Consider the following 141,589-nt stretch of genomic DNA (forward strand, 5'->3'; position numbering starts at 1 on the left):
ATCTACAAGGCATGATTGTAGAATATTGTTTATTGCATTGTCTTTCTTCCTACCAAAGTCGCGATTGGGGCCCGGCAGGAGTGCAAAAAAATACTAAGGTAGAGATATGATTGCTACCACCTAAAATCATTAAACGGCAAATATCTGAGGTAAAGAGGAGACCATGGAATGGGGTCTTCGGGGATACTGTCCCCCACATAGGTAATCATAAATAGGACTACCCCAAATTCAACATTGACCGTCCTCACTAAAAAAAAAAAAAAAAAAAAAAAAAAAAAATCGTTCGTTTCCCTCGCCTTGATAAAACGAAAAGATAGTTCTCTTTCTCCAGTAGCCACGATGGACGGAAGGGCTCCCAGACACCACGGTCTCCCCGGACACCAGGCGTCACCGCTGCGGAGCGTTGGTCCACGTCCCCTCCGCGCAGCCATTGGCATCTTCCGGTCACCCGACTCCCTCCAACGAGGCAGAGGAGGCCACGTTAAGACTTAGGTCAGACCTGCTTTAGAATAATGCTGCTAGAAATCCCTGGAGATGACGGAGATTTCCCCTCGGGGGTGGGCGCGGGACGCACAGCCACGAGCCCAGGGCCCCGCGACGACCGTGAAGCACCACCAGAGAAAGGAACCCTTCGGTTTCCCCTCACGTTCTTCACACGCTTGCTCTTTTTTGCCACAAACCCCGCTCGTACCCACACTCTGAACTCAGGTTTTCAAGGTGACTCCCTTCTGTCCCCTGCCCGGGATTCCCGGTCCTCAGGGATTCTGACTCGGAACCAGAACGCGGAGACTGGAAGCCCAGGGGACACTGACCGGGAGGTTTGGCGCCAACCGACGAGAGCTTCAGCTCGTGTCCAGCGTGGGCGGGGCCGGGCGAGGACACAGGGGGCGGGGCCACGGTGGGCGGGGCCACGGTGGGCGGGGGCGGGGCGGAGAGCAAGGGGCGTGTCCACCGCCGGCGCGGGACAGGCTGGGGCGAACGAGAGGGCGGGCCGGCCGTGGGCGGAGAGCAGGAGGGGCGGGCCGCGGTGGGCGGGGCCCAGGGTGGGGGAGGAAGAGCTGGGAGCCGGTCTCCGGGAGCCTCTGGGGCGGCTCCGTGGGGTCAGGGAGAGACTCTGAGGCGGAGGACACCCGCTGAGGAGAGGGGCTCGGATGAGGGGGGAGTGTGGGGGCCTCCCTTGAGCTGAGGGAGACGCTGAAGTCAGGGAGAAGACTCCAAAGTGGGCGCACGGAGACGCGTGGGAATTCGGGGGCACGGAGGTGGGCGCTGAGGTGAACCCGGGCTGCTGTGAGAATGAAGGTCCTGAGGTGCGGGTTGTTCCGAAATGGACAGAGGCCGCTAGGAAAGGGTCATGAGGTGGAAAACCAAGGTGGAGCGGGCGCCCGATGGAGGTGGCTGACGTGGCGGCAGGTGCCGCCCAAGATGCTTATCTTGTTGAGGTGGGGAGACCCTCGGGTCAGGAGGTCGAATATGGGGTCTTCACGGATACCTCAGCGTTCCTAATTTCTCTCTCATGCCGTCAGCAGCTGTCTAGTCTGTGAGGCACCCCGGGCCCATTCAGGATGGAGAGTAATTTTTCTGCGTCTTAACTTGAAATTTTAAATAGACAACAGAAGCCAAACATATTTTGGTCCAGCTTTTAAATAGAAATTTTGGGCCCGCCTTCTTGCCAGCACAGCCGGCTCTGGCAGCATCATCTTGCTCCCCTTAAATGGAGACTGTCTGTTGACAAGAGTCATGAAACATTTGAAAGAGCATCTGTTGAGGTGGAGGCTATGATGAGTATCTGTGCAAACAGTTCTTTGAGTTCAAGACCTAGTACAGGACGACCCTTTTTCTTCAGTGTCTGAATCATTTTGCTGGAATAAATAGAAAAAAAAATTTTCCCACAATAACATTTGGCATTTTGTAGGACATTTTTTCCCCTTCAGAGTGGATTGTTTAAAGTGCCAACAAATAACTACTGTAGCTCCTTCAAAATCTTATTTTCCAGAAACATAGCCTGTCCTTCGTGTTAAACGGAAATCAGGGCCCAGTCTGGGGATGAACTGGATAGAGATGATAGGCTTTCACGTCAAAACCTCATTTAATATAATTGTAGTGACTTCTGAGCAACTTGTTAGGTGAGGACATCAAGTGTATGGAAGAGCTGCAAAGAGCACAGCAAGATGATTTAGGGAAATATAACATATGTAGTTTGGTGTAGTGACAGCTGGGAGAGAGAAATGTTCATAATATTTGAAGGTTGTGTGCACTACACTTAAAAGAAAGAAACAGAAATGAGCTTGGTAATGACAAATTCATAAAATGAGGATAAAAATCCTGTTTGGATATGATATTGATGGTCATATACAACTCAAAAACATTTTTTTAACCAAAAACTGGGGGTAGTTAAAAAGTATATTTGCAGACGTTTCCACTCAAATCAGGACAAAAAAAAAAAAAGAACTCGGTTTTTTTATCATATAAAAATTCTGAATATGATGACAGAGATATTTCAAATCAGTGGGGAAATGATGAATTCAGTGAATGGTGTTGGAGCAACTAGTAGCCATCTGGAAGAAAAATAAAATTGGAACCAATATTTCACACCTTATACCAAGATAAATTCCAGATGGATCAAGGAATTAAATCTAAATGTAATAATACAAGTGCTAGAAGAAAATGAGACAATCTTTTATTATCCTAGAATAGAAAAAAATATTTTAAAATATGACACAAAACTCAGAAGCCATAAAAGACTTATTAAAACGACTACATTTTAAAAAGTTGTGTTGTAAAACCTATTTTCCTATTTTAGATATAGAGTATGGGGAGCCAGAGTTTTGTATCAATTAGTAACTAAACAGTAATTATGTCAAGTAGCTTTCCCAATTTTTCAAATCCTTCAGTGAGTCCACAATTCTCTACAAAATTTTAAAAATCTGTGTCATTTTTATGGTATTCAAAAAACAACAAAGAAACCAGGCAGTGGGATTACCTGAATTTTAAATCATTACACTTTACTGCCCCTCTGTGGACAACTGACTTAAAATCAAAGGCCTATGATCCCACTGTCTGCAGTTGGGTTTCTTCAAATTGGTGCCTGTGAATATATATTCTTGGAGTTTCAAGAACTCAAATACGAGAAATGATTTAGAACTAAGCTTTCCAAATTTGAAAGACCTCCAACTTCAGCACATAACTGCCCTGAGGCATGCCCCTGACAGGTTATTTAACCAACATTTATTAAACACGGCCTGATCCCAGCTCTCTGCTGGATAAGATGAAGACAGGTCTCTGCCCTTCAGGAGCCAGGAGTCTAGTAGGGGAGATAGATATTGAAACAGATAATCCCACACAGGGTAAGGTAAGGCTTATTATGCATGCAGTTAGGTAACAGGTAGACCTCTCACTGTGGGACCTTCATGGAGATGGTGACCCTTAATGTGGGGCTGGGAGAGCAAGTAAGGATTTGCCAGAAAGGCAGAGGCAACAGAGAGGCTTATTTAGGTAACTGCGAGTGGTTCTGCTGGGGTGGAAGGTGCTAGAGAGAAAGCAGCTCTCAGAAGCAAAGGGGAGAAGCTAAAGGCAACATCTGAGGACAACCAACATTTACAGCACTTCCTCCTTTCCACATATTAACATAATCACTTGTTACAAGGACATCTTGAAGTAGGAACTATTATTTCCCCTATTTTCAGATGAGGTAACTGAGGCACCACAAGGTTAAGTAACTTGCTCAACATTCACAGTCTGGCTTCAGCATCCATGCTCTTAACCAATATACTAAACCAGTACATGGCAGGCTCTGTATATTCATATATGATTTTATTTTCTGTTTATAGAAGTATGGTTTCAGCATGCATGAGTAGCAACTAAACCAGGCTTACATAGTACAGATCAGCCAGTTATTAGCTGTGTCGTCTTGGGAGAAATTTATTTAACATCTGTGCATCAATTTCTTCATCTGAAAACTAATAATAATAATAATAATAATAATAATAATAATACTGAGTTGTGAGAATTAAATGGGTTCATACACTTGGAAGTATTTGGGCTGCTGTGTGAACAATGGGTTGAAGGATGCAAGAGAGAGGCCAGGGAGAAAACTATGTAAGTCAAAGCTAGGGGTGGCTTCAGCCAAGAAAGGCCTCTTGAAAACGGGGAAAATTGTACCTCACTTACAGAGCTATAGTGAGAAGGCAATAAAATAATGTGGAAATATGCTTATAAGTGTTTAGTTCAGGGTGCCTGCCTGGCTGGCTCAGTTGGTGGAGCAAGCAACATTTGATCTCAGGGTTGTGATTTTGAGCTCCACATTGGGTGTAGAGATTACTTAAAAATAAACTCTTAGGGACACTGGGTGGCTCAGCCGTCAAACGTCTGCTTTGGGCTCAAGGTGTGATCCTGGAATTCCAGGATCGAGTTCTACATCGGGCTCCCTGCATGGAGCCTGCTTCTCCCTCTGCCTGTGTCTCTGCCTGTCTCTGTCTCTCATGAATAAATAAAATCTTTAAAAAAACAAAATAAAATAAAATCTTTTATTAAGTATTTAGTTCATAGTAAATATTTTGAATTATTTTATTATGGATAATTTCTAATATATACAAAGGTAAAATAATATAATATTTCCACCACCTAGCTTCAACAACTTTCAACACATGGTCAATCTTATTTCACTTAAGCCTCTATTTGCTTACTCCCTCTCATATTATTTTGAAGTGAATTCCATACATCATATCATTTCATCTATGAATATTTCAATATGTATCTCTAAAAGATCAGGACTTTAAAAACAACATAACCATAATGTCCTTAGCACACCTAAAAATTAGTAACTTTTAATATCAAATATATAGGTAGCATTCAAATATTAAATTCTCATCAATGCCATATATACTTTTTAAAGTTTGTTTCAACCAGGATGAAAAAATGTCAACACATTGCAACTCACTGATGCCTTTTGACCTTCTTTTGAAAAATCTATAGATTTCCTTTTTCCTTTGTGACTTTTTTTTTTAAAGAGTAATTTTTTTTAATGGAGTTTTTCCAGAGCCTGAATTTTGCTGATTGCATTCCCCTGATGTCATATGCTCCTCTGTCCTCTGTATTTCAGAGGACAGCTACTATTACAGTAGTTGGATGTAAAGTGTAGATCAGATCCAGGTTCGGTTATTTGGTAATGACTATTTTGTAGGTGGTCTACCATTAAGAGGCGTTTAATGGCTTTTTATCTTTTGGGGATGTTAGCAGCTGTTGATGATCAACCTAGATTGCTAATTCATTAGGGGTCACAAAATGGTAATTTTTAAATTCTATTGTTGCTTTTTATTTTATTAAGTGGAATACTTCTAAAAAAGAAACTTCCCCTCATCTACTGTTTGGTTACCTGGTAATACAGTTTGGATGGAAATGGCATGATAAATGCTTATTTTTTACCCCTTTATTTACCAGTTTTCAGAATAATGAACTGGTTATCTAGTATCTTTCTTTCTTTTTTTAAAGATTTTATTTATTTATTAATGAGAGACACAGAGAGAGAGGCAGAGACATAAACGGAGAAGCAGGCTCCCCAAGAGAAGCCCAATGTGGGACTAGATCCCAGAATCCGGGATCACGACCTGAGCCGAAGGCAGATGCTCAACCACTGAACCACCCAGGCACCCTATCTAGTATTTTTCAATGGTGACCAATTAATCTTTTTAAAGCAACAATATGAATATCTAAGTGAAAATGTATTTGATGTGCTTTGATCCATGGCAATTTTATTACTACAGTGCTTAAATTGTCCCAACTTTTTTTTTTTCCAGGTAGGCTCCATGCCCAATGTGGGGTTTATTTTATTTTTTAAAAGATTTTATTTATTTATTCATGAGAGGCACAGAGAGAGAGAGGCAGAGACATAGGCAGAGGGAGAAGCAGGCTCTATGCAGGGAGCCCGATGTGGGACTCCATCCGGGGACTCCAGGACCACGCCCTGGACCAAAGGCAGGCACTAAACTGCTGAGCCACCCAGGGATCCCCAATTATCCCATCTGTAGCCAATGAGATCCTAAGTTGGTTCCTGACTTTTTCTGACAAGACTCTTCATCTTTGGTAGCTTCTTTGTTGTCTAGTGTAACAAGATGTTGTGTGTTCATCTCATGATTTCCCTGCCCTAGGCCAGGAACTAGACATTTCTTCAAGGATCCCTGGATCCCTTTAGGGCAAAGAGTATTTCAAAACCACAATTCTGGGGTATTGCTACTGCAGACTTTATTTCTAGGTCATTTCGATGGAAAGAATTAGGAAATAGGTTTTTATTTCTGTTTTAAATAGCTTGAGGTATAAGTGACACACTAGTGCACATACTTAAAATGTGTCTACACCTGAGAACCTTTCACCACAATGAAGAGAGTAAACATATCCATCACCCCAAAAGTTTCTTCAGGCTTCTTTGTAACCCCTTCTATTATCTCTCCCCTCCCCTCTGTAAATACCCCTCCTCTCAGTTATTCAGGCAACTGTTTTTAAACATAAGATACAACCTTAATTCATTATCAGTTCAAAATCTCTTCTAGTTTAACATCTGAATTTCCCTTCTCTGATGCTGAGAATACTGGTTCTCAGCAACACTGGGAATGACAGAATTGGAGTATTACACAATTACTCATTTGTTTTATTCATTACAGTAAATGCTTCTTAAATGTTAGTTCCCTGCAATGCTCTACCCCTTCCCCTTATGAAGGGCGAAGAATTCTTCACCATAATTTTCCCTTCTAATATTTACAAAGAACAGAGACAGGTCTTTTCATCTTGAACTTCTTGAGAGGCCTTTGGTTAGGAGTCCTCATTAATTTCTGGAAGGGGTCTGTGCAGGGATGATCTTGGCCTCAAGATATACAAAGGAGTGTCCTGAAAGACAGCAATGTAGTTTGGCCTGGGTCCAGAAAACCAGGAGATCTTCATCTGGGTGGGGGCTAGTAGAGACAGACAGGTTGACAGGCGATTATATCCACTATGGTAGGGTATGGTAGGTATGGAGGGGTATGAGAGGCTGTGGAGTGCGTAGGAGGGGTCCATGTGCCAACTTTGCTCCTGCTGTTCAGGGAAAGAAGAGGATGTCTATGTGGGGTCCTGAAGAGAAGCAGGAATGAGTGATGCTGGGACTTAATAGTGAAGAGGGAGAAGGGATTTTCAGGTACAGAAGCAGCAACAGGCAAAAGGCCCAGAAATAGAAGAGAGTATGGCTCCTTAGATAAACTGTAAATAAAGGGCTAACTGTAATTTGAGTAGTGAGAAGGAAGGTGTGAGAAAGTTCTGGTTATCTTCTATGCCGCCTTGTACATGGCAAGTGCTCCATATGTCCAGGTTTCAGGGGAAGTACATATTTATTAACAGCAATGACAACAATAGCTGGTAGCAATGACCAAGTGAAGTATCCTGTGCCAGGAACTTTGAATAAATGATCTCATTTAATGATCACAACACTACTGCTAGGCAGGCATTCTCTTTTTGCACGCAAGAAAACAAGTTCAGAAAAGATCAAACCACACAACTACTAGGCCTAAAGTTATACATCTACTATGAGTCAGGGTAGAGATTCATGGTAGAGAATAGACATCTGGAGGGCTTGCTCAACTCCTCCAAGCCCCGCAATCCTCCCAGGAGAAATGGAGGTAGTAATACTCACCTCGTGGGGAGCCATGACGGGGGTTAACCAAGATAATGACTAAGCAGGACTTAACAGAGTACTCAGCACATTGTTAAGTACTCAGTAAACATCTCCTATGATTATGTTAGTGTGTTATATAATAATTTTATATATTCCATAGTATTACGACTAACAAGTGAATGAACGAATTAGTAAATTAATGCATGAGTGAATGAAGTCATTTAACTTCAATTTAAATCCTGACTTTGGCCAAGGGTAGAGGTGAACTTTAATATTCTTTGTCCTGTGGACTGGGAATGACTAAATGTGTTGTGGTATTGTTATTTTGTTTGTTTTATTGTTTTTGTTTTAGATAAAACCCAACAACATGGGCAGGCTTCAGCCAAAAGTTGTCCCAATTCTTGGACAAGGATTCATCCAGGTGAGCTAGAAGGTGAGGGATTAAGGAAGCTGACTTCCTGTTTCTGCGTTGGTTTTGACTTCTTGGGGTCCTCTCTGTGGATGAATCATAAAGACACAAACAAACAGATTAAAAAGCCAGTGTGATGAAGAGAATGAAGAATTGAGTCCACAGGGTTATGTAAACAACCTAGAAATCAACCACCCAGAGTGAAACCAGTCAGAAGACTGGGAAATGAAGGTGAAATGGATAGACTATGTAAAGGGGGGAGATTTGTATAACCAAGGGGGAATTTGGAGATAAATTGTGATAAGCACATGAGGGATATAAAAAGGCAAGGAAATAGATTAAAACGAGAGAGATTTAATTATAGGGATAACAAAAAGTTCTACAAGAAAACAAAAGTAACCATAGCATACTCTATGGCTCACAGCAAGTGTATCGATGGCATAACAGTCCTGATTAGTGATCCAAACCAAATCACCACAAAAACACACTGAGACGATGAGATAGCAAGTGTGTGCAGGGACGCCTGGGTGGATCAGCGGTTGAGCATCTGCCTTTGGCTCAGGGCATGATCCCAGGGTCCTGGGATCGAGTCCCACATCGGGCCCCCTGCATGGAGCCTGCTTCTCCCTCTGCCTGTATCTCTGCTTCTCTCTCTCTCTCTCTATCTATCTATCTCTCTCTGTCTCATGAATAAATAAATAAAATCTTTAAAAAAAAAGTGTGTGCAGATTTTTTTTAAAGATTATTTATTTATTTATTTACTTACTTATTTATTTATTCATGAGAGACACAGAGCACAAGAGAGAGAGGCAGAGACACAGGCAGAGGGAGAAGCAGGCTTCATGCAGGGAGCCCGATGTGGGACTCAATCCCGTGTCTCCAGGATCACAACCCAGGCTGAAGGCAGCGTTAAACTGCTGAGCCACCAGGGCTTCCCAGAAGTGTGTGCAGATTAAAGAAAGCTCAGTCCTCCTTGACTTCCCTGGTGAGAACTCAATGCATAATGCCTAACACTGAAAAATCAAGGACCCAGAGCACCATGGAATTTCAACAGGAATAGGAAAACAAATACCAAAACAATCAGAAAAGAAAGTGGAGGGGTTCTTGGGTGGCTCAGTTGGTTAAGCATCTGCTTTCAGCTCAGGCCCTGTGTCAGGCTCCCTGCTCAGTGGGGAGTCTGCTTCTCCCCCCTGCCCATGCTCACTTGCTCTCTCAAATAAATAAATAAAATCTCTACCCCTCCCAACCCCCAAAAGAAAGAAAGTGGGAAATGTGTTGCTGAGGAATGGAAAAGGGTTCCAGAGAAATGCAATTTTTTTAACAAGTTTTGTTAAATGTTAACTGAACTATTCGCTGATTAATTTAATAAGCACTTATGCTTTTCATAGTTAATCAGTTAATTTTTTTAAAGATTTATTTATTTATTTACTTATTTACTTATTTATTTATTTATTTATTTATTTATTTATTTATTTATTTGAGAGTGCACACAGTGGGGAAGGGCAGAGGGAGAGCAGACACACCGCTGAGTGTGGAGCCCACCAGCGCTGGGTCTCATGACCCTGAGATTATGACCTGAGCTGAAATCAAGTCAGATGCCTAACCAACTGAGCCACCCTGGTGCTCCATTAATTGGTTAATCTAATGGGCACTTATGTATTACTTTGTGTCAGGCACTGTTCTGGGTGCTTTACAAATGTTAACCAATTGAATTCTCATAACAACCTTATGCTGCACATACTATTATCATCCCCATTTTCCAAAGAAGAAACTTGAGACACAGAGAAGTTAAGTGGCTTAAGGTCACAGAGCTGGTAATAGGTGGAGGAACTGGGATTAAAACCCAGGTGATCTGACCCCAGAGCTGCCTCTCTATTTAATTTTTAAAGGATGAGTATGTATTGTTTTAATTCAAATAAGAACAAAAAAAATTTAAATCAGTGTGATCTTTTAAGAGGATTTATTCCTAACTTTATGGATATAGAGAGGCAAAGTTCTAAAATGTGACCAATTTTGTGTATAAGCAAGGAACTGAAGCAAAATGCTAAACACACATTAATCATTAATTCCTTCACCAAACATTCACTGAATCCTTACTACAAGTGAGCCATAGGAGCAGGTACAAAAAGATTCAATGCTGAATAAGACAAGGTCCTTGAACTTGGGAGACTTACAGAACAGAAAGGGAGACAGACAATTCTATCACTAAAGCAGATCATATTCAGTGGAGCAAGCTTGGAAAAGCACAGCTCAAAGTAGGCAGTCACTAGGGCAGTTTGGGGAGACTTTCTGAAGGAGGAGCCCATGCTGGGCTTTAAGGGTCAGGTAGGAGTCTGTCAGATGAAAAAGTGAGTAAAGCCTGTTTAAGGAAGAGGACAGAGCAATGAGTACTCGTTAAAATGAACTGAAATGATTGCTTTCTTCTTCCATTCTGAAATATTAGAATGTCAGAAACAATAGCATTTATAAATCCCTCTTAACTCAAGAGATTCTGTAGCTCAAACCAGTGGGTGCAAACCATGCTGTTATAATCAGTGGCTGTTTCTTTAATCAAAGAAAAAAAATAAATTGGTAACTTTTCTTCATATTAAGTTACTTCTTTTTTTAAAAAAAGATCTATTTATTTATTCATGAGAGAGAGAGAGGCAAAGACTTGGGAAGAGAGAAAAGCAGGCCCCCCTGCAGGGAGCCTGATGTAGAACTCAATCCCCAGACCCAGGATCACACCCTCAGCCAAAGGCAGGCGCTCAACCACTGAGCCACCCAGGCGTCCCTTAAGTTTGCTTCTTAAACCTTCTCTTACCTGGGTGGTTCAGCTGGTTAAGCATCTACCTTTGGCTCAGGTCACGGTCCCAGGGTCCTGGGATGAGCCCCACGTCAGCCTCTCTGCTTAGCGGGAAGCCTGCTTCTCCCTCTCCCTCTGCCTGCTCCCCTTGCTTGTGCGTGCGCTCTCTCTCTCTCAAATAAATAAAATCTTAAAAAAAAAAAAAAAAAAAAAAAAGGCTGTAGCACAGGCCCTAGAGTCTGGCTGCTGGTTTCAAACCCTGGCTCATCTGTCTACCAAAGGCCAGATCCTGGGCAATAGTCACTAAACCTTTCTGGGCCTCAGCTGCCCCAGTTATCAAATGAGGATAACGACACCCCATATCTTACAGGAGTGCTGTGGGGATTAAAGAATACACAGACCATGTTTAGAATGGAGTAGGGACCTGGCGAGCATGACTCTGTTGGGTGTCCTTGCTCAAGGTGATAAAACGAATGAGTAAGTAAAAGTTATAATTAAGAAAAAAATTAATCTGTAATCAAGTTGTAATTTCTTTTTTTTTTTAAGTTGTAATTTCTTAACATGTTATGTGTTACTTTAAAATACCAAAGTTTGCAGATATACTGAAGATCCATATTTTATGCTACTCAATAGTCCTTTATTTGGGTGACAGAATTTAAAGCAGTGATATTTTTATGGGCTTCTGCAAAGAGCAAGACAACTTCTGCTGTCCTGTCCCCAGAACATGGGAGGATCAGGGCTCTGAGCTCAGGAAAACACCCTGAGTATGTCAGCATCTGATCCTTCACCTGCTAGTCCATCTGCACCTGAAGCCTGCCTCTCCTCCACCCTAGAGCAGTAATCCTGTAAAACTAATGACTAGATGTCTTCTCCAAAAAGGATCTGCTCCAAACCTCCCAGTCCAGAATGGTCCAACGTACAGATGACCCAGGAGGAGCCCAAGCCTTGACTTAAGCAAGCCTCAAGCTGCCTCCTTTGAAAAACAGGAAAAATAAAATTTACTTCACAGAACTGTTCCTAGACTTGAATGGGACAATGGAATATGCCTAGCACAGGGCAAAGACTACTTCCCTCAATTCCCCCTTTAGTATTTGCAATAGGAGGAGCAGGTTTGCTCTTCTTTGGGCCCTGAAAAGTCTAGAGTCGCCAGTCCTCAGTGACTTCTGAAAGAAGTGTCTGGGGAGACATTTTTGGACCTGGTTGTGCCCTCTCTTAATGTGAAACTCTTGGAGTTTAGAGCCTCTTCCTTGCAGGTAGGAATTTGTGTGTTTTCTGGAGTTACACCATTTCAGTGCCTGGTGGTGGTTAAGTAGGGTAAGAACTGCCCTAAGAGGTAAGAACTCAGCCAGTCCAGGGCCCAGAAAACCCAGGAGTCCTTCTGGCTGGGCTAGGGCAGTGGTCTCAAACAGGCATGCTCAAAGGTGTTCTGGATAAATGAATGTAAGAAGCTTTAGGAAACAATAATAAATAAAGTGACTATTAATTACTGACAGGTTCTATGCCAGGCTCTTCATATGAGTTATGAGTTAACTATGAGTTATGTAACTTATATGAGTTAACTTTTCACATATAACAACCATCCACATCTCTTAGGGCCAAGGAAACGGGCCCAGAGAATGAAGGTATTTGACCTAGAGTCACAGAAGGAGCAGGGCAAAGATTCAAAACCCCAGATCTTTTTAGAGTCAAATCTCCTTTTACTGCTTCATCTGCCATCAGGATTTTTAAAATATTCAGATTTTTAAAATCCACAACTCCCCAAGACTTAGAAAATAAAGTGCTTCGTGGGCATCCCTTCCTGATTTGTCCAGGGATCTCCATGTTCACCTCTCCCGAAACCCCTCACACACTTTCCTGATCCCCTGCCATGCTAATTCCTGCCTCTGAGCCTTTGCCTTTGTTGCTCTGTCCACCAAGAACGCCATCCTCTTGCCTCATCCCTCTCCTTCTGCCTGACAAATACCTTATCTTTTCCAAATTCAGGTCAAGGAATACCACTTCTATAAAGTGTTTCTGGGGGCACCTGGCTGCCTCAGTTGGAAAAACATGTGACTTCCTGATCTTGGGGTTGTGAGTTTGAGTCCCACGTTAGGTGTAGAGATTATTTAAATATATATATATTTTTTATATAATAAAATATATATTATAATATATAAAATATTATATATTTATAAATAAATATTTATAATATTATAAGTAAAATATAAATATTTATAAAATAATATATTATATATATATATATATATTTTTTTTAAACTAAAGTGTTTCTGCATGGCTCCTAGGGTGACCTCTGTCTAACAGTACCTCCAGAGCTTAGGGGGTTTATTTGTCGAGACAACTGCCTTCTCTCTACCAGACTGTGAGCCCCTTGAAAATGGGGACTGTGTTAACTACTGTTATTTAACCCAGCATCTAGTGCAGGGAACTTCTGAAATCTCTTCTTCTTCTTCTTTTTTTAAAAGATTTTATTTATTTATTTATTTATTTATTTATTTATTTATTTATTTATGGGCAGAGGAAGAGTGAAAGAGAATCTCAAGTGGACTCCATACTGAGCATGGAGCCTGACACAGGGCTCTAGCTCATGACCTTAAGATCATGACCTGAGTCAAAATCAAGAGTTGGATGCTTAACTGACTGAGCCATCCAGGTGCCCCTAAAACCCTTTCTAACCTAGGCTTGCTGCTGTGCAAAACGCAGTGGCTAATGTCTACCTCATATGGCTGTTATGAAGATCAAAATGAGGTGACATTTGTCAGGTCTTTTTTTTTTTTTTTTAAGATTTTATTTATTTATAGAGATACAGAGAGAGAGAGGCAGAGACACAGGCAGAGGGAGAAGCAGGCCCCACGCAGAGAGCCTGACATGGGACTCGATCCAGGGTCTCCAGGATCACGCCCTTGGCTGCAGGCGGCGCTAAACCGCTGCACCACCAGGGCTGCCCATTTGTCAGGTCTTTAGCTTACTTGTTTAGTCTATATCTAAAGCCATTATTATATTGTAGTTTAATATTATTATTTGTAATATTTTAAATAAAATAATGGATAAAAGAGTAAATGCATGAATAAATGTAGTGACCAAAACAAAAAAAAATCCTCATTCAGCTTAGAAAAAACTATGATGGTATATTTCCCCTATCCTAGGAATTGCTATTTCTGTTTCTTAGTCTCTGGCCACAGTGTCCTTTTTTTCCTGTTGTTTTGCCTTACCTGGTAGAAATATCAAAGCTCCTGGGCTCCTGCAGGAGCTTCCCAGTCCTAGGGGAGAGAATTAGTCAGTGCCTGAGAGTGACAGGGGAGACCAGTCCAACTTCTGTCTTGCTTCTCTTTCCCTCTCCTCCTTTTCCTTCCTGTGGGGGAAATAAAAAACACAACAAAATCGGATCAAAAACTCAGTGTGATTTCTTCAAAGATGTCACTGGAATCTTGATAGATACACAGGCTTGGTGCTGTCTGTGGCCCTCTTTTTCTGTGGCCAAAGGCAGCTTGGAAAACAAGCCAGCACATAGAGGAAAGGAGGGCGGGAGGGAATAAGAGAGAAAGAGAGAGAGCAAAAACCTAAATATGGCATTGAGCTCTTAGGTCCAACATGCCTGCAGCTGGCCTGTCTGTGGCCTTCCCAGTTATTGAAGCTATTAGATTTTCCTCCTCAAGCTAGTTTGAGCTGGTTTCCTGGCACTTGCAGCAAAAGAGTCCTGACATACAGTTCATAAAGTACAAATGCGGGAACCCCGGGTGGCGCAGCGGTTTGGCGCCTTCCTTTGGCCTAGGGTGTGATCCTGGAGACCCGGGATCGAATCCCACGTCGGGCTCCCGGTGCATGGAGCCTGCTTCTCCCTCTGCCTATGTCTCTGCCTCTCTCTCTCTGTGTGTGACTATCATAAATAAACAAAAATTAAAAAAAATAAATAAATAAAGTACAAATGCTTGGCAAAGAAGAAGTACAAAATCACTGGTAGCTCTTACTACCACCATTAATTATAATAAAAATGAGAGTTGGGTGAATAACACATAAAAGTGAATAAACCTTTATGTGCTCTTTTCCATGTATTAAGAATTCTAGGGGCACCTGGGTGGCTCAGTTGGTTAGGCATCTGACTTCATCTCAGGTCATGATCTCAGGGTCCTAGGACTGAGTCCTGTGTTGGGCATCTCACTCAATGGGAAGTTTGCTGGTCTCTCTCCTCCCATCCTCCCCCTGCTTGTGCTTTCTCTCTCTCTCTCTCTCAAATAAATAAATAAAATCTTAAAAAAAAAATTCTGACAGGGGTGCCTGGGTGGCTCAATTAGTTAAGCATCTGACTCGTGGTCTCAGCTCAGGTCTTGATCTCAGGGTTGTGAGTTCAAGCTCCATGTTGAGCTCCATACTGGGTGTGAAGTTTACTTTTTAAAAAAATACAGTGTTTGTATTTCCACTTTTCCATGGTTTTTGTTAGAACAAACCTTGAAAGAAATGCAGTCTCCCTCTCATGACTTCCTCTAGGTTTCTTGTCAAAGGATTCCTCAAGGAAGGTTGAAGGTTGGATGAACATGTGGTTTGCCTTCTTTTTTTCTAATGCTCTTTGATCAACGTTCTTCACCTCCCTGTGGGGAAATCACAAGGGCACATACAGAAAAATACTTAAGAGTCAGCATGACCTTTTCACTCCTTTTTTTCATATGTAAAGAGAAACAAATATTTACAAACTGATTCATTCAAGAGCAACTGACTAAAACAGAGAGATGACTACATAGCAGAAACAGTCTGGAGCCTGTGTTGTGTGCTAGGGGTCATATCAGTCCTTGGGGACACAGAGAGGAAGAAGAAATGGTCCCTGAATTCAGGGAACATATATTCAAATTAGGAGGACAGGAGAAGAAATCAACAATCTAAAAGAAAGCTGAATTTGGAAGACAAGCTGATTTCAAGTTGGGGATCTGTTGCTTACTGTGTGCCTTTAGGCAAATTACTTAACTTCTCCCTGCCAGTGTGGAGAGAAGATAATAGAATCTAGGGTAGGGGTGCCTGGGTGGCACAGTCGGTTAAGCATCTGCCTTCAGCTCAGGTCATGATCCTGGGGTCCTGGGATGGAGCCCTGCAGTGGGCTCCCTGCTCAGTGGGGAGTCTGCTTCTCCCTCTGCCCCTCCCCCTGCTCGTGCTGTCTTTCTCCCTCTCTCTCTCTCTTTCTGTCAAATTAATTACAAATCTTTTTTAAAAAAATATTTTAAAAAATAGAACCTAGGGTTGTAGTGAGGTCTGGGTTACCATAGGTCAAGTGCTTAGCTCAGCGTCTGGTACACAATAAACAAAGGAAGTGCTTGAGAGATGCCAGCTGCTGTTGCTGGTATTCTAGACGGTTTTCACTGGAGTGTGTTCAGATAAGCATGGGGTACCCAATGGAAATGCCAAATTGGGTGATACACTGGCTGACTTTTGAAATGTGAGTAGACATTTGATGAAGAAGCAGGTTATGGGCACTCAAGGTAGGCAAAATAACAATAAAAATATATTTGTGTGAATTAAGATTCTGTCATAGACTTCTCTATTGATGGAAGATAGATGTTGAAAGACTGATATTAAAAAATAGCATTGATCTTGGCCTAAACTGAGGTAGGGAAGCTGAAGGGACTATTTTATTTTATTTATTTTAAAGATTTTATTTATTTATTTCAGAGAGAGTAAAAGCATGAGTGGGGGGAGGGGCAGAAGAAGAGACAGACTCCCCACTGAGCATGGGGTCTAACATCAGCTCCATCCTAGGACCCTGAGACCATGACCTAAACTGAAGTCACATGCTCAACTGACTGAGCCACCCAGGCTCCCCTATTTTTTTTTTTAAACCAGAACGTTTATTTTGACTAATCGTTGAAATTCTTAAGATGAACTGGATGCTGCAACAGCTGCCCTCTTGGGCTTAGGTGTCGTTCCTTCACGGAATCCATGCCTGAATCTGCGGTATACAATTTTTAGGTGCCTCATTCGACCAGTCCCAGTGGTATTCCGTCTTTTAGCCTTGGCACTCCAGTTATACTTTCTCTTCTGCTTGGCAGGGTAGCCACACTTGCCGCAGGTGGACTTCTGAAGGTGGTAGGCCTTAGAGCCACAGCGGTGGCACAACGTGTGCGTCTTATTGCGATGCTTTCCGAACGATGATGTCCTCTTCGTCATCTTGTTTCCACGGCAGACCCCCCAGGCTCCCCTATTTTTAAGATTTTAAAAGTTAATTGATTGGAGAGTGAAAGAGAGAGAGAGAGTAAGCATGCATGCAAGTAGGGGGAGGAGTAGAGAGAGATAGAGACAAGCAGACTCCGTGTTGAGGGCAGAGCCCAACAAAGACCTTGATCCTACAACCTGAGATCACAATCTGATGGACACTCAACCGACTCACCACCCAGGTGCCCCTGAAGGGACTCCATTTTAGAAAGGCTCTATCTCTGCTGTTTTTCTACTAGGCCCCATTTCAGAATAAGTCAAAAAAGCTATGTTCCCACTTTGAGGGGGAAGCAAGAAAGTTAATCCTTCTCTAAATTTTGCCCAGGGGCCGCAAACAACTAATAATGTCTAAGAACCAGATTTCAAACAAGTTCCAGGCTGACACTGGCATCAATACCCCTACCTTCGGTAATTGATGGAATAATGCCTGTTGGGCAGCCCGGGCTCAGCGGTTTAGCGCCGCCTTCAGCCCAGGGCCTGATCCTGGAGACCCAGGATCAAGTCCCACATCAGACTCCCTGCATGGAGCCTGCTTCTCCCTCTGCCTGTGTGTCTGCCTCTCTCTCTCTCTCTCTCTCTCTCTCTGTCTGTCTCTCATGAATAAATCAATAAAATCTTTAAAAAAAAAAAATGCCTGTTGCTCACCTGGCACTTACCTCTGGTTGGGCCCTATTTTCGACTCCTAAAGAAACAAGTACCCTAGACCCCTTTCCAGTGTAAACTCCCTAACCCCAGGCACTGACAAGACTCATTCTCCTTTCCTTTCCAAGTCTCCCAAACGTTCTGTCTGCTATTCTCTACCCATCATTTATACTATTCAATTAACTCTGTTTTCACTTTCTCTGGCTTACATTTGATTTCTATCCTGTGTGAAGCCAAGGGCCCTCTTGGCCGTGTTGGGGACTCTCCTTGGTCCTTAGACTCAACCTGCCTGTATCAAAACCAATGGCGATTCCAACAATGGGCATTTTTCCCAAGCCAAAGGAAGAAATTCGGTTGACACAACATTCTTACTTTTGGGATCTTCTGCCACAACTTTTTCTTACCCCTGGGGAGCCTGCTTGTGGTTGCGACGAAGAGGCAAAGAAGAGCAGCAAATTGCATTTGTCCTTGTTATGGTCGCATTTTCTTTCTTTCTCTTTCTTTTCTTTTCTTTCTTTCTTTCTTCTTCCCTTTCTTTTCTTTTCTTTTTTAAAGATCTTATTTATTTATTTGAGAGAGAGAATGAGCAAGAGAGAACACAAGCATGGGGAGGGTCAGAGGGAGAGAGAGGAGCAGACTCCCAGCTGAGCAGAGACCCTGACACTGGGTTCCATCCCTGGTCCCTGGGATCATGACCTGAGCTGAAGGCAGATGCTTCATCCACTGAGCCACCCAGGCACCCCAATGATCACATTTTCTTCTTTTTTTTTATTTATTCATGAGAGACACAGAGAGAGAAAGAGGCAGAGACACAGGCAGAGGGAGAAGCAGGCTCCCTGTGGGGAGCTCGATGTGGGACTCGATCCCGGGACCCCGGGATCATGACCTGAGCTAAAGGCAGATGCTCACCCACTGAGCAACCCAGGTGCCCTCCAATGATCACATTTTCTAACAGAAAAAACACTGATGTAACTTATTTTCTATATTGTTATTTCTTGAGATGTTGAAGCCTGCACATGCCTTAGACTCATATTTTCCACTAGAAAAAGCATCTTTAGTTTGTGACAGAATCATATTTTGAAATATCTCATAGAGTTCTGCAAAGAGGATTCTGAATTGGGAGTGCTCTGCCCCCAGATAAGTTTGAGGATCAGGGCTTTAGACTCGCATGTAAATGAAGTTCTCCAGCAGCCAGAACTTATTAGGTGTTTATGGCCCCAGGCCCCATCTCACTCAATGCATGATCCACCTGCAACGTGCAAACTAGGCTCTTCCTCTACCTACAGCCGAGACTCCTGGATTGGCTTTTCATTCCTTTTCTTTTCTTTTAATTACTTAATTAATTATTTGACAGAGAGAAAGAGAGAGAGAGAACAAGTAGGCAAAGCAGCAGGCAGAGGGAGAGGGAGAAGCAGGCTCCCAGCTGAGCAGGGAGCCTAATATAGGACTCAATCATGGTCCTGGGATCATGACCTGAGCTGAAGAAGGTAGATACTTAACCAACTGAGCCACCCAAGTGCCCTTTTTTTTTTTTTTTTTAAGATTTTTATTTATTCATGAGAGAGAGAGAGAGAGGCGCAGACAGAGGCAGAGGGAGAAGCAGGCTCCATGCAGGGAGCCTGACGTGGGACTCGATCCTGGGTCCCCAGGATCACGCCCTGAGCCGAAGATGGTGCTAAACCGCTGAGCTACCCGGGATGCCCCCTGGATTGCCTTTTCTAAGGGGGACTGCTCCAGGTCTCCCCAGCTGCAGACTTTCAACTCTGAGTCCTGTGCTGGTATCCAAGCCTCACACACACTAAGTGATTCATAAACGGTACGTCAGTCTAACTTCAAAGCCAGTGCTCCTAACTGATAGGCTCTATTTGGGAAATAAGTGGTAACTGAGGTCCCAAAAGAGTTCTAACCCTCCTAAAAGTAATATTCTATAGGGCATTTGCACCTTTTGTTTTTGTTATGGCCAAAGCTTCAAAAAATATACAGAACTAAAGAAAACTGCATAATCAACACCATTTACCCATTACCTAGCTTCAATAGTTACCAACACAAGGCTAATCTTGAATTATCCACTAACTCCTTTTGCACCCCTACCATCCCCACCCCAAATGGGTGATTTTATTTTATTTTATTTTTTAAGATTTTATTTATTTATTCATGAGAGACACAGAGAGAGAGAGGCAGAGACACAGGCAGAGGGAGAAGCAGGCTCCATGAAGGGAGCCCGGTGTGGGACTCGATCCCAGGATTCCAGATCAGGCCCTTGGCTAAAGGCGGCCCAAAACCACTGAGCCACCCGCTGAGCCACCCGGGCTGCCCAAATGGGTGATTTTTAAAAGCAAATCCTAGATACCATGTCATTTCATCCATAAACACTTCATTAGATAACTCTTTGAGACATGACTCTTAAAAAATAAGGTAACTACAAAACCATTATAACATCTACAAAGAAAAGCAATGCCCCAATATAGTGAGTTCCTTAATATGTTCCTTTGGAACACAGATACCAAAGAGTTCATACTCTAAATGCACAGCTCAATGAGTTTTCATGTACTGAGCACACTCATGTAACCAGCACCAGATTAAGAAACAGAATACTGCCAGCTACCCAGGAGCCCCCTCATCCAAACCCTACTCAATCAGGGTAGGGTTGTCCTGCCCCGAGGGTAGTCCTGCCCTGATGTCTAACAGCACAGATGTGTGTTCTTTTTTTTAAGATATATTTGAGAAAGAGAGAGTATGTGTGAGCACATGCAGGGGGTCAGAGGAGAGGCAGAGAGTGAGAGAGAGAGAATCTCAAGCAGACTCCCCACTGAGGGTGGAGCCCAACATAAGGTCCCATCCCAGGATACTTAGATCATGAGCTGAGCCAAAAACAAGAGTCAAATGCTTAACTGACGAGCTACCCAGGTGCCCCTGATAACACAGATGTGTTTTAAGGCCGCCATTTTCTTTTGTAAACAAAATTCTGAGAATCAATTTATTAACAGAAGGCATGCTGAGCTTCTTGATTATGCCTTATCCAACAAAAAGTGAAAATATTGGGGCAGCCTTGGTGGCGCAGCGGTTTAGCACCGCCTGCAGCCCGGGGTGTGATCCTGGAGACCTGGGATCGAGTCCCGCATCGGGCTTCCTGCATGGAGCCTGCTTCTCCCTCTGCCTGTGTCTCTGCCTCTCTCTTGCTCTCTCTGACTGAATAAATAAATAAATCTTTAAAAAAAAAGTGAAAATATTTAGCAATGAGATTGCTAACATGTAATTACAAAGTTTTTACTGACCTATAATACCTATACTATAATTCACCTAATAAGGATGCCTTTATTAAACAAGGATATCCTTATATATTTCTGAAGCATATATGCTGTAGACTTAATCTTGAATAAATTTAATATTAGCCCTAAATTATTTTTGCCTTGCTAATGCCATAGCTATGTATAACTATGGGGGCTAAGTTCTCGCCAATGGAATGAAAAATGGAAGGTTTATTTGTGACTAACAGGAGGAATGCATTTCTTTGGACTCATCTTCCCTTCTATTGGCTGGAATATAGACCTGATGGCTGGAGCCTGAGCATTAAGAGGCTAAATCATGGGCAAAGGATTATGGAGAAATAAGACAAAAGGGGCTTGGGTCCCTGAGACTGTGACCTGCCATATGTCCTGAACTCCTTTTTAAATAATAAAAATAGATTTGCTTATTCTATTTTTTTAAAGATTTTTATTTATTTATTCATGAGAGACATAGAGAGGCAGAGACATAGGGAGAGGGAGAAGTAGGCTCCCGGTGGGGAGCCTAATGTGGGACTTGATCCCAGGACCCTGGGATCATGACCTGAGCCAAAGACAGACACTCAACCACTGAGCCACCCAGGTGCCCTTGCATCTTGTTTTAGCTACTATTTTGAGTTCTTCTGTCACTTGAAGCTAAACCTAATTCTAAGTGATAGAATTACTTACTATGGGCTTGATCCTATAAATAGACTTTATGTGCCTTATTTTACTTGATCAGAACAACTCTCCAAAGTAGGAAATACTATCTATCTTCATTTAACCAACAAAGGAATGGAAGCTCCGCCATATATGTGACTGGTCCAATGTCACAGAGCTAGTAAGTAAAAAATCCTAAGCCTCCACCATTCCAAGGATCCCACCTTCAAGGATTGTTAACAACTATTGGGAGAGACAGACATCATAAAATATATGCAACAGGTAACACCTGGTGCATAGAAGTTGCTGAAAATATTTGTTGGAACAATGAGTGAAATATAGAAGAAACAAAGCATAATGAACTATAGTAACAGATGCAAAAACACAGAACCCTAAAGAGCAGTTCCTATGGGGGCACCTGGGTGGCTCAGTTGGTTAAGCATCTACCTTCAGCTCAGGTCATGATCTCAGGGTCCTGGGATAGAGCCCTGTGTCAAGCTCCCTGCTCAGTGGAGAGTCTGCTTCTCCCCTAGCCCAGCCCCTCCCCTCACTCGTGTCCTCTCTCCCTCTCAAGTAAATAAAAATTATATATAAAAAAAAAAAGAATGGGTCCTCCCCCTTCCCCAGTCCTGACCATCACCTGCATCTCTCCAATCCTTCCCCCTTCACACAGGCTTGGGTCTCCCACTTTACACTGAAACAGCCTTGTTACTCACCATCCAATCTTGCCTTTTTTGGTGCCAAATTTTGCTCCTTCTGCTTCCTAGTAATCTCAGTCACCATGGGGAGCCATACCTTCTCCCTAATGCTCCAGGCTCCAGTGTGTGACTTCAGGCCTGTGAAGACCGCTGTCTACCAAATCACCAAACTTGTCTCAGCCCCATGAGTCTGCATCTGGCACCCCAACTGATGATCACTGCTTCCCCTAGCCATTCCTTCCCTCAGCATCAGGATTGGTGCACCTTTACTTTTTTTTTTTTTTAATTATTTATTTTTGATAGTCATACAGAGAGAGAGAGAGAGGCAGAGACACAGGCAGAGGGAGAAGCAGGCTCCATGCACCGGGAGCCCGACGTGGGATTCGATCCCGGGTCTCCAGGATCGCGCCCTGGGCCAAAGGCAGGCGCCAAACCGCTGCGCCACCCAGGGATCCCGGTGCACCTTTACATACAGGCTCTTCTTTCCCTGTGGCCACTCCTCTCCTCAGCCCCATATTTTGCCCTCCATACATATGTGGTGGCTCTCTAAGGTTCTGTCCTTGACCTTGGCTTCTGTAAAATGGGGATAAACAACTGTGCCTCTTACACACACTATTTCATATCCTGATTTTTTTTTGTCCAATAATATGTCATGACAATTCTTCCTTATAAAAGAAGACTACTAGATCAACATGACCATTTTTCTTCACTGCAGAGTTTGCACATATGATACCTTGTTAACCAATCACCTTTTGATGAACATTTAGGCTGAAATGCATTTTTGTGGTGCTGCTGCTCAACAGGCTTTTATGTGTGTAGCATAATTTGGGAATAACTCAGCTGTATCACTTTGTAAAACAAAGTTACCTATGTGCTTATTGTTTTCTTTCTCTCCTATGATGGCAGATATTGGACCAAAAAAACAAAAAACAAAAAACCCCCAGCAATCCCCCCTTTTTCCCTTGATAACCAAATCCAGTGTTATTTTGGGTAATGAAATTCCACTCTGGTCTAGGCATGGAAATCTCATTTTTCTTTGCCAAATATTTCCTAAGCTTCTTTTGTAGCCAGGATGTCCACATGAGAATATTATCAGGCAGAGAAGACATGAGGGGGAGATAAGGAGCAAAAGAAGGCAAGTTCTTCTTTATAGAGAAAAGTGTCAGCTGATAAATGCAGAAGGGATGGTGGAAGTAGAAAGTCAGGTACAACCCCGAATAAAATAATTGATTCAGGCAAAGACCATCAATGATGCTAAAACCACTGGGTGAAGGTTAGGGGACAGCAGGTTCATTCAGTCTCAAAGAATCACACCGCTTGGGACACTGGGGTGGCTCAGCAGTTGAGCATCTGCCTTGGTTCAGGGCATGATCCCGGAGACTCCGGGATCGAGTCCCACATTGGGCTTCCTGCATGGAGCCTGCTCCTTCCTCTGCCTGAGTCTCTGCCTTTCTCATGAATAAATAAAATCTTAAAAAAGAAAGAAAGAAAGAAAGAAAGAAAGAAAGAAAGAAAGAAAGAAAGAAAGAAAGAAAGAAAGTCATACCACTTATTACAGACTAACTATGTAAAACAGGAATCTTAACAGTGGAGAGGTCTGGAAGAAACCATCTATCTGGCTGAGCTGGCTGACCTGACACTGAGCATCTCCTGATGCAGTGTGGTGAGCATATACCACATCATCTATGAGGTATTCTCAGTGAAAAGATCTTCCCCGAATCCTCTCAAGCATCTAGTATATCCCCAGTGACCAGTTTAAAAGAAATACAGGGCATTTTGGAATAAGTTAAATGATACTCTGAAGAAACAATCAGAAAAATCCAGAATGTGGCTTGAGCTTTTCAAAAAAAGTCTGTCATAAAATAATTAATAATGTAATAATTGATTCAGGGAATAACAACAAAGGTGGGGGGAGGGCACTGGTATAGATGAAAAGGCACCAAAGAGATACAACAACATTTTCCATACAAAAAAGAATTCCCAATCCTTTTTTTTTTAAAGGCTTAAAACGTATTTTAATAAGTTGATGCTGCATTACTGCTCCATTTCTCAGAAAAACTCCAAGGATATCAGGGACAAATCCAACATGGTACAGCAATAAAAAAAAATGCAAAGCATAACTACCTAAGATAGGCAAGGCTAAGAGCTACTGCCTGGCCTTCAGCATACAGCAGCCCTGTTCCCAAGATTGTACTAGGCCTATCAAGAAAAGCTGTGAACAGCATCATAGACATAAAAGGGCCATTCCTGGGTTGTCCTTACCAGGTCCCTAAAAGATGGAGGCAACTTAACACAAGATTTTTTAAAGATACACTAAAATGAAAATCTCTAAGAGAAAGGTCTTCCTTAGGACATGAAGTGGGGGGGATCCCTGGGTAGCTCAGCGGTTTAGCGCCTGCCTTTGGCCCAGGGCGGGATCCTGGAGTCCCAGGATCAAGTCCCGCGTTGGGCTCCCGGCATGGAGCCTGCTTCTCCCTCCTCCTGTGTCTCTGCCTCTCTCTCTCTCTCTCTCTCTATGTCTATCATAAATAAATAAATCTTAAAAAAAAAAAGGACCTGAAGGGGTTAATATACGGGATATAACAGAATCATATGTATGTTGTCTGTGGCCTCTGTGGACATTTGCCTGAATTCCCACCTGTGAGTGAATGGAATGCGGTTAAAGTAATTGGGGGATGTTTGTTTTTGTGATGTATGTGGCAGTGTCTATGGGGTTGGAGGATTTAAGAATGAGAAAGCATGGGATCCCTGGGTGGCTCAGCGGTTTAGCGCCTGCCTTTGGCCCAGGACGTGATTCTGGAGTCCCAGGATTGAGTCCCGCGTCGGGCTCCCTACGTGGAGTCTGCTTTTCCCTCTGCCTCTCGCTCCCTCTGTGTCTCTCATGAATAAATAAATAAAATCTTTAAAAAAAAAAAAAAAAGAATGAGAAAGCAAAAAGAACAGGATGGACAAGAATAGAATGATCAAGATTAATGGGGCTCTAACTAGATCCATTTTGCCATGGTTCCACCCCCCCAAGACCCTCAACAATCACATGAGGCTTCAGGAATGCATCACACAGAATCAATTAGTTAAACAATATACCACACAGACCTGATTTGTTAACTGTTGCCCCTTCCTTGCCCTCAGCCTCCAGTAAACTCCCTCAGAGTAGTACAGGCAAGGACGACTTAGCTATTGGGAGGAATCCCTAACACTTTTCCAGGCCAGAATTCTGGGTAGTCCAAAAAGGGTCCTTCTTTTAAGAGTTTTTGGGAAACTAGACATTGAAATTTTTATTAGTATCGGCGACGTTTGTTTGGAGCAAATTCAGCTCCAGAAGCTGCACGGTTGAATGCAGGAGGGGTTCCACCAATTGCCCCAATTCCTTCCATTGTAGCAGCCTGGCCAAAGCGTTCAGTTGTTGGTGGGGTCAATCCCAAGGTTCCATCTGGCATCGTAGTGGCAGGTCCTAGAGGAGCTGGGCTACCAGCTGGCACTGGAGCAGGGGGCATGGCATCTCTGTTGTTTATGCCCATAGCACCTTCCATAGCCATCTGGCCCATCTGTATCTCCTGTTCTCTCGCATCAGGGAATGTTCCCTTGTATCCTTCCTGCTGTCGCTGCATCATTTCTTCCTGTTGCCGCCGCATCTCTTCCCTTCAGCGCCTGCACGCCTCCTCCTGCCTGAGCTGCAGTTGCTTTCGTTTTTGCACTTGGTTGTGCAGCTCTTCCATCCTCCTAAGTTCTTCTTGATGCCTCATCAAATCCTGTCTCATTAGCATGACCTGGTGCTCATGGCAAGCAGCCTCCATCTCCATCTCCAGCTTCTCACGAGCTTCCTTGATGTTGTGGTCCACTTGGTCGTGATACTGCTTCTCCATCTCTTTTTTTTTTTTTAACTTTTTAAAAAAAATATTTATTTATTTATTTATTTATTTATTTATTTATTTATTTATTTATTGAGAGAGAGACAGAGAGAGAGAGAGAGAGAGAGAATGGCTGGGACACAGGCAGAGGGAGAAGCAGGCTCCACGCAGGGAACCCAATATGGGACTCGATCCCTGGATCTCCAGGACCACACCCCAGGCTGTAGGCGGTGCTAAACTGCTGCACCACCGGGGCTGCCCTGCTTCTCCATCTCAATCAGTGCCTTCCAGCGCATGGCATACTCATACTCCAAGGAGCCAGGCTGTGCAAATCTGGGTGGCTGCTCTTGCTAATTGTGAAATTGCTGGTTCTTTATAACCAGTTTCTCTGGAAAGAAAAACTATATCCGCTCTGGAAGTCCCTCTTCATCATCCAACTGGTCCATGGGCTCCACAGTCACAGGCCGAGGAAATGTGGTTAGCAGGAAGGAGCCTTCACTGCACCTGTCCAGAGCTTTCCAAGCAGCCGGCTTCCCTGAGAATTCAACAATGCCTTTTCCTGAGGGCCTTCCTCGATCATCCACGATGACTACAGCCCTCTCCACCTGGCCAAACATGTAAAAGGCTTCCTCCAGCAGTTCATTGGAAACATACTGAGGAAGGTTTTGGATCGTGAGGGATGCAGGCAAAGCACACACGCAGCTGCTTTCCACAAAGTGGCATGTTGCCCAATTCTACTTTCGCAATCTCCGCTAAGGTTCATGTTTCCAAGTGGATAAAACCAAAGCCCTTATCCTTATGAATGAAGACTTTGCCTGCTTTCCCATATTTCTCAAATAGTTTCCTCATCTCCTCTGCAGTGATGTCAGGAGGAAGATTGCCCACAAAGAGCCAGCTACGTTGGGTGAAGGTCTTCTCTCCTGGTTTTCTAAAATTCTTCGGGTCAATAGTCAAGCCTTCATTTTGGCTGCTCGCTTGTTGCCCATTTGCAGGTATTGGTGGCGGTGGTGGCTGCTGTTGTTGGTGCTGCTGCTGCTGCTGCTGGTGCTGCTACTGCTGCTTCCTTGGAGTATGGTTTTGCTTCTCCAAGTTAAAAGTTTTATTGCTCTGCATTTTTGCACCCCACTACCAACTGTTCTCTCCTCAGAGTAACGGCAACCTAGAATTCCCAATCTTTGATTGGGTCCTGGAGCAGCAAGGAAAACTAAAAAAAGATATTTTGGGGAAAAATGGGGAAATTTGAATTTGACCTAATTACCAGAGAGAGAAATGGCAACATGTAAATAATTGGTAAACACAGTGAGGGCATATGGTGTTCACTGCACTATCCTTTCAACATTTCTGGCAGGTCTGAAAATTTTCTAAATAAAATAAAAATATTGAAAAAGTCAGAAGGCATAGGAAAATATCCATAATATACTGCTAAGTAGGAAAACAAAGTCTAAAAACCAGATTAAAGTCTAAAACCCAGATACTCCTATATGGGCCCAGGAGAAAAGACTGGAAGGATTTATAGGATTTTTAAAAGAAAGATCTGTTCTCTGTTATTCTGGAATTTACATTCTGACCACAAGAAAGCTGAATGTGTTTGAGATAGTCCCAGGGCTAGGCCTCCAATTAAAAATTGTCACATGCAGGGGCGCCTGGGTGGCACAGTCAGTTAAGTGTCCACTTCTTGGTTTTGCTCAGGTTGTGAGATTGAGCCCCAGGTTGGGCTCCACGCTCAGCAGGGAGTCTGCTCCAGATTCTCTCCCTCTCCCTCTGTACCTCCCATTCTTACTCCTGCTCTTTCTCAAAATAAAATAAATACATCTTTAAAATGCATTTAAAAAAGAAATTGTCTTGTGCAGGGGTGCTTGGCTGGCTTGGTCAGTGGAGTATACAACTCTTGTTCCTGGGGTTGTGAGTTTGAGGTGTACAGATTACTTAAAAATAAAATCTTTTTTAAAAATTGTCTTTTACGCTGAATAAATGCGTCTTTTTAAAAATATGCTGTGTAAAGTTAGTCTACTCTGAAGCCATCTTGGTAAACTACCCCAACAGTGTGAAGTTAGAATTCCTTCAGGGTGATGCCAGGTTCCATTCAAAATTTATTTGCAACCTGCTTGGGCACAGAAGCCATTGTCTCCACAAGCCTTGGTGTGGTTGAACTGACAGTTAATGTGTTGTGACCTGGAGTTCACCGTTAAAAGGGTCACCCAAGCAAAGTCCTGGAGTTTATTTGGTTATTATGATTGTTGGCACATCCTATGCAATATATCTAAATTGAATTATGGTATCAGATAAAATTATAGATGGGATTAAAGCTTGTGTATCATCCATTATCATGTGTAATCAATAAACGATTTAATATTCTCTTGAAAAAAAAATTGTCTTTTAATCATCACATGCAACAAGACAGATGCTCAAACAATGCCCCTTCCCTAAAACCCTTAAGTACCTGAGGAAGTTTTCTTGCAGTCCCTTTAGGTACTCATCAAAATATTTCCATTCATTCCAGTGGAGTCGGTTCAGTTGGTGGAAGTTTTCCTTCCGCTTCTTCATGTTACTCAGGGTCAGGTCGATGACCTCGGCATAGGTCAGGACAGACTCAGTGGCATCTGCCGTCAAGGAAGACCCCACACTGTCAGTTGGTATTGACTCTGAGCATTACCAGCAGGATGGCGTCCTACATGGAGAGGGGGGTGAGATGCCAGAGTGGGGGAAATGACCTGTTTCTCCACCGGATCACTGAAATCTGAGCAGGAAATGACTCCTGCTCTCTGACCATGGCCTACTCGGGAAGGCAAGGAGCTATCCTCCCCTATGGCCAGGCCATTCTTGGTCTTTTGACAAAGCCCTTCTCTCCTCCGGCTGACGGAAGGGCTAGGAAATGCTTTTTTCAGACTGCCACCTAAAGTTCTCACTCTGTATGGTAACAGGTGGGAAATACTTAGTGTGGGAAACAGTTCATAATGTATAGAATTGTCATATCACTGTGTCGTACACCTGAAACTAATATAAGTCAACTATACTTCAGTAAAAAAAAAAAAGAATAAACACAGTTCTTACTCTATTAATTATCACTGTGGTGAAGAGGAAGGGATTCCAACTTTCAGTCCCAAGACCTCATTCCCAATATTATGTTTGTATGTTGAAAAATCTTCTGTGCCTTCCCCACCCTCTCTACCCCTTCAGGGTGGGTCAGAATCTCAGGAGTGGGATTTCAGTCAAGATATGTCATCCTCTACATTTCTATTTTCTTCTCTGTAAAATAGGAATAGTAATTCCTGCCTTAGATGATGTTAATAATAATTATGAGTTCAGGATGGGTCAGAATCTCAGGAGTGGGATTTCAGTCAAGATATGTCATCCTCTACATTTCTATTTTCTTCTCTGTAAAATAGGAATAGTAATTCCTGCCTTAGATGATGTTAATAATAATTATGAGTTTATTATTTATTTAGAACCAGCCATATGCTATTTAATCCTGGCTGTAATGCTATTGGTTTGGTATACTTACCTTTATTCTATTTTATTTCAAGATTCTATTTATTTATTTATTTATTTGAGACAGAGAGAGGAAGAGAGAGAGAGCAGGGGGAGAAGGATAAATAGAATCCACACTGAGCATGGAGCCTGAAGTGAGGCTCAATCCCATGACCCTGAGATCATGACCTGAGCCAAAACCAAGAGTTGGACACTTTAACCAACTGCACCACCCAGGTGCCCCTAATTCTCCTTACTTTAGGAAGGAAATAAAAGATATAGAGCTCAGAGGTTAAGCTGTGCACAGATCTTAAGGCCAGTGGATTATGGAGCTGGGCTGTATATCCCCAACCCAGGTTCCTTCTACTACACTACACTGTCCACAGAGCAGTGAGGTGATCCATGAGAAAGTGCTTTATAGATAATAAAGTTATCTTTATTATCTATAGATATTAATATCTATATAGATATTATCTATGGATAATAAAGCTATTATTATTCTCTGCATATAGACTTATAAATAACTTGGGGATATGAGCTCTACAGGGCAAGTGCTACCTAGCTCATTCTGAAAGCTCCTCCTGATGGGGAGCTATGTGCAGACAGGTAATGTTTCAAGCACTTGTTACCTGTTGGGCTCTATCCCAAGCCTTTATTGCTATTGTGCCTGTACTCTGCATAACAGCCCTAGAAGGCAGGTGTTGTTATACCATTTTATAGATTAAAAAAATGAGGCTCAGAGAGAGGCTGAAACTTGTCCAAGATTACTTAGCTGGTCAACAATTGAGTTGGTTCTTGAGTTCAGATTGACTTGATTCCACATTTTGACCCCCTACAGTAAAGTGCTAGGACTCAGGACACCAACATGTCACATCTATTTTCTTAAGATCTGAGTTGGTTACCAAATCTTTAAGATAAATGACAACAGGGCCAGAGATTTGCTGGTGGGTCTAGAGGAGGAGTATATATGTGTGTGAAGAGAATGTTAGAAGAAACACACACCTAGAACTCAAATCCTGATTGATACATACTCTGGGGTCAGTGAACATCTGGGAAGCATTACTGAGCTGCAAAGCATGTTCAAGTACCTACTTAGCCTTCACCCTGGTACATAGGAAGAGGTTGTGCACCCAGGGAAATCTGACTTGCTCAAGGTCCAATGTGGCCAGTTCATGAGGCAGACTTGGAACTAAAATGAGCAAGATTCTGATCTTTAGGCTCATATCAATGGCTACCCTTTATGGGCATATACTATGTGCCAGGCACTTGTGCTAAAGGCTGGGTGCCTCTCTACACCCTTGCTTCTGGAAGGAGGAAACAGAACTCTGGAGTAATATGTGCCCTGCCCGTGGTGGAAAGGATATGGGATGCTCTTGGTTTTTTCCCTCCTGACTATCAACACGTCTTTGCCATGCTGCTGTAGACTGGCGTAGTTCTGGAGGAAGTGCACAATCAGAGGGCTCTTCCCATAAATGTTGAAGAAGTTTGAAGTCAGCTCAGGGCTTTTGCAGGCTGGGTAAGACTGAGTAGGAAAGAGTGAAAAAATGATATATTGTCATTTTTACTGCAAGTGTTAAGAAATGTAAAGGTACCAATGTTCGTTGTCCAATAACTACAATTTTAGGATGCTATCCTAAGGAAATTCCCCAGATTATTGTTTTAAAAGATTTTACTTATTTATTCATGAGACACACACACACACACACACACACACACACACACACACCGAGGCAGAGACATAGGCAGAGGGAGATGCAGGCTCCATGCAGGAAGCCAGATGTGGGACTCGATCCCAAGACTCCAGGATCACACCCTGAGCCAAAGGCAGATGCTCAACCGCTGAGCCACCCAGGTGTCCTGAAATTACCCAAATCAAACAAAAATGATTTAAGTACCAAGATGCTCACAACAGATATATATATATATATATATATATATATATATATATATATATATATAGCAAAAGGTTAGAATAACCTGAGTGTTCAAGAAAATATTGATATTTCTGTCCCAAGGAATAGTTATGCCGCTATTAAAATGTTTATAAAGAATTGGTCTTAAGAAACTGCTTCAGATATAATGGATTAAAAAATTGAGATGTGAAATCGGGTAGATAGCATTATATACTTTCTATGAAATAAACCAGTTTTTAAAAAAAGATAGGAGACTGGGAGCTTAGTTACCAAAATGGTTTTTTCTTTTTAATTAGTTACCAAAATGTTAATGATTCATTCAGCAAATATTTATTGGGTCATTACCATGGATATATACTGTTCTGGGTGCTAGAGATTGAGCTGAGAAAATGACAAATTCCAGCCCCCATGGAGCTTGCATTACAGTTGAGACACAGACAATAAAGGAATAATAATAAATAAAGGAATAACTTGACATTATAGAAAATAGGTGCTTTAGATAAGAATGAAACAGGACAAGGGGTGGAGGATGGTGGGAAGAGAGACTGGAGAGGAGAGGAATCTTTTCCATAAGGTGGTCAGGGAGGGCCCTGAGGAGATAGGAATGAGGATCTTTTCTAAGTGTGATGGAAGCCACTGGAAGGTTTGAGCTGGGGTTCAACATAATTGGATTAATTTTTCTACTGCTCCCTTTGAGGTGTAAAGAAAGGCCTGCTGTGGGTGAAAGCTGCTGAGAGGAGTGGTTAAGGGGTCTCTGTTGGGGATGACGTGTATTGGGCTGGGACTGAGCCAAGTAGTTGCAGAGAGGGGTGAGAAGGATGGCATTTGCAATATGCTGTGAAAGCAGAATTGGCAGGATTTGCTGGAGAAGAGAAGTCAAGGATGACTCTAAAGTGTAGGTATTAGTAGCTTCAGGTGGGAGGATCGGGGAAGGGACAGGTTAGTGGGGTGGGAAAATCAAAAAGTCTGCTGTAAAAAAAAAAAAGTCTGCTGTAGGGCACATGGGTGGCTCAGTGGTTGAATGTCTGCCTTTGGCTCATGTCATGATCCCAGGATCCTGGGATCAACTCCTGCATTGGGCTCCCCTCAGGAAGCCTGCTTCTCCCTCTGCCTGTGCTTCTCTCTCTATCTCTCTTTCTCTGTCTCTCATGAATAAATAAATAAAATCTAAAAAAAAAAAAAGTCTGGTTTGGACACGCTATATTTGAGAGGAAGTATCTCAGGAAAGAATGGGCTGGGGCCAAGAGTGATTCGTTTTCCTTGCTTATATTCCTCTGCCTTTTTCCAAAAATGTCAATAATGATTATGTACTATCTTTGCATTTAAAGAAATAATACATTTTAATTAATTAATTTATTTATTTATTTTTAAAAAGATTATTTATTTATTTGTTTGTTTATTTATTTATTTATTCATGGGAGACACACACAGAGAGAGAGAGAGAGAGAGAGAGGCAGAGACACAGGCAGAGAGAGAAGCAGGCTCCAAGCAGGGAGCCCGACGCAGGACTTGATCCCAGATCTCCGGGATCAGGCCCTGGGCCGAAGGCGGCACTAAACTATTGAGCCATCCAGGCTGCCCGGGTTCACCGATTTCAGACACGTCACCTTGAAGAGATGGTTCAAGGGTTGAAATTATCATGATTATTCTCCTGGTCCTTGGACTCAATTTCAGACTTTCTAGCTACTCAATGTTCTTCCAGTTTTTGCTCAAGTTGGCCAAGGACAGGTTTTTGTTACTTATAAGCAAATAATTCCAACTAATATACCTCCTTTCAATAACACTCTCAACAGGTAACTGTCCATTTTTGCTTCCCTAACTTTGGAAACAAGGAACACACTACCTTCAGCATGTTGGTAAGCATCGGATTTCTCCTCACAGGTGGGAGGGAGAGGAAGGCTCTTGGATACAGGGACCTGGGGATAGTTGTGGGAAGGGCTGGCTCCTAGCCACAGCACTGGGCAAAGGCTGGGCAGTATGCAAGATGAGAAGTTCTGAAACATCAGATCCAAGGGGCAGTGGGGAAAGCAGAGTAGGAACTACAGTGAAGCATTGGCATCAGAGGCCTGGCAAGAGGAATGAGTTGGTTTGAGAGCCAGTGCTGGAACAAGACCAAGAGACAGTGTGCCGCAGAGACAGAGGGTAAAGCTAGTTTTAAATGACAACTTGGACCCTTAGAAGTTCTTTCTTACCTTAGATAAAAATCTGACTCTGTAATTCCAACCCATCTTCTTCCAGAACCATGTGTAACAGACTAGTCCTTAAAATATTGGAGGAGAGCCCTTGATCTTCTCTATGTCTTGTCTTCTCCAATCTAAACATCCTTAGTGCTTTTAATAACTCCTGCACAGACTCCAACCAGCTCCCTCCCTCTGCATGTACGTTAAATGAAATGTTCTGAACTGGGACTGTCCTCTTTCTCATTCTGGGCCAACAGAACTTCCTTTTAAGAAGTTGTTTTTTGGGGTTTTTTTTTTTTTTTGACACTTAGAGATCATTTTTCTGCTATCTCTGAGGATGAAAGCCTCTATTATTACTTTTTTTTTTTACAAAATAAATTCATGTTCACTGTGAAAAATTCATATATTTTAAAAAGGCATAAAATAAGAGATAAAAGTCTCCCTCATTCCCATTTGTATCCCTAAGAATAAATACTATTAACACTTTTCTGGGTATCCTTCCAAACCTTCTGGTAGGCACATACCAATCTTATACCAGAAATATATTTCAAAAATAAAAATGGAATCATACACTATACAATGTCTTATTACTTTTCCACTCACCAGTATCTAAATGCATTACCTGTAACATTCTCTTGATTTATGAACTATAAACCTTGTCAACTAACTTCTTTTTTTTTTAATATTTTTTAAAATTTATTTATGATAGTCACAGAGAGAGAGAGAGAGGCAGAGACATAGGCAGAGGGAGAAGCAGGCTCCATGCACCAGGAGCCTGATGTGGGATTCGATCCCGGGTCTCCAGGATCACGCCCTGGGCCAAAGGCAGGCGCCAAACCGCTGCGCCACCCAGGGATCCCTCAACTAACTTCTTATATAAGTTATAAGTCTGTCTCACAGGAACCATATATGTTGTCTACCTTGGATTTGGCTGCCTCTACCCTTTGTAACTCCTATATAAACATAAATTCCCCAACTGATTAATGTTGACCCATGGGCAGGGACATCTCTATGCCCTTATTCAGCAGAAGTTATAGAAGATAAGAACTTCTACCCTCGGCAACTTAAAAGATTTAAAGGTCAACATTTTTTTTTAAAGATTTTATTTATTTATTCATGAGAGGCACAGAGAGAGAGAGAAAGAGGCAGAGACACAGGCAAAGAGAGAAGCAGGCTCCATGCAGGGAGCCTGATGTGGGACTTGATCCCGGGCCTCCAGGATCATGCCCCGGGCTGAAGGCAGGCACTAAACCACTGAGCCATCCAGGGATCCCCAAAGGTCAACATTGTTCAGGGGGGGAAATGATGAGGAGAACAATGGGAAGAGAAATGTAGATAAAATTCAATTTCCTTATCACTTGCAGCCCCCTGATAAAATACCTGAGAAAAGCAGTGTGTGACATTCCTCAAGAAAATCACCTTAATGTTGATGTTTTGTAAGAGACTAAAAATCAAAGACCTAGTCTAGGATTCTCTAAGTCTTCTTTAACATGCAGAAACCCCTTTTAGAGACTTCTGTTACTTCTACCATCTCCCCCACAAAACTTAAAAGTATATGAGTCACTCTTCACAATCGCAGTTCAGCTCCTTCTGCCCACGGATTCTGTGCCCATGCTATAATAAAAGTGCCTTTTTTGCACCTTAAAAAAAAAAAGAAACCTCTCATTGTTTTTAATAGCAGCAATATCCATATTATAGGCATTTCACAATTTACCTTCTGATCTACAGAAATTTAAGTTTTCTTCACTTTTTTTCCAGTCCAGATTAATGTAAAGGATGGTCATGTATGAACCTTTCTACAGGATAGATTATCCGAAATGAAATTGTTGGGTCATAGGTGTATATGTTTAAAATTTTAATGGGACACTCTAAATCATGATAAAACATATAAAAAGTGCTAGTAAATATTTTTTTTAAGATTTTTTAAAAAATTTTTATTTGAGGGCAGCCTGGGTAGCTCAGCAATTTGGCACCTGCCTTTGGCCCAGGGTGTGATCCTGGAGTCCCACATCGGACTCCCTGCATGGAGCCTGCTTCTCTCTCTCTGCCTCTCTCTCTGCCTGTGTCTCTGTCTCTCTCTCTCTGTATATCTCATTAATAAATAAATAAAATCTTTAAAAAAATAAAATAAAATAAAATAAAATTTTTTGTTTGAGAGAGAGAGAGAGCAAGAGCAAGAGCAAGAACAAGGAAAGGGGCAGAGGGAGAGGGAGAAGCAGGCTCTTTGCTGAGCAGGGAGCCCAAGGCAGGGCTCCATCCCAGAATCCTGGGATCATAACTTGAGCCGAAGGTAGATGTATAACAGAGTAGCCACCCAGCACCCTGCTAGTAAATATATTTTAAATTCTTCTCAATGAATGGAGGAGCTTGCAAGAAAGGAAAATCCTTTGAGGTCTAGGGAACTGAGGGAGTGCTGAAGTTGGATGTCCAGATTAAGAACAACTTCAAAGGAAGGTAGAAATGAGAGTCCTTTCCTTGTTCCTGGTGTTAAGCCAAAGGCTCTGCTGTTCACTGTTCTGCAGGCTTTTGATACTAATGTCTCTATCTAGTTCCCAAGGTCCCCTTCCATTCCTGGTGTAGTGGATGTAATAAAATGGTCTTAGCTGATACCAGAATTTACCATGGGGAGGGTGATGTAGAAAATGTTGGGGTTCGGAGCCTACAGCCAAGAATGAATTCTTGAGACATCTTCGGGGCAAAAAGGTAGTTTTATTAAAGCATGGGGACAGGACCTGTGAGCAGAAAGAGCTGCACTGAAGTTGTGAGGAGCGGCCCATTACATACTTTCAAGTTGTAAGAGGGTTAGGGAGAGTGTAAGTCTCTAAGGAATTTTGGAAGCAAGATTTCCAGGACCTTGAGGGAGCTAACTATTGTTGGGGAAAGATCATCTATTGCTGTCTAATAAACCCTTAGCATGAGACCCTTCAGATGTATATCAGTGGGTCATATGCTTGGGGGATGATTCCTAACATATATAGTAAAACCCAAGTCATGAGATCCTTCAAATGTATCTCAGTAATGTTTGCAGTATGATTGCCAACATGTATCTTAGGGGGTAGAGAAAAAGGAAGTTTTCAAATAAATTTTTATATGTTAAAGTAGTCTTACAGGATCCTGGGGGTCAGACCAAGATTGCCTTTTGCCCTTAGCAAAGTGTCAATGTTGAGGTAGCTGAACTCCCAGAGGAAGGTCTCTCTGTCTAAAGGACTTGTCAGTGGGCTAAAGGCAGTAGGGAAATTTAGTTTTGTTCTTTTGCCTTTGTTTCCCACGTCAAGGGGACTGTCCTTGCTCAGGAACGCACAGCAATTAGCACTTGGTGAAAAGCTTAGTGTCAAAGGCAGAGTGAGGGCTATACTGCTTTGCCTCAGAAATGAGCAGGAGTTGGGGATGGGAGAAAGAGAAGAGAGTAAAGTGGAGAGGGCTTGGGAGGGGGTCTAACTGGTGGATAACTATAGGGTTTGTAAGAAGGGTAACTCACACATACAAAAAAAGAAGAGTAACTCACATCACTGTTCTCAGTGCCACTGTGATAGGGTTTCCCCTCTTCCCACCTCTATCAACCTAGTAATACCTTCCATCTACACAACACATGTAACAGGCCTGTGTGGACAATTTTTTCCCCTCAAAAATGAGGGGAAGAGGTGAGTTCCATATTTGGGCTGATGTTGTATGCGAAGAGCATATCCAGGACAAAAGGGGAGCTCAGTGCCAGAAAAAACATAAGCCCCCAGAGTTCACAGACAAATGGGGAGAGGACTGGGCTTCAAACAAATCATATAGCAAATGCCTGAGCAATCTCTAGCTAAATTCAAAGGAGCAGGGATCCCTGGGTGGCTCAGGGGTTTGGTGCCTGCCTTTGGCCCAGGGCACAATCCTGGAGTCCCGGGATTGAGTCCCGCATCGGGCTCCCTGTGTGGAGCCTGTCTCTGCCTCTCTCTCTCTCTATCATGAATAAATAAATAAATCTTAAAAAAATAAGAATAAAAAAATAAAACTTAAAAAAAAAATAAATTCAAAGGAGCAGAGTGACTCCTGGTGATATCTGATTATGTGAGTAAAGTTTTTGCATTGTGAATAGGTGATGATATAAAAATATTGTGGAAAAAATTGGAAGAATAGGGACGCCTGGGTAGCTCAGCAGTTGAGTGTATGCCTTTGGCTCAGGGTGTGATCCCAGTTCAGGGATAGAGTCCCACATCAGGCTCCCTGATGGGGAGGAGCCTGCTTGTCTTTCTGCCTCTCTGTGTCTTTCATGAATAAATAAATAAAATCTTTTTTAAAAAATTGGGAGAATATTTCATACATCTTAGAGTGGTAAAGATCTTTCATAGTAAGAAATGAAATCGAGAAGCCGTAAAAGAGAAGATCAACAAGAATGGCTATAGAAGATTACAATTTTTCTCACATAAAACACCATAATTAAAGTAAAAGGATTAAATAGTAAATGTTTTTGGCGATGCCTGGGGGCTCAGTGTTTAAGCCTTTGGCTCAGAGTGTGATCCTGGGATCAAGTCCCGCATCAGGCTCCCTGCATAGAGCCTGCTTCTCCCTCTGCCTATGTCTCTGTCTCTGTCTCTCTCTCTCTCTCTCTCTCTGTGTGTCTCTCGTGAATAAATAAATAAAATCTTAAAAAAAATAGTAAATGCTTTTGCCAAACATATGACGAAGAATTGAGCATCTACAAATGAATAATAAGCCAAAGATTGAGAACCTCAATCTCAGAAGTAGAAATATTACTACTTAGAAAAAAAAACCAAAAGACTCAGGCATTTCACAGAAATAGAACTTCCAAAGGATTATAAATATAGAAAAATAGGGGTGCTTGGATAGCTCAGTCAGTTAAACCTCTGCCTGCCTTTGGCTCTGGTTGTGATATCAGGGTTCTGGGATCTAGCCCCAAGCCCCAATGAGGTCCCTGCTCAGTTTTCCTTCTCCCTCTGCCCTTCCCCCTCTACTTGTGCTCACTCTCTCTCCCTTAAATAAATAAAATCTTTAAACAAAATTAGGGGGCAGCCCGGGTGGCTCAGCGGTTTAGCGCCGCCTTCAGCCCAGGGCCTGATCCTGGAGACCCAGGATCAAGTCCCACGTCAGGCTCCCTGCATAGAGCCTGCTTCTCCCTCTGCCTGTGTCTGTGCCTCTCTCTCTCGTTCTGTCTCTCATAAATAAATAAATAAAATCTTAAAAATAAAAATAAAAAAATAAAATTAGGCAACTTCACTCATAATTAAAGCATTAATACCGAAACAATTAAAAAGTACCATTTCCCCCTCATGAGAACAGCAACAAACAATTTGATGATGCACGACATTGGCAAAGGTACATGGAAGGTCTCTCGTAGGTTGCTGGTGGGAATATAAATTGGCACAACTTCATTGGAGAGCAATTTAAGATGTACTATGATTTAGTAATTCCACTTCCAAGAGTGTTTCTACATGTGCACTTGAGCCCAGAACCACATAAACACTAAGATGTTCAAGGCAGCAGTATTTGTTTTTTTAAAGATTTTATTTATTTATTTATTTATTTATTTATTTATTTATTTATTATTTATTTATTCACGAGAGACACACACACACAGAGAGGGAGGCAGAGATACAGGCAAAGGGAGAAGCAGGCTCCATACAGGGAGCCCAACACGGGACTCGATCACGGGTCTCCAGGATCACACCCTGGGCCAAAGGCGGCGCTAACTGCTGAGCACCCGGGCTGCCCAAGGCAGCAGTATTTGTAATAGCAAAGACTGGAAGCACTTACATGCCTACTGATGGGAAAATGGTTAACGAACTATGAAACACAGGCGTAAGTAAACATGAGAACAGAGTGTGATGGCTCTCCAGGTGCTCTCATATGGAACATTACATAAGATATACTGATGTCAGTATAGAGTCTAATTTAGAGCATAGGACCTGGACTCAAACTGCTCAAGTCAAAAATCCTGGCTCTATAATGACAACTCAACAACAAAAATAAAAACAACTCAGTCTAAAAATGGGCAACAGATTTGAATAAACATTTCTCCAAAGAAGTACACAATGGCCAATGAACACATGAAAAGATACTCAATATCACTAGTCATTAGAGAAATAGAAGTCAAAATCACAATGAAGTACTTCTGGATGCCAACGAGGATAACTATCATGAGAGAATGGAAAAGAAAAGAAGTATTGGCAAGGGTATGGAGAAATTGAAACCCTCACATGTTGGTGAGAATGTAAAATGGTGCAGTTGCTGTGGGAAAATTTGGCATTTCCTCAAAAAGTGTGACACAGAGTTACCATAGGACCCAATAATGCCACTCCTGGCTATATATCTAAGAGGACAGAAAACATATGTGCCCACACAAACTTGTACATGAATGCTCATGGAAACAGCATTATTCATAATAGCCAAAAGATGGAAACAACCCAAATGTCCATCAACTGGTGAATGGATAAACAAAATGTGATCTATTCATATATAGAATGTTATTCAGCCATAAAAAGAAATGAAATACCAACAGATGCCACTACATGGATAAACCTTGAAAACATTATGCTAAGTGAAAGAAATCAGTTATAGAAGGCCACATATTGTATGATTCTATTTATATGAAATGTCCAGAATAGGCAAATCCATACAGACAGAGAAGTAGATTGGTGGCTTGCAGAGGCTTGGGGGGAGGGGACCGTGGAGTGACTGCTAACGAGTATGCAGTTTCTTTTTGGGGGCAATACAAATGTTCTGGAATTAGATAGTGGTGATGATTGCAAAGCCTTGTGAAAAAATGAAAAATGACTAAATTGTACATTAAAATTAAGAATTTTATGGTATGCAAATTGTGTCTTTTAAAAATCTTGGCTCTGCCACCTACTAGTTATTTGGCTTTAAGCAAGATAATATTCCTAAGCCTTAGTTTCCTTATCTATAAAATGAGGATAATAAAAGAAGATTGAATGAGTCAGTGTAGGGGCACCTGGGTGGCTCAGTGGTTGAGCGTTTGCCTTTGGCTCAGGTCATGATCCCGGGGTCCTAGGACAGAATCCCACATCGGGTTCCCCACAGGGAGCCTGCTTCTCCCTCTTCCTGTGTCTCTGCCTCTCTCTCTGCATCTCTTGTGAATAAATAAACAAAATGTTTTAAAAAATAATAATAAATAAATGACTCAATGTATATAATGTGTTTAGAAGGATGTTTGGTATACAGTAAACACTCAATAAACATTAGCTATTATGTGTTAGGTTGAAAAAACAAAGTGCAAATTAGTGTATATTCTATTGCAGTTTGTATATTTATACATTAACATTTAAAAGGTTTATATTCCTTGATGTCCATCAGACATTTCTAGAAGGATGTATGGGAAAACAGTGTTGGCCTGTTGGTACAGGCCATAGGGCCTGGCATGGAAGAGAAATTTACTTTTTATTACATATCCTTTAATATTGTTTGATTTTACCATGGGCACAGATTATCTTCTCAATAAAAACTATGGTATTAAAAAAAATAGAATGGGCAACTGATTACATCAATGCTGTACCTCTTCAAGGGGTGGAATCACATGTTAGCTCCTCAGTCAGGAGTGGCCAGTGGGCCCCCATAAATAGCTCGCTGAGCCAACTTTCCTCTGGCAATTCCCTTCTGCTTGTCTCTGCCAGGCCATTGGCTCTCAGCTGCATTTCATTCCTGTTAAAATCTGCCACCATCCACTCTAACTGCTCGGCTTCCTCTCCTCGCCAAGATGGGTCACAGAGTAGGACACAACTGCTCATCACCTATCACGAGCCCTGTCAGCAGGAAAGGCCATAACCACAACTGGATTTTATATTTTCCTTATTTTATACTTTTAAAATAAAATTTTATTTATTTATTTATTTATTTGAGAGAGAGAAAGAGAGGGCAACAGTTGGGGGTGGGAGAGAAGCAAACTACTACTGAGCAGGGAGCCCAACTCAGGGCTCGATCCCAGGATCCTGAGATCATTACCTGAGCCAAAGGCAGACACTTAACTGACTGAGCCATCCAGGTGTCCCTATTTATTCCATTTTATAGAATAAGATGAGAAAATTTTAAACAGGGATGCCTGGGTGGCTCAGCGGTTGAGCATCTGCCTTTGACTCAGGGTGTGATCTCGGGGGTCACAGGATCGAGTCCCGTGTCAGGCTCTCTGCATGGAGCCTGCTTCTCCCTCTACCTGTGTCTCTGCCTCTCTCGCTCCTGTGTCTCTCATGAATAAATAAAATCTTTAAAAGAAAAAAAAAATTTTTAAACAACCTGCTTAAGTAACACAGTTGATGAGATATAGGACTGAGATTTGTCTGTCTTTTCCATCATGTCCTGTTATTTCTCAAAATTTCACTCCTAAATAATGAAGGGAAATAGGCAGCAGTAAAACATGGAGAAATGAAGAAGGTTCAAGAACTCTGAAGGTGCCATTGATGTAAACTACCATCCTCAGAGGTTTCTGGGGAAGAGTTAAGGGAGAGGAAAAGAGGACAGAACACATACCAATCCAGGGCCTTTCAAGTTCTGAGGACTTTGTTAGTGGCAAAGCTCAGAGATTGAAAGCTCAGGCTCAGAATCAGATCTGCACCCAAGTCTTAGCTTTATCACTTACTTACTTTGTGAATTTGGACAATGCTCTGAGCACCACTTCCCTCACTATTAAACCGAAGAGCAGAGGACTATGACTGTAAAATAAAATATACTGCAGGTACAGGTTTAGTTTAATGTCTGACATATAGTAAGTGTTCATTACATGTTAATTATCATCACTATCTCAGGTAAACCTCATAAGAACACCATGATCTAGGAATTATCATCCCTATTTTAGAGTAGGAATCTGAGGCTCAGTGCTCTCTTTCCATTACATCAAGGCTCCTGAATTTCAAGCAGATAACTTAAAGCCCTGGAGAAATCCAGATAAAATGCCCACTCAACTGGTGCCTACTTTAGCCGGGAATTACCCTTAGGAAATTTCCTGAGTGTATCAGCCGAGTCTGTAATCGGAAATACCCCAGTTTCTACACTGACAGCTTCACCATGCTGGCTTTTCTTACCAGATCTCCTAGCCCCTCTTAAATCATCTCTACTATGAAATTTCCAATCATGTGCTCACCTGCTTGGGAAGCATATTCTCATATTCTCTTGCTTGTGATATCCTCTTGACTTGTTTTGCAGCTTTCCTGAAGACCAGAGTCTGACCGTGATACTCTGCAATGCAATGTTAACAAAAAAAGGATCATTGCAGCTTGTCGGCTGTGATGAGGAAACATGTACTGTAGATCTCAGCTTCCTATTAATGTGAAAACGGCTGGGTGTATTCAGATCATTGGACGATGCTAGAGGAAGAAGCTCAGGTAAATTCATACATTTACCTGCAGCCACACATTTGTCCCTTCTACCCATCCAGCAAACATCTACTGAGTGTCTACTATGTGTTAAGCCTATGCTCAGTGCTGGAGGTAGATTATCTTCAAGGAACTCAGTTTAGTGAGAAAAAAAAGACCTGCAATAATAAGTGTAACACCAACTCAATGCCACGCATAGAATTCTCTGCAAGTTACACTATAGCCACAGAATAAGAAAAGAGAGGCTTGACGCCTTCAAAAATGCTAAGCAGAGGTACATCTAGCTGGCTTAGTCAGTAGAGCATGTGACTCTTGATCTCGGGGTTGTGAATAAGCCCCGCATTGGGTGTAGAAATTACTTAAAAATAAACAAACAAATAAACTATGCAGAATCAGAAACGATGCTGAGAATAAAAGATCCAGTTCTTGCACAAAATTATAGCTTTTCTGTGGGAGAAGGTTAACACAGACTACCTTAAAGATGGGCCAAGAGAAACAACAGATCATCTATAAAAGGATAACAATGAGAATGACTGTAGAGTTCTCAACAGTAACAACAGAAGGCAGAAGACAATGGAATGATATAATCAAAGCATTGAGGTAGACTTATGTACCCAACAAACTATCTTTAAGAACAAAGGTGAAACAAAGACATTCATAGAAAAACAAAAACTTGGGGCACCTGGGTGATTCAGTTAGTTAAGCATCTGCCTTTGGCTCAGGTCAGGATCCCAGGATCCTGGGACTGAGCCCTGCTTGGGCTCCCTGCTCAGCAGGAAGCCTGCTTTTCCCTCTCCCTCTGCCAGTCCCCCTGCCTGTGCTCTCTTCTCTCTCTCTCTCTCTCATTAATAAATAAATAAATAAATAAATAAATAAATAAATAAATAAAATATTTAAAGACAAAAACTAAGGGAAGACACTCGTGATAAAGGAACTGCTAAGATTCTCTTTCTTATTCTTTCTCTCTCAACATCTATTTACCTACCTAATATTTTTTCCAGGAAAAATGATCAAAGATAGTCTGAGCATCAAGAAGTAAGCAAATAACATGATAGTTTAAGACCAAACAAAAATTATCTACAATAATAAGTATAATATGTAATTCATAAGGTTTTAAAATAAGAGCTAAAAACACTAGAAAAAATAGCATTTAAATATGGAGATAAGAGATTGGAGTTAAATTAGTCCAAGCTCTCGATTTGTTCAGGAAAGGTAGGTTAAGTTATTAATTAACTTTAGATTAAATTAAATATGAATGAAAGAAATTCAAATGCATATAATAAAGCAAGGTTTCGTAATCTTGATACTGTGGACATTTTGGCTGGATGATTCTTTGCTGTGGGGGATGTCTTGTGTGTTGTAGGATATTTGGCAGTATCCCTGACCTCTACCCACTAGATGTTAGTGGCAACCTCTCCCTGAGACATTTATAGCCAAAAATGTCTCTAGACATTGCTAAATGTTCCTTGGGGATGAGGAGGAGGATTGTTCCTGTTTAAAATTCAATGCAGGGGATCCCTGGGTGGCTCAGCGGTTTGGTGCCTGCCTTTGGCCCAGGGCATGATCCTGGAGTCCTGGTATCGAGTTCCGCATCGGGCTTCCTGCATGGAGCCTGCTTCTCTCCCTCTGCCTGTGTCTCTGCCTCTCTCTTTCTCTATGTCTATCATGAATAAATAAATAAAAATATTTTTAAAAAAGAAAATAAAATTCAATGCAATAAAGAAAAATCTGCAATAAAGAATATAGGCAGAATATATAATTTCCAAAAAACTTAGAATAATATAGAGTAAAAAAAAAAAAAAGAACCAAAAGAACTCTATCAGGATTTTAGTTCTGGTTAGGGTAGAGTAAGCACATCCTACCCCAACTCCCTTTAAACGCAACTAAAAGTCCTGGACATAATGCATGGGGTGGCTACCTGAGGACTCTGAAAAGTAGATGATAGCAAGTGACTTAGAAAAGGTAACCAGGGGATCCCTGGGTGGCGCAGTGGTTTAGCGCCTGCTTTTGGCCCAGGGTGCGATCCTGGGGACCCGGGATCGAGTCCCCCATCAGGCTCCCGGGGCATGGAGCCTGCTTCTCCCTCTGCCTATGTCTCTGCCTCTCTCTCTCTCCCTCTCTGTGACTATCATAAATAAATTTTTAAAAAAAAGAAAAGAAAAGGAAACCAGAACTCAAAATAAGAACCATATGGCAATGAGTTTCCTGGATTTATTTTTACCTCTTGAATGTCCTGGCTCAAAGGCAACATGAATCCCAGAACTGAGAACCGGGTGAAGACAGAAAGAGATCTAACAGAAGCCCTCTATTTGTGATCTAAGAAGTAAGAAGTCTTAAGGGACAGCAAGAGTGTATTCTCTTGATCCCATCTAGTGAATTTTTTTCTTATCTTTTTTTCCCTAAGATTTTACTTATTTGACAGAGAGAGAGAAAGAGAGCGCACAAGCAAGGGGAGCAGCAGAGGAAGAGGGAGAAGCAGACTCCCTACTGAGCAGGGAGCCCAGCTTAGAGCTCAGTCCCAGGACCCTGGGATCATGACCTGAGCCAAATGCAGATGCTTAATACCCGCTTAATACAGCAAGTATTCTCTTGTATTCACCCATACATCTCAGCAAACCATCTTCCTGAAGCTGCAACCCTATATGGTAGTGACAGCAGCAGAAATGGCAGCTGGATAGGCATCTAAAACTCTGAGGGAGGACTCATGTGATACAGAGTGTGGAGGGAATGTCTGTCACTTTTGTCCTCTCTCTGTTTTCCTCCCAGTTGGCTATGGAGGCAGACCCAGTCTCAGGAAGTATGCAGAAGAGAGGAGAGAATGAAGTTTCAACTTTCCAGCAGAAGACCAGACAGGAGGTACCTTTGGAGGCGAGCATGGGTAAGAAGAGAGGTCAAGGAAAGAATCCCATCAAATTGTGTGTGGAAGTCATGTTCACTTGAGCTGCACATACATATGTGCATCTGACCCTAAACAGCACACCAAAGGCTTTCAGAACTGAACTGCAAGGTAGATCACTGCTCAGGTCTCACATGTGGTTCCTGGATGGCACAGGTGTAGGATGGATCCAAATGGCATTGCAAAAGTTTTGAAAACTGAACTAGCATTGAAAGCAGAAGGCAGAATTTGTGACCTGAACCTAATCTGGTGAATTTCATGCTAAAAACAGAACAAAACGCTCCAACCTTCTCAATACATCTAAACCAGCCTCAAATCTTATATTTAAAGTGCCCAGAATACAATCCAAAATTATTCAACATACAAAGAATGAGGAAAGTTTGAATTCTCAAGGGAAAAAGACAATCAGTATCACCTGCCTTAAAATGACTCAGCTGTTGAAACAATCAAATAAAGACTGTAAATCATTCATTATAACAATCCTGTACAAAGTAAGGGCGAACACTTTGAAACCAATGAAAAAAACAGTGAGTCTCAGTAGGGAAAAAGAAGCTATGACAGGGAACCAAATAGAGATTTTACAACTGAAAAATGCAGTTGAAAACAAATTCCCCCTGGGGCACTGGAGTGGCTCAGTTAGTTAAGCATCTGCATTTAGGTCAGGTCATGATCCCAGGGTCCTGGGATTGAGCCCTGCGCTGGGCTCCTTGCTCAGTAGGGAGTCTGTTTCTCCCTCTCCCTCTGCTGCTCCCCTTGCTTGTGCTCTCTCTCTCTCTCTCTCTCTCTCTGTCAAATAAGTAAAATCTTGAAAGAAAGCAAGAAAGCAAGAAAGAAAAGAAAGCAAGAAAGAAAAGAAAGAAAGAAAGAAAGAAAGAAAGAAAGAAAGAAAAGAAGAGAAAAAAATTCACTAGATGGGATCAATAGCAGAACTGAGGTGACAGAGGAAAAGAGACAATGAACTTGAAGATAGATCAATAGAAGTTATCCAGTTTGTGTGGTATTTTCTGATACCACATGTGTGGTTCTTCTACACCAATTCTCTGATGTAAACTGAGTATTTGGCAATTCAATTGAGTTCCAGATCAACCTGCAGTTAGTGTCAGATTCCACAAGAACTCAGTCTGACAAAACTATCTCCACTTCAGGTACCAGTCTCAAATGGGGTGCCCAGTTACGCATATTTTTATCTAGCTTTTAACAAATTTGGAGGTTCCAATGACCAACTATCAGGTTTGATAATTCACTAGGATGACTCACAGAAGTCAGCAAAGTACCTTATTTACTACTACAGATTTATTATAAAAGATGCAGCTCAGAAAGATGGAAGAGATAAACAGGGCAAGGCACGGGGGAGGAAGGTCCACGCCCTCTTCAGGCATACCACATTCACAACACATAACGTGCCCAGCAACCTGGAAGCTCACCAAACCACACAGCTTTTATAACTTAATCTCCAGTCCTTCTCTCTTCCCTGGAGATTGGAGAGGGTGAGGCTGAAAGTTCCCATCCTCTACTCATGTTTGGTCTTCCTGGTAATGAGAGTCCATCCTGCAGCCATCTGGAGCCCCAACCTGAGTCATTCTATTAGCACATCCTCAGGTGTGGTTGAAAGATGTTCATTATGAATAACAAAAGACACTCCCATCACTTGGGAAACTCTAAGGGTTTTAGGAACTCTGTGTTAGGAACTGGGGACAAAGACCAAATCTATATTTTTATTATACCACACAATCTGAACAATGTGGAGACATTGAAAATGTTCATTGGAAAAAATGAACAGGGCCTCAAGGACCTGTTCTAAATACCAACAGGTCCAACATCCGTGTCATCAAAGTCCCATAAAGAAAGGAGAAAGAGGGACACTTGGGTGGCTCAGCGGTTGAGCATCTGCCTTGGGCTCAGGGCCTGATCCCAGATTCCCGTGATCAAGTCCCGTGATCAAGTCCCACATCGGGCTCCTTGCATGGAACCTACTTCTCCTCCCTCTGCCTGTGTCTCTGCCTCTCTTTCTGTGTCTCTCATGAATAAATAAATAAAATCTTTATTAAAAAAAAAAAAGGAGTGAAGTACAAAAAAAATTATTCAAAGAAATAATCTCTGAAGACTTCCCAAATTTGTCAAAACACATAAACTCACAGGTTCAAGAAGCTCTACAAACCCCAAACAAGTTGAATCCAAAGAAACCCATGCCTAAGCACATTCTAATCAACCAGCTGAAAGATCAAGACAAAGAAAAATATCTTGAGGGCAGAGAGAGAAAAATGCATTACACAAAAGGGGAAGTATTATGTAAATGCCTGGATTTTCTCATGGGACCATTGAGGCCAGATGGCTGTAGAACATTTTATAGGACTGAAAGAAAAGAACTGCCAACCCAGAATATCCAGGAAAAATACCCTTCCAGAATGAAGGTGAAATAAAGACATTCTCAGATGAAAGAAAATGAAGGAGATTCACTGCCAGCAAACCTATTGTAAATGAGATACTAAAGGAAGAGTTTTTGTTTTGATTTGTTTTTGTTTTTGTTTCAAGTAGAAAGAAAATGGTACCAAAAGGAAGCTTGGAACTTCAAGAATAATGGAAAAACAATATGGGTGCCTGGCTGGCTCAGTTGGTAGAGCCTGTGACTCCTGATCTCAAGGTTGTAAGTTCGAGCCCCATGTTGGGTATAGGGATTACTTAAAAATAAAAATCTTAAAAAAAGAAAGATGGGAAAAAATAGAAATTATAAATTTTTGGTTACATACGGTATATAATATACATAATAAATATATAATATAAATAGTAAACATATGTGGTTATATATAGTAAATATAAGACTATTTTTCTCCTCTTAATTATTCAAACTGTATATGATGATCACTTTATTTATTTATTATTTATTCATGAGAGACAGAGAGAGAGAGAGAGAGGCAGAGACACAGGCAGAGGGAGAAGCAGGCTCCATGCAGGGAGCCTGACACAGGACTTGATCCCGGGTCTCCAGGATCACACCCTGGGCTGAAGGTGGCGCTAAACCGCTGAGCCACCCGGGCTGCCCTGATGATCACTTTAGAGTGCAGTTTAGCAGTTCCTCAAAATGTCACTATAATGAGGACACCTGGGTGGCTCAGTGGTTGAGCGTCTGTCTGCCTTTGGCTCAGGTTGTGATCCCGGGGTCCTGGGATGGAGTCCCACATGGGACTCCCTGCAGGGAGCCTGCTTCTCCTTCTATTTCTAAATCAATCAATCAATCAATCAATCAAATCTAAAAAAGAAAAGTCACCATAATGACCTGGCAATTGTACCCTGGTGCAACTGGCAATTGTACCAACAACCCAAATTGTTGGTTTACATATACTCAAGAGAAATAAAAACATATAGCACACAAAATCTTATACATGGATGCCCATAGCAACATTCTTCATAACAGCTACAAATGGAAACACAATCTGAACTGAATAAAAATTAAGAGACCATATCCAAACATTTGTGAAACACCTCAGTGTGCAGAGGGAAATCTATAGCCTTAAATGCTGTTAGGAGAAAAGGTCTCATTTTCATTCGGTTCAAAATATTTTCTAAGTCCCTTTGAATACTTCCTCTTTGACTCATGTGTCTTCATGAATTGAATATATAATTGGCCTTTGGGTTTGTTTTTTTTTTCTTAAGTAGTCTCCACGCTGGATATGGGGCTTGAACTCACGACCCTGAGATCAAGACCTGAGCTTAGATTGAGAGTGGGTTGCTTAACTTACTGAGCCTCCGAGATGCCCCTCCTTTTGATTTTCTTAATAGTAATTTCTTTTTTATTTTTTAAAAGATTTTATTTATTTATTCCTGAGAGACACGCAGGCTCCATGCAGAAAGCCCAATGTAGGACTTGATCCCAGACCCCAGGATCACACCCTGAGCCAAAGGCAGATGCTCATCCACTGAGCCACCCAGGCATCCCAGGAATTTCTTTTTTCTAGGTGACATTATTGTAAGAACACAGCATAGAATACATCTAACATACAAAACTTGTTTAATCAACTGTTTGTGTGGCTGTAAGGCTTCCAGTCAACAGTAGGCAATTAGTAGTTAAGTTTTGGGGGGAGTCAAAAATTATACATGGATTTTTGAGGTGAGAGGTACGATCTGTGTCCCTAAGCCCTGTATTGTTCAAGAGTCAACTGTATGCTTACATTTTGAGGACTTGCAAAGTCTCCTAAAAATATTTATCCCTGTTTAGAATCAGGGTATATCTCTCAATGGTGGTTCTCAAGTTTTGTTTTATTTTGTTTTAATAACAGATTGATTGAACCATAATTCATATACTCTGAGCCTTCATTTCTTCACCAAGACAAAGGATTGTTTAATTTTTTGGAATAATGATAACATGCATAAAAGTGTCTAGAATGATACTTAAGTGTTTCTGTTCTATGTTTTCTTAGGTTCTCTGTTTATTTGGCATCTAAGGCAAAATTAATGGCCAGAGTTGTTCACGTCTCCCCTGTAACCCAGAGTGCTCTGAACCACTGACTTCTCTAACTCTTGCACACTAAGGCAGTTTATTCCCTGCACTAAGTCACCCCAGGGCCAAGTGCCAGACAACTAGGGATAGGCCCTATGCCCCAAAGGCCACCAGAATCACTCTAACTAACCTTAACCTGTTTACACTTTCTTGCCTAATCTTTTGTAAAGAAATCCCAGGAAAGACTGTGGCCTATGCCTTCCCCTTGCTGTGTTCTACCTCCTGATGGACCCTGATGCTTCCTCCTGTGGCTGTGTGTGGCGTGCTGGGCCTCTGTTTCTAGAGCTGTGAGTACCAAACTTTTATTTCGAAGGCACTGGCCTGTGTAGTCACTCAGTCTCCTTCATAAATTAACACCTGGACACAAATCAGTTCCTACCTCAATAAATGCTGGTTTCTAATGGAGGGGTGGGGAGCAATCATGTCTTAGGGCTTTTTCTTCCATGGCTAACAACCTATCTTCCCCACAGATATTAGCACCATGCTGAACTCATTATCATAAGGTGGAACCTCATCAGGGCTTGTTGAACTGAAAATTTAATTCTGTCCTTTCTTAAGATATTACTTGGTGCCAAGGCCCAGGCTAGCCCTACAAGGGTAAACGAGGGTGGCAAGTTATGTTTGAATAAACCCAAGAAACTGGGGCTTGGGAGATCATAACCCAAATGCCTACATTTCCCTTTTAGGTAGTTAATGTACCTTTGGTGGCATTCTGCGTTTGTGAGCTATCTGGTAAACTCTTCTTGGCCAAAGAGTCTTTCTCAGTGGTTGAACTTATACCAGGAGACTCCAGGGGAGGAGAAAAAAGAAAAATAGATTTAGTAAAATGGTTGTGAGAGGAATATAGTGTGAATGACATTTCCTACACATTTCTCATTGTTCTTGGTGACAGAACATGTGAAGGGAGCCTGTTCAGTATGGCCTGAGCACTCAGCCCTCCAACCCAGGAGCAAGGCCAAGAGGTGGCTGATACAGAAAATGCAGGTGCTGGGGATGGAGCAGGCTGGGGTGCCAGTCCCAGGCCTGTCCCCCAAAACAGCTGGTAATCTTGGACAAGTCCCTGAACCTCTTGGTTGTCTTGGTTTCCCCCTAGGTTCTTAGGAGGATTTAAGTGAGTTCATGTAAGCAAAGCACATGAGTGGCTCATGGGAAATGCTCTGTGAGCATTGCTGCCATCGTTCACACAATCAATCCTGGCACCTCCATCAGGGGACATTTTACTGAGCAACTGCTACTATGTCTGCCACTGGGCACACCCTGGAACCTAGTCCCTGCCCAGAGGGGCTCCCAGGCTAGCAGAGGAGAGAACGGTAAATAGACAGTTACATTAAGGGGTAGAAAGTATCACATAGTCCTTAGAGAGGTAATGTAAGTTGGGGTTAGGTGAGTGTCAGAGACTCAAAATGACAATGGTTCAAACTAGGTAGAAATTTCTGCCACAAAACAGCCTGAAGGTGGGCGATCCGGGGCTCGTTTGGTGTTTCTGCTGTATAAGTCCCAAGGGGCTCTGATTTCTTCCAGCTCATGGTTACAACTTTCCTAAGATAGGAGTCCTGTTCCTAGGGTCCAAGAGGATCTCAGGTATTGGGGAACAACTAATAGTCTGCCACTAGTGGTAGAAGCAGAGTCTCATCGGAAGCCAGAGTGGGGAACGCTCGATTCCATCTGGGGGAGATCTGGAGGGCTTCCAAGGAGAGAAGACACTTTTGCTCTGTCTTTAAGGATGAGGAGGAGTTTGGCAACGTTAAACAGATGGCCCACCAAGCGGCAGACAAGCAGTCCACCAGCCTCAACAACCACTTTGCTTGTATATAAATACGATATTTGAATGGGGAGAGCGCTGCAAGGGCTTCCTGTGTACCATGCAGCCGGCTGTCCAACAGCTACTGATTTTTATAGTGTTAAAATGGGTGCTGGGATGTGTTAGAGAGAAAACGCTGCTGGCTCGATGAAGCTTCACGCTCCTTGTTAACAGGCCTCAGAGAGATCAGGAGTCCAGCAGAGAACAAATGCACTTAAATAGATTTAAATCCTGGGATTATGTCTATTTGTTGGAGAGGCAGCATGGCAATACAGAAGGAGCTCAGTAAGCTGTCTGCTGAAGTCAGCTGCGTGGCCTGGGGGCAGGTGTTCACTACTTCGAGTCTCTTGCTCCCTTTGTCAAATAAAGATAATAATTACGTGCCTTGAATGGTGTTGTAAGGCCTGGAGAGAACACTTCCCCATTTATTCTCTTGGGCTTTGACCAGTAACCGTGCGAGGTGTGAGGCAAGGCATCTGTTATGCAGGTGGGGGGTGAACTAAAACGGCTCTGAGATCCCTCCTCACCAAGGCCCAGAGGAGATGGAACCCCCTTCTGCCCCATGTGGTCACCCTGCTGTTCACATTCCACGTGCTGAGGCCTCAGCTGTGATGGGACAGGGCAGCCAGGGAGCCTATTTTTGTTGTTGTTGTTGTTGTTTAAAGATTTTATTTATTTATTGATAGAGAGTACACAAGTAGGAGGGGAAGGGGCAGAGGGAGCGGGGGCAGGCTCCCTGTTGAATAGGGAGCCTGACATGGGGCTTGATCCCAGGACCCCGAGATCAGAACCCGAGCCGAAGGCAGATGCTTACCTGGCTGAGCCACCCACATGCCCCCAGGGAGTCTGTTTTGGGCCAATGTGAGATTCAATCTGGGGCTGCCCAGAAGTGTCTGGAGGGCAGTGGACTTCGCAGATCTGGTATTAGCAGGTATGGACATGAGCTGGAGGAGTCGGGGTCATGACTGTTAATACCCTTACTGTACCCATGCTCTGGAACTTGGGAAAACTCTGGTAAAATGAGTAGACATTCTGGTAGGATTCGACTGAGCAATCTCTGAGGCATTTCCTATCCTTGGACTGAATCTGCAAGAACGAATGTCAGTTGTGACGTCCATTTTGCAGATAAGAACATAGAGGCTCAGTTTTGTCGAAAGCTGTACAACTGAGAGGTGGCATCACATAGAGGGAATTTTCGATCTTCTGGAACCAAGCTTGTGTGTTTTCCTGCCTTTACCTATGGCTCCATGGTGGTCCTTCACTCCTAGCTCCCATATTTTGTCACAGATACAGGCAACTTCGGTAAGACTTATTCTTCCTTTAACCCAGACCTCTCCTCCAAAGCCTGGTCTTGCAGATTGAACCACTTAGGTATCATCTGCATCCACGCTTCTCACAGTCATCTTAAAGGTAAACAAGTTCAACTCGGTAGCTTGCCCCTACCCCAAATGGCTCCACTCTCCCTCTTGGTGAACGGGGCCATTCAGATGCTTAAGCCACTCACAGGGGAAGCATCCTTGGCTCCTTCCTTTCCTTCCCTATGCCACCTCCCCATTCCCAAAGCAAATGGGTTAGCCCATGTTGAAAGACCTGGCTACAAAACACATTTCAGGTCTTCGCTTTTTACCACCTGCTGTCACTGTCTCTTCCTGAAACAACTACAAAAGCCTCCTTACTGGTCTTGTGTCCCCTACTGTTACATTCCTCTTATTCAGAAGACAACGTGATCTTATAAAAATATAAATTAGATGGTGTCATTTCCCTATTTCATGGATTCCCGTAGCACTTAAATTATATCCATATTCCTTACTATGACCCTCCAAACTGGATAGGACCTGACCCCTGCTACTTCCCCAGCCTTGACCCCTACACCTCTTTCCCACTTGTGCTGGTGACAGTATCATTGGCCTTCTCTCTGTTCCTTGACTATCTCAAGCTCTTTTTTTTCTGCCTCAGAGCTTTTTTTTTTTTTTTTTTTAATTTTTTTTTTTATTATTTATTTATGATAGTCATACAGAGAGAGAGAGAGAGGCAGAGACACAGGCAGAGGGAGAAGCAGGCTCCATGCACCGGGAGCCCGACGTGGGATTCGATCCCGGGTCTCCAGGATCGCGCCCTGGGCCAAAGGCAGGCGCCAAACCGCTGCGCCACCCAGGGATCCCTGCCTCAGAGCTTTTGCACATACTGTTCCCTTTTTCTGGAAGGTTCTTCCATTCACTTTTTTTTTTTTTTTTAAGATTTTATTTATTTATTCATGAGAAACACAGAGAGAGAGGCAGGGACACAGGAAGAGGGAGAAGCAGGCTCCCTGCAGGGAGCCCAATGCGGGACCCCAGGATCATGACCTGAGCTAAAGGCAGATGCCCAACCACTGAGCCACCCAGGTGCCCCTCCATTCACTCTTTTAATGGCCGAGTTCTCATCCTTTGGTTCTCAGCTCAAATGGCTCTTCCTGGCAGTGTTATCTGTCACATGTGTACCCTTCCTTCTCCACATACACAAGACCCATGCCCCAAGGTGAAAGACTTAAGGTACTCCCCTCAACTTCTTTTGTGGCTGGCATGCAGACATTTCACCTATGGTCTGTCCTTTAGATGCTCTGGGATCCCTCCTACACCTGCCTGACACTTCAAAGTATAAATGACCAACATGACGAAGTGGCACCATGCAGACTCCAGTTTGGGGAAGACTGCTGACAGGAAGCAGAGCGGAGCTTTGAGCATCCAGGAACACTGGTCAGGGCATAGCAGCGTACCCTTCAGGAGTGGGACGGTTTGGGCATCATTCTTGGTAGCATGGCCTCTGAAACTAACCCACTGGCCCTCCCAGGGGAGCGGTGCACAACTGTTTTCCTTTAATACATTTCTTCCTGAGGAGATTCCATTGTTTGCAGGTAAGCATTCTGATGATGCCTCTTTATAAAGACCTTCCTTGATGATCTTCTCTAATATTTGTTAAATGAATGAATGACCCCACCTTTAAAAGGTAGGAGCCCTTATTTATAGCCAAGCCTCAGAGTGAAAACCCTACGCAGTTAGAGGCTTTTTCATTCCCACTGGGCCGACCCCAAATCTAAGCAAGGGAAGGGCAAATCACAGGTCAGACTTAAAGCAACTCAACTGTGGACTCTTAGAAAGATTGTTGCCATTGAAAAACATTTTGAACACAGCTATTTCTGTGAGCAGATGGGAAAGCGGGTCTGCTATAAACAAGTGAGAAGCTCTGTTCTCACCCTGGAATTCCACTAGTTCATCCTGGTTCACCCAGTAAAACTTCAGCTGCTTTCAAGGCTGGAAAGCTTTTGATTATTTCTATTTCTGGGGCAGAAACCTGGATTTTTAGTTGGGTTTCTGAAATAATCGTCAGATTTTATGTATTTCAGTACAAAGGAAATACATTTTGTTTTACACAGTTGTGACAGGCAGTGCAAAAACATTAAATAATATTTTGACTTTGGTCTCTGAGTGACAGCAATCCCTCTGCAGTACCTGCTTTGTCTACACATCTTCGGGGAGGACACTTATAGAGAAAGCACCATTATAAACTAAGCACAGGACCAAGACTTTACACAGGGAGCCTGGGTGGCTCAGTTGGCCAAGCATCTGCCTTCAGTGTGGATCATGATCCCAAGGTCCTGGGATCAAGCTCCGCATCAGGCTCCTTGTTAAGGGGCAGTCTGCTTCTCCCTCTCCCTCTGCCTGCTGCTCCCCCTGCTTGTGCTCTCTGTCAAATAAATAAATTAAATATTAAAAAAAAAGATTTCACACAGATGACCCCATTCATAAAGTCAAGAAGTATTCGTTGAGTGCCTTCTTTGTGCTAGGGTCAGTTCTAGGAACTGGAGATAGAACAGTGAGTAAAGGGGCCCTGTCCTCATGGAGTTTACATTCTAATAGAGCCTAGACATAAACAATACATAAATCCCCCAGCAAGAGCACCAGTCTGTGAGCAGCCCTATACAGGGCACTAAATCAGCCATGTGATGAGAGTAGCTAGGAGGTCAGGATCGCTGTTGTTAGGGCAATGTCAGTGAAATTAGACTCTGAAGGACAAGGAAGAGCCAGCCATTCCCTTGGAATTCTGAGGAAAGCACACTGAGGCAAAGGTCACAGAACAAGGGCCCAACTGGACACAGGCCTGCAGTGTCCAAGAGGCAGAAGGAAGTCTGGCGGGCTGATGTCGGCACCAAGGGAGTGAAAGGATGTGAAGAGGCTGGAGAGGGAGGTGATGGTCAGATTCTGCAGGGTACTCCAAATCAGGCTAAGGAGTTTGGATTTGATTCCAGTGCACTGGAGAAGCCACTGAAGGTTTTTTTTTTTTTAAACCTTGTTATTTTTATCTGTATATTTTTTAAAGATTTTATTTATTTATTCATGAGAGACAGAGGGAGAGAGAGAGAGAGAGAAAGAGGCAGAGACACAGACAGTGGGAGAAGCAGGCTCCATGCACAGAGCCTGACACGGAACTCAATCCCGGGTCTCCAGAATCACTCCCTGGGCTGAAGGCGGCGCCAAACCGCTGAGCCACCTGGGCTGCCCGCCACTGGAGGTTTTAAGTGGAGAACAATCTCATCTAGTGTAAGTCTTTGAAAAGGTCACTCTGGTCACTGTGTGGAGACCAGGCTGGGGCAAGGGTGAAAGAGAGGAGCCCAGGAAGAGGCTGCTGCCCCTTTCCGGGAGACAATTGATGCTGGATGCTAGCAACCTCCTGGCAACCTCCTCCCGCCTTGCACATTGAGATCCTCCCTGGTGAGGGCCAGGGGGTGACTGGGTACGCCAGGGTGGGGAGGCAGATTTGAGTGTTACTGTCATATGGGTGACATTTAAAGCTAGAGGACCAGGGATTCCTGGGTGGCTCAGCTGTTTAGCACCTGCCTTTGGCCCAGGGCATGATCCTGGAGTCCGGGGATCAAGTCCCACATCGGGCTCCCTGCATGGAGCCTGCTTCTCCCTCTGCCTGTATCTCTGCCTCTCTCTGTGTCTCTCATGAATAAATAAATAAAATCTTTAAATCAATCAATCAATCAATCAATCAATCAATCTAGAGGACCAGATGAGACCCACATGGGGAGAATACATAGGTAGAGGGGAAGGGGCCATGTCAGACCGACTGACAGGACAGGGAGCCAGCCAGGAAGGAAGGCACTCACAAAAGTCTGGCAACATAGAAGCCAAGAAAAAAGAGCATCTCAAGAAGGTGGGAGCAGCCAACCACATGACAGGGACTTAAAGTAGTGACATTAGTGTCAGGGCCATGGAGGCTGCACAACTGCAGTCTGAATTGGGGGAATGTATTGTATGGATGGTTTCTGTGATGTGTCCCACATGGGTGCAGGTAGGCTAAAGATTGTTGTTTGTGAGACTCGTGCTGCGTAAATGACCTCAGGAGCCTGGTTAGTTGACATTAGTTGACCTACTAGGTCAGAACTGGCCCTTCTGGTCTGGACACCAAGAGCTATAAAATTTGCCTTGCAGCCTCCAGGCTGGGCTGGCTGCCCCAGCATCCCAGAGGGGAGCCAAGCACACCTAGCACAGGCTCCTTGAAGATGTAAAGACATGATAACATAGAAATGCAGCTTGCTCCAAACTGCCATAGGCAAACAAATGTTTCACTTCAGACCCCAGTCATTTGCCCTACAAATACTTATTTGCCCTATAAACAGGGCCCTTATTAGGGTCAGTTGAAGTTAATAGGGTCAGTTGAAGTCTCACTGGAGGGGAGGATGCTCGGCCCAGACCTCTCCATCAGGACTCCAGCCTGGCTGTCTCCAGGGGGCTCCCCCCAATAATGAGGTTGGATGTCGTAAGTACCAGATTTGATATAACTTTGCCTTATTCTCTTTTCCTGCTTACTATATCCCTCATGTATGTGCAGATTTCCCTTATTTTTGTTTCTGTTAGATTTTTATAATATCAATAAAGTGGTTTTTTGCCCCTTAAAACTGAAGAGTATGGCTGCCATGAATCTTTTCTTCAGAACAGAGAGCAGGCTTTAACCAGAGACCTTCAACCCCTATGGGGACATGAAGACTTTCCAAGGAATACTGGGATTGCCAGTTAGAAGGATGTCCATTGCCAGATCCCCAAATGTCCTCACATCCTGTTTTCGAAAAGCGATTGTCCTGAGAACACGCGGGAGTTGGCAGTGGGCCTTTATCCCATTTTACAACAGAAAGGCACACCCTTCACCCATTCATTTCAAATACCTGGTGAATGTTCCAGGGTGGAAACACCGCCCACCCAGCTCCAAGCAAAGGGGAAAGGCTGGTCTAATGATGAGTCAAGCCTCATACCTCCTATCCTGCTTATTAAGAACAAAGGTATTAGAAACAAGGATGTGGGTCTACAGCTTAAAGATTAGTGGGAGACACAGCCATCAGAGCAATGACTGAATAATTCCATAGTTTGGAAGGAGAGGGCTCTGAGCGCGCAGAACAAGGGACAGAATGTGGAGCAGGGTAGAGACCGCTGGCCCCGAGGCTTCAGCTGGGATAGGATGAGTGCTTGTCCCCTGCACACTCCTGCAAACAGCCAGAGAGTGAATGTCTACAGCTTTGCAGGCCATAAGGTCTGTACGACAAGTACTCAACTCTGTCATTGGAGAGCAAAGATCGTCGAAGACAGCAGACAACCAGTGACCTCAGCTGTGTGCCAGTAAGTGTATTACTTACAAAAACGGGCAGCAATGGGGCTCCTGGGTGGCTCAGACTGTTAGGTGTGTGTGCCTTCGGCTCAGGTCATGATCCTGGGATCAAGGCTCATGTCGGGCTCCCTGCTCAACAGGGAGTGTGCTTCTCCCTCTCCCCGCTACTCATGCTCAATCTCTTGCTATCTATTTCTCTCTTATCTTTAAAGAAAAGGGGGGGGGGGGCAGCAAAAGGCCTCATTCATAGTTTTCCCAGGCATTTTTTTCCAGCTCTCTGGAAAAAAGTATGCCTTGCTAGGTAGCATTTGGCAGGTTTCATGTTACCAATGGGAGGAGATGCTGATGATGCTGGTGGCAGTGGGGGAGGGAGTGTTGGTAGGTACAAAGGCCAGGTGTTGGTAGGGGATGTGATGTCTACAAGGAACTGAGAGAACAACCCTGCAGTGGGACCCCAAGAGCAGAGGAGGGTGGGGATAGGGCTGACAGGTCATGGCAGGGCCACACAGGTCAGTCTACCCCAAGGCAAGAGGAAGCCTTCTGAAGTTTGGGAGGTATTTTTCATTTGGGCTGGGGGAGGGTGTTTCTGGTAGGGTGAGTAGGGTGGGACCAGGGGGTGACAGTATAACATAATTAGATCTGCATTTTGAAAAGATTGCAGGGTGCTCGCTTTGGTAGCACATATACTAAAATGGAAAAGATTGCAGGTATCCAGGATCCTACGACAACAGTGGAGGAGCTCAAACTGAATTTGGGGACAGGAGAGGGGCAAAATGGAGGGGAGAGGTGGTGCTGGAGCTACTTAGGAGGGAACATCACAGGGCAGAGACGGGCAAGGTGGTGTCAAGCATGATGTGGGAAACAAAGGCAGAAGACAAATCAAGTTTCCTTACTCCCTACAGCCCACTGACAAGTCCTTGAAACAGGCAGAGTGACCTTCTTCTAGGAGCTCAGCTGCCTCGATGTTAATACTTGGCAAAGGGCAAAAGGCAATCCTAGCCTGACCCCCACGATCCTGTGAATCTACTTTAACATATAAATATTCCTTTGGAAACTTCCTTTATCTCTAAACCCCCCAAGATACCTGTTGGCAATCATCCTGCAAGCATATGACCCACTGACAGACATCTGAAGGGTCTCATGACTAAGGGTTTATCAGACAGTGAAATGACCTTATCCCAACAATAGCTAGCTCCCTCAAGGTCCTGGAAACCTTGCTTCCAAAATTCCTTAGACTCAAGTTCTCCCTAAGCCCTTCCCCACACGGAAGTATGTAACGGCCCAGCCACTCGTCACAACCCCAGTGCAGCTCTTTCTGCCCATGGGTCCTGTCCTTTTTGCATCAAAGATGTCTCAAGAATTCTTTCTTGGCCACCAGCTTTGAACCCTAAACATCTTTCGTACATCAGAGAGGAGAGCCAAGTGCAGGTTTATGATGAGGAGTGATAGGAAAAAATACGAAAACACTTTGAGCTGAGCCTACACTTAGAAACTGCTTCTGTTCCTCTCATCCCCCAATCACTGCACTTCTGTGGGGTGACCCTGCAGTGCTCTACTCACTCACGCAGACCTAGAGTGACCCGGATCCCTCCCTGAGATGGTGGACAGGGAGTGCAGAGATGTGGAACCAACTAGAAGTTATTGCAGCTTTTGGGGATGCAAGGGGTCCAGGTTTGTGCCCCTCTACTCACCTTAAGGCAATGGATTTTCTTGTTTTGGATAGACATCTGGGAGATACATCTCTTAGAAGTGAACAAAGAGAACTCTCTTTCTAGAGAAGAGAAAAATGTGCTTCAGTCCCTTCTGGGAGCTGACACTGCAGACCAGGAGTTCTGACACAGCCCCCTCCCTGGAGGCAACAGCCACAGCAGGACAATGGACCTCAGGCAAACTGTCATTCAGAGCCCCTGTCATTCCCTCTGCTGAGTGACCTTGGGCAAGTTACCTAACCTCTCTGATCCTGCTGGAGGTCTGAACACTACCTACCTTTGTGGGGCTGCTGAACAAATTAGAGTAAATCATGTATACAGAGGCTAGTACACAGGGCAAGCACTCAACCCACATGAAGAAAAAAAAAAAAACAAGTACTGGCTTCAAAAGAAAAACAAAAAACTCAAAACCTCGAAACATTGAAATGAATAAATGTTGGACTAATCCCTTAGAAAAGTAACAATCATCCCCAGGGAGTGTCATTAAATTTGAATTTACAGGTTACATTTTTTTTTTTTTCACTTTGAAATTTCTGTGTGTCCATGGTGATTGCTGGGAAAGGGAACATATTAAGTGGGTCAGTAAATGTAAATGCTGAGAAAAGCGGCAATGAAAGTACCGGGCTCAGGAGGAGTAGTGAAGCTATCATTTCCACTCAGTAAGTGCAGCCGTGCTCTTCTCTGAGCACTGCCTTCCCTGGGCCCTGCGCCAGTGTCTCGCAAACTGGACAACATTCAGAGATCCTGGGGGGGGGGGGTCCACCGCAGAGTCCGCTTCAGCCCTTCTAGAGATGCTGATGCCGCTCGTCCTTATAGGCAGCATGTGACAGGCCTTGCCAGAGCCCCTCCAGGGACAGTATGCTTCTCAGGAGGCCCCCCAGTCCTGCTGAGTGACCTCAGTTTCCCTAAGGGAGGTAGGCTGAGAGGGCAGAACCATGTCCTTGGCCACAGAGGCCACCGGCTGACAAGAGCAGGAGGCTGATTAGCCGTCTGGGCAAAATCCTGGCCCCCAGTTGTGCCAGGAAGCCCTGGGCGCAGGAACCTCTCTGCACCTCAAATCCTGCTGTAAGATTAGGGTGACAGGCTCACTCGTGAGGTTCAGGTAGGGATGACACAAAAGAACCCAAACAGTGGCTGGTGCAAAGAATGCAGCCAGTGTGCAATAGCATTATTTTTATTGTTAATCAGAGTACCGCTTTGTGGTTAGACTCGTTCTCTACAGCACGAACTGTTTGCACTATATTTAAGACAAAAAATAATTTAAGACAAAAATAATTTTCTCACTCCTATCTTCCACTTCCAAAAATTCCTGTGTGTGGTTAAGGGACTTTATTAGTGGGATGTTGTCTGCACCCTGGATCCTATTGACCCATGAAAGATAGGGCTTCGCTGCGACTCTGGGGTGCACCCATGAAATGGGTCGATATGCCCTTACTGGAGGAAATATCTGTCAAACTCAGCATGTGTCTCTCTGGCTTTGCAGTCCTGAGTTTGGATTCTGGCCTCGTCACCCACGGGCTGGTTACCCGTTAAGAGTCCTCTCACGGCTGCCATGAGGAATGCCTCTGGGTCTTCTCACATGCTGTTCCCTCCATCTGGAACAGTAATTGTCCCCTTCACTTGTCTAAAATACACATCCTTCAAATCTCAGCTTGCATGCCACTGACTGACCATCTCAGGGCTAGACTGGGTATCTCTCCCTGCGCCACCGCAGTGCCTAATCCATGGCAGTGTGACTGTGGGACCTAAATTTTCCACTAGACTGCACTGCCGGGGCATGCGTGTCTGGCACACAGGGCCCTTTATGCACCTGTTGTGTGCCATAAGAAAGTAGGCCTTGGGCAACTTGCTTCTCTGGACTCTACTTTCCTTATCTGTGAAATGGATTTAGTGTGTACTCAAGCTGGTTATTGTGAGATTAAGTACATGGATAAAGACCCAGCATGGAACCTCACCCAGAGTAGACACCCAGTCCACTGGCATCCCTCAGTATAATTAACATAAAGTTCCACCTCTGTTTCCCAGCTATTATGTCGTGCTGACTCTAGAATTCCTAAGCGAAAGCATTTCAGTCATGTTGGTGGCTAGTTTGGCGGAATGTGAGAGGGAACCCAGCCAATACTAAGGCCCTAGCCTGCCAGGCCCTGCCCTGCCCCAACTGGATGGTGGCTGGTGTGTGACAGGTATAAAGGGGGCCCAAATCCACAAGGGGTACCTTACTCTTTAACAATTTTCTCTGAAGAATTATTTTTTCTCTCCGGAATCTCTCTGGATCCAGTTCTGAATAGTCCCAGCTGTTATAGCTCTGCAGGCAAGGGTAGATACCTAACAGGGAGTGAAGAGTGATCATGAAAACTTCCATAGAAGAGAAAGGAGGCAGAAAACAAGACAGAGCCCCTCTCCTCCCTCCCCCACTGGTCCTGGGGAAGGGGGTTCAAGCCTTAGCCCCATCCTACACTGGGCCTGTAGCCTTGGGGAAGCCACTTCCTGCATCTCTGCATCTATAGGAAGCTTTGGTGGCTTCCTCTGGAAAAGAGATGGCGAGGTTCGCCTGGCACCCCCAGACAGTGTGGGTATGACAACTGGATCACACCAGGACACGTGATCCTGTGCTGTCCAGATGTGAAGGCATTGTAATCACTCCTTTTCCTGGAGTGATTATCTCCTCTCTTCCTGTTGGACTATGAGCTCCTGAACACAAGACCTGGATCTTATTCACCTGTGCATCTCCAGGGCTTAGCACTGGACCTAGCACATGATAAATAGGAGATTAGTAAGTATTTGCTCAACATATTATCATACTTAGCTAACCAGAAACGGGTTCTCCCTAAATATCTGATGGTGATGTTTATGGGGTTAATGCTCTTCTTGTAAGAAAACCATGTGGGGGCACCTGGGTGGCTCAGGGTTGAGCATCTGCCTTTGACTCAGGTCGTGAGCCCAGAGTCCTGGGACTGAGTCCTTCATTGGGCTCCCTACAGGGAGCCTGCTTCTCCCTCTGCCTATGTCTCTGCCTCTCTCTCTGTGAATAAGTAAATAAAATCTTAAAAAAAAAGAAAAAGAAAAAAAAGAAATCTCTGTGTCAGAAAGATGCCTGCACTCCCATATTCACTGCAGCATTATTCACCACAACCAAGACGTAGAAACAACCTGACAGTCCATGCATTGATGATGAATGGATAAAGAAAATGTGGTATATACACATGATGGAATATTATCCAGTCACAGACAAGGAAGGAAAATCAGACACTGCAACAGCATGGATGAACCCTGAGGGCATTATGCTAAGTGAAATAAAGCAGACAGAGAGACAAATACCATATAATCTCACTTATACATGGAATCGAAAAAGCCAAGCTCATAGAAGCAGAGAGTACAATGGTGGTTGCCAGGGCTGGGGATGGAGAAAAGGAAGAAATGTTGGTCAAAGGGTATAAACTTCCAGTTATATGAGAAACCAGTTCCAGGCATCTAATGTACAAGCATGATGACTACAGTTAATAACAGTGTGTTGTATATTTGAGCATTGCTTTGAGAGTAGACCTTAAGTCTTCTCGCCATAACAACAAAATGGTAATTATTTGGTGAAGGATGTTGTAACTAACCTTACCAATGTAACTAACCTTACCATGGTTAACATTCCCCAATAGATGCATGCATCAAATCATTACTTTGTGTATTTTAAGTTTACAGAATGTTGTACATCAATTATAATAATATAGCTGGAGAAAATTTTTTTTCCTGTCAAAAGAGGCTTAATGTGCCTAAACAATCTATAAAACAATGTGGCTTCTGCTGAACACCTGCTTTCCTGGAATTTTGGTACCTGATAGACAGAGGTGTCTATGTGACCAGCCCCCAGTATAAGCTGCGGGTGCTGTGTCTCCTGTAGGCTTCCCCAGGCAGAAACATCAAACATGTTGCTACATTTTTGTTGCAGAGGGATGAGAGCGCCCTGCCTAACTCCTCATAGAAGGAAGAGAGCAAAAGGAAGGCCACACCATGAATTCCTCCAGACTCTGCCTGTTTTTTCCCTTAAGAGTATTCCTTGGCTTGGGGGCACCTGGGTGGCTCAGTGGTTGAGCGTCTGCTTTAGGCTCAGGTTGTGATCCTGGGGTTCTGGGGTCCTGGGATAGAGTCCCACATCGGACTCCATGCATGAAGCCTGCTTCTCCTTCTGCCTGTGTCTCTCATGAATGAACGAATAAATTTTTTTTTTTTTAAGAAAAAGAGTATTCCCTGGCTGTGTATCCTCACTTCATTGCCATAATCTTAGCCGTGATCGTAACTACATGCTGAGACAGTGAGTTCTCTGAGCAAATATCCCAGTGTGGAAGTGAACTTGGGAGACCCCCAGGACAATAGGAAATGTAAAAAAAAAAAAGTGCTTACTTAGTGCAGTACTTAGTACACAGGAACGTCTCAATAGGCAGATGTTAATGACCTTAGAAAATATCTAGGTCCAGAAGAAAGGAGTAGGAAGGGGAGTGAAAAGTAGTTAAAAGCAAACATCAGCCTGGCACTGTGTGCATGGCAGGGATGAGGGGACTACAGTTGGGCCACACAGGGTCACCCCGGAGTTGAAGAATGGGATCATTCAATCAGCATACGGTTTTGGGTTCCTGAGCTCTGGGTCCATTGACCCGTAGCACATGGCCAACTAACCTCTGCTAAAACCTGCTTCCTGCAGATCGAGGGACACGATAAGGCAACAAGGAATGTCTCTGCACTATTTTGTGGAAACAGGACAATCAGTACTCCTGGGGGCTCTGACCGCACACCTTACCTTCTTTAATGTCAACAGGAGCAAAGGACAACTGCCTCACTGAGAGGTGTGATGGCAACAACACACTGAGGCCCAGGCAGAAAAGTGTTTCCGGAATTGCTGCCCCCAGGACACAGCAGGCCTCCTTACCTGAAATCCACAGGCTCATTGTGTTACAGATGTCCGATTTGAATTCATGCGTGTTGAACCAGGACTGCGGGAAACAGCAACAGAAGCTGGTGTACACGGCTTTACTTAGAAGTGACGGCAACCTCTGGTGGGGGGTGGGAAGCAGAGCTCAGGCAACATTCTGGACATTTCCGCAACCAGAAAAGAGCCCCTGACTGCCAAAAGGATCCATGATTAAACTCTTTACCTGACACCACACGGCCTTCCACTCATGGAGGAGATGGGGGTGGCAATTTCCCTCTGCTGCTGGCCCACGTCTTGGTGGACCCCTGACCCTACCTGGGGGCCACACCTCAAACCTGCTGCTCGCCTTGCTTGGCCAGCAGCCTCCCCCTCCCCCAGCTCCTCTGCAGGTGGTCTGCGGCTCAGCCTTCTGCCACCTGCAATAGTCCAGATGAGGACATACCTTTGACCTGCCCATCTTGCTACCTCTGGGAGACAGCAGGAAGTACTACTACTGGGTTTTTTTCCCTACGCATAGGTGGTACTGCTGTTCCTTCTCAACTTGAGTTGATCTTAAATTACACATTTGTATCTGGCTTAATTCATTTAACAATATAATATAAGCACTTCCTTGGGTTCTTATCAACTTTTTGGAATTTTCTTTTTTTTGCCAGGAGTGACCTTCATAATATTGTGCTGAGTAGTCATATCAAAATCATTCAACATCCCCATCAATGGATACTATCCCTTTACATTACTAATTATGTGGAATAATTATTTTGTTAAGTATCTCTCTGTCTGGCACATCGCAGGCAAAAATCTGTTGCATGCATAAGGGAAGGCAGCTTTTCCTGAGTATTCGATTATGACCTCCAGAAGATGGAATCATGATAGTAATTACAGCAGTTATGATGTGCTTGGGGCGCTGGGCAATATGTCAGATGCCTTACAAACATCATCTTACTTAATTAATCCTTAGGATAACTCAGTGAGAGAGGCACTATCACCTCCATTTTATAGATGACGAAACTGGGGCACAGAACATCGAAGTGATTTGGTAGGTGGACACTTAACTAGTATAACTGCCTTGTAGCAAAAATGTATTAATTTACTTCTCAGACTCTCAGAGCGCCATTTCCCTAGATGCTTTACAACCCTGGGAATCATTCTTTTTTTTTTTTTTTTTTTCATTCTTTTTAATCAATGCATCTAGCAGGTAAAAAGGAATATCAAATGATTATTGTTTTATGTTTTTAATATTTTTTTAAAAGATTTTATTTATTTATTCATAAGAGACACAGAGAGAGAGAGGCAGAGACACAGGCAGAGGGAGAAGCAGGCTCCCTGCGGGAAGCCCAATGTAGGACTCCATCCCAGGACCCCGGAATCACGACCTGAGCCGAAGACAGATGCTCAACCACTGAGCTACCCAGGCGCCCCTCATCTTTACTTACCAATTTGTAAGAGCTTTTTTTTTTTTTTTTTAGATTTTATTTATTCATGAGAGACCTACAGAGAGAGAGGCAGAGACAAAGACAGAGGGAGAAGCAGGCTCCATGCAGAGAGGCCAAGGTGGGACTCAATCCTGGGATCATACCCTGGGCCAAAGGCAGGTGCTAAACCACTGAGCCACCCAGGGATCCCTGTAAGAGTTCTTTTTTAAAAGTTTTTATTTAAGTAATCTCCACACCCAAAGTGGGGCTCGAACTCACAACACCAAGATCAAGAGTCAAATGTGCCTCTGAGACAGCCAGGCACCCCGATTTGTAAGGGTTCGTTACATTGTGTGATGTATGTGCTATGTGATTTCTGCCGTTTCTCCTTTGCCTTTTAACTCTGACTGTGGTACTTTAAATAATTTATGTAGTTAAACCAGTCTTTGTGAATATATGTATATTTATACTTTTTAAATTACACGCTTATTTAAATACTACAGAAATATATAAAATGGGAAAGGAAGTCTCTTACAGCCTCATTCCGCAGTGATAACCATTGCTGAGTTTGGTAAGTATTTGTCTAGATCTTTTTTTTCTATTCAGAGGCACACATACATATATATATATATACACACACACATACACATTTTTAAACACAGAGTTCTATAAATTGCTTTGCTTTTTACTTAAAATATACCATATATAAATCTGCCTTATTTATTTTAACTGCTGCATTACAAGTCAGTGTATGAATATAGCACGACTCACTGCTTACTCCCTCACAGAATGTTATGGGCATTCTATTGGCAATAAAAGTGAAGAGATATCTAGTGTGATTTTTTTTTCTCCAAACAGTGCTTGATGCTCACTTTTAAGAGAGCCTCTTCATAGTGGGACTTGAATTCATGCAGCAAGAGAGAGGCGTAGTTTTGGGATATCCGGTCAAACAGCTTATTCTGGACCTCCTTGTTTGGCTACCAGGAATAAAAGTGGAGAAGGAATTACTAGAGCCCCTGGTTTAAATGGCCAACGGCTGAGATTCTGAAATATGTACTTTTCTCATGTTTAGGAACCTCATTCTTGAGATATTTAACCTCATGTTACTAATGAAATAGTACACTAATTTTCATAGGATTTATAAAATAGATATATACATAGAGACAGATTGTTGAAGAAAGCACCCAAACTCTGGGCTGGGAGGTGCTGACTCTGCTTCCGGCCCTATGCTTGACCAGCCATGTGACACAGACTGGTTCCTGACACTCAGGGAGCTACAAGACATTGTGCAGTGGCTGAGGCATGGGGTGTCTGGGTAGGTGAGGCACTGGGGAGGGAGGGGGCGCAGGGGGGGTGGTCAAGATGGCAGATGAGGCTGCAGGAGTGTTCCACAAAATCAGAGGTTTACAGCCCATGTGAAAGAGGTTGGGTTTATTCCAGAGAAAAATAAGCAAGGGAGAGAAGCAATCAGATTTGTGTTACCTGGTACCTCTCATGAAAGATCCACCAGAAGCTATCCAGCCACATGGCTCTTGGAGAAGGAGAAGAGAGGAATTTCTCTAATTCTTTATCTGAACAGAAAGACTTGAAACAAACAACAAAATTCAAATTATTATTCCTGTTGTTTTTGAACACTCATTTTTCACCTGGAGCCACAGGCAGATTCATATTCCTCTCCATCCAAGACCCACTTTTCCTCCTTCATTCCACAGCTTGAGGCTGTTACTAATCATACCATCTTCCTGCCAGTCATCTGTAGAGTTAACATACTTGAGCGTCACCTTAAAAACAACACTTACCTTTCATTATTATTATTTTTTAAAGATTTTATTTATTTATTTGAGAGAGTGAGAGCCGGAGAGATCACTGAAGAACCCCCCCCCCCCCCCCCCCCCCCCCCCCCCCCCGGTAAGTAGGATCAGCCCTAATCCAGAGACAGCCCATCCAGGTGCCTTCCTGAAGTTTTAGCAACAAAAAGCATTCTGTTTGTGATAAGAAAACCATTTCCCCCCACTCCCTGATTGGAATGCCCCTGAATAGGCTCATGTGGACCTGAGAAATTGATAACCTGAATGCTAAGGGACTCCCGCGGTTCTTTTGTCTTTAAGCGGTTTTTTTTCTTTTGCCTTTATTTTTTTTTAAGTATATATATTTTTAATTTTTCTTTATTTATGATAGTCACACAGAGAGAGAGGGAGAGAGGCAGAGACACAGGCAGAGGGAGAAGCAGGCTCCATGCACTGGGAACCCGACGTGGGATTCGATCCCGGGTCTCCAGGATCGCGCCCTGGGCCAAAGGCAGGCGCCAAACCGCTGCGCCACCCAGGGATCCCTCTTTTGCCTTTAAAAGATGCCTGTAATTGCTAATCGGGGCTCTCTTCCTCCTCGGAGGCGGAGAGCCCGTTTGCGCAAACGTTCAATAAACCCTCTTGCTAATTGCATCTGCCTGTCTGGGGTCTGAGTCTCTGGGGTGTCCACCGGGACACGTTGGCACCCGTGAGCCAGGGTCCAACAATCACAGAGAGAGAAGCAGACTCGCTGCTGAGCAAAGAGCCTGATGCAGGGCTCGATCCCAGAACCCAACAGGATCATGACCTGAGCAGAAGGCAGACAATCAACTGAGCCACCCAGGTGCCCCACACTTACCCCCCCCCCTTTTTTTTTTTAAGATTTTATTTATTTATTCACGAGACAGAGAGAGAGGCAGAGATGTAGGCAGAGGGAGAAGCAGACTTCCCGCAGGGACTCCAATGTGGGACTTGATCCCAGGACCCTGAGATCACGACCTGAGCTGAAGGTAAGACACTCAACCACTGAGCCACCCAGGCATCCCAACACTTTAAACCTTTAAAGTAGGTGTCAACTATTTGTCTTTCCAGGTGTTTTTACATGCTCTCATTTAACCATTACAATGTTTTGTTCTATAGTTTGTTTACAGTTTACGTTTTACAGATGAGGATACCAAGGACCAAAGAGCTAAAGTTACTTGTCCAAAGTAATAAGCCAGCAAGTGGCAGAGCAGGGACTGAACCCTGTTACTCCAGGCCCCTGCTCCAAGTTCTCACCTACTTCAATTAGCTACAATCAACAAACACAGATACTACACAAATGCAAATCACTGGATCAGAAGATTCTGCCGGGTTCCTAGTAAGCCTATGGAATTCTAAAACTTAGAATAGAATATCAGGGAACTCGGAGTGATGTGGTTTTGGTATAGGTGAGGTCTGGAGCCAATGACAAAGAAAGAGTTTTTGAGATGTCTTTGGTGCAAAACGGTGGTTCTATGAAAGCACGGGGACAGAACCCTTGGGCAGAAAGAGCTGCTGCCCCGGGGCTTGTGAGGGGTGACTGATTATAAGCCTGCAGTGTGGGGGGAGGTAAGGGAGTCTTCAAAGGATTTGCATAAGCTAAAGAGTACCTACAAGATACTGGAGGCCTTGCCATTGTCAAGTTAAAGGTTGTTTTTTCTTCTAACAAGGCATTAACATTAAGACAGTTGGGAACTTCCTGAGGAATGTCACAGGTCTCCCACCGTGGGTGAAGGAGTTGTTTGTGGGGTGTCAGTTTGTGCTTTGTCCTCAGCTAGCCCTCTGTTCCCCATCAAGAGGGGCAGAAAATTCGGATTTAATTGCGATGCCATATGGTCTCGAACCTTACTCTGATTCCAAAGCTACTACCTAAATAATATAATATTGTGTCCTATTTGTTGAATGCTTACCCTGTGTCAGGCCCTGGGCTATGCACATTCACTCCTTATCTCACTTTGTTTTTCACAATCTATGTGGTAGATACCATAGGTATCCCTGATTTATAGAAGAGGAAAGTGTGGATTGAAAGGTTAGGATTCCTGCCTAAATTCTGGAAGCAGGCCGCCTGACCCCGGAAACACCAAACAGGCTGCCTCTTAGCATTATGAGCAGTGAAGAGCAAAGAGATTCTGATAAGGGCTAGCTGAGGACACAACACAAGCTGACACCCTGCAACTCCCCCCCCCCCCCCCCCCCCCCCCGGGTGGGATGTGTGTGACATTCCTCAGGCACTCCTGGCTGCCCTAAAGCTAAGGAAAGGAAAAACAAGTAGTTAATTTAGAGAGAGCACAGTCCAGCAAGACAGGGGTCTCCCTCAGCTTACAAATGTCTTAGTGATTTACAAGAACAAAGAATTTTTATCAATCACCTAGCTTCCAGAAGGAAATGGACATACAGGGCAGCTGGGGGGCTCAGCGCTTTAGCGCCACCTTCAGCCCAGGGTGTGATCCTGGAGACCCGGGATCAAGTCCCAGGTCGGGCTCCCTGCACAGAGCCTGCTTCTCCCTCTGCCTGTGTCTCTGCCTCTCTCTCTCTCTCTCTCTCTCTCTCTCTGTGTGTGTGTGTCTCTCATGAATGAATAAATAAAATCTTTAAAAGAAAAAAAAAAAAGAAATGTACATACAATTAAATGTCCTTATAACCTGTAGCCCAAGGATGCCTGAGTAGCTCAGTGGTTGAGCATCTGCCTTTGGCTCAGCGTGATCCCGGAGTCCCGGAATCAAGTCCCACATCAGGCTCCCTGCATGGAGCCTGCTTCTCCCTCTGCCTGTGTCTCTACCGCTCTCTCTGTTTCTCTCATGAATAAATAAATAAATCTTTAAAAAATAATAATAACCTGTAGCCCATTGACAGAGACTTGAAGTGGGAAGAGTGTTATATTCCTCCAGGAAGCTCCCAACTATCTTAATGTTAATACATTGCTAGAGGGGAAAAACAACCTTAACTTGGCAGTGGGAAGGCCTCCAGTATCTTGTAGGTACTCTTTAGCATATGAAAGTTCTTTTGGAAACCTCCCTTTTCCTTACCTCTCCCAACCCCCAAGTAAATAATCAGCACCCCTCACAACCCCGGTGCAGCAGCTCTTTCTGCCCATGGGTCCTGTGCCCATGCTTTCATAGAACCACCATTTTGCACCAAAGACATCTCAAGAACCCTTCTTGGTCATTGGCTCCAGACCTCACCCCAGCAAACCTCACCTATATGTCCAAACTACATCAATCCCACTTTTACCTCTCTCCTAGATGCAAAGGGAGAGACCTCCTGGCTCTCCCTTCAGGCCCACGGAAGCTGAGGGCATGGTGCATTGATAAGCAACCCTCTTATGAGCAGGGAGCTCTCTGATCCCTGCTCTTCACTTTCTTTTTCACCATTCCTCCTGTTTCCTTAGAGAAAACGTATAGTCGGAGCAGTTAAGAGCAACAATTTGGTACCAGACTGCCTGGATTCAAATCCAGCTTTTACACTTACAAGCTGTGTGACCTTGAGCAACATTCTTGAACCTGTGTGTACTCGGATTCCTCATCTAAAGGAGACAGGGAAACTGAAGGACTCCATAAAAATCTTTTCACTCCTTTCCCTGTTTCTCTTCTTGCCAGGACTAGCATCCCCACTTTACACAAGCCTCCTAATGCAGATAGTGCATCCTTCTTGTAAAGAACAAGGAGTGGATGATTTCTCTGGAAGAGATGACATCTGAGGAAGGACCAGGTGACAATGACTAGAGAAGCCATCATATGTGTCTTCCAGACCCCCTGGTACTAGGCATTGACACCAAGAACCCCTGGCTCCAAGGAATAACACTTGGGCCTTTGTCTTTGTTCAAATCAGTTCCTGGCTGCCTGCGAGGACACATACACCAGACCACCACCCTCAACAAACACCCCAGGCCACAAGCATAGACAAGACTCACATCCCTTTCCTGAGTCTCCCAGACACTGTCTCTACCTGCACTTTCCTGACATCTTCAATAAATTCTGCTTTCACCTCCTGCTGGCTCGTGTTTGCTTTCTGTCCTGTGAATAGCCAGGGCCCCTCTTGGCTGGTCCCATGGGACGCCCCCCCTCCCCCACCAGGTCCTGGGACACAGCCTGCTGGCATCACAAAGAATGGAGGTGACAGTGATAGTTCCCACCTCCAGGACTGCTATGATGATTAGCGAGTGAGACCTACAAAATGCTTCTAATAGTGCCAGGCACTTAGGAAACACTCGCTAAGGGTGTGCTACTTCTCATTCATTCATTCCCCAGTTTCTTTTTATTTTTTAATATATTTTTTTAATTTTTTACTTATTTATGATAGTCACAGAGAGAGAAAGAGAGAGAGGCAGAGACATAGGCAGAGGGAGAAGCAGGCTCCATGCACCAGGAGCCTGATGTGGGATTTGATCCTGGGTCTCCAGGATCGCGCCCTGGGCCAAAGGCAGGCGCCAAACCGCTGCACCACCCAGGGATCCCCATTCCCCAGTTTCCTTTCAAAAAGGATTTCATTTCAGCCCTTCAATGGCTATTTACTGGTCACCTGCTAGGTGCTTGGGTGGTGATGGAGAGTCCCTGCCCTGGAGGTGTTTCCAGGTAAGCAGACATTTGTAATCTAGTGTGATGGGTGCCCTGAGAAGGAATCCAGGGGGATATGGAGCCCAGAGGGGCAGCTAACCTGTGCTCGGGGTGCCAGGGGAGGCTTTGAGAATAAAAACAGCTGGATGAAGAAGAGAGAGCTGAGAGCTCCACAGACGGGGGAAGCATGTGCTGAGGCGGGGAAACAGCAGGACACACATCTGGGGAACTTCAAGGGGTCTCTGTGCAGTGGAAGGCACTGGGTGTGGGTGCTGAGAGGCCAAGCAGGAGTCAGACTATGAGGCACCTGGGTGCTGGGACCGAGGGTTGTTCTGGCAGCTGGCACCAGAGAATTTTCAAAAGGGCATGAACACCATGAAAATTATTGTTCTGGAAAGATCCCTCGAGGCAGCATAGAAGGTGCATTAGAGGGGACTGAGATGGTAAGGCAGATGGTATGCTGAGCAGCAGGTGTGGTGATCCAGACAAGAAGGCGTGGGCCTGAATTTGGCAGTGGCAGGGGGGAAGAGGAAGTACGGTCAAGACATGACTGCTGGGTCAAAGGGGCGAGGACCAGGGAGGAGACTGGCTGGTGGAAGGCTGTGGTTTTCGACAAGACAGGGAGAGAAACAGGTCTGAGGGCCAGCAGGGCAGGAGGCAGGGAATATGGGAGTGGGGCACACAGCATGGGGTTTGGAGATATGACACAGTGGGGAGCCTTGTGCCGGGAGAAGATGCCTCATGTCCATCCTCCACCGTGCCCATGCGTCCGTGCAGAGGGAGAAGATGGAGTGGAGGTAGGGGTCCCCAAGAACATGGGCTCAGGAGCCCAAGCGTGCTGCCTGAATAGACGGAGAAGCCAGCACAGAAACCAAGGAAGGACAGAACTTCCGAGTGCAGGGAGATCAGTTCCATGGAGGGGGTCAATTCCACGGAGGGGTCATCTAAAGTTATAACAGAACACATCCTCTGGGGGCGCCTGGGTGGCTCAGTGGGTGAGCGTCTGCCTTTGGCTCAGGGTGTGATCCCAGGGTCTTGGGATTGAGTCCCACATCGGGCTTCCCACACGGAGCTTGCTTCTCCCTCTGCCTGTGTCTCTGCCTCTCTTTCTGTGTCTCTCATGAATAAATAAATAAAATCTTTTAAAAAAACAAACAAAAAACCACATCCTCTGGACTTGACCTTCTGAGAGCAGAGGGTAGAGTGACTTGGGCCACAGTCAGGGACAGAAACAGGGACAGGCTGCAGTGACAGAAAGAGAGCGGCCATGAGCAGTGAGGGCAGCCGGCACCCCCAACTCGAGTCCCAGGTGAGGCTCAGTACCAGGCTGGGGCCACCGTCCAAAGAGGGAAGCAGGCCTTTCCTCCGCGTGGAGCTCACAGTCAGGGATGCCCTCCAGAGTCTCTGAAGCAGAGGCAACGTGGGCTGCCTGCCCAGAGGGGTGATGGAGGAGAGGGTGTGAGGAGGCAGAGAAGGGTTTGCGATGGCCCCTGAGCAGGATGGATGAGGGACCTTTTAAAGGTAAGACATGGGAGCGCACGGCTGGCTCGGTCAGTGGAGCGTGAGAGTCTTGGTATTAGGGTCATGAGTTGGGGCCCCTACATCGGGTATGGAGATTCTTTCAATAAATAAAACTTTAAAGAAATAATACAATAAAATAAAAGCTTAAAAAAATAAGAGCAGCCCAGGTGGCTCAGCGGTTTAGCGCCTGCCTTTGGCCCAGGGCCTGATCCTGGAGTCCTGGGATCGAGTCCCATGTCGGGCTCCCTGCATGGAGCCTGCTTCTCCCTCTGCCTGTGTCTCTGCCTCTCTGTGTGTGTGTGTGTGGTGTCTCTTATGAATAAATAAATAAAATCTTAAAATAAAGTAAAATAAAATAAAATAAAAATAAAGGTAAGACACAAATTTGCCTTGAGTTTCCTGGGGGCTGAAGAAAAATATTAGTTATAACCATCAGTTATACAACTAAAGGCATGCCAGGAGATACACAGTTTTTCTGGGGATTAAGGCCTAAAGAGAACATTCCCCATGGGACTCCAAAATAAGACAGTGGTCACTGTCCTTGGGGCTACCCACATTGCAAATGGAATATGAGTGTGTGGCTGTGCCAGTGGGCACAAAGGTCACATAGGGACAGCCGATTCATGAAACATATAATCTAATTATTCTCAAGTCTTTCTTCTATTTATTTTTAAAGTTTATTTTATTTTTTTAAAGATTTTTAAAATTTATTTCTGAGAGACAGACAGCGAGGCAGAGACACAGGCAGAGGGAGAAGCAGGCTCCCTGTGGGGAGCCCGATGTGAGACTCGATCCCAGGACTCCGGGATTACGACCTGAGCCAAAGACAGACACTCAACCACTGAGCCACCTAGGTGCCCTAAAGTTTTTTATTTATTTAAGTAATCTCTATTCCCCATGTGGGATTTGAACTCATGACCCCAAGATCAAGACTCGTATGCTTTTCTGACTGAGCCAGTCAGGTGCTGCTTTCTTCTTTTTAAAGTACAGAAAAAGGAGAAAAGAAAAGCTATAACCTTATCACTCAGCGAACACTGGTAATATCTATGGTCTCATCCCCAGATTTTCCTCTATGTGTGCTTATTTAACACCGTACTATAGAGTTTTATATACTGATATATATATATTTTTTAATTTTTATTTATTTATGATAGTCACACAGAGAGAGAGAGAGAGAGAGGCAGAGACACAGGCAGAGGGAGAAGCAGGCTCCATGCACCGGGAGCCCGACGTGAGATTCAATCCCGGGTCTCCAGGATCGCGCCCTGGGCCAAAGGCAGGCGCTAAACCGCTGCGCCACCCAGGGATCCCTGATACATTTTTTTAATTTAACATCACTGCATACCAAAATACACTCTTTATAAACACTCAGTTCAATGGCTAAGTAGTCCACAATAGATGTACTCAAAATGACTGTGCTGGCCTTCTATTAATCATTCTTAAACTGTTTCTAATAATGCTGATAATAGAAATGACCATTTTTTTGAGAATTCATTACTAAGCACTGGATCAAGTACTTTTCTTTTTCGTTCTTTCTTTCCTTTTTTTTTTTTTTTTAGTACTTTTCATTTTTAAAAAAGATTTATTTATTTTAGAGAGAGAGTGAATGTGTGCACGTGCATAAGCAGGTGAAGAGGGAGAGGGAGAGGGATGAGCAGACTCCCGAGTGTGGAGCCCAACTCCCAGGACCCTGAGATCAAGACCTGAGCAGAAACCAAGGGTCAGATGCTTAACCAACTGAGCCCCTCTGGCACCCCCTAAGTGCTTTTTATACCTTAAATAAGATCCTTCTCCTATTTAATTTTACAATAACACCTCTACACAGAGACTGCTCTTAACCATATTTTACAGAAGAAACTAGAGCCCAGAGAGCTCCCTAGCCACCAGTATGTACTACCTTCCAGTTCCTTGCTATCATAAATAACAATGCAGGGAACATCTTTTTACATTGTCCTGGGGTAAATCTGATGCTCTGAGTACCGCCACTCCTCCATCTCTATGACCCCAGAGTGACCACTGTCTGGTCAAAGGCTGGCTGCAGCTGGAGCACGCTGGAACTAGGTATTGGAACTCCAGCAAACACCACCATCATACTGGGCAGTACCTAGCCCGAAAAGATCATCACTCTTAGAGAGTCCTAATGCAAGATGAGGAGGAACGAGACATATGGAACTGATGTGGAGGCAGGGCCGGAGAGAAGGCAGTAGGCAGAAGAGAGAAGGGAGTAAAGGAAGGCCTGTGGGGGGGAGGGGAGAGAGAAGGAGAGAGGGAAAGACAGAGGGACGGAGGGAAGGAGAGAAGAGAGAGAGATGGAGGAGTGAGTGGTTTGAAGCAGCAGTGGGAAGTGCGGATAGATAAGACTAAGAAGCTGGGCCCCGGGAATGGTGGGGTGACTAGTTAGGAGCCAAGGGGACAAGGATTGGAGCTGTTCTGGGGACAGGGTGGTTAGTGAACAGTCGTGAAGAGCGCTGAGGCACAGCTATAGAGCTATAGCTACCATATTCTAGGCTTCCCTCACTCCCCACCTCTCCTTAAACTGGTCCCCAAGTCCTGAGTGACCAGTGCTGTCTCACACAGGTTCTGGGCTTCAGAGTGCCCCCACCCTGCTTCCCAAGGAACCCAGCACCCTCCAGTACCCCAAGTGCTAATTCACCCCAAGTGGTACCAAAGGGTGTAGGAGGAAAATGTTCTAACTAATGTCTAATTAAGAAAAACAAGAAATTAGGGCAGCCTGGGTGGCTCAGTGGTTTAGCGCTGCCTTCAGCCCAGGGCATGGTCCTGGAGGCCCGGGATTGAGTCCTACATCAGGCTCCCTGCATGGAGCCTACTTATCCCTCTGCCTCCGCCTCTCTCTCTCTCTGTTTCTTATGAATAAATAAATACTTTTTTTTTTAAAGAAAAACAAGAAATTAAGATTACTAATAAACAATGTAGCTGTTGACAACAGAGCAAGCATATCATTTATAAAGAAACAATACGTCATGAGGGCACACGCTCAGAAGTTCTTGCCGTTAGGATATGTGATCAAAACAGTCTGGAAAACAGTGCTCTGGGAGGAAGAATCTAGATTTTGGAGGGAACGTGTAGGCTTGGGTTCTAATCTCAGCTCAGTCACTTGCAAACCGTGTGCCCCTGAATGACTTACTTAGTGACCTTGACTCTGTTTCTTGGGGTATAAATCAGGGAAAGCCGCATCTGCCTGCAACATAGCTTACTGCAAAGCTGGGGTACAGCTGGGCCTCAGAGAGCTGATGTCACACTGGTGAACTGCCCACTGTCTTTCCTTACCTTGCCACTCAGGCGGTTTCTCTCAGCCCGGACCACATTGCCCACCATGTCACAGAAGTTCACCCCGTTTGGAAGCCTGTTTGGCACAGCGCTGTTAAATTGTGGGTACTGGTACAGCTCCGCCAGCATATTTTTATGGGCTATTTTCTGAAACAAAAAGCAGAATATAGAAATAAGGTCCATCATTTGACAGTTTAAAACTAATAACAGGATAGCTTCCCCTTTTCCTCATGAAGACAATATAACCAGTTTATAGAACACTGGAAAAAATAGGGGTGCATTCATGATCCCAGCACCTCTAGCCAAACTCCTATTGATGTTATTTCTGATTTTTCCCTTTCAGGCTTTGAGCACCTATATACAAATATGTATGTGTAACTTCACTCACTTTACAACACAGACACATAAACACACACACACACACACACACACACACACACACACACACACTTTATGTCCTGGTTTGTCCACTTTAGATTTTCCACACTGTTACACTGTCTTCAAATTTATCACTGGGAAGCCTGGGGGGCTCAGTGGTTGAGCATTTGCCTTTGGCTCAGGGCATGATTTCCGGGGTTCTGGGATCAAATCCCATATCAGTCTCCCTGCAGGGAGCCTGCTCCTCCCTCTACCTGTGTCTCTGCCTCTCTCTGTGTCTCTCATGAATAAATAAATAAAACCTTTAAAAAAAAATTATCAATGAAGACATCCCATCATTTACTTAACTATACTCTCCGATTACCTCCAATTAATATTATAGTCTTTGATAATTTGGAGCATATAAGTTTCCTCCCTTTTGGGTTTCTTCATTTAGAAAGAACGTCTTTTTTTTTTTTTAAGATTTTATTTATTTATTCACGAGAGACACAGAGAGAGAGGCAGAGACACAGGCAGAGGGAGAAGGAGGAGGCTCCATGCAGAGAGCCAGATGGGGGACTCGATCCCAGGAGTGTGGGATCATGCCCTGAACTGAAGGCAGACACTCAACCACTGAGCCACCCAGGCTCCCTAGAAAGAATTTCTTAAAGAGACAATAACTACAAAAAGTGTGAAAATATAGAAAATTGGAAAGAAGAGACAGATTACCATCACCCATGGCACCTAGTGAAAACATTCTCAGGGACTGAGCTGCTTTCTAACTGGGCTCTGGCATTGGCCAAACTCAACTGATGAACTGCTCTGACCCTGACTCACACAACCCGGGCCAGAGGTCAGCTCCACCATTTACTAGCTGTGCCACTTTGGCCAGGACATTCACATCCATTTGGCCACCATCATAGGTAGGATGCCAGTTTCGACCCACTCTCTCAACCATCAGGCTTTGTGCTGTGTGGGAATTTCCTGGGCTAAAAGGTGGAAACAGGGTAACAATAACAGATGGTTTAGTGTACTCTGACCTTTAAAAGTTTGAACACAGGGGCTTGGGGAGCCCTACCTTGTCATGTACCATCAATAAAGTATACTGTCCCCCCCATAAAAGAAAGTTTGAACACATATGACCTGGGTAGCTAAATGAGCACGTTGGGAAAATCTTCACTGGAGTGGGGCCTGATGGCAGCTGCGGAGGCAGCGGGCAGCCTGGCCATGGGCGAGTGACAGGCACTCTGCCATGAGCCAGATGCATGATGCTGGACAGGTTGCTGACCTACTTCTATCAGCTTCCTGTGGCGTCCAAGTGACGGACACAACTTGCTCTGCTGCGTGAATGGGCCTCTTGGAGCGGGGCAACAGGCGGCTCCATGTGAGCTCACTCTAAACTGACTGTTTCTAAGAGGACAGACCTTGGAAGTTCTAAAAATAAACAGACAAATGACCTCTGGAACACTCTTCATTCTAGCCCTTCAAGGGTGGCATGAGAAATTCTAGTGTTATCAAGGTGCTCTAAGATCCTCTAAAAAGGGCACTCTGTGGTTTTCCTGCACCATCGCCAGCCAGGTGCCAAGTGTCCCCTCCCCAGGACTAAACTCTATTTCATGCCCAGCAGAAATCAGTCAGAAAGAGACCCAGCAATAGATCCCTTACCCTTCTACTAACGAAAGATTTGACATTCCTGGATTCTGAGCCTCTGCACGTATACTGTGATTTGCTTTGAGTCTTGTCTGCAGAAGAATGGAAGAGAAACAGGATGTGAGTAACCATGGGGTCTGTTCACCACTGTGCAGTAATTACAGCTGCGATTTTTCACTCAGCCTGAGCTGCCGGCTGCCAGTCACACTCTTAGTCTCATTGGACCTCACTTGCGCTGCTGACTCACTAAGATTCCCTTCCTGATGGGTTAGACTCCTTGCCCCAGGAGCACACAGCATGGGCTGTGAAGGCAGGCTGGGACCTGAATTCAGGACCTGCTGCAGACAAGCCGTTCCCTTGCTCCAAGCTGGTTTTCTCATCTATAAACTATGTTCACTGGCATCTACCCCACAGGTGGGGACATTATGAAGATTTAACGAGGGAATCCACATGAAAGCAGTGGTGCAGTGAGCCACATAGCAGGCCGTCTCTAAGTGTGCAGCCCTTCCCCTCCTAATGTGCCCAATGCCAGCAACTCAGATGTGAGGCTCCTTCAGAAGAGGACAGAAATATCCTCAGCTGAAATGCTGAATTCCCGCTTAACTGCATTTGAGATATTAACAAAAGCCGAACCCCACAAAAATACCAGCAAGGCTATGAGAAAGGATTTTTGCCTCTGTCTCTCAAGCCGCCGCGACTTTTCTCTCTCAAAGCCTTCTTTTCCAGCTCAAATCTCTCAATTGCCTTTAAAAATCAAAAAGAAAAGGGGCATTAGGGCGGTTCATGCAGATCTCTGACAGGGGTAGGGTCAGAGGTCAGGCCACTTCTCCTGTTGGTGTGCAAAAGTCCTGGAGCAAAGTTGGTGGCAGTGCCTCACTGTCTTTCCCCTAGGTGCTAGGGCCTTGGTGGCCATTGGTGTCACTGACCTCATCCCTGCCCCACCTCAAGTGTCACCACCAATACATTCTCCCACCTCTCCCTCTCTCACACTGCTCCTCCTCCTGGCTATGCCTCCTCTTGTCTATACCTCTGAGGGGTACAGGATTTGGAATGGGGTTCCAATCAAGCTCCATGGGTTAAAAGCTATTGGTTAAACTCTCTGAGGGGGGCAGTGATACCTACCTTCTAGGATCCTTGTAAGGATCATATATAAAGTATTGAATGCATCTTAAAACACTAGCACAGAGGTTACTACCAGGCAGGAGCTGCTCAATAAAGGGAAATTATTATTATTAATCACCATACCCTTGATTGCTCAAGAGATTTCTCTTGATCTGACTCCCCCACCCTTTGTTGAGGAAAGAAAAGAAAAATTAATGTCAGTGATCCAACAAGTTGTACTGATTGTCAACCATGAACCCAGCACTGTTCTTGGATAATAAGAGTTAACGAAGAATTATGATTCTGTGCTCTTGCCCTAGGAATTTACAATCTGTTTGGATAGTCACATCAGCACACATGGGCCAATTAAGTCCTAAACTGCTATGTTTGGGATTCAAACAAATGAGAGCAGCGTGAGTTGGAGCAGTCACAGAGGAATGCCCAGAGAGGTAGGACATGAGTGTTGGGGGGCATGATGAGGCAGCTGTCTGTTGCCCTCCAATAAACTGTGAAATGCCCCTCTAGCCTCCCATCACTTTATCCTAAATCGGCATGTATGTAGGTGTATGTAGATGGGGAAAGGGGTCATGTTGGTAAGTCTGTCGACACTGTTGTTCCAAAAAAGTAGCCCAAGAAAAAGTAGCATGATGAATGAATTGAACGGGTATATGCCAATGTTGCAAAACAGCAGCATCTCTGAGCCTTATCAGGGTGCCATTGTAGCCAATATTATCTGGGCCTTGGAAGGATGGACAAAATTTGTATACAGAGAGAGCAGAAAGGATAGATGAACACTGGAATAAAAACAAATTTCAGGGGAAAATGTGACACCAATGCTGGGCTGTTTGCCTTTGGGATGAGAGCAGTACGGACAAGGGGCAAGTCAACTCCTAAACCTGGCAGGTGACCAGCATTGTTGGGGAATTATTCAGATATACCAATTCATTAGAGAAGCTCATTCCTGACGTCTGCCTTGGGTCATGAATTGTTTATTTACAATTCATGTAAAATAGATTTTAAATTGTAAAAACTAGTAAATATTTTACAAGGTACAAAATCTAATAGTCTAGTCACAAGTCTTCCTACCCACTGCCCACATCCTTAGTTCTTGCCTAGCCTTCCAGAGAAATCCTGTACCAACAAGAGCACACAGAACATGCAGTCCTGTGTGATGCTCTTTACACTTTTAGTTTTTAAAAATGTTGCAAGGGATTCTGATGATCACTTAGGTTTTGGTGGCACTGCTCCAGGTAGCTGAGAATATGAGGCTGAAGTACAGCAGAAAAGCGAGAATTTGCAACCCTATCATTCCTTCCATATATATTTCCTGAGCACATGCTAAAGGCCCATCAAGGATGCAGCAGAGAGCAGTGAACACCATCCCTGCCCTCCAAAGGTTCACAGGTTAGTGGGGAGCAGCCAGTGATTATGAAGTGATCAGTGCTGCCATGGGGAGGGACAGGATGCCAGAAGTGTGCCCAGAAGGGGCATCTACACTAGTCCTGGGGTGGAGGACACAGGGAAGGCCTTTCCAGAGTGATGAGCTGCAGGAAGAGGAGCCTGCTGCAGTGGTGTGGATGGTGGAGCTGTGATGTGGAGTGGGGGAGATCTCGAGGGGAGGGAGACTGGAAAGGGGAGCTAGGTGAGGTTCATGGCCAGAGATGAGGGAAACCCACACTCAGGGCATGGAAGAGGGAATAGAAATAGGACTTGGCTACATGGGACGCAGGGAGGAGGACCTGGGGCTCACTCGTTCATTAGTACACATCTATTAAGCACTTCTGAACACACCAGGCGCTGTGCTAGATGCCAGCCAGCAGGGACACAGGGGAAACTAGTCTGGCTAAGGTACTGACTCAGGAGAAGCAGCCACACAGTCAAGGCCTGGTGAAGGTAGAACAGGGCAACCCGCAGCCAAGAGAGGCCAGCAGGGTAGCCTGGGGATGGGCTCTGGTGGCAGAAGGCAGCTCTGACAGATCTGGCCAGCTGCTTGGGCAGAGGACAGGTAGGACAGGCAAAGGGTCTTTTCCTCCAGGTCATGTGAGGACCCTGGGTTGCTCCTGCCAGCCCCTTCCTGGAACTGACTGGTGATGAAGACCACCTGAGGGGATACACCAATGCTAGGTAATCTTGAAAAGCCACTGGATCCTGCTTCTAGGAGGAAAACATCCTTTTTCCTGGTTTTAAAATTATCATTTAAAAAAAGCCACAGAACTGACACATAAATAACATTCCTATTGTAAAATACCTAAACATTACAGAAATATATACAGTAAAAGATGCTTTACTTGCCTTCCTCTTTACCCTCTTTCCAGAACTGACCCTACTGACTGGTGTGTATCCTTCCAGACTCTTCTCCTACACATTGGTATGTATGGAATGTCTCTCCTATGAGCCGGCACTCTTCTCTGCCCCGATTTAAGGGTCTTTGTGGGGTTTTTTTGTTTGTTTTTAAATTATTTTTTTTCTTTGTCAGTTTTAACTAATTCTTGCAGCAGCCCTATGAAGGATACTTTATTTTTATTTTATTTTATTTTTTTATTTATTTATGATAGTCACAGAGAGAGAGAGAGAGAGGCAGAGACACAGGCAGAGGGAGAAGCAGGCTCCATGCACCGGGAGCCCGACGTGGGATTCGATCCCGGGTCTCCAGGATCGCGCCCTGGGCCAAAGGCAGGCGCCAAACCGCTGCGCCACCCAGGGATCCCTGAAGGATACTTTATTACTGTTATCATTTTCTAGAAGATGGAGGGCAGTCCTGGTGGCTCAGTGGTTTAGGGCCGCCTTCAGCCCAGGGTGTGATCCTGGAGACCCGGGATCAAGTCCCACATCGGGCTCCCTGCATGGAGCCTGCTTCTCCCTCTGCCTGTGTCTCTGCCTCTATCTCTTTCTCTGTGTCTCTCGTGAATAAATAAATAAAATCTTTAAAAAAAAAAAAAGGAGATTCACAGAGATTAAATAATTTGCCTAATGTCACAATGTGAGAAAATAATAGACCAGGAATTTAAAGTTAGACAGTCTTACTCCAGAGCATATGCCTCTAGTGCTATAACCTCTCCCATGGATATGTGCACAAATACAGATACAAGGTTTCTTAACTTACAAGCAATCACACCAAATAGTGTGTGTCTGTTTTGCCTTTACTCACAATTCGATTGGTAGTGTAGGGGCAATCGAAACTAGTGGTCTCATTGCTGCATGACTAAACAACAGTTTAATCTCTGTGAAAAGCAATTTGAGGGGATCCCTGGGTGGCTCGGCGGTTTAGCGTCTGCCTTTGGCCCAGGGTGCGATCCTGGAGTCCCGGAATCGAGTCCCATGTCAGGCTCCCAGCATGGAGCCTGCTTCTCCCTCTGCCTATGTCTCTGCCTCTCTCTCTCTCTCTGTGTCTCATGAATAAATAAAATCTAAAAGAAAAGAAAAGAATAACCCTAAATATATGTGTTCTCTATTTCTTTTCTTTTAGATTTTATTTATTTGACAGAGAGAGAGAGCACAAGCAGGGGGAGTGGCAGGCAGAGGGAGAAGCAGACTCTCCATGGAGCAGGGAGCCTGATTCAGGGCTTGATCCCAGGACCCCGGGATCATGACCTAAGCCAAAGGCAGATGCCTAACTGACTGAGCCACCCAGGCATCCTGATTTCTAAATGCATATAAAAAGTTCTAGAAGGATACACACCAATTATTGATGGTTACTTCTAAGGAGTAAATTGGGCTGGGAGTGAAGTGACTTTCAGAATTTATTTAATATACTTGTCAATGGTTTGAGTACTTTATATTTTAGAGAGAGAGACTGTGTAAGCAAGGAGGAGGAGTGCAGGGAGAGGGAGAGAGAGAGAATCCCAAGTAGACTCCACGCCAAGCAGAGCCCAATGTGGGGCTCCATTTCATGAGCCTGAGATCATGAGTGAAACTGAAAGCAAGAGTGGGATTCTCAACCGACAGAGCCACCAGGTGCTTCCATTTGAATATTTTAGAATAAGGATGCATTACCTTGCCATTTAAAATTTAAAAAAATAAAACAAAAAGACAGACTCAAAAGATGAACTGGCCCCAAAAAGTTAGCACTAGAAAAGTTGAGGGGAGAGGGTAAAACTGAAAACTATGGAGGCAATGACCAGCTCAGGGCCCTGGGGCTGGAGGAACTTGCTGGAAAGTAAGCTGCCAAGGGGGATGGGGTCAGGAGATTTAGAGTGAAGCAGCAGAAAATATTTGCAAAAAACACATCTGGTAGAAGACTGTTACCCAAAATACACAAAGAATTCTTAAAACCCAACAGTAAGAAAACAACTCAAAGAATGGGGCAAAGACTGTAATAGACACCCCAGTTAAGAAGATCAACAGATGGCAAGCAGGCACATGAAAAGATGTTCAATTCCACATGTCATTAGAGAATTGCAAATTCAAACAAGGAGACATTGCTATATACTGATCAGAATGGCCAAGATCCAGCATGCTGACAACACCAAATGCTGGTGAGGATGGGGAGCAACAGGAGCTCTCATTCATGGCTGGTGGGAATGCAAAATGGTGCAGCCACTTTGGGAGACAGTTTGGCGGTTTCTTAGAAAACTAAACATACTCTTGCCATCTGGTCCAGGAATCGCGCTCCTCACTATTTACCCAAATGAACTGAAAATATATGTCCACACAAAACCCTGCACAAAGATGTTCACAGCAGCCTTATGTATAATTGCCAAAACTTGGAAACAACCAAGAGGTCTTTCTGTAGGTGAACAGATAAATAAACTGTGGTGCATTCAGACAAAGGGACCTTCTTCAGTGCCAAGAAGAAACAAACTATTGAGCCATGGAAAGACATGAAGGAAATTTAAATGCATATTACTAAGTAAAAGAAGCCAGTCTGAAAAAGGCCGCATACTGTATGGTTCTAACTCTATGTCATTCTGCAAAAGGTAAAATTATGAAGACAGCAGAAAGTTCAAGGGTGGCCAGGAGTTGGCAGGGCTGAATAGGAGAGGCACAGAGGATTCTTAGGGCAGTGAAACTCTTCTGTATGATGCTACAAAGGTGGATATATGTAATTGCACATTTGTCAAAACTCACAGAATGCACAGCACAAAGAGAGAACCCTAATGTAAACAACGAATTTGGGGTGATAATGATGTGTCAATGCAGGTTCATCGACTAACAAATGTACCACTGTGGTGATGGGGAGCTTGTCCAGGTGTGGAGATAGGGGTATGTGGGAACTCTGTCCTTTCTCCTCACTTTTGTTTTTTGTTTTTTGTTTTTTTTTTAAATATTGTGGATTAATTCTTTTAATGAGAGCTCTGGGATTTTATTTATTTTTTATTTATTTATGATAGGCACACAGTGAGAGAGAGAGGCAGAGACACAGGCAGAGGGAGAAGCAGGCTCCATGCACTGGGTGCCCGACGTGGGATTCGATCCCAGGTCTCCAGGATCGCGCCCCGGGCCAAAGGCAGGCACCAAACCGCTGCGCCACCCAGGGATCCCTCTCACTTTTGTTTTGAACCCAAAACTGCTCCAAAAAATAAAGTTTACTAATAAAATATATCTTTCAGATCTCCATTGTGCAAATGTGCTTTCAGATAAGTGGAGGAAGCCTTGTATCGGGACCCGTAACTCACCAGGCTGTTGGGACTCAGATCTAGCTCTCCAATCGTTTGATTCACCTGGTGTATGGAGCCAATAAGGCAGGCTGGGAGGTGAGTCTGCTAAGGAAACTCTCTGGGTACTGATCACACAGGAAAAGGACAGGGCTAGCTAGCCTGGCTCACTCTCTGAGCTGTCTCTTCACTTAACAATTTTCTTTACAAACATTCACACTTCTTTTGTCATTTTAAATGAGTTGCTTTATAAAGTCTAAATGAAAATTAACCATATCCTAGACACCTTGGAAAATATAAAAAGAATCCTCCAATACGCTACCATGCTAACAACTTCTGTTAGGATTTGGGGAAATTTTCTTCCAGTATTTTTTATAACATACATTTTACATAATTACAATCTCAGCGAATGTCTATTTCAGGACTCGACTTCTCTTCCACTCATTATTATGATCATTCTCTATAGAGCTAAATAATCCTCATAATATTTTAAATGGCATTATATGAATCCATTTAGAGAATGCGCCTTAATACATTTAACTGTCCCATGGCTATTGAATATTTAAGTTGTTCATAATTTTTTTATGATAAATAATGCCGTGATGCACATAGTCAGAGAGCTGTTTCCATGTTTGGGATTGTTCCTTTAAGGGAGACTTTCAGGTGAGGGATGACTGGGTTAGAAGTATCTCAACCTTGTTTATCACTATTGAAATCTCTGCTCAGCTCAAGGGCCGCTCTTGTTATCCTCTTTACGTTTGCATTTCTTTCTTAGACTCAATTGGTCTAGGAAATATCCTCATAGAAGCCCCATAATCCTATCACTCCTCACTGCCTTCATATAAAGCAGAGTTCACTCCTTTTTCCATTACCCTCAAGGGTTCTTACAGATCGGAGGATACTTGACAGATGAAGATGCCAAGAAAGGACATGATAAAGCATAGGAAGTGAAATGGGTTAGTTAGGTTGAGATGAGTGAGGGATTAAGAAGAAAGAGGGGACATTAGAAAAAGACCCAGGAAAGCGAGTCTGAGAAGCAGACCCTGATGGGATCACTTGTGCTCATCTCCAGAAGGGTTTCTGAGAGGTGCAGAAGATGAGGGGATGCAGAGGGGACACCTGCAGCTTGGCTGGCAGCAGCAGGACTTGAAGGTCAATGAGCTCTTGATGAGACCAGAAGACCTGGGGTTATTTATAACCTGAGAGGGTTATTTGCCAGATGAGCTCTAAGGTCCTCCAGAGATGGGCTTCTGAGGGTCCCTGGCATAGAGCTCAGAGTCAGAAGGGAGAGGAGATCAACAAAGGCAGGGCTAGAGAAGTCAGATGCTGGAAGAGGCCAGGGTGGGGGTGAGGTGGGGGAGGGAGGATGCCAGAAAGGGCAAACTCGGAGCCCAGGTAGAAGGGCTGGCAGGTGAGAAGAGGCAAGGTCAAGCTGAGTGAGAACAACAAAGTTGGGTCTTAAGCTCATTTGTCTGAGGGGCAGAGCGCTGCACCAGGACTTCTTGGTTGCTATGTATAATTCTTAGGAAAACAGAAGAGAAAGAATGAGACAATGAAGAAAATGAGCTTTCCCCCCTTCTTCTTCCCTGTTCTTTCAACAAATATTTCCACACTTCTTCTTTGGGGCCCTTCCTGATGATCTTAGTAAAATAAACTCAAACCATCTGTCATGGTCTCAGATGCTTTTGGAGGATTGGTAGGGCTTAACTAATTGAAAACAAATTAACAAGCAGATAGGAGAGGGCTGATAACTTGGGTCACAGATGCAGACATTAGTTACACATCTGTGGCAGGTGTATTTGGTCTGAGTTGTAGACAGCACCATAGAAGGATACAGGGTGGATTGTCCTCCAGGGTCTTCCTCACAGCATTCTTCACCTTGTTCTGTGCATTGAGAGATACAGTCAGGTACTCATCCACTGGTACCATTGGCAAGGCAGTGACATTGATGACATCCATGTTACTGAAATAAGCCATCGTCCAGTTTCTTGTAAACTTAAGAGCCTCTCATTTCCTACCCCAATCTTGTTTTATGTTCAACCAGCCTCCTGGAAATCACAAACAGCATAGAACCATCTTAGAAAACACAACCACAGGGATCCCTGGGTGGTTCAGTGGTTTAGCACCTGCCTTCAGCCCGGGGCATGATCCTGGAGTCCTGGGATCATGCCCCACATCAGGCTCCCTGCATGGAGCCTGCTTTCTTTCTCTCTCTTTCTGTGTGTGTCTCTCATGAATAAATAAATAAAATCTTAAAAAAAAGAAAAAGAAAACACAATCTGGCAAGCTGGGCTGCAGGCAACGTGGAGAATGGAGGCAATCCTTTTGCCAAGCCCTTCTGAGGATTTCAGACATACACTCTTCTTTTCCTGTTGATACACCCCACCCACCCCGTTCCCATGAAAACTGTTTTAGCATTTAAAATCAGGAGACTAGAGTGCTGAAAAGGCCAGAGCTCCCGGCCGCCTAGCAAACCAGTACCCAAACTAGAAAAGACACCAAAGTCCCATCTCTCTGAGACTCTTCTGCTAAGTCAGAGATTTGGCTTAGATTCCCTAAGACCCTTTTCAGCTCTCAGATGCTATGACACTGGGTCAGTCCATCTCCTCGGCCTGAGGCTCCCGACCTACCTGAGGCTTCCTGCTCCCTCCCAGGAAACCAACCCCATCACTACTTTTCCTCCTGGCTTCAGAACACTCCAGCAGGACTGCTTTCCTGGGTCTATTGGCCAGGAGTTCAGACTACCATTCCTGGCTGTTCCATGGCCAGAGCTGGTGGCACAGGCCTGGTTCTAATGAAGTAAAAGACTCAGATGGGCCCTCAGGAAGCTCATATGTAATGGAAGGACGGAGAAAATGTAGTTTAGTGGGAAAATCGCCCCAGGGGCTCTTTCACCACATTCTTTTTCTCGCCTTCTGCTCCGCCTCTTTTCCCCAGCCATGCACCCTGTATGCCTACCCCTCTGTCCTTCCTCCTGGTCCCTGCTCTGCTATGCTCCTAGCACCTCTAAGCCTTTTCACATGCTGTTCCCTCTATTCCACACTCATCCCGAGATATATCTTTTGGAAAACCTTCTCTTCTAAACAATGTGTTTGTTTCTTTTGTAGGCTCCAAGCCTCATGACCCTGAGATCAAGACCTGAGCTGAGATCAAGACTTGAGCTGATGGGCAGCCCAGTGGCTTAGCAGTTTAGCGCAGCCTTCAGCCCAGGGCCTAATCCTGGAGACCTGGGATCGAATTCCACGTTGGGATCCCTGCATGGAGCCTGCTTCTCCCTCAGCCTATGTCTCTGCCTCTCTGTGTCTCTCATAAATAAATAAAATCTTAAAAAAAAAAAAAAAAAAGGCCTGAGCTGAGATCAAGTGTCTGATACTTAAGTGACTGAGCCGTCCAGGTGCCCCTCTTTTGGAAAACCTTGAAATACTCCAGGCCATTAGTTACCACCCCTCCTCTGGGAAGTTCAGAATCCTGCTTCCATCTCTCCATTACAGCACTTACAATTCTGAACCGGAATTATTTGCTTCCGTAACTTTCTCCATTAGGCAAATTATTAATCCCCATAGATTAGGTACTCTCAATATTTGATTCCATTTTAGACTCACTCACCATACTTCTTTCTAGTCCAAAGAAGCTTGGCACTGTCCCAAGTCAGTTAGATTGCAGGAAAGGCTGTCCCAGGCCCAGGTCACTATTATTTCCTCCTTTTGCTCTATAGGCGAAGGGGAGACGGTAAGGAGGCAGCAGGTGCATCGCAGGGCTTCTCACTTTCCTCCAACCTACTCCACAGCATGATTGCAAAACTATACCATGTTCTCTGAGAAGCAGCCTTAGGGTGACTCTATCAAGAAGCCTCTTGCTTTAGCTTGACATTCTTACTCATGCCTTAATGAAAGAATTGGCTATTATTATGGTTCTTAAAAGAAATGCTTAAAATACATACTCTGTTCTCCTCTGAATTTTCATCATACCTTTTTAAGTATTCTCTGAAACATGATAAGTTTTTACTGTCTCTCCTTGGGGAAGAAAAAAAGGTTGGGGGAGAAAACAATTTGCTGAATATCTAGCTCATGTACAATTTGCTGAATATCTAGCCCATGTCTCTCATTGTGCAGTTCTGGCAGATGAGTGGAAGAGTAACACTCTGCCCTCGTGTGGCACAGATTCTGGCAGCTGAGATTTAAGCATATTAAACAAGTTAAAACACTGCTGACTTTGGAATCTGACTTTTGTTCTGTTTTTTTTTTTTTTAATATTTTATTTATTTATTCATGAGAAATACAGAGAGAGAGAGGCAGAGACACAGGCAGACGGAGAAGCAGGCTCCATGTAGGGAGCCCCACATGGGACTCGATTCTGAGTCTCCAGGATCATGCCCTGGGCTGAAGGTGGCGCTAAACTGCTGAGCCACCGGGGCTGCCCATAAATAATATTTAAAAAAAAAAAAAAAAACTTCAGCCGCTCAATGACAATTTACTGAGTACCCGTCAGAAGCCAGCAGTGTGCTTATACTAGGGACCTGGTGGTGAGCTAAGCCAGACTTGATCCCTGCCCTAGTGGAGCTTATGCCTACTAAGGGAGACATGCAATAATCAAATGATTATATAAATAATTGTGAATTATTATTATTATCCTGTGACCATTGCTTTGAAGGGAGAATGTAGTGCTATGAGATGAGCTGATATTAGGTATGGATGTAATCAAGGCTTGAAGGAAGAAGAATAGGAGTTAATTAGATAAAGGGGAAGGATACCATTCAAGCAGACAAGAGCAAGTGTAGAAAGGTAGGAAAAGGCTAGATCTATGTGTTACAGTAGCCACGAAACATATGTGACAATTGAGCCCTTGGAATCTGCTGAGTGTCACTGAAGAACTGAAATTCTATTTATTATTCATTTATTTATTTATTATTTTTAAAAGATTTTTATTTCTTTATTCGTGAAACACACACACACACACACACACACACACACACACACACGAGACAGAGACACAGGCAGAAGGAGAAGCAGGCTCCATGCAGGGAGCCAGATGTGGGAGTTGATCCTGGAACCTCAGGATCACGCCCTGAGCCGAAGGCAGGCTCTAAACCACTGAGCCACCCAGGAATTCCCAGAACTGAAATTTTAATTAATTGAAACTTAAAAACTGAAGCAGTATAAATTCAAAAACATTGATTATATGGGGGCACCTGGGTGGCTCAGCCAGTTGGACTCTTAATTTCTGATCAGGTCATGATTTCAGGATTCTGAGATCCAGCCCTAGCCCCTGTTAGGCTCTGTGCTCAGCAGTGAGTGTGCTTGGAATTCTCTCTCTACCTCTCCTTTTGCCCTTCCCCTAACTCCTGCTTGTCCTCTCTCAAATAAACAAAAAATAAATTAAAAACAATGTTGATAAGATGAAATGATAATATTTGAGACACACGAATTAAATAAAATACTCAATATAATCTGATTTTTAAAAATATTTAAAATATGGCTACTAGAAAATTCTAAATGACACATATGGCTCACATTATGTTTCCATTGGATAGTGCTGGATTAAATCGCAGAGTTTGGTTCTAGGGCATAGAACTCTCCGTTTTCAATGCACTGGGGTGTAGTCGGAAGATAATTGCACTTGGAGCCAGAGGCCCACGGGATCTGGCTTTCACTGGATGGATGACCTGGTGCACCCACCGGGCACCCAATAAATATCCCTTGAATGGCTCTGGGTTTATTTTTCAAATGGAACCAATAATATACACTGTTAGGACTTCGGGAGATCTGGCGTTGATTCTCGAGTAGTTCTCTGCCCTTGCTTGCTGTGTCACCTTGAAGTGGTCCTTGGGACTCAGTTCCCCCTGCTTGTAAAAGCTGAAGAGTCGGGATGTGGGGAGGTGGCAGTCTGCGCAGAGGGCAGGGCAGGTCATCGTCCGTCTGTACGTCTTACCTGGAAACATCTGCGGAATCCGACGAACTTGGGACCGGTTCCCCCGAGAAGTTCTGGATGGGACACTCGACACCTGTTGCCCCCACATCCACCAGGAAGGGGTGCCCTTTGCTTTGTGGTCGGGGAGGAGGAAGAGGAAGAGGAGGGACTTCGGGGAGAGGCCCATTTTGCTACGGTGAGTCCTGGCGTTCTCAAGGCAACGCCAGGCGCAGTCACCGCTTCCACTTGTCCCACAACAATGAACAGCGGCGAGCCACCTCCGCGTCCGCTAGACGCCGTTACCACGGTGACGGCCCCGGCTGGGACCAGACCAATGGGTTTGTGGGGAGGGCGAGTGTAGTTCTTCTCCCCAGTATATAGCATGAGGAATGTAAGTGACTCCAGGAGATCGCCTCCGAAGTCGCTCTAATACACAGGAGGCCGTCCTGAAGCGTTTCTGGTGCCTTGCGTAGGCTTCCGTTGTGCACTCCCCCGCGCCGGGCACCCCCACCTTCCGCGATGGAAGAGTCCGGGGCGGGGATGCGCGTGCGCACACAGGCGGGGGGGGCGGAGCAGCGCCGGAGCCGTGGTCGCCGTGGGTGACGCGAGCCCCTGCCGGCAGTTTCCCGCAGGTATCGGGGTGCGTTTGGAGCCGGGCTCCTGGGATGCGCAGGGTGTGAGCCCAGCGTCGCCCCAGGGCCGGAGGAGGGGTTGGACGCCCGGGCGTCTCCCCGGGGAGCCAGGGCTTTCCCCGCCGCTGGGGCGGCCCGAGGGCGCGGGACCCGGGGCAGAGGCGGGTTCACCCCAGGCCCCCACCGCCCTTCTCCAAGTGGGTTTCCCCGTTTATGCACTGCGGTGGTAATTCCTCCCCGTAAATCGGCTGCAAAGGGAATTAAAGGGCATGCGTGTGAACGTTGGTTTTGTACCGTTAGTTGAGCCCCGCGGCCCCGGATGGCAGATATCTGCGCGGCACGTACTTGGCTTAGTTCTGAACTCTTCGAGAATCCGATGAAAGCCAAAAACTGCTCCCTCACCTTCTTGTTAGATTAAAATAGGATGATGTATGTTATGGCCCATTGCAGACTGTAAAGCATTGCACAGCGATGACGTGATTATCCCCAGCGCAGAGGAGCGGACCTTCTTGGAAGCCCTCTTCCACCATTTCTCCACCGCGTGATTGGGGAGAAGTTACTTCTCTAAAAGCTTCAATTGTCCGATCTGGTGTCCGGGACATAGTTACTTTGATCTGTATTTCTCAGGGTGGCTGTGAGTATCAAATGCGGTGGCTTTTTATAAATTGTTATCCCTGATTATAAATAAAGAAGCCCGAGGCCCAGAGAAGATTAAGCCTTAGGGTCCCAGGGGGGCTGAGCGTCAGAGCTGTGGTTGGAACCCAGATGCTGTCCATTCACTTTCTTAGAGCCGAGCCCTCTCTCCCCCGGGGAATTTCACTAGCAAGACAGCTGCCTTGGGCCAAGGGGGTCAGCTGGGACCTCTGGGTCCACACTGATGTTCCAGGATCTTAGGGTCTCAGCCAAAGTTGTTTGTGGAATATTGAATATGACTTAAAAGGCATCTCGTCCAGGCACTTCCTTTTCCTTGTCTGTAATATATTGATAGTTCTCTGCCTAAGGGTTATGAGAATTAATAAGGTCCTGAGGGAAGTGTCCCCCGTTAAAACCCTGAGGAACAAAGTAACTTGGGGGATTAGCATGCAGTTGAAGAGCAGAGCCAGACCTGGAACTTGGTCTGTTGTGTCCAAGGCAAGGCTTGCAGGGTGATGAAATGTTCTGTATCCTGATCTGGAGGCTGGCTACACAGGACTGGGGTGGCTGGGAGGGGCTTATGTGTAGTTGAAATTCATGAAGCCATACATTTATGATGTGTATACTTTTCTATGTTACACATAAATATACAAAAATATTTACCCCACCTTCCCACCCCCGAAACGGGCAGCGTCAGTAAATCAACTTCACTGGGCCTGTATGAATTGCATAGGTTGCAATCTGCTGAAGGCAAACAGTTGGCAGTGTCAGCTCTGCCATGATGTGGGTGGGCCTCCTCCTTCCCCTGGATGCCTCGCCTACCACACAGGACACGTGACCTTCTGACATAGGACTGAGAAAAGGGGCACCATTATCACTCTGAAACTGAAGTATAAATACAGCTTCGTTTCTTCACAATGCCCTTCACAAAGGGGCAGGACCTCCTGCCCCTAGGTGTGATTCTTACCAGCATACAAGAATGAGCAGGATTGCCTTCCTTGCTCTAAACTGTAAATCTGGTGATGTCAACTTTTTTTTTTTTTAATTTATTTGAGAGAGCACAAGTGGGGTGGAGGGGGGAGAGGGAGAAGCAGGTTCCCCACTGAGCAGGGAGCCCAATGTGGGGCTCGATGTCAGGACCCTGAGATCATGGTCTGGGCTGAAGGCAGACACTAAACTGATGAGCCACCCAGGTGCCCTGATGATGTCCACTTGTGATGTCAACTTGTGACAAAACTTCAAATAGGCAAGTTAGGCCCTTGCCCCTGGTGAGTAAGTTGTAGAGCCACACAGACCTGCGCTGAAATGCTAGCTCCCACTTAGGACCTTACTCTTTCTAAACCTCATCTGTTCAATGGGATAATAAGAGAAGTAAACAAAGGGTGGCTGTGAGAGTTGAGGTGTTTCATGCAAAGGGTTCATTTAGCATCCTCCCTGGCCCATAGTGAGCTCTTGGCACACGGGTGCCATCATCAGGATTGTTAAGAGCCACATGATAATGAGATCCCTGGGTGGCGCAGCGGTTTGGCGCCTGCCTTTGGCCCAGGGCGCGATCCTGGAGACCCGGGATCGAATCCCACGTCAGGCTCCCGGTGCATGGAGCCTGCTTCTCCCTCTGCCTGTGTCTCTGCCTCTCTCTCTCTCTCTCTCTCTCTCTCTCTCTCTCTGTATGACTATCATAAATAAAAAAATAAAAAATAAATTTAAAAAAAGCCACATGATAAGATGTATGTTTTCATGACTTAAAGATGGTGGTGTAAGGTCATTGACCCATGTTTGTATCCGTGACATTTTCTGATGGTAGGAGAAGGGAGCATCGACCTTTCCTTCATCGGGCCAAAGATGCCTCTCTTTGGGAATACGTTCAGTCCTAAGAAAACGCCCCCTCGGAAGTCCGCTTCTCTCTCCAACCTGCATAATGTGAGTATCACTACTGGGCCAATCCCAGTGTGCAGTGACTGGAGCATCAAGCCTGGCCTCTGATGGAAAGTGTGGTCCTACAGAGGCATCCCTGTAAGGAGGACATCCTTCTGAATCACATGATTGCTATCGTTAAAAATATTTTTAACTCCTGGGATGGCTCAGTCAGGAGAGCATGCAACTCTTATCTTGGGGTCATGAGTTTGAGCCCTGTGTTGGGTGTAGAGATTACTTAAACAAATAAACTTAAAAAAAAATTTTTTTAACTCCTGTTTGGAAATCATTGTCAGAGTGTGTTCAAGACCCTAGTAAGACAGTCAATCTCAGCATGATTTGCCTCTAAATGGTATTAGCCAACTTGCCTTCACTTTATTACCAAGACTTGGCCAGGAATTGATTTTAATCATGTCTAAGAATCAAATTCATTCTCAAAGGATGATGTTTTGCTACCATTAATGGCATTCAAGGTGTGTTGAAGTTCTAGATGCAGCTCCTCAAGGGCAGGGCTGGTTGCATTCATCCCAGAATCCCCCAGTCCCAGTCCTGCCACAGCCTGGTTCCTAAGTGAGTTGTAGAAACTGAAAACCACATTACAGACCAGCTACAATTACAGATTGGGTGTTAGCATTTCACACCTTTTATGTGACCTTATTGCTCCATGGTAAGCGAGGGATATTTTAGGGGCTTACCACCTCTAAAAAGGATTTTCTACTTTATTAAACTTTACAGTAGGATTTCTTAACTATTAAGTGCCCAGCCCATGTCAAATAATTCAAATTTCGGCATATATAGTTTTTCCAGAAAACATGTATAATAAAGTGGGTGTTTCTTCTGGTTTAAAAGTGTTTATTGTACCTTCTTTGGTTTTCTGACTTTGAACAAAAGTTATGAAATGTGCCTGGTGATGATTTGAGAAAAGAAATGAATTGCTGAGGTAATACAGTTAGTGGGAGAGGTGCTGGGACTGGCGTCTCTGGGCTCCCAGCCAATGTCTTGTCCACAGCTGGATCGATCAACCAAGGAGGTCGAGCTGGGCCTGGATTATGGAACCCCCACCATGAACCTGGCGGGCCAAAGCCTGAAGTTTGAAAATGGCCAGTGGATAGCAGGTGGGCTGACATCCTGCCATCGTATCCAACAAGACTGTGGGAGGAAAGCCCCCGTGTAACCTTTGATTCTGTCCTTCCACCAGAGACGGGGATTAGCGAAGATGTGGACCGGAGGGAGGCTCAGCGACTCCGCAGGCGGAACCAGCAGTTGGAGGAAGAAAACAATCTCTTGAGGCTAAAGGTGGACATCCTGCTGGACATGGTGAGGAGGGGAATGGAAGGGACCCCTAGGCTTTCCTTTCAGGGAGGCCCCCCCCGAGGGGCCATTCCATTCAGCCGTACCCCTAGATGCCCATTTGTCCCCTGGTAAGTTGCTTGGAATCCAAAGATGGAAGTTAGCCGGAGTCCCTACTTGCCAGGCCTCACAAGTCTAGCAGGGAGATGGACAATAGACACAGTGACAGTGCTCTCTGGGTAAGAGCAACACTTGGAGTCTGTGCAGCTGTGGCATCAGCACGTGGGAGAGAGCAGGTCCTTCTGCTGAGTCAGGAGGGACCCAGAGGAAGGGATGTCTGAGCTGAATGTGGAAGAATAAAGTGAGGCACGGAGGGTGGGATGAAGGCATTCCAGGCAGAAAGGCTTGGCAGTGCCCCGTACCAAGCGGACATTCTCCAGGACCGGGCACCGACCTGCTGAGGAGTGTGCTCTGTGCTGGTATTAATTTCTTGGGCCTGCTCAAGAAGGCCCAGCAGGCCGTTGGGACCAGGACTGTAGGTGAGAGCAGGTGAGAGCTGACCGGGGCAGGAGAGCTTGTGCCGTCACAGGTCCTGGAGCTAACCCTCCTGGTTCCTCGTGTGGCTCCACCACTGGCTTTGTAACTTTAGCAAATGGTTTCACTGCTCCTGTGTAGAAACTTAGTTTCAATCAATACTGTAGGCACAATAACAGGATCTGCCTCTACATAAAGCACTTGGACTAGAGAATTGCCCAGAAGCGTAGCTCTTTTTTTCCGCAGTAAGCTGACCTCTGATTTGGAGAGTAAAGTTTCTGTCCTTGTCCTAAATATCTCCCATCTTCTACTCTAAAGTCCACTGAACCATCCTAGTGAGGGAAGTGGCATTCTTTTTCAAACATTTTCCCCCCTAATCACCATTATGTGAGCTATAGCTCAGAAACAACTCAGACGCTAATTCTTTATCCTTAAAATGGTCCATTATCTACCTTTTTCATGCCCTGAGGGCTGCTGTCTTTAAGGCAGTGAATGCCCTGCGATCAATTGTAGGTGACCAAAATGTCAGTGTGGAGACAGTGGGTTGTGACTGTTCTTTATGTACTGGCGGCCCCCGGTTGCCAGGTGGTTGATTCTGCCCAAGTCAAAGGAATTCCTATGGGAAAGGTCAGGGTAGTGTGAGAGAGAGGCCATGGGGGCCTTTTCCTGGTGCATGCAGCTGCCCTTGCTGGCAGATCACAGCCCAGAGGGGTCCTTCTTTCTGCTGGATCCTTCTTTCTAATGGTCTGCTGCCCTAATTTCAGCTGTCTGAGACCACTGCCGAGTCCCACTTAATGGAGAAGGAATTGGAGGAGCTGAAGAGCATCAGTCACAGGAGGAAATGAATCACCCTGAAGACATTTGTCAGGAGGAAAGGGAGAAGCCCATCGACCAGAGGAGGGGGATGTGGCTGAGAGTTTTTTGTAGCTGAACTGCTGGATCAGGTCCTGGGAGAGAGTGTCATATAGTGGGACCCAAAGGCACCGGCCACATCGGGTTGGCAGCGGGAAGGTACAGCATATTGGCAGAAACCAGGACTCCAGTCCAGGGCGGTAAGCAGGAACGAGCCCTGGGGTGCTGTCCAGGAGTTACTTCACGTAGGAATGGGCCATCCCGGGCTCCCTCTCCCTGGACTGATGCTGTTTGCCGAAGCCACTGGAGTTCACTGTCTCACCCCTCATGCTGGTGCTCTGGCACCAGTCGTTCTAAAGAGCCTTGTATTAGGGGCCTAGGATGAATGGCCCTCCCAGTTCTCTGCCTCCCAGGCTACTCTCTCTGTCCTTTAAAGAATACTCATTCTACAAATTTACAACCTCTTCTGGCTTCAGCCTCTCAGTGGCAGGCACCAGCCTCCCTTGGCAAACACTATATTTTTGTGCTACTTTCCTGTTCACGCTACTTTCTAAGAATTAAATGATGATATGCAATTGATCTGTGGCCAAAGTGACTGAGAAATGGCAGCAGCAGTTCTCGAAGAAGTAAATGGAGCCTGGAGTCTAAACCGCTGTTTGGCTGTCCAGAGACAGAATTTTTAAGTTGTGGGGAAATGTCACCGTCGCAGAAGCATTCCAGCTTCCTGGGCATTGGCAGAGGTTGACTGGAACAGAATCTCTTTGCCCAAATTCCTCTGAAGTCGTTCAGAGGTTTGGGACTAGCTTGGACCTGGCAGGGACCGAGTGGTTAGGTGGGGGGCTCATTCCTAGAGAGGGAATTTGTGCCTAAGTCAGTGTGAGCCAAGCTGCTGTGGCTGGAGGAGGGAGTCAATAAGAGAGAACTCAGCTCCCAAAGTTAAGGGGGGAAGGCACGGAGATGGGGACAGAGACCCCAGGGCTTTAGCCTGGGGTCAGTGGTTTCTGAAAGCCTGTTAATTGCATGGGACATGACTCAGCACCTTGCCATCCTCCTGTTGTCTTCCTCTGCTCAGCCCTGTAAAGTGGGGACTGGCAGCAGGTGTCCTTGCAGGTCAGGAACCAGATTCCTGGAGTTTCAGAAACTGGTCCAGAATCCTACAGCAGAAGTGTGAGAGCTTACTGATTGCCAGCTCCTGGTGAAAGGGAGGGGCTGGTGGGGACGGCCTCTAATGGGCCAGCTGAAGGGGAGATAGAGAAAAGCTCCAGCCCTTAACTTCACTTTCTGATACAGGAGAGGATAACTCAGAAGCAATTGGAGGCTACAAATGTAAGCAGGATGTAAATCTCCAGGTACAAATAATGGGAGCCGTTGAAAGTTGGCTTATTCTCAGTCTGGTATTGTTGGCAACCATTTATTGAGTGCCCTTGATGCCGGACACCTATTGCTAAATCTCATAGAATTCAGGTTGGTTATTGTCCCTTGCTTTTATTTATTTTTTTAAAGATTTTATTTTTTTATTTATTCATGAGAGGCACACAGAGGGCAGCCCTGGTGGCGCAGCGGTTTAGCGCCGCCTGCAGCCCAGGGCGTGATCTGGAGACCCTGGATCGAGTCCCACGTTGGGCTCTCTGCATGGAGACTGTTTCTCCCTCTGCCTGTGTCTCTGCCTCTCTCTCTCTCTGCAGCTCTATGAATAAATAAATAAAATCTTAAAAAAAAAAAAAAAAAGAGAGAGACACACACAGAGAGGCCAGAGATATAGGCAGAGAGGGAAGCAGGCTCCATGTGGGGAGCCCGATGTGGGACTTGATCCCAGGACTCCAGGATCACTTCCTGGGCCTAAGGCAGATGCTCAACTGCTGAGCCACCCAGGGATCCCTTGTTCCCTGTTTTTAGATGAGTAATGAACCCCCTCAAGGTAACGCAGCTGGAGGGAATGGAGCCCGGACCAAGACCTTGGGAATCAGGGGCGGATTTCGTTGTCAAAATGATGTGGGTCTCCGCATCGCCCCGCCATCTGAGAGGGCTGAGCCATTATGTGGGACAGTTCTGCATCCAGAAGGACTTTTATTTATTTTTTTTAAAAGATGTATTTATTTTAGAGAGAGAATGTGCAGCAGGAAGGGGCAGAGGGAGAAGAGAGAGAACTTCCACCAGACTCCCTGCAGAGCACAGAGCCCAACACAGGGCTCAGTCTTAGAACTCTGAGATCATGACTTGAGCTGAAATCAAGAATCGGACACTCAAACTGACTGAGCCACCCAGGTGCCCCAATCAATTTTTAAAAAGGATCCTCTGGCTTCTGTGTGAAGAGAAGAGAGTGAAAGGGGCCAGGCTGGGACCAGGCAGGTGGCAGGAGAGGAGGTGAAGTGGTCGGATTCTGGACTGAAGTGAAGGTGGAGCCCACCAGTGTTTACTGATGGATGTGGGGTCTCTAGGCGAAAAGAGGAAGGTCGCCGTTTCTCACCACCCCAACCCTTGTGTTTTTTCCCCCACTGAGATGCTATCTATGTTCAGGTTCTTACCTTTCTAGTCAGAAACATCCTTCAGGTTCCAGTTAAGTTCTTCCTCCTTCAAAGCCTTTATTAACCAAATCTGTTACTTAGGGGCCATGCAAGGAAATTGTGCTATTATCTCCTTGACATTATCTCTTGTGATACTACCAACAATTTTGCAAATTGCTGTGCTGCATGTCAGGGGGAGCAGTTACGGAGGAGCTACACCAAAGCTCTGGGCGTGTCAGGGAGTGGGTGCAGGATTAGGCAGGCAGAGTCAAACAGTTTGAGGCCTCACAAGGGGTCCATCTGCACAAGAGTACAGATACCTGCTCGTGTGTGTTCCTTATGGGAGGGCCTTACAGCTTCCCTGAGATTCTCAGCGGGATGGGATCTCTGCCCGCCCACAGACCCACAGCAAGAACTGCTGTATCACCAATTTCAAGTTCTGGCAGGACAGAAGCAGGAAAGGCAAAATCATGGACTTGAGGGATGGGGTAGGAAAGGAGTGAGAGGCCAGGGTTCCAGAACACACCATCTCCATGTCCATCCAGATGGAAGAATCAGCTGTGCGCCTTCAAGGGGCATCCACACTCCTTCCTTAGCACCTCTGCTGGTCTCCTTACTCTCCCACTGTGTCCCCTGGCCTGGCATCAGTCGTGTCTTACATGGTCTTTGCTGCCTCTCAGCATTTCTCCCTGAAACCTTTAATGAAGCCACTCCAATTTCCCCTCTTCCTCTCCAGCAGCTCCTCCTTGAACCTCTTTAGGTGGGGAAAGAAGGCTCCCCTTCCCCCCATCTTTCTTTCTCTCTCTTTTTTGGTAGTTCTAAATTTTTATTTGTTTTTTATTTATTTTAAAAGATTGTACTTATTTATTCATGATAGACACAGAGAGAGAGGCAGAGACAGAGACACAGGCAGAGGGAGAAGCAGGCTCCTCGCTGGGAGCCCTATGTGGGACTGGATCCCAGGATGCTGGGATCACAACCTGAGCCAATGACAGACGTTTAACCACGAAGCCATCCAGGCATCCCTTCTATTTGTTTGTTTTTTAAAGATTTTATTTATTTATTTAGGGTTTTATTTATTCATGAGAGACACAGGTAGGGAGAGAAGCAGGCTCCGTGCAGGGAGCCCAATGCGGGGGAGCCCAATGCGGAACTCAATCCCAGGGCTCCAGGATCACGCCCTGAGCCAAAGGCAGACACCCAATGGCTGAGCCACCCAGGCGTCCCCTTTCTTTTTGTTTTTAATTAAAATTTTTTTTCTATCATGGCAAAATACATATAATGTAAAATTTACCATCTTAACCATTTTTTAAAAAAGATTTTATTTATTTTAGAGAGAGAGAGAGAAAGAGCATAATGTGGGAGACCGAGGGAGAGGGAGAAGCAGGCTCCCTGCTTAGCGGGGAGCCCTATGCAAGGCTTGACTCCAGGACTCTGGGATTATGACCTGAGCTGAAGACAGATATTTAGCCGACCGAGCCACCCATGCGCCCCCATTTTAACCATTTTTAGTTAGACATTTTTTTTTAATTTTTAAAGATTTTATTTATTCATGAGAGAGGCAGAGACACAAGGCAGAGGGAGAAGCAGGCTCCATGCAGGGAGCCTGACGTGGGACTCGATCCCGGGTCTCCAGGATCAGGCCCTGGGCCGAAGGTACTGCCAAACCACTGAGCCACCTGGGCTGCCCTAATTAGATATTTCATTGCTACTGAATACATTCATAATGTCATATACCCATCACCACCATCCATCTCTAGATACTTCATGTTGTAAAGCTGAAACTATATCCATCAGTAATTCCCCATTTTGTAACTGAACCCAAATTCATGTGCCCGATGCAAGGTAAAACTGATCACTGAGAGCTTGAGTGTACAGTAAAGCAAGAGTCTATTCTCAAGGCAGCCAGATGAGAAGACAAGCCTCAAGTCCACCCCCCTGAAGCAGGAGGGCCAGGTCTTTTTGTTTGTTTTTTTAGGGCCAGGGGTTTTTCAAATCAAGTGGAAAAGGGTCTGAGTAAGGGGGAGAGAAACTATGTGACTCAAAATCAGACAAAGGAAGTTATGAAGTAAGGGAGGGTTAACTGCATTTTGTTGGGCTCTAAGGGGAGGTCAGTGCCCTGACTAGTTCCAGCTGGCTTTGTGATGAAACCTTGAGTTCTGCAAAACATTGAATTAACACTGAGTTATTATGGTGTCATGCATAAATAGTATCTTCTAGAAACATGGTGGCAGACAGTATTCTGAAAACCAGCAGAATTTTGAATATTCTCTGAGAAGTCGCAGCTGCCTTGGCCAGCCTGTGAACTCTTTGGTTGGCCATTTCAGTTTTCCTCTCCTCCAGGCCCTGGCAACTGCCTGTCTACTGTCTATGATTGCCACTAAGTACTCGCTGACCTTGAAATGTCTGATTCCACAGGGTCCCAGCCTTTGGCTTCCTTTCTCACTTTGCCTTCTCTAGGCCAACACACCTCTCCCAAGGCTTTCAATACTCTGTACTGCATGATTCCCTTTCTTCTTATCTCTTTGTAGTGATCTAAATATTGAAAGTTTTTTTATTCTTAAACATTTATTTTTTTTTAAAGATTTATGTATTTAATAGAATAAGCAGGAAGGAGGGGCAGAGGGAGAAGCAGCTCCCCGCTGAGCAGGGAGCCAGACATGGAACTGGATCCCAGGACTCTGAGATCATGACCTGAGCCAAAGGCAGATGCCCAACCAACTGAGCCACCCAGGTGTTTTGTTTTTGTTTTTTAATAATATATTGCTCTTGTGAATATAAACAAAATTAGTTGGTTAAAGTTTTCCTAAAACCTCTCCACATTAGTATCATGACTCTCCACTTAGAGGCATTAATCCCTGTACCTTGCATCTAAGATTGCCTTCTCTAGGGGTGCCTGGCTGGCTCAGTTGGTAGAGCTTGCAGCTCTTGATCTTAGGGTTGTGAGTTCATGCCCCAGGTTGGGTGTGGAGCCTACTTTAAAAAAAGAGAAAGAGGGGTAGCCCCAGTGGCTCAGCGGTTTAGCGCCGCCTTCAGCCCGGGGCCTGATCCTGGAGACCTGGAATTGAGTCTCATGTCAGGCTCCCTGCATGGAGCCTGCTTCTCCCTCTGCCTGTGTCTCTGCCTCTCTCTCTCTCTCTCTCTCTCTCTCTCTGTCTTTCACAAATAAATAAAATCTTTAAAAGAAAAAAAAAAGAAAAAAAGATAGCCTTCTTTACCTTCAAGAGTGTTGGTCTTCCAGCATTCCCTAAAAGAGCCTACAAGAGAATTGAAAACCATTGGTACTGGGCTCTTAAGCTGCCCTTACATTTATGTAGTGCTAGCCAACTTAAGCAATTTTAACAAATGCAAAAGAGCATAATTCATAAGTGTACAACCTGATAGATTGTCTAAAATGAACGCACCCAGGTAAACACCACCTAAGTCAAGAAATAGAACTTTACCAGCACCCCAGAAGCCGCTGTCCTGCCCCTTACCAAATATCTCCTCCAAGCTATTCAAAGGGAATCACTAATCCTGATCATAGATTGGGTTTGCCGTTTTTTTTTTTTTTTTTAACTTTTTAATGGAAAAATAAAGTAAGTACGCTTTTATTGTCAGGGCTTCCCTGTTCAGAGCTGAAAAGGACCAAGGATTATTACAGGAGGAAGCGCAAACCTACCTGCTCCTTGTTATGTGGGCACAGGACAAAGGACATCATCATGCCTCAGACAGAGATGACTGTTCAGTCCTGAGATTCCCTGATCCCACAGTCAGCTGGTCAAAGTGTCTATCAAATCACCCTTGCATTAAGAACTTGTGTGGCCCCTTATAAAAAGAAGCATTTAACCCATCAAGGCAAAAAATCAAAATATAGATAATACCTAAGGCTGGGGATGGTGTGGGGGAAAAGGACACTTCCATTTACAATTATGAAAGTATATGATATAATTTTGAGGGTAATTATCTAATATCTAGCAAAATACTAAATGTTCGTGCTTTTTGGCCAGCAAACACTTGTAGAAATCTATCCTCCAGGAAGACTTGCAGCACCCCTGTACTGTGCCTCAACTTCCTCATTTCTAAACGAGGGATGATAGTACATAGCTCAGTGGGCTGCTGTGATGATTGAGTGAGTACACACACACACACACACACACACACACACTGGTATTCAAGTACTGAAGCGCTGAGTACTTAAGTGCTAACTCTTGCCTGTCTTAGTACATAGGTACTGTTCACTTGACGTTTTCCAGAAAGACCAATAAACCTCCAAATATCTAACTCCTACCAAGTAACACACCCCTCGGGGAAATGAGACTGGGTTATTTTTGTCTCAGTGTGACCCCTGGTTGCTTATTAAGATGCAGGTTTCTGGGTCCATCCTAAACCGAAGAGAACTACCGCGGAAGCAGTTTCCCAGGTGTTTCTTTCTTGACCGAAAGCCGAGGTCGGCCGGCCAGAAGGTGTCGCTCTCCCCAGCACCTCGGCCTCCGGCTCCCGGAAGAGCCGCTCTGCCCGCCAGGGGCGCTCACTCGTCTCCTCTCTTCCGCTTCCGGTGTTCCCCCGCAGCCATGGCCGCCGCCGCCGCCGCTGGCGGCCCTGGGGTGCCCCTGTCCCCGGACGAATTGCTTCCGAAAGGCGATGCCGAGAAGACCGAAGAGGAGCTGGAGGAGGAAGACGACGAGGAGGTACTTGGGCCCTGCGGTGTGGGACGGGGTGCGAAGTTGCGGGCGGGAGCGGCCCACCCGGGGGTGTGAGCCCCGCGTGCTGCGGGCTTCGGACGGAGGCGCGTCGCGGGGCCCGGAGAGGTCGGGGGGGAGGTGTCTTCACCAGGAGGCGGGGTTAGGGCCCCCACCGGGCTGGGGGGGGTGCCCTCGCCCCAGGGGGTTGTTGCCGTTGCTTGGATCAAGACCCGCGTCGCCTCCACCACAGCTAGATGAGACCCTGTCGGAGAGACTGTGGGGTCTGACGGAGATGTTCCCAGAGAGGGTCCGGTCCGCGGCTGGAGCCACTTTTGATCTCTCCCTCTTTGTGGCTCAAAAAATGTACAGGTAAGGGACGAAGGCAGAAACGTTGGGGTGTGCCTGGGGTGACTGAAGTTCCGTGAACGAACCTGGGCTTCGCAAGTAGCAGACCGGGGTTGGAGGCCAGCCTGCTACCTAGATCCCTGAGTGACCTTGGGCGGGTGGGTACCTTAACCTTTCTTGGTCCCAATTTCCTCTTTCCTAAAGTGGCAGTTCTTATGGGGCAGGGTCATTGGGAGATCGGTTCACATCACGTGAGGTAATTAATGTGCTGTATGAGTAGCTTTGTAAGTACTCAGAATCTTAGAAGTGCCATCACTGGATGAACGGCCAGCAAAACTGCTCGTCCTGTTTCTGGTGGGAGTGCGGTGCAAGGTTGGGGTAGAACACACCTATGGAAGACATGGGAGAGTGAGAGGTTTGGTTACTGGGTCCTTCTTGTTGGGGCGATCTGTTTTTGTGCCTCTCTGTCATAATCACACTCCCTCTGCAGGTTTTCCAGGGCAGCCTTGTGGATTGGGACCACTTCCTTCATGATCCTGGTTCTTCCTGTTGTCTTTGAGACTGAGAAGTTGCAAATGGAGCAGCAGCAACAACTGCAGCAGAGGCAGGTGAGCCCAGCCCCTGGGCTTATTGTCAGTGGTGGAGATGCAAGTTGTTGATTTCCTTGCACGGATAGACCAGCAGTTATGTCTGGGTAGAGATTGGGGTCCCGCCCATGTTCTTCTAGGTGCTGCCTGACTCTGCTCAGCAGTTTGTGTAGAGCTGGTCTGCCTTGTCAGGTGTAGTGAAAATGCAATCCCTAGGCTTGTATGATCCTTATACTCCTCCTTTTCTTTTCCAGATACTTTTAGGGCCTAACACAGGGCTCTCAGGAGGAATGCCAGGGGCTCTACCTTCACTTCCTGGAAAAATCTAGATTGCTACTGCTACATGACTTGTCTTGGACAAGTTTGAAAATTCAATAGTGTTTGAACTGCTGATTATTTGGATTCCTTTTTTTTTTTTTTTTTTTTTTTAAACTTTGGCACATTGATCTATCTAAACCTGGTGGGGAGAATTCTCCCCAGTGTCTCACAGAGACTCCCAACTTGCAACTGTGCCCTCCACGCTGTCCCATTTCTTCTGTTCTCACTCTGATAGCAAGAGTGCAGCAATGCAGACGGTTACTCCAGCTCTGGCCTTCTACCCCCTTTTTCACTAAATCACTTATGACCGGAGGATCTCACTATCCCATTGTGGCATAGGAACTGATGCCACTGGGAAGGAGGTACCCCTCACCATTTTTGTTTTTAAGCATGGAGATGTTGGGGAGGGACATGCACACAATATGAAACACATAATGCATTACAGCCGTAGTGTAAAGCAGCCACTGTGAATTTCTGTGTTGGAAAGGAGGGAGGGCCGGGCAGCAGCTTCAACCACAGGATGGGGACTGTGGAGGACAGAGCAGCAGCTCATTTCCTCTGCCCATTTTGGCTATGAGAGACCTGTCTAAAAAAGAAAAAAAGTAAGTGCTCACTTTTTGTATTTAAATATTAAAAATTATTCCAATGGAAAGTGTCATCTATGTACTTGTGATATACATCTTGAAATCATTTATTTAGACTGCCCCTCACATTTTTTTCTCACTAAGCTAGCGCTAGCATTTAACACTATTTGACTCCTTAGGTCCAAGTTAGTTAAACTTCCAAAAGTGAAAAAGGTCATTTTTGGCTAAGAACCTCTTAATAGCAATCTTTGCCCTGAATTCAGGCTAATCCTTTTCAGATCTGCCAACAAAGGATTCGGTCCATGTACTTGTACAGTTTACAGTGACATACAAAGAATTCTAGGGAATGACATAGTACTAATTTCTGATCTAGGGAGGGGGTGGCAAACAGAACTTCTTTGGTTTGGTCTTTTAAAAATGACAAGCTGACTATGAATCCAACTATAGTCCTGTCTTTGAACCTTGCAGTTTTTCCATTTAACATAATGGAAAGTTTTATTAGCACTGTGCTATTAACAATACTGAGCCTTTGGTGTGTATTTTATCAGAATAATACTATTTAGGGTATAGTACTATTCCTGTTATAAAGAGGAATCAGTCACAGAAAGGTTAATCTACCAGACTGCATAGGAAATGCTGGATCTGAATTCAAATCTAGTAGGCCCTCTACTCTGTGATCTTGACCTTGTCAAGCAGAGAAAAACACTGCTCACATCTCAGTGCTAGAAAAGAAAACTGTCCTTACATTAGGATTTGATTGTTGAGCCTAGTTTTTTCTAAACTGAAAAATGCCTCAGGCTTTTGAACCAAATCCTACTCAGTGAATATTTTGTTTGGATTTTTGAGGTGAGAGGTTTGACCAAAGCACCATATAACTCTAAAAGATGGCTTATGATGGTGAGTTTTTCTTCTATCTCATCACACTAAAGTTTACTTTCTTCCTCTTCCATACATAATTACAGAATTCAGACAGACAGGAAGGAGATTTATGTACAGTTTTCCATTTTTAATATTTGGTTAAACAAAATACATCTTTTGTAAACAAACCCAGCACAAGGCCAACAAAAAAAGGAATAAAAGCAAGAAAAACAAAAAGCCTAGGGTTGCCCCTTTTTGGGCATCAGGGTCAGGCCTGCCCCCTTCCTTAAAGGAAGTGGGGCTTTTTGCCCTTGGGCATCAGCATGGGTCCCTGTTCCTAAGCACCAGAATTGGATATGAACAGAGAAACCAGCCCTGAAATGTTTAAGCGTCTTTGCATATCCCATTGGCTCATGGACTCCCAAGTGCACAGGGACTCCTCTGAAGTGCCATTTGCACAGGCCCAAGCAGATTAGTGGAGAGGACTTTCCTCTCCTCCCAGTAAATGGCTTACTATCACGGACAGTGCCCATGGACCCAAGGTCCTGCTTGTGACAATCAGGTTGGCTGTAACTTCTGGCTGGTGGTGGTTGGAATGTCATTGTGCAGGGGTAAAGAGCTCCCTGTGGTGCCAAGCAGGTCTGGTGTGGAAAATGGTGCAGAAGAGACTGCAGCCAGTTGCCAAGAGGGTGTGATGCGATAGCTGCTTGGTGGCCTCTGTTACTCAGCATAAAAAAACGGCCTTGTTGGATTGAAGATACATGTGCAGAAAAAGTGCTGGTGTAAACATGCACTCCAGTCACAGTGGGGAGAAAGCCTCAGCTTCATCCTGTTAAGCTTGCTCAGGCTTGACATGCAAGCCCCAGGCTGGCTTTGCTGCTGGAGACATCTGGCCAGTGGGGTGGCTCTCAGACCTGCCAAGACCATGGATCTGTAAGGGGTAGACAGACCATCCCTGCCTGCCCACCTGCCTCAAGGCAACCACAACCACTTAGGTGACACACAGTGTGGTAAGATACTTCCCCTCCTTCTCTTTTGTTTTCCAAAGTTACAGGAGAAAAGTGGCCTACAACTATTTAAAGAGGTAGGGGGTGGATCAATTTTCATTGATTTGTAAAGGAAACTAAAAGATGACAAATCCAGGTCCTATAGCAATGCAAGTTAATACCCAACTTGAGGATTCTGATTGTTGTCACTATAGTGACTCAGAGCCTAGGATATGTACCAATTCTAGCTGCTGTTAATCTCTGAGAAGCTTATCTTCAGGATACTTTCCTCATCCAACTGTGTCTCAAACTAGTGGAATTAGACATTGAAAGCAGACTTGTTTCCTGATTTTGCCGGAGTGTGTCAGCTGGAAGACTGACCTTTGCCCCAGAGCCTCCTAAATCCATGTAGTGAAGTGGTAGGGACAGTGCTGGAGTGGGGCCAACAGGCCATCCATGCCTGCCCCAGTCTGGCTGCCGTCAAGTCCTCTTAGGTATCTAGCTCACCCTGTTTCACTAGGATATTGCAGGATTCAACCACCCGGCATGGAATACTAGAGAACTTTTCATTAGAAAACTCCAAGGATGGCCATAAAAATGGGTAATGGGTAATGGGTGGCGTTGAGGGTTGGAGATGGCATACTGTACCACTGCTGGGGTTTTGGAGATGGTTTCCTGAGAGGCCCATATGTTCTGGGTCCATCAAGCCAGTTACATGGGCTTTGCATGTACTCGGTCTTCAGACCCACTGGTAGCCAGGAAAGGGGAAGTGGAGGCAGCATCTCCAGGTGAGTCACAGCAGCAGTGTACTCCAGCAGAGCCTCTGTCAAGTTCTTGTAGGAATGAGGAAAATAAACCAGGACCCACCTTCCTTCCTCCTCTCTTAAACAAGAGTCTTCATAGCTTGCCCTAAGCACACAGAGCTCCTACCTTCCTGTCCCAGGAATGAGTAATGCTGGGTGGCTGGTTCTTGTAACAGTCCACACATCTGTCCTATTGCACTGTCAAATCTGAGGGGGAAACCCAATGAGATGTTTGGGGAAGTGGCAAGGGCAGACCCACTGTATAGGCCACAGCACATGACAGAGGACTTGGGGGGCCAAGGTGAGGGAAGGTTGGGCAGAACTGCATTATACATCAGCCCTCCAGCTCTGACGGGCCTCCACCTCTTCTGGCACCACCAGCAGGAGTTCACAGTTCTTTCCTCGCAAGTGATGCTTGAGAAATTTCCTATGGGAACAAAGGGTAGATGAAAGAGAAAATGAAATGCTGGTAAAACTATAAATTCCAGTCTCAGGGCCGTGTGCTCACCACTGACCTCATCATTTACACCCTTAGCAGTCCTAAAGATACTGGAGAAAGGATCTGTTCTTGCAGGGTTCCACATCTGGCTACCCCCTCCACTTGCCCAGTTAATTTTCACTCAACACCATCTAGTTCTGTGAGGAACAGCTGGCCCAAAGTACTCAAGTAAGGGATTTATCTTTTTTTTTTTTTTTTTTTTTAAGTTTTTTGTTTCATCTGAGGGAAATTTAGCCCTCTCTGGTCTAAAGGTCTTTCTTCTGAACTGGCAGCTATACCATCCCGGTTATCTAAGCATCGAGAATGTTACGATGCCAGTCCTACCAGACCAGAAGGCCAGCATTCTGGGTGCTGGAACTTCTATACCAAAGGGACTTCACATCCTTACAGGCCATCTAAGATTCAGCTCTTTCTAGTCCAAGACCCTAATTCTAAACAAGGCAGAGAGAGGATCCGAGGAGCTAGAGATTTCATCTCCTTTGTCAAGTTACTAAAATAAAATGTAGGTTCAACTTGCCCAACACATGCAAGGAAGAAGCCTGGCACATTCACAACAGGTACCTGAGCTCGCTCTCGCCTCCAATCCACTCGGGCATCTTCAGTTTGGAGTCGAGGTTGTAGTAGGCACCTCCCACCTCTCGAACACAGATCCAGTGCTGCCTTTTGAGAGGCAACTTCAGTGGACCCCAGCACAGGCTGGAGGGCAGATTCATGATGAAGCCCATGACGTTAGTGAGAGCAATGGCACTGACATCCCTGCAGAAGAGGAACGGCATCAGCCAACTCCCCAAGGTCCCCTGCTGGGAACACCTCCCCACTCGTGCCACTTCTCAAGTCAGGCCTGGTTCAGATTACCTGCGCTTGTCCCACCAGACAGCTTCGTAGCCTTTGGTTTGAAGTGCTGCCATTATGACGTTCACATCGTAGTTCCCATTTCCTAGCATGCTCTTCTTATGGGGGGTCACCATGGTGTTTGGAGACAACCTACAAATGTGAAAGGAGGAGGGCTGAGACTTGTGGGCTGTCCAACCCCTCCTGACCCGTACTCCATAGACACCTTCCACCACTGCCTCTGGAAGCTCGTTTCCCCCATTCAGTGCAAGGTGGCCACTTTTACCGAAGTACTTTTTAGTCTGCGATCCTACTGCCCTAGGGATTACCTCTCTTTTTATGCAAAACATTAATTCAGTAGTGGTGGGGCCTATCTGCTGTCATTCAGAAAGTCAATAGACAAAAACCATGTGCCACGAAAGTGTCTCATTTATGAAACCCCCAGCCTATCCATTTCTGCATTCTTCTCTAATCTTCCTGCCTTAAAACAGCCATTTTTTTAAACGTTAGAAAATAGTAATTGATAATTTCATTTGCATAGGTAGTATTTGTTGCTTTTTCTTTTCTTTCTTTCTTTTTTTTTTTTTAGTTTAAATGCTTTCTTTTTAAGGCTTGCACACTTGGTAATCATTAATCCTTAAATACTCCAAGGCCTCCAGGGGCCCCAGCAGGTAACATAAATGTATGAACTGGGGCCAAATGTAAAGCAATAAGTAGTAAGGCCTATATTGAACCAAAATGCATAAACCAGGAAAAGTTATTTCCAAAGTGTGTGTGTGTGTGTGTGTGTAAAATACTTGAATAAAAAAATTTTTTAAAACTAAAAACAATCAACTGGGGCAGCCTGGGTGGCTCAGCAGTTTAGCACCGCCTTCAGCCCAGGGCCTGATCCTGAAGACCTGGGATGGAGTCCCACGTCGGGTTCCCTGCATGAAGCCTGCTTCTCCCTCTGCCTGTGTCTTTGCCTCTCTCTCTCTCTTTGTGTCTCATGAATAAATAAATAAAATCTAAAAAAAAAAAAAAAAGAATCAACTGGAAAAAAAAATGTGCCAAACAAAACTCAACTTGCCCACCCAGCTTTAAGTCATTTTTGGCCAGGTCTCATTAGCCACTCCATCACAACACAAGGGCAGTAGCTCTAAAGGCATTTCCAGTCCTATGATTTTGCTTTCACAGGCTTGTTAGGCCCGTGGAGGAAGGGGTAGATTGCTTCCACCTTGGTGTGAAGAGGAGAGAGGGAAATGGGGTGAGTTTTCTCAGGAATAAAAGCAGAGAGTGGACGTCCAGAAGGCTGCTAAGGGCCCTCTCCAGAAGAGAATCATGACTTTAGGTCAACTCTAAACACTCAAGAAATCTTATAAAAAGTTTTTTTCAAACTTCTCTACACACAGCAACCATACTGATATTTTTCAAACATAAAACATTTCTTCCACTGCTTAAATCCTCCAATGGCTCCCAAAACACTTAAATGCAGTCTAAATTACCTCCTCTCCTTCCAAGGCCCTCAGGACACTGCTGACCTAATCCCTATGTCTTTTAACACACAAAACTCCTCACCTGAGGCCTTTGCATGCACTGTTTTAGCAGTCTGGAATGCCCTTCCTTTAGATGTACACTTGTTTTGTTCCTTATTTATTTATTTATTTATTTATTTAAATTTTTTTTTTAAAATTTATTTATGATAGACACACAGAGAGAGAGAGAGGCAGAGGCACAGGCAGAGGGAGAAGCAGGCTCCATGCACCGGGAGCCCGACATGGGATTTGATCCTGGGTCTCCAGGATCGCGCCCTGGGCCAAAGGCAGGCGCCAAACCCCTGCGCCACCCGGGGATCCCCTTGTTCCTTATTTAGATCTCAACTGTTAGTGCCTTAGAGACCTTTTCTGACCACCCAATCTTCGGTTTCTTCCAGGCACCAGCTCTTAATCCACCTGCTTTATTTATTTTTTTATTTTTATTTTTTATTTTTATTTTTTAAATTAATTTTTATTGGTGTTCAATTTACCAACATACAGAAAAACACCCAGTGCTCATCCCGTCAAGTGTCCGCCTCAGTGCCCGTCACCCATTCCCCTCCAACACCCGCCCTCCTCCCCTTCCACCACCCCTAGTTCGTTTCCCAGAGTTAGGAGTCTTTATGTTCTGTCTCCCTTCCTGATATTTATTTTTTTAAAGATTTATTTATTTATTCATGAGAGACACAGACTGAGAGAGAGAGGCAGGCTCCATGCAGGGAGCCCGACATGGGACTTGATCCTTGGTCTGGCGGCGCTAAACTGCTGAGCCACCCAGGCTGCCCAATCCACCTGCTTTAATTACAGCCCTTGTTACTAACTGACACGTCTGTTTTCCCACACTAGAATGATAGCAGGGGCCTTCTCCATCCAGTCAGAGCTATATCACCAGGACGTAAAGAGTGCTTGGCACATGACAGGTCCTCAAGAAATATTTAACATGTTAACCATGTTTATTTTGTTACCCTTTCTTTGTAAACATTGGTAAGCAGACCCATAAAGAGAGCTTGTGATCTTGTCTCCATAGCTAGCAAAGAAGGGGATCTGAGGACACTATTCACTCTGCAACCAAACTGTATTTTACTGAAACAAACTATTTATTGAAAAGTCCCACACCACACCCAATGCAAGATGCTTTCGTGCATATCTCATTTAGTTTCCATAATAAACCTATGAGGCTATAGGCCAAACTGAAGTTTGGTGATTTAAAATGGTAACTTGCCTATGATCACAAGTGACAGAACTAGGATTTATATTGTTTATCTGACTCCAATGTTGTGCTCAATGGCAGGGTCCAAGAACTAGAGTGGTTGGTGGTAGTGGGGTGAGAAGAAGAAAGGCCAGCAGACTCCCTGGGGTCTGTGCCTAAAGTGGAGTTTCAAAGGACAAAGGCTCTCAGTGGGCTCTCGTATTAAATAAGAAAGCATTTAATAAGCATATTAAATAAGAATATAGAGGGCAGCTCCAGTGGCTCAGCGGTTTAGCGCCACCTTCAGCCCAGGGCGTGATCCTGGAAACCCAGAATCCAGTCCCACATCAGGCTCCCTGCATGGAGCCTGCTTCTCCCTCTGCCTCTCTCTCTCTCTGTGTCTCTAATAAATAAATAAAATCTTTAAAAAATAATAAATAAAGGTTGAGTCGCTGGAGTCAGTCAGGAAGAGTTGCGTTTGAATGTAAACTCTTAAAAAAAAAAAAAAAGTAAGCATATGGAAAGCCTAGCTCAAGGTAGATCAAGTTCCTTCCCTGTCACCAATTTTTCAATAGCTTCTCCTTACTTCCAGTAAGGTCTCTAGCTGGGAGATGCATGGAGGCTCCCACAAAGAAACTTCTGGGTCTTCTACCTTGTTCACCATTTAACTCTCCACCAAGCTCAAAACTTAGAGCCACGCTTTCCCAAATGCGTTCCCAGATGATCACAGAAGGTGTTCAATACATTAATGGTTGAATGAATCAAGTAAAAAGGTTTCCTGCAGGAATTCATGGAGTGCCTAAGATGTTAATTTTTTTTTTTTTAAGATTTATTTATTCATTTATGAGAGAGACTGAGAGAGAGGCAGGTCCCCTGCATGGAGCCGGATGTGGGACTCGACTGCAGACCCCAGTATCAAGGCAGAAGCTCGGGGGATCCCTGGGTGGTGCAGCGGTTTGGCGCCTGCCTTTGGCCCAGGGCACGATCCTGGAGACCCGAGATCAAGTCCCACGTTGGGCTCCTGGTGCATGGAGCCTGCTTCTCCCTCTGCCTGTGTCTCTGCCTCTCTTTCTCTCTCTCTGTGACTATCATAAATAAATAAAAATTAAAAAAAAAAAAAAGAAAGAAAAATCAGACATAGTCCTTGTTTAAAAAAAAAAAAAAAAAAGGCAGAAGCTCAACTGCTGAGCTACCCAGGTGTCCCCTTAAGATGCTAATAATATTCACCTTGAGTCTTGAGAAGAGGGGTACTTTTCAGTTCCCTAACATATCTGACATTTTTTTTTGAGGTATGCCTTACAGGAGTGTTCCTAGGGTCTCTTCTCCATGTCTCATATTTTTTATCTCAGTTTCCAGCCCTCTCCTGTCTATTCCCATTCACCCTCCACAAACTGGAGCCTCCTTGCTCCATATATGGGCTTTTCAAACAGGTTTCTAAATTGATCTCCTTGCTTCCAAACTCTCCTTCCGCCAAGTCACCCAGAAGTTCCTGGCACATTTACCAAGTTATCATTTCACTCTCTCTTGTAAGAACTGCCACTGGAGCCACCTGCCCACTGGCTAACACCAATCCTCTGGCTCTCTGGGGCCTGCCGTTCCCCTCTCCTTGGGCTTTTAGTGTACTTCAGACACCTCTATCCTCCAATCCTGTTTCCTGTTCCAAGCCCAATCCTAAAGCTTCTTCAAGGTCAATGTCACATACTACCTCTTTCATGGAATCTTTCCTGGCTTCTGTGTAGAAAACATAGGGAGATGGGAAGGACCACCCGTTATCCTAGCAAGCAGCACCAATGCTAACTGTGAGATTTAATTTCTGTGACTGTTGGCTTATCTTTAACAATGGCAAAAACTCCCATTTTCCAGAACCATTAAGGAATTCCATTATACGTGTCCAACCAGAGAGCAAACTCCTGAAGCACAAGGGATGGCTCTTCTACTCTGTTGCCCTCACAGCAAAGCAGTGGCAACTGAATAAACATATGTTGTCCTAGATGATACCACTCTAGGGAATGCAGAGAATGGCCTCCATCTCATTCCTAGAAAGGCCATTTGAGTAAGTGGACTCTACCCAGTGTGCCATGATACCAGTACTTGTTTCTGCCTTAACAATAACCAGGTGCCTACCATGTTAGCTTTTTTTTTTTTTTTAAGATTTTATTAATTTATTCATGAGAAAGGTGGGGGGGTGCAGGGACACAGGCAAAGGGAGAAGCAGGCTCCACGCAAGGAGCTGGATGCGGGACTTGATCCCAGGTCTCATTATGCCCTGGACTGAAAGCAGGTGCCAAACTGCTGAGCCACCCAGGGATCCCATGTTAGCTACACTTTTGAGCTCTCTTTCTTAATCCTTCCAACCGCCTTGAGATAGAGCTTAATCCTGCAATGTAAATAAGCAAGCTGAGGTGCAGTGTGGCTACAGCGACTTGCACGGTCCTATGCAGCTGGTGAATGATAGAGCTAGGCTCCAAACCCTATAGGTCTTCCCTATAGTTGGGACACACCGGTCACATCGAATTCCATGCCATCCCCTTCTGTGATTCTTTTCTTGGGACTCCTTGGCAAACTCCTGTTCAGGATGGTCTTCATGATTTGGACAGAAGTTCTGAACTATGAAGCATGCCTCTCCCTTCTGTTGCTATGGCTGCAGGTTAGAGCCATGTGGTCTGAAGTGATCTCCAGGTGAGAAGATGGGCTCTAGCCAGGTCTAATGCCAATGCGCTCAGGGGAGTTCCTGGTCCTCCCTCATGGTTATTCCTGGGTCTAGCTAAGGTGATGATTTCAGATTTTCACAAAAAGAAGATGTGGACATTCATCAAGGTTCCTTTTCTCTCATAATTATTATTTTCCTTTTTATCAGCTCTTAAGAAATATGACATTAGAAAACATGTCTCAGAACTTCATGATGTGTCATTATATCATTAAATATATAAAGCACAGGGATGCCTGGGTGGCTCAGTGGTTGAGCACCTGCCTTTGGCCCAGGGCATGATCCTGGAGTCCCAGGATCGAGTCCCACATCAGGCTCCCTGCACGGAGCCTGCTTCTCTCTCTGCCTGTGTCTCTGCCTCTCTCTCTGTGTCTCTCATGAATAAATACATAAAACCTTTAAATAAATAAATAAATATATAATATACATATTTAATATATATAATATATATTACACATATATGTTATATATATATAAAGCATAGATCATAGAGTCAGGCACATCAATGTACTCTGTAGGTGTTGGCAATGATGATGCTGTGTTTGCCTGGCCCTTGGACAAAGTGATTTAAATCTCTAGAGGTTAGTACTCCATCTCTTTGAGCAATTTACCACCACCATACCTTTAAATGTGGCTCCTTCCGCTTGCTCAGGGACTTTTTAATGGGGAGGCTGGACTTCTTTGTGGTAGAGAATGCTGGTTGTTCACCAAAATCTAAAATCTCTTTGTCTCTTCCAGCTTGCATTAGATTTTTCAAGGGGGACCAACCTACTTTTCATCTATTTAGATTTTAACAGCTATTTTTTGGAGGAAGAGGGATGCATACTTGCTGCAAGAACATCTAATCACTGAACAATTGAGATGAGTCTATGAAAATAGATTGAGGCCTGAGGATTTTCCAAACAACTCAGCAAAACTACTACTACATCATTTGACTCCTATATGATGAGGTGTACGAGATCAGACATCCGAGTCTGTATAATGTGCACGAAGACACTTGCCCAGATTCTGAGATTTTCTCCAATTTCACATGTTGAAAACTGATCCTTTCCAAACCAGTGACTTCTTCTGCCATCACTATGGTTGTTATCATCACTATGTTCAACTCTTGGACTGAGACTCTGCCACCTTGATTCCTCTCTTCCCCGTCCCTATGCTGCCGGCCATTGGTTTTAGTTTTTTCTAAATCCCTACTCATTTCTATTCCAAACATGAGTCATCTCATATCCACAACTGTACTGAAAACTCCACCCTGCTTTTGTATTTCTCCTTTTTAATCTGGCTAAAATTCAACTGCTAGGATGAACTTCCTTTCAACAAACAGTATTCATCAAAATTTTTCTCCTATTTCTACCATTCATCAGCCTCATCTTCAAAAGAGCATAAAACTTTGTATCTGAGAATTTAAAATTATCTAGTTTAACCTGCCATCATTACTATTCTTCCCATTATGATCCAAAGAGATCATCTTTTCCCTTTCAAACAGCTCTAAATTCTAAGGTTCTAACTTCACTTAAGTTTATTCTCAAGGTCTGGTCAATGTAGAGCTCTGGGATGTACTTAGCGGCTGAGTCCTGTTCAACTTGTTTTCTCTACAGTGCCTAGCAGGGCTTGGCACACAGCAGGCTGCTAGTAAATGTTTGTTTATAAAATTCCATTTTCTCTTCCTCACCTCTTCTCCCTTTCCTCTGATCCCTTTCATACTTCTTTGTTTCCATTTATCTACGCTGAATCTTTCCATACAAAATACATAGAATTCAGCCTCTGGAGTGAGAATAGAGGATATTTTCTTATGCACTGGTTTGCTATTACTTTGAGATGAACCTTTTTACCTTGTGCTGACAGGAAACTGGAGAGCGTAGTACAAATTTGCTAGAGCTTTAGTAGCCAGGAATAGAACTTTGGTTCCATGTGAGAGTTTAGCAAATATTTAGCATTCTTTCATTCAGGAAAAACACAACTGAAAGAATCTTGCAATTATCCACAAACAGCTTATAACCACAGTCTGTATCTTTAGATCCAGACCCAACTCACTAGCAGGCTGAATGGGTACTGATGATAGAATTGCTCTGACATGCCTTTCTGATACTCAGGAAGTAGCACTCATGCTGCTATGTCCATCCAGACACCACAGAACTAATTCTTAAACCCTGTGATAAAAGAATTTTAGAACATCAAAGTAGAGAGAAAAAACTGAACTTCTGTCAATCTGTCAGGCAGCATTTAGTAAAGTGTTGGTTAAAAAAAAAAAAAAAAAAAAAAGCCATCCAGAATGAAGTAGAAAGGGAAAGAGGTCTAGAGTCAGCTTCAAGTCATAGCTTGGCTACTTGAAAGCTATTTGGGCAAACTATCTGGCTTTTCTGCCTCTTGCTCCATCTGTAAAATAGAGATGGTAAAATAACTGCTGGGGAAAGCTATACAAAGCAAAGCATAATGTATAAAATGCACCAAGGCCAGAGTATGGCCTTATGGAAAACCTGAGCACTATGTATAGCTGAACACCTTCAGTAAAAAACCCGCAACAAACCACCTCTGATGACAGATGACCCAGTGTACACAGATCTTGTTCCCCTTCTAGACTGTAACCTCTTGGGGGTAGGACTTGAGAGGCATTACAGCATCCTGGTCAACAGCACAGATACAAGTCTGAATTAAAACTTGGCTCTATCTCTTGTTATGTCGCCTCCAGCAAGTTGCTGAGCTTCTCTGAAGTCTATGTCCATAAAATGGAAAGAAGCAACACATATTCCATGGGACTGTTGGGGGATCACACCAGATGACACAACTGAGGGTTTTTAGCACTGTGCCTTGCCTATAGTAAGTGCTCAGTCAACGATAGTGATTATTATTTTTCTCATCTCTGTATCCCCTGTACCTACTAACAACAGTTACCTAATAATACCTGTTGGTTTAAAGGTTTATATAGCAGAGACATTGCCCCTCCCCCCCGGAATTCAGAAATAGCAAAAAGTGTAAAAATGCCAAGGATAAGGGGTCCCCTACCTCTGGAAAATCTCTTGCAGCGTTTCCCGGGTGAAGGCATTGCTGTCCTGGAAGACGTTATTGAGGGCATGCAGGGCACAAAGCTCCCTGCGCTGTTTCTCATGGTAGATTTGTGGGGGTGCTGCCTGGGGCAGCTCCAAAGATTCAGATTTGGCCTTGTCTCCTTTCCATGGCACGCAACTCATGTTTTCGTTTTAGGTTCCAGAGATGGCTAAAAACACACCACCCTTCCCTCCAGAGGAAGAATGTAAGCTGCTCAGTCCTTTCGGGATTCCTGAGGTCCACCTTATTTTTTGGTGTCCATGATTTATGCTTTGTCACGGGGAGAAAGGTTGGAATCAAAAGGGAAAAAAAAATCCACTTCCATTAATAGAAAGATCACTTTTGGATTAGTGTATTTCGCCACCACTGTCAAAGTGCAGAATTTTAAAAAAATCATAGAAAATCTAAGACCTTGTTTCCTTTCTCCCACTCTCCCCGCCAAAAAAAACCCCCACGATTTTCTTCCCGTATTTTCCTCTCTGCAAATGCCAACCAGGCCTCAATGCAGGAGGACCGAGCAGAATTGTTCACATCGCTCCTTTTCTTCCATTTCCTTCGAACCGCAACGCCACTGACTCAGGAGACAAGGCCTAGGTTGTGGGAAAACGCACAATTCGAGCAGCTAGCGAGAGCCGGCCGGCGTGGGATCGCGGGCAGCGCTGGGGCCTCGGGGACCGCTCTCCATCCCCTCGGGTGCGGCGGGGCCCCGCGGGGCGCGGGCCAAGGCGGGGACGGCTCCCTCGGAACGCGCGGACTCTCACCCTCTCGCCTCGGCCCTGCGGAGGAGACAACCGCGGTCAGCTCCGGCGGTCGCGCGGGCCGCCGCGGACAACCAGGCGGCGGGGTAGGTGGCGGGGCGGGGCGGGTCCGGCCCCAGCCCGAGGGAAGGTCCTCCGCAGCCGCGGGCAGGCCCTCGAGGGGTGGGGTCGGGCCCACCCCGCTCGCCTCACCGCCCACACCCCAACCTTCCCGCCCGTCACGTGAGTGCAAGGCGACACGCCCTCCCGCCGCCGCCCCCGGCCGCGCCCGCGCCCGCGCCGCGGGTCGCCCCTCACCGCTGCAGGCCGCCACCTGGCGCTGCGGGCCGCCACCTGGGCCGCGCTCGGGCGGGCGGGCAAGCGCGCGCACCTGAGCCCGACGTCAGCGGCCCTCGCCGGGCGCGTGCTCCGGAAACGCCCTCCGGTGCCGTCTCCGCTCCCGCCCGCGCGGCGTCACGTATGACGTCAGCCTGTCGTCAGGCGGCGCCGGCTTTAAGGCCGGGGCTGCCGCGGGTCCGTTGAGTGGGTGTGGGCGGTGCTGGGTGGCCTGGTGGGCGGGCGGGGGTCGCAGAGAGCATGCGGCCGTGGGGCCGTGGGGCCGTGAGGCGCAGCGGCGGCAGCCGGCCATGGCGCTGGTGCCTGGCTCCTGGGTTCGGTTCTTTCCGGGTGTGAGTAGGGCGGGGCGGGCTACGGGAGTCTCGCCTCGACGCCCGCCGCTCCCCACCCTTCCCCGGGCGTCGGCGCCGTTCCGGGGCGGCGACCCGGCCTGCGGCTGCCCTCGCCGAGCTCCCCACCCTTTCCCTTCTGTGGGCCGGGCTTCTCGAGCCGAGCGCTTTGCAGAACCTGGACTAGCTACTCCTGCGTTGGCCGTTTTATGTTTGTCTAACGCGCTGTTCACCAGGTGATTTCAGAGAAACTTACTGGTGCGGCCGGGCGTAAGCTGCCTTGGTTAGCGGGCCCGGCCGCCTCGCACTTCCCTGGGAGCGCTGAGGGTAAGTGCCTCGCCTGGAGTCACATTTCAGGCGGAGTGGAGAGTCCTGTCTCAGTGCCTTGGTGTCGAATTTCGGTGCACTACCCACAGACCACTGTCCTCTCGCCCTGGTCTCACGGTGGCTGACTTAGAACTTTACTCGGGATTTTCTCAAGGTATCTTGGGTGTCGGGAAGGTAAACACACGGTCCCGCGGGGACTTTTCCCCACCTTTAGGTCACATGGGAGGCATCATCCACCCTAGGTGCCCTTCTTTGGGATTTTTTGTTCAGGAAATTGGAAAAACAGTAAGATTACATAATTCAGGCATTTCTCTAACCTTGCTAGGACTCGACTCTAAGACCATTACACTTACCGCAGTTACCACTTTAACACACGCTTGAGTGCTTACCACACGCTTGGGAGTCCTGCCCTAATCCAGACTTTAGAATTATCTTAAAGTTTTGTAATTTGTAAGCCACCTAAGGTTGCGGTTATATTTTCATAAGATTAGTTAATGGAGGCTTGCAAACACTGTTCATTTCCTGCTAACTGCCTTGAGATAGCTGCTTTTTTTTTTTTTCCAGAGGAGACAACTGAAGCTCAAAGTGGTTAATTATCTTGTGTGAGGTCACACAGCTACGAAGTAGTAGACTCAGGATTTGAACCTGAGCTCTAACTTGTCTTCGGAAAGAGGTTGTAAAAATGGGAAGGGAATTTCTTTCCCAAGATGTAATTTTAAGATTTCTCTGTTCAAGAAGTACCTACTCTTGAGAGTATGTTTTGTGAACTAGTCCTATAGTGAGGACATGTTTTTTAGTCTACCGATAGGTGTCAGCACATATGTACTTGAGCTCTTTCTGGAAGAGCCAGTTGGTCATATGGTAAATACCAATTATTCTAGAGGACTAAAGCTTGGTATTTGGCTTTTCTGCCAACTCAAGATTTTAATGTTTTTTAAGTACCTCATAGAGGAATATATAGGATAGTGGTGAGCGATTTAGTCAGAAAAGGGGGCAGACCCAGTGGCTCAGCGGTTTAGCGCCGCCTTCGGCCCAGGGTGTGATCCCGGAGACCTGGGATTGAGTCCCACGTCGGGCTCCCGGCATGGAGCCTGCTTCTCCCTCTGCCTGTATCTCTGCCTCTCTCTGTGTGTGTGTGTGTGTCTCTATGAATAAATAAATAAAATCTTTAAAAAAAAAAAAAAAGGAAAGGGAAAAAATGTATTCGAGGAGATCTTATCAAGACCTTTGGAGTTGAATGACTTTTTGTCCCAGATTCCCAGCTGTGCGGTGTACATAAGACTTGATCATAAAAAAAAGAGAGATTTGTAGTTGTTAACAGGAGCAAGCAGAGGTTTTTTTTTTTTTTTTTTTTTTTTTTCAGGTTGATCCCTGAATCTGAAGGCCATTTTGAACTCTAACTCTTATCAAATCCTGTGTTCCAAACTCTAATTCTTGGATATGTTACCATCTCAATGGCTGCTCTTAAAAAAAAAAATATATATATATATATATATATATATATTTAATTCATTTATTCATGAGCGATAGTGAGAAGCACAGACATAGGCAGAGGGAGAGGCAGGCTCCCTGCGGGGAGCCGGAAGCTGGACTTGATCCCAGGACCTGGAGATCAGGACCTGAGCCAAAGGTAGACGCTAAACCACTGAACCACCCGGTTGCCCCAATGGCTGCTTTTTCTTGATTGCTGCTTGGGACGAGTGCCCAAGGCCGGTATTATGTGACTTTTTGCTAATCCCTCATTTTTATTTATTATTTTTAAGATTTTATTTACTTATTCATGAGAGATACAGAGAGAGGCAGAGACACAGGCAGAGGGAGAAGCAGGCTCCATGCAGGGAGCCCGATGTGGGACTCGATCCCGGGCCTCCAGGATCACGCCCTGGGTTGAAGGCGGCGCTAAAGCGCTGAGCCACCGAGACTGCCCTAATCCCTCATTTTATCAAGCTTTTCAGACTTTTGAGACAGGGAGAGACACCTAAAACGTGCTGATGGTATTGTGGACTGGGACTAATACAACTGATGATACTCTGGAAAAATCATCCATAGGAAACTCTCCTAACAGACCCAGGTCTTAGCTTCGCAGTTCACAAATGTGGTGAGGTACTTTTGGCTTGTAATTTAGCTGGTTGCCTCTTTTTGGACCTGTAATTGCTCTCACCGCAGAGGCAGTGAATGGAAAATTCTCCCTAAGGTCAGCGTTTAATTAATTTCCCTCGCTCTGGCTGCTATAGTACTCCAGGCATCGATCCTTCTATTAAGATTGCGTGGAGGTTGCCAGCGCTTTGGACCTCGGTCTTCCAGGGACTGCCGGGAGTCTCCGAGTAGGGAGGTGGGAGGGGCCTTGTGCGGTTTACTATCTGGGTGGGCGGTGGCCCGAGGCGCGGGCCCTGTGTGCTGACTAGATTGGGCCTTGCCCCTGTCCATCATCGGAAGGCTGTCCGTGCGGACTGTTTTGCTGTAAGATTTGGAAACTGAACACTGCCTATGGAAAGGAGGGAAGTAAGGGGCGGTGAGGGTAAACGTTGTGTGTATTTCCCCACTCATTGGATGGTTGCCGTGTCAGTCAAACCCTGCCCAGCTCTCGTTGGCTGGAAGGCTTCCGGCAGGTAGCGTGGCCGCGGTGCTGCCCCCTCCCGAGCTGCGAACGAGGCGTGTGACGTCTCAGACATTTGTTGTTGGGGTTTGGGCCTCATTAATTATTCATTAGGTACTTGAAAGGGCCGCAGTGATTGGTGGCTGAGAGGCCTGGTCGATTGTTTCTTAGCTAGAAATACGTGTCATCGTCTACGCGGCTGGAGAAGTTTCGCATAAATTATCCGAAGAGGGCCGGGGCGGGGCCGCGCATAGATTAGGCAAATGAGCCGAGGAGGGAGGGGAGGCCGGCTACGAATTAGCCTAAGTTATTAAAGATGGCGGCGGAGCGGAGTCGCTCCCCGATGGACTCGCCGGTCCCGGCCTCTATGTTTGCCCCCGAGCCCAGCTCCCCGGGGGCGGCCAGGGCCGCGGCGGCTGCTGCCCGGCTCCACGGCGCCTTCGACTCGGACTGCAGTGAAGACGGGGAGGCGCTCAACGGCGAGCCGGAGCTGGACCTCACCAGCAAGGTAGGCCCGGCCGCCGCCGGCGGCTCTGAGGGGACCGGGCGGGCGCTGAGGGGACAGGGCGGCGGGCCGAGCCGTCTCCAGAGCGACGGCGCCGGCGGGGGCGGGAGGGGCCGAGCCCGCCCACCTGCCGGTGGCGGGACTCGTCCGGGGCTCCCGGCGAGGGGCGGCCCCCGAAGGCCGAGCCTCGGCGTCCTCCCCCGGCGGCGCCGACCCGGCCTCCCGCCGTCCGCCTCCCGCCGAGATCACAGCCCCCCGGCTCCGCCACGTGGAACCGGGGCGCCCGACGCGACGCCCGCGGCGCCCTGCTCGGCTGCCGGCCCTCGGCCGTGCCGCCTCCGCCGAGACCTAGGTGGTCCTCTCCCGGCGCTGGCCGCGGCGGCTGAGGAGGCTGGGCGGGAGCAGGAACGCGGCGGGGCTCTTCCTGGTGTCGGCGAGGAGCCGGAAAGTAGTTGGCCAGTCCCGGAGAGGGGGTCTGAGGAATCCCTTCCCAAACCAAAACTGAAAGACGAGCAGGACGCAGAATCTCGCCATAGCAGGAGTGGAACCTCATGTTGTATGAATGAAATAATGAAGGACCTCTTAAATCGGGCCGCCGAGCTTGTGAGAAGGTAGGCGGGAAGCAAGGGCTCGGCTTGTGCTTGGCGCTGTAAGGATGGCAAAGTAAGTGGAAGATGTGGCTGGTGTCTTGAAGGTGCTTAAGCGTCGCGAAAGGAAAGAATGCCAACTTGGGAGTGCGACAGGGCTGGGTTCCCTAACCTGCCACTTAAAAAGGCTCTGTGACCTTGGCAAAGTTTCTTAACCTCTTAGTTCTCCAACTCCAACATTTTTAAAGTACAGATAAGCGTTTTTGTTTTTTTTTTTTAAATGTATATGACGTGTTTAGAAAAACAAAACCCAAACAGGCCCAAGATGGGGTCATTTGCTCCTTAGATTACAAACCAGGCCTCGTAGCTTCCCCCTCTGCCAGGAGTGAAGGTTTTTGGTCAGCACTAGTAAGATAGTCTGCCGGATAAGCCCTCCTGTCTTTCCCAAAGGGAAGGTAACCTTCCCTGAAATTATACTTTTTTTTTCTTTTGCTAATAATCTTGTCTCACCCCCTTTTTGCCTATAAAATCTTTCATTTTTGTACAGCTACTTGGAACTCCTTTTCCTTGCTCAATAAGATGCTGCCTGATTGATGAATTTAGAATAAAGCCAATTAGATGCTAAAATGTACCCAATTGAATTTTGTTTTCTAACAGACATGTAGTACAGTCTGCTCTGATACATACTACTCAGTGAATGTTTGAAATGAACTGAATAACTGATAATTCCCTGTGCAGATTAAATAGCAGCTGATGGAAGATAGAACACCAACAGGTACCTCCTACCTGTTGTTGGATAGTTACAGTAAAAGATGTTCGTGAAGCATTGAAAACATTTGTGATTTTTCAACATTTCTGGTGGCAAAACTGCCTTAAGAAACTTAACCCAAACGAGAGAACTTGCCTTGCAACCTGAGTGGCCAAGTTTTGACTCTTCTTTCCCTCTAGTCTCATTTGCCTACTTAGAAACCAGCTGTCTGCATTATTACAGTTTTCCTGTCTGACGTCTCTACTGCCACAATGAGAATGGCCAACCTCAAAGAGAGGGATGATCAGAGGAAATGTGTGAGGTGATGTGACATGATGCAAAAGACCCAGACAGACAGCACCTAGGTTACAAGTACAAGCCCTAATGAGTCAACTCAGGAAACTGTAAGAAACACACTTGATTCAAGAGCAAATGAAATGGATGTCAATTCATGGTCAAGGTGCTGAAGAATCCTGAAAACACAGTGGGAAATTGCAAGGCAGAGATGCAAAGAGATTAGTACCTTCATTTCCTGACCAACTTATTTAATGTTGGTCATTTCCCTTCCAGGATAGGGAAATGTTACTTCATCATGTAGTTGGGGAAGTCCTCCTCATGGTTTTAAAGTTGAGAAGCTATATGTATATAAATTTTGATGATATTAAAAAGAAGAACTGACAATGTGGAGGGGGAGAAGGAGTGTGTTGAATAGATTGCTTCCTGAGTAAAAAAAGACTAGAAGCTGTAAGTTTATACACTTGCTATAATTAGCTGTGGAGACCGAAAGTTCTGAGAGCTTTCAAAGGGAGAAACAATTAGTGGTCTGTAGTGGCTAGTTTCATCCAAGAAGGTTTTTCTAGGAATGATTGGGTGAAGGAAACTAATTTCCACTTATTGAGCTGTGGCCTAGATGCATTGCAGGTTATCTTACTTGGCCTGGACAATGTCTTTAGGATGCAAGTAGTATAAGCTCTAAGAGACTCGGGTTAAGTTCTTTGTCCAAGGCTCCACACAAGTAGTCAGAGGATGAAATATGGCTTCCCCAAATAAGTAGTTCATATTTTAATATTATTGGCAGAAATTTGCAAAATGATGGTGCTAATACCCATCTTAGCGGTAATGGTGTTTTGTTGATGAAAATGAGTCTTGCAGCAGCTTTAACTGCCAATTCCTAAGTAATCAAGTTAGCCAAGGCAACATGGAACAGAATTCTTTGGTTATGATAAGAACAATTGGCCACAGGGGGAGGGCATGGCAGTGTATAAGATCTCTGTCCTGTGAACTGCAAGCTGCAAGTGGAAGACTTTTACATGTAGGTAATAAAGCAGTGCTCATCAGTTTCTGCCCACAGTCCAGATTCCCAGTCATTATGGGTCCTGTGCCTCATGTTAAGCAGCAGGAAGCAGGCTCCTCACACCCTCTTTTCTGTGGGTTGCGGTTCAGACATACCCATTTTAATACATCATATAACTCAAATTATAAAGGCTTAGGCTCAAAGTCTATTTCTGGAGGGGCAGAGAGGGCATGAGGGGGCTGTGTAGCTATTTTAGATCAAGGTGTGGTGGGATTCGGTCAGGGTCTTTGGTCAGGCTATTGATCTACTTTGGCTGTGGTGCTCTTCTAGTAAGTGTGGTCTTAAAGGCTTTTGGTTTCTCTTCTAGCTGGTTCTAGTGAGCCCTACATCAGAGCAGTATGACAGCCTACTTCGGCAGATGTGGGAGAGGATGGACGAGGGATGCGGAGAGACCATATATGTCATTGGGCAGGGATCAGGTGAGCATAGTTTTCCTTTCACTTTATTTTTAAAAAATTATTTAGAGCACATTTTCCCTCTTTTATTGACTTCCTGTTCATGTGTCTCAGTTGCAGTGATTCTTTAGTTTCTGCAGGACTGTTTGGGAGGACATAAAAGTACAAAATGATAATGCTAATTCCCACCTTAGTGGTCATGATATGCTTGACTTCAAAGATTCACTTTCCAGGCGGTTTTACAGATGCTTCTTTTCTATCTCCAGTAGTCTGAATTTGCATAAAGGGACATTTGCACAGAACAAGGAAATTTCTTAACTCAGGTAATAGAGCAAAGTCACAGTTAGGTCTACAATTAAGCCTTCCTTGGACAGCTCTAAATTTTCCCTCTCCAGGCCTGACTTACAGATTCCTTTGCTACATATTGCCTGTTTCGCAAAGAACCTTTGTGATTCTTCTTTATGTCTACAGGAAAGGGACACACAAAATTTCTGTCTTCAGCAAGGCTACCTTGCCTTAGACCACAGTGACCATTCAATGTGGATAGCTGTGGTAACAGAAGTCCTCTTTTTTTCTCTCTGAGATCCTTTCAGCCATGTAGCCTTGTTATCATTCTGGAAGGGGCTGATTAATGTCCTCCAACATGCTTATTCCATTGTAATGGGGCCCGCTGTTTTAGAGGAAGGCAGTCCTCACTGTAGATTGTATCTTGAGCTTTTGTTTTTGGGGTTTGGAGTTTTTTTGTTGTTGCTGTGCTGCTGTTGTTGTTGTTCCTAGTTTATGTCCTCAATACAAGGCCTACTTACTCTTGCTTCATTATAACATTACCTTTGCTGAAATGGCAGCTGGGCTTGTTAACAATTTTGAATTCAGCTACTACCAGAACTTGTTTCTGTCATCTTTGTAGGAAGCCCTGGTAGGCCTTGATGCATCTTTAAAGGAATAGTTCTTTGCTGAACATAGGTTTTGTAAAGGCAGGTAATAATTCTTTTTAGTCTAAAATGGAGAAAATCTGGAAATCATTCTTTAACTATTGACATATATCTATTAAGTATCTTCTATGGGGAAAAAAAAAGTATCTTCTATGGGCTTGATACTGTTGCAAGGTACTTCTGGATATTTATAATCTAGTCTCTGCCCCAGAAAGAAAGATAGCATATACATAGATAACTTCAGTAGAAAACAGTATTTGGAAATGCCGCAAGACTGGCACATAGAAGGGCTTGATGTCCAAATACTGCTATGTCTTCCTTTGAAATGCTTCTCCTATCTATCCCTTCCATTCCATCCTTGCTGTCACCTTCCCATTTCGGGTCTTATCACTTTAAAGAAAGCTTGGTCAGAGAGATAGGCAAACTGAGAGGTTGCCTTGCCAAGAAAGGGAGGAAATTGGTCAGCATTGTCAAGTGCTAGAGATAGCAAAGAGAGTCAGGTTCAGAAAAAAACGTGACTAGGAGATTGTTGGTAGCCTTTTGAAAGCTTGTGTTCAGGTGCACATCTGGTCTGCTGTAATAGGATGAACCACCCCAAGGCCACTTCTTGCTTGTAGAATTGAAGAAACCATATCTAGATCAGTTTTGACAAGTGTTGGGACTGTTCTTTGATGATGTAGATTCTTAAGACCCCACCTCTTCCCCCTCATTCTTTAATGTGGACTCTTAGCGAATTTTACCATGCCTTGGCAACCCACAACTAATTAATCCTCCAATGGCAAAGCGTAGGAAAATGTCATATATTCATTATTACATTTCCTACACACCCAGGCATTATCTTTGCATCTACCAATTGGGCACTATTACGTTCATAGTGACTCCTTCCTGCTGGAATTCTTGAGAGGAAGAAAGAGATCATAACTAGTTAAACAAGTTGAGTATCAAATAAGGGACTAAACCAGACACAAGGCCCCCAGGGGTCAGCTTAATTACTGACTTCCTGTATAGGTGCTTCACCTCTTTGTCACTTCCTTCATCTGTAAAATGGGGATAATTACTTCCCCACCTTACCTCAGAGAGATTTGTATGGATAAGTTACGTGTTAAAAAATTCTAAGCAGAGTAATGTGCTCTTTAAGTATACATTCCAGGGACGCCTGGGTAGCTCAGTGGTTGAGCATCTGCCTTCGGCTCAGGGTGTGATCCTGGGGTCTCAGGATCAAGTCCTGCATCGCCCTCCCTGCATGGAGCCTGCTCCTCCCTCTGCCTGTGTCTCTCTCTGCCTCTCTCTCGGTGGGTCTCTCATGAATAAATAAATAAAATCTTTAAAAAAAAACAAGTATGCATTCCTAATTTTAAAAGAAGGCAGTCTGGTCTGATAGTTCAGGGTCTGGAGCCTGGTGGGTCTGCATTTGCCTCTTGGCTCTTTTTGTTGTTTTAAAATGGGTTAATAATAGAATCTGGGCAGCCCCGTGGCTCAGTGGCTCAGTGGTTTAGCGCCGCCTTCAGCCTGGGGCGTGATCCTGGAGACTCAGGCTCCCTGCATGGAGCCTGTTTCTCCCTCTGCCTGTGTCTCTGCCTCTCTCTCTCTCTCTCTGTGACTATCATTAAAAAAAAAAAAGTAATAGAATTTATCCCATGATGTCATGGTGAAGATTAATACTTGATATACGGTAACCATATAAACGTTACCTAGTGTTAGTAATTGCAGTAATAATTTTTTAAGGATTCCAGGTTATAGTTGATTTACCATGAGGTTCTTTCAAGAACCACCTTGTTCATTTTTCATATTAAGTCATGGCTTTCTAAGAGCCAGCTACTGAATTAAAAATTCAGAGAACCTAGGAAGTATGTTAGATCATTGTGGGGGAGTCAGGAAGGGCATCAAAAAGGAGGTGCCCCTTGAATTGATACTAAAGGGTTAATAGGAGTTTTCCAGATAAATGGAGGCGATAACGAGTGAGCAGAGAAAGCCACATGCAAAAGGCACAGAGGCATTGGTTATTATAGGATATTTGGTGGACCAAGAGGGGTTCTGTTTAAGTCTTTAACAGAATTAACAAATTGTTTAACAGTTGTTTATCTTAGAGAATGAGTGCGTGTTCACGTAGGGGTGAGGTGGAGAGAGAGGAGATAGAGAATCTCAAAGATTATACTGCTGCTGAATGTGAAGCCTGACCCAGGGGCTCGATCTCACAACCCCGAGGTCATGACCTGATCTGAAATCAAGAATTGGACAGACACTTAACTGACTGAACCACCCATGTGCCCCTAAAAGTGATTCTGTAAAGTGGGAGTATAGAATGTGAGGTTGGGAGTGTCAAGAGGATAGGCTGGACAGATCACAGAACCCAGATCTTGATGGTTTTTGAATACCCTATCAAAGAGTTAAGACTTTTATCATCCTAAAAGCATGTTGAGCAGGAGAGTACGTACAGAAAAGGTAAATCAAATGGCAGGACAGAAATCTGATTAGCTTTGGACATGGCTGAATATGTGGCCTTAGGTAATTGGGCCTCTGCAGCTTTTCTCCTTGGCCTTTGTCTCCACTCCTACAGAGTGAGGAATGCTGTGCCTGCTGGAGAAGGGTAATAGGACTGGGAGCATTTTCTAGGAGCTCTGGATAGACAAGATAACATTCGTGATTGCCCCCTTGTTTGGAACAGGACCTGAAAGCCTTTTGTTGTAACAGAAACAGGGAAAGTTGGCTAGAACCTGGGGGTCTGGCAAGAATGGCAAGATGTGCAGACTGTCTCTTAGGAACACTTTCCACAAGCCCTTCTCTAACCTAGAAGATTTCCAGAGCTCAGTTGGCCATGCATTTGGAAACTCTTCAGCCAAACCGCTCCCTCTTGGTTCATTTGTTTTGCATTTCGCAAATATTTGAGGACTTGATGGAGGAAAACCACCGTCATGGGGCACCTAGGGAATGTTTGAGCTGTACCCTGTCCTCAAGATGTTTATGTATAGTGGAGGAATATATGCATCCAAAACATTGTTCCACAAGGGATAGTATGTGGTGCTGATGGGCTTTCTAGGGTAGGAAATACATAAGCAAAGGTATAGAGGAAGTGCAGGGAACATGGGGGATTGTGACTGGATCACTTGGACTGGGACAATACTAAAGAGGGGGTGTGGGATAAATGGAGGAGGCCTTTAATTGGAACTGGATGCTGCTGGGCTGGGGGATCCCTTCCAAAGCTTTGGGTTGGAAGTGAAAACGTCAGAACTATGTGTGGATTAGGAGCTTAAGCTTGTGTGTATGCAGGATGGGCTGCAGGGAATAGAGCCTGGGTACACTGAGACCAGCCAGGGGTCTTGGAGTGATTGAGACGGGACAAGGCCTGAATCAGGCTGGCGGCACCAAATTGGCAACAAAGGAGCAGGGACAAGGACAGAAGGGCGAGGCCTAAAACTAGAATCAGCAGGACTGGAGGGATGAGTGTTGAGCTTGGGACTGGGAGGATGGTGGTATCATCAAAAGTAGGGAAGGGAAGAACTGGTGGGTTACAAAGAGGAGCCCTTGCCAGAGGAAAAGGCTCTAGGTTTGGAATCAGAAGACCCAAGCTCACACAGCCCCTTGATCCTCTATTGACTCTGAGCCCTCTCTGAATTCTGTTTATCCCACTGATAAATGGGAACAGTAATGCTTACTCCTTAGGATTGCAGGGAGGCCTAAAATGCTTTGTTAGTGGTGTTAGTTTTTGTGTGTGTTTTTTTTAATGATTTTATTTATTTATTCATGAGAGACACACAGAGAAAGGCCAGAGACACAGGCAGAGGTAGAAGCAGGCTCCATGCAGGGATGGGGGACTCCATCCTGGACTCCAGGATCACTCCCTGAGCCGAAGGCAGACGCTTAAGCACTGAGAGACCCAGGCATCCCTGTGTTCTTGTTTAAAAGGGCAGTAGAGTGGTTGAATTTAGATGCCAGACTTCTGAGAGTTATCATCCAGGCAGTTGGAAATTCGGTCTGGAGCTCTGCAAAGAGGGCAGTGCTAGAAATGAATATTTTTGTAGTTTACCAAATGACAGTTAGAGCTATAGAATGAGATGGCCAAGAGGAATGTTTGGAAACTAGAAGAAAGGGCCACTGATTGACTATTGGAAAAGACTGGCATTTAGGAAGCAGAAGCAGGAAGAGCCAGCAGAGGAAACAGAAGAAGAAGAAACCAGACAGAGGGTAGAGATGAATCAAGAGAGTTCAAGCAATACGTAAGCAGAGTGGGAGGAAGGTGCTTCAAGAAGCAAAGGTAGGACAGCCAACAGTGTCAAATGCTGTAGGGGTCAAGAAAAGAGCATTATTAGATGAGTGGTTGAAGTCCATTAATGTCTTGAAAACTAATTTCTTCTAGAGTCGTCAGAAATATAGTCAGCAGGTGCAGTCACTTTTTTGAGACACTTGGTGGTAAAAGGAAGAACAGGGGAGATAGATAGCTTAGTAAGTATGCAGGGGCATGGCAAGAGGGGGTGCGTTTCCTTTTTTGTGGTTTAAGAATGAGCTCGTTTGTAAGGGGAAGCATGGAGGGAGGGAAGAGAAAGTGATAAAAGGTACTGCAAGGTCTTTGAGAGGCTGCAAAAGAGAGAGCTGGGAGCATGGTAGGAGATCATCCTATGGAAGGAGCAGAGGTGCTCCGTGAAACCCAGAGGCTGGAGGAAAAGCTGAGGGAGCTGCTGTGGGAATTGAATGACACCACGTGGAAAGGACCTTACAGGTATTGCCTTACAGTAGGCACTTAGTGATTGGTGACTGTTCTGTTGTCTTTCCTTTGGACTCCCTTTCCTTATCCTGAGCTCAGACTTGTGGTTTGTTGCTGCTGTTGTTTTTCAGCTGCTTGCTGGATATTTCATCTGAGCCACCTCAGTTAAAAAAAAAAAAAGAATCTATCCCTAAAATCATTCTTAAATTTGCTCCCCATTTTCCTTTGATTCCTGTCCTCATTATTTGTTGCCTGGATTACTAGAATTATTTTCTAACCGAGCTCCCCCTTTGTGGTCTCTCGCTTGGCAGTGCACACTTTATATTGCTGCTCAAGACATCTTTCTAACCCACAGCGATCTGATCCTGCTACTCTCCTGCCTAAACCCCTCAAGGCTTCCTGCTGTCTGGTACATATTGTGTTTTTGCTGCTCTCTGATGTCTCTGCTTAATGGCTCCCACCTCTTTCTTGTATGGTCTCTCACCACTTGACATCCTTCTGTCCAACACACTGAGCTGCTTACTGGTCCCTGAATGTCCATGATCTGCTATGTTCCATGCTTTGTTCCTCTGCTTAGGATGTTTTTACTCCTTTCTCTATACGCCTGTTTTTTATACTTGGTGACCCTACTTGGAGTCAGCACCCTGCAGAGCTGTCCTCAGCTTCTCCAAGCAATGCCAGTTGCTCACGCTTTACATTCTTTTTGTCCAGTTCTATAGTAAAGCACTCAAGCTGTATTACAATTAATTAATTTTCTCTCTCTCCCGCTGGGCTATGAGCTCACCAAGGGCACCTGTGTTCCCAGTACCCAGCATGAGGCTTGACATAAAACCTTAGAGAGTTTTAGTGATTACTGTTGAATGAATTAATGAATACACTGCTGAAAGGGGAAGCCCATGGAACTATTGTTTATTAACTCTGTGTGTGTCCAAGTTTTAGAAAAGCGTCAGGTAGAGAGAGCCATGTTCTTCTCCAGTGCCTGGGGTGGGGCCTTTGGTAGGGGTTGTTGACTGGCTGGCTTGTTGGCAGGCTGATGTCTGGGCTCTTGTCACCAGATGGTACTGAGTATGGGCTAAGTGAAGCTGACATGGAGGCCTCCTACGCCACAGTGAAGAGCATGGCAGAACAGATAGAGGCTGATGTCATCCTCCTGCGGGAACGTCAAGAAGCTGGGGGCCGTGTGCGTGATTACCTGGTCCGGAAACGAGTAGGAGACAATGACTTCCTGGAAGTCAGGTGAGGAGGCCTCAGAACAGTTCAGGGGCTCTCTGCAGCATGACCTTATCGTCTGAGGTTTTGCGCAGGGAATGGTGATTGAGCCGTTAGCACCTGGCATGTCAACTTTGCTCCTTCCCCTTCTGAGGCATAGAAAGAGTATCCAGAGACATGATAGCTCCATTTTTTATTTCTGTACTTTCCCATCCCTGAATAATTCCATTTGGTAAGAGTGGGTGGCTAGCCATACGCTTCTGGTCATTGTGTGTGGGCTGTGTTTTCTTGCCTATCGGCCTATGGGGCTAAAAAAACCCAAGGTCTTCGAGAACATTTTGTGCCTCTCTTGGCTTTTGGGATCCTGTCTGGCACCTTTGAAGAGGCCTAGTGGAAGATAAGAGAGAAGGCCCTCGTGACAGGAGCCGAGTTGCTCCTGAATGATTCTTTCTACTCTGGGTGTACCTCCAGGGACATTCCCAATGTGCTCAGCCATGAATGGTAGGAGCAGTGAGCTAGAGAGGCTCAGGGGCAAGTCTGTCCTTACAGATCCAGTTAACTGGGGTTTACTTTGCTCCCCCACTGACTCTGACAAGGATGTTTGGGTTTGTGTACACACAGGGTAGCAGTAGTAGGCAACGTGGATGCTGGCAAAAGCACACTCCTGGGGGTCCTGACACACGGGGAGCTGGACAATGGCCGAGGCTTTGCCCGCCAGAAGCTCTTCCGCCACAAACACGAGATTGAATCTGGTCGCACCAGCAGCGTGGGCAACGACATTCTGGGCTTTGACAGTGAAGGTAATGTGGTGAACAAGCCAGACAGCCATGGTGGCAGCCTGGAATGGACAAAGATTTGTGAGAAATCCACTAAGGTGATTACCTTCATCGACTTGGCTGGCCATGAGAAATACCTGAAGACCACTGTCTTTGGCATGACAGGTCATTTGCCTGACTTCTGCATGCTCATGGTAAGTGTGAGGCCCTCGTGAGTAGGGGAGGCTTCAGCTGGGCTGTTTGAGGGGTGCTTATATGCAAGTGTTAGAAATCATTCTGCAACAGAGACCTGTTAGTTTGGGTCTTTGGCACTGGATAAGGATGACCAATTTTATGGGGTGCCTAGTCCTCTGAGCACTATGGCCTTCTCAAGGTGTGTACCTCGATCTCTCTCCTGGTGCCATTTGCGGACCTCTTATTTTTCAGAGAGGCACAGAGGAGAGTTTCTCCCGGGGCTTGCTTAACTACCTTCAGAAATGTTTCTCCTGGGGTTAGGCTACTCTGTGAAGTTGATACCAGGCGGCACCCTCAAACAAGGGTAGGGCTGGGAAGAATTGGAGGAGAATGCAGACAACAATTGAGAGGGGCCTGAGAGGTGGCCTCTTTCAAAGCCTGAGAGGAGTGTCAGCCAGTCCAAGGTACTTGTGGAGAGGCTGCTATGTGCCTGGCCTCCTGCTAGACCTGAAAATACAGCAGTGAGCAGGGCCACCCTGGGCTCTTACAGAGTTTATGGTGTAACCAGTGGAGATTTTTGAGCAGCAAATCATGTAGATCACCTGAGAAGGAAAGGGAGCAGAGGCTTCTGTGTTGTATCATGTTGCAGAGCTTCCATTTGGGTCCCACTGATGTTCCCTGGACAGAGAGTGGGAGTCTCTGAAGCCCACAGCCTTGCACACAGCTTCACAGCTTTCAGAGAGAGCACAAGTGAGCAAGTTTTCCTTTGGCAAGCCCTTCTCCTAGCCCTTCGCCATTTCCTAGTTCCTCCAGCTGCCTGTATTAATAAGTATAGTAAACACAGACATCTGTTGAGATCATAATTGATCAAGTTGCCCCACAAACGCAGGTTCTCAAGGCAAATTCTCCCCAAACTGGAGAGTAAAGAGGCAGAGCATATGTGTGAACACTCTTATCGGCTCTCTGCCCAAGGTTCTTGGGATCTCAGCATGATTTCAGCTCCCATATCTTTCAGCATTTCAGGGGGCCACTACCAACTTTACTGGGCTAAGAAAAGCTTTTTGACAAGAAGGGATTTCAGAAGAGGAGCTGTAGGGTATATTGGGAGAGTTGGGTTTATATTAAGAAAGGTACAGAAACACCAGTCTAAAATGAGCATTTTTCAAACTAAGCTATATAGTGAACAAGGCCAATTAAAGAAAATACCTTCACCCTAGATGAAATGTTATACATTACCTGACTTTTAGGCTATAATCCAGATATTAAAAATTTTCTGTAGAAAACACTGAAATCATTTCCAGGAAAAAAAAAATCTTTAAAATATATAGACCACAGAGTGATAGAATATTCTCTTATCCCAGTTGGGAAGAACAAAAGCAAATCTGGGTTGGATAGGAAAGGTGATTGGAAGAAATGGAAAGAATTAGAAGGAAGAGAGAGGTGGTATCTTGGTGTGGGCAGAAGGGGACATGCAGGGGACATCTGTGTCGGGATGGCAGCTCACCTACAAACTGGGATCAAATGAGAGCATTGCTTGAAACCCTTCTGGGACGTGTTGTGGCAATTTTAATATAATTTTGTTCTAGCAAATCACTCATTCGTGTGATACAAAAACAAGAAGATACCAAAGGGCTTACAGTGAAAAGTCTCCCTTCCTCTTCTGTCCAGTTTCGTCTCAGGGGCAACCAGTATTTCCAGTTTCTTAAGTATTCTCCAGAGATATTTTGTAATCATAACAGCAAATGTGGATATATTCTTTCCTTCCAGTTTCAAAACAGAAAATTTGAAAGAATAGCACGATGAATACCATAAACCCACCACTCAGATTCAACCGTCATTGACATTTTGCCATGTTCATCTGTATATGTGATGGATGCATATGTGTATTTATGTTGTTTTGGCTGAATCATTTGAAAGTAGATTATAGGCATTGTGACTCTTGACCCCCAAATACTTCAGCACACAGCTCCTAAAACTAAGAACTGTCTCCTGCTGTGACAGCAGCCAGAAAGATGAACAAAAGCTCGCTAATACACTCTAATACCTAGGCTGTAAGAGTTTATATGATCTCAGATGTTCCCCAAATGTCTTAACAACTTTGACAGCTGCTCTTTTCAATGATCCATTCTACACCCATGTAATGGTAGCATGCTGTATACACCTTGCTTTTTTCCTGTTCTTAAAAACATACCTTAGAGATTATCCCATATCAGTAGATAATAGTTTTCTCTTGTCTATAGCACATTTGGTACATTTTGTTCTGTACACTTGTACATGTGCCTTTATTTATTTATCCAGCCCTTGTGATAATTTAAAACATTTATTCTTACAGGCGGAATAGTAACAGTAACAAGAACTGCTATTGCCTAAACACCTAATTCATGCTAGTTGTATATGGGAGCTTTGACATACATTATAGTTAAACCTCAAGAGACCCTCTAAAGGGGATGGTATTTTATAGATGAGGAAACTGGGGGCCAATGATGTTAAACTGAATCTATCTTGATGACACTAGAACTGGACTAGTTGTTTCCCTGGACTATCTGGATTTGTCTTTTTTATTGTTTCCAAGTCTCCTCAGATTTTGGCAGCCCACATCATCAAATCAGAGGTTAAAGCCATCTGTGTCCAGCCCCACAGCTATTTTTTTTTTCTTTCTTTTGAAAGACTTTATTTATTCATGAGAGGCACAGAGAGAAAGAGGCAGAGATACAGGCAGAGGGAGAAGCAGGCTCCATGCAGGGAGCCCTACGTGGGACTCGATCCCCTGTCTCCAGGATCATGCCCTGGGCTGAAGGTGACGCTAAACCACTGAACCACCCAGGCTGCCCTCATCTACAGCTGTTTTGTTTCTGGCCTAAGACTTCTGCCCCATGTGTTCTGTTCTGATGGGGGACTTAGAGATGAAAACTCTCTCTTAACCCAGTCTTCTTTGAACCCCTGTGCCCACCCAGCAGCAACTTCTGTCTCTCTTGTCCTGACCGTTCTTTCTTTGTTGGGGCAGGTGGGCAGCAATGCTGGCATCGTGGGGATGACCAAGGAACATTTGGGCTTGGCATTGGCACTCAATGTTCCTGTCTTTGTGGTGGTCACCAAGATTGACATGTGTCCTGCCAACATTCTGCAAGGTAAGTAAAGCCTGCAGCTAGTAGCAGTCTCTGTGTTTGGGACTATCACCCACTGTGGCTCCTTGGTGGTGCTGCCAGAGCTTCAGCCTAGAACCTTCTGCTTTTTTTATCTGGATTTCCATTAAACCAAAATCTTCTGCTTTCTCCTTTGTTTAGCTCTTGGTCTAAGCTCACCCTAGAATTATCTCCTGCTCATTGTTCCTTCTGTTTACAAATATAGGATCCTTGAGATCCCCAATCTGGCACCTTTTTTCAGATGCCCCCAGGGCCAGGGGGTTGGGTTTTACCATCTGAACAGGATATATATGGAGGCATTTGGGTGGAGGGTCCGATTGCCTTCTACCAAAGGTTTCAAAATAGCTTTACATTTCTCCCTCATTGGTTGCAGATGGTAGAAGAGAAATGGAGAGTTGTCCTTTTGGAATGCCTCATGAATGCTTCTGCAGATGTGTAAATGTCTTAGAGATCCTTTGTCAGATGAATTTTTTTAATCCAGGAAGCAGAATATTCTAAGAAGAATGTTGCCTTTCCCACATTCCCACGGGCGCCCAAGTCACTTGCTTACAGGATATGAATCTTTTAGAGACTCTAGAGAAATCCAACAAGTTTCAGATTCATAACCTTACCCGACAGGCTTTATCTGTGTTCCTTCTACTCTAGTAAGCACATACCCACCCCAAGTTTTGATCCTCCTTTTGCTTCTCCAGGCATGGCATTTAACACTGGTCCGTCCGTCTGTCTCCTGCTTCTCTCAGTAAGGAGTGGACCAGTCTTGCCCTGGAAGCCTGGCCAGAGAGAAAGCTGTGTCCCCCTAATTGTGTTCCATTTCAACCTTTAAGAAACCCTGAAGCTGTTACAGCGCCTGCTGAAGTCTCCAGGCTGCCGGAAGATCCCTGTGTTGGTACAGAGCAAGGATGATGTGATCGTTACAGCCTCCAACTTCAGCTCTGAGAGGTAATGGCGTAGGGAGCAGTCACTGCTGGGCTGGGACAGAGATTGGATGGAATAGAAGATTCTGGTCTCAGTACAAGCTCTTTCAGGCTGGCTGTGTTGCCCAGGAGCTGTATCAAGCAACCTAGATTCTGAAGTGCAGGACTTGTTGAGGTTGGAATCCCAGCTGAGGCATCAGTGTCCTTACCTGTGAAGTGGGAATAATATTCCCTTCCTCACAGGGTCCCCATAAGTGTTAGAAATGATGTATGTAAAAGAACTTAGCTCTTGATCAGGCCTCTCAGTGGTGTCAGGGACAACAGCTCTGTCTGTGTCTGGCTGCTGTGTGATACATACACAGCCATTTTGATAACTGTTATTAGTAAGTTTTTATACTACTGTCTCTCAAAAACTCTAATCATGTATTAGCATTTGGCATTTACTCATTAATGTATACTTTGATTCCATAAATATTTATTGGATGTTCTATAGCAGGCTCTTCATCTAGGCATTGAGGATTCAGAGTTGACTCAGGTATAATCCTTGTTCTTAGGGTGATCACTTCCTTGGTCAGAGATAATAGTGAACTCTTGATATACTCAATTCCCTCTTGATAATAGTGAACTCTGTTAAGTTTGTCCTTTTCCCAGAGTCTTGGGGCTGCTTAGGAGCCATCTGCCCCCTGGCTTGGTCTGTATACAGCCCAAAAGCAGCCTGGCATTTTGGCCTATGGCTTTGTCCTAATGCTGTCTTCAGTACCACTAGGCGGCCACCAGAGGGGGTACGTTCCATTCATCCCACGTGCCTGTTCTATGCAGGTCCTATTCTAGGACCTATGGAGAATATATAATTCCTGTTCTTGAAGAGTGTGATTAACCCTGGAGAGGCTATATAAAGGCTGTTGTGATGACTGAGGGAAAATCAGATGTTAGCTACATGTAACAGACATGAGAAGTGCTCTCTAGAGCTGGGAGGTGTCAGGAGTGCCTATTTGGGAAGGGTTTCCTGGAAAAATCTGCATTGGAAGTGGGCTCTGAAGGAGGAGAGGATTTGTTAGTGTCGTAAGAGGGAAAGAGTTCAGTCAGGAGGATCAGAGTGAAGAAATAAATGGGGAGCAAATAAGTACTAAACTTTTAGGAGAAAAGCAGGTTGTCTGGTCTGGCTGGCAGATAGGAATTTGAGAGAAATAAACCTACAGAGATGTTGGGAGAAGGAATTCCATCTGTATTCTCTGCAGTGGAAAGGCAGGTTAAGAATTTTCAACAAGCATGAGTGTGCTTTAGGAAGAAGAGGCAGAGCCCAGAATGGGGCAGTGGTGGAGGGACCAGAGATGAGGGGACAGATTTCATAGAGAAAACAGAATGAAAGAAAAAAGCCTCGGAGCAGATCTGGGCAGCAGTTGGAAGGCCTAGGCAGAGGCATAGAGGCTGGTGAGGGGGCAGCAGGGCCTGTAGCAGCAGCACATGTCCCAGGAGCTCTCTTGCTCCCACCCTGTCACACAGGAGGTGGCCACATGAGCTCCTTTGTCTTTCTCCACCCTCCACTTAGGATGTGCCCGATATTCCAGATCTCCAACGTTACAGGTGAGAACCTAGATCTGCTGAAGATGTTCCTCAACCTCCTCTCCCCCCGCACCAGCTACCGGGAGGAAGAGCCTGCGGAGTTTCAGATTGATGACACCTACTCTGTGCCAGTGAGTGGCTTCTGGTGGACTGAACAGGGTGGGAGGCTGGGTGGGTACTTCCTGCAGGGGCATCCGAGCAAGTATATGGTGGGGAGGACTTGAGTGGGATAGACTTACTGGACCCTGGCCTTCTCTGCAGGGTGTGGGGACAGTGGTGTCAGGGA

The 141,589-nt window shown here is 45.0% G+C and overlaps 5 protein-coding genes and 1 pseudogene across 15 annotated transcripts in view; 3 read left to right on the forward strand and 3 right to left on the reverse strand.

Annotated features, from left to right (window-relative positions):
• Positions 1 to 6,215: 6,215 nt before the first annotated feature.
• Positions 6,216 to 92,978, reverse strand: FAM227A (family with sequence similarity 227 member A). 2 transcript variants are annotated; one of them, XM_025984224.2, is made up of 18 exons: positions 92,691 to 92,978; positions 88,598 to 88,810; positions 86,784 to 86,854; positions 80,742 to 80,811; positions 80,083 to 80,159; positions 78,061 to 78,207; positions 68,373 to 68,474; positions 67,763 to 67,867; positions 65,476 to 65,599; positions 62,781 to 62,885; positions 60,543 to 60,622; positions 51,108 to 51,195; positions 42,786 to 42,880; positions 30,966 to 31,123; positions 28,574 to 28,726; positions 15,273 to 15,413; positions 14,040 to 14,179; positions 6,216 to 8,131 (listed from the first exon to the last, which is right to left on the reverse strand). In XM_025984224.2, the coding sequence occupies exons 2-17, from the start codon at positions 88,737 to 88,739 to the stop codon at positions 14,101 to 14,103; spliced, it is 1,737 nt and encodes a 578-aa protein (XP_025840009.1). In that variant the 5' UTR covers positions 88,740 to 88,810; positions 92,691 to 92,978; the 3' UTR covers positions 6,216 to 8,131; positions 14,040 to 14,100. The 2 variants fall into 2 exon arrangements, with proteins under 2 accessions (XP_025840009.1, XP_072602350.1); XM_072746249.1 differs by lacking the exons at positions 6,216 to 8,131; positions 14,040 to 14,179; positions 15,273 to 15,413; ... (6 more) ...; positions 86,784 to 86,854; positions 88,598 to 88,810 and adding an exon at positions 16,613 to 17,008 and having other exon boundaries at positions 92,691 to 92,924.
• Positions 25,492 to 27,253, reverse strand: LOC112908699 (non-POU domain-containing octamer-binding protein-like; annotated as a pseudogene).
• A 164-nt stretch (positions 92,979 to 93,142) lies between the features above and the next one.
• On the forward strand, positions 93,143 to 99,103 carry CBY1 (chibby 1, beta catenin antagonist). 3 transcript variants are annotated; one of them, XM_025984226.2, is made up of 6 exons: positions 93,143 to 93,301; positions 93,752 to 93,935; positions 95,739 to 95,854; positions 96,858 to 96,963; positions 97,047 to 97,165; positions 98,437 to 99,103. In XM_025984226.2, the coding sequence occupies exons 3-6, from the start codon at positions 95,777 to 95,779 to the stop codon at positions 98,515 to 98,517; spliced, it is 384 nt and encodes a 127-aa protein (XP_025840011.1). In that variant the 5' UTR covers positions 93,143 to 93,301; positions 93,752 to 93,935; positions 95,739 to 95,776; the 3' UTR covers positions 98,518 to 99,103. The 3 variants fall into 3 exon arrangements, with proteins under 3 accessions (XP_025840011.1, XP_025840012.1, XP_025840013.1); XM_025984227.2 differs by having other exon boundaries at positions 93,232 to 93,309; XM_025984228.2 differs by lacking the exon at positions 93,752 to 93,935 and having other exon boundaries at positions 93,240 to 93,301.
• A 6,434-nt stretch (positions 99,104 to 105,537) lies between these two features.
• On the forward strand, positions 105,538 to 107,594 carry TOMM22 (translocase of outer mitochondrial membrane 22). The gene is made up of 4 exons (XM_025984260.2): positions 105,538 to 105,698; positions 105,943 to 106,061; positions 106,528 to 106,645; positions 106,879 to 107,594. Exons 1-4 carry the CDS (start codon positions 105,582 to 105,584, stop codon positions 106,951 to 106,953), a joined length of 429 nt encoding a protein of 142 aa, XP_025840045.1. The 5' UTR covers positions 105,538 to 105,581; the 3' UTR covers positions 106,954 to 107,594.
• A 917-nt stretch (positions 107,595 to 108,511) lies between these two features.
• JOSD1 (Josephin domain containing 1) lies at positions 108,512 to 121,386 on the reverse strand. 2 transcript variants are annotated; one of them, XM_025984263.2, is made up of 5 exons: positions 121,087 to 121,386; positions 119,917 to 120,734; positions 111,528 to 111,656; positions 111,234 to 111,428; positions 108,512 to 110,600 (listed from the first exon to the last, which is right to left on the reverse strand). In XM_025984263.2, exons 2-5 carry the CDS (start codon positions 120,099 to 120,101, stop codon positions 110,501 to 110,503), a joined length of 609 nt encoding a protein of 202 aa, XP_025840048.1. In that variant the 5' UTR covers positions 120,102 to 120,734; positions 121,087 to 121,386; the 3' UTR covers positions 108,512 to 110,500. The 2 variants fall into 2 exon arrangements, with proteins under 2 accessions (XP_025840048.1, XP_025840046.1); XM_025984261.2 differs by having other exon boundaries at positions 121,014 to 121,151.
• The window catches only part of GTPBP1 (GTP binding protein 1), a 30,245-nt gene continuing 10,020 nt past the window's right edge, over positions 121,365 to 141,589 (forward strand). Inside the window, exons 1-8 of one of the 7 annotated variants that reach the window (XM_025984258.2) lie at positions 121,387 to 121,708; positions 127,806 to 127,917; positions 134,580 to 134,760; positions 135,355 to 135,703; positions 138,688 to 138,811; positions 139,651 to 139,765; positions 141,290 to 141,434; positions 141,565 to 141,589. The exon at positions 141,565 to 141,589 is cut by the window's right edge and continues 158 nt beyond it. In XM_025984258.2, coding sequence (XP_025840043.1) covers positions 127,857 to 127,917; positions 134,580 to 134,760; positions 135,355 to 135,703; positions 138,688 to 138,811; positions 139,651 to 139,765; positions 141,290 to 141,434; positions 141,565 to 141,589 — 1,000 coding nt within the window. In that variant the 5' untranslated portion in view covers positions 121,387 to 121,708; positions 127,806 to 127,856. Of the gene's footprint in view, positions 121,709 to 123,233; positions 124,813 to 125,025; positions 125,421 to 127,805; positions 127,918 to 134,579; positions 134,761 to 135,354; positions 135,704 to 138,687; positions 138,812 to 139,650; positions 139,766 to 141,289; positions 141,435 to 141,564 lie in introns of those variants that run through there. The other 6 variants (XM_025984256.2, XM_025984257.2, XM_025984259.2 and 3 more) reach the window with 6 other exon arrangements.

Source organism: Vulpes vulpes, unplaced genomic scaffold, assembly GCF_048418805.1.
Source record: "Vulpes vulpes isolate BD-2025 unplaced genomic scaffold, VulVul3 u000000677, whole genome shotgun sequence".
Taxonomy (NCBI): domain Eukaryota; kingdom Metazoa; phylum Chordata; class Mammalia; order Carnivora; family Canidae; genus Vulpes; species Vulpes vulpes.

Coding starts and splice junctions, on each gene's coding strand:
- FAM227A (XM_025984224.2), bottom strand. CDS start 88,739: ATGGCTTATTTCAGTAACATGGATGTCATCAATGTCACTGCCTTGCCA. Junction 80,812..86,783: donor ATCTGAGTCCCAACAGCCTG/GTGAGTTACGGG, acceptor TGATTTTTAAAG/GCAATTGAGAGATTTGAGCT. Junction 15,414..28,573: donor CTGCAAGAAAACTTCCTCAG/GTACTTAAGGGT, acceptor ATTTCCCCACAG/GGAGGTGAAGAACGTTGATC.
- CBY1 (XM_025984226.2), top strand. CDS start 95,777: ATGCCTCTCTTTGGGAATACGTTCAGTCCTAAGAAAACGCCCCCTCGG. Junction 95,855..96,857: donor CTCTCTCCAACCTGCATAAT/GTGAGTATCACT, acceptor TCTTGTCCACAG/CTGGATCGATCAACCAAGGA. Junction 96,964..97,046: donor AAATGGCCAGTGGATAGCAG/GTGGGCTGACAT, acceptor TCCTTCCACCAG/AGACGGGGATTAGCGAAGAT.
- TOMM22 (XM_025984260.2), top strand. CDS start 105,582: ATGGCCGCCGCCGCCGCCGCTGGCGGCCCTGGGGTGCCCCTGTCCCCG. Junction 105,699..105,942: donor AGGAGGAAGACGACGAGGAG/GTACTTGGGCCC, acceptor CCTCCACCACAG/CTAGATGAGACCCTGTCGGA. Junction 106,646..106,878: donor AACAACTGCAGCAGAGGCAG/GTGAGCCCAGCC, acceptor TTTCTTTTCCAG/ATACTTTTAGGGCCTAACAC.
- JOSD1 (XM_025984263.2), bottom strand. CDS start 120,101: ATGAGTTGCGTGCCATGGAAAGGAGACAAGGCCAAATCTGAATCTTTG. Junction 111,429..111,527: donor GTCTGGTGGGACAAGCGCAG/GTAATCTGAACC, acceptor CCTCTTCTGCAG/GGATGTCAGTGCCATTGCTC. Junction 110,601..111,233: donor GGAGGCGAGAGCGAGCTCAG/GTACCTGTTGTG, acceptor TTGTTCCCATAG/GAAATTTCTCAAGCATCACT.